This window comes from Lonchura striata, chromosome 3 (assembly GCF_046129695.1).
Source record: "Lonchura striata isolate bLonStr1 chromosome 3, bLonStr1.mat, whole genome shotgun sequence".
NCBI lineage: Eukaryota > Metazoa > Chordata > Aves > Passeriformes > Estrildidae > Lonchura > Lonchura striata.
Window position 1 is genome coordinate 95385379 of NC_134605.1, and position 102122 is coordinate 95487500.

General features: G+C 36.8%; 1 protein-coding gene across 1 annotated transcript; it reads right to left on the reverse strand.

The window, feature by feature from the left end:
• Nucleotides 1-2413: 2413 nt before the first annotated feature.
• Nucleotides 2414-89571, reverse strand: PXDN (peroxidasin). The gene is made up of 23 exons (XM_021551105.3): nucleotides 89269-89571; nucleotides 60218-60289; nucleotides 58510-58581; nucleotides 52039-52110; nucleotides 44671-44742; nucleotides 44022-44093; nucleotides 43342-43511; nucleotides 41958-42075; nucleotides 39726-39895; nucleotides 38550-38822; nucleotides 37140-37256; nucleotides 35800-35958; nucleotides 32577-32689; nucleotides 31452-31608; nucleotides 27903-28011; nucleotides 27303-27460; nucleotides 21438-22941; nucleotides 20468-20602; nucleotides 17770-17978; nucleotides 9547-9667; nucleotides 6959-7091; nucleotides 5960-6073; nucleotides 2414-5314 (listed from the first exon to the last, which is right to left on the reverse strand). The coding sequence occupies exons 1-23, from the start codon at nucleotides 89487-89489 to the stop codon at nucleotides 5192-5194; spliced, it is 4464 nt and encodes a 1487-aa protein (XP_021406780.1). The 5' UTR covers nucleotides 89490-89571; the 3' UTR covers nucleotides 2414-5191.
• Between the last annotated feature and the right edge of the window lie 12551 nt (nucleotides 89572-102122).

A 102122-nucleotide genomic window follows, 5' to 3' on the forward strand; every position in this document is an offset into this window, starting at 1 on the left:
CTAAACAGATATTCAATTCCTAGCTCTTCAGCCAAACACAGCTAGCCAGATCTTCTTGTAACTTAGGCACATCTGATCTGTACTCTGCTCCATCTGTTAGCAGGCTGTAATGCTTAAGCCCTGTGAAAGGACCATTCATAACACTGCCAGCTGGACAGCAAATACATGGGGCCCAAAAGAAAAGGAGAAGTTATGCTGGAGGTGCAGACGTTTCCTTCCCCAGTCATAGAAGGCTAAATGGGAAAAAATGGGAAGTAACAGAACTATGTCATGAACAACAGGACACGAGGAAATGGCACGAAGCTGCATCAGGGGAGGTTTACGTTGGGTATCAGGAAAAGGTTCTTCACCTAGAGGGTATCTGGGCACTGAAAAAGGATCCCCAGGGAAATGGTCACAGCAACAGCCTGACAGAGCTCAAGAAGCATTTGGACAGTGTTCTCAGGCACGTGGTGTGACTCTTGGAAATGCAGGGCCAGCAACTGGACTCAGTGATCCTTGTGGGTCCCATCCAGCTCAGCTGATTCTATGGTTCTGTGAACTAAGCAGCCAGGACAACTGCAAAACAAGTGTCTGGTATTCTTAGTATGTCTGTTTTAAAATATGCTGTTAAACAACAATGCTGCCTTTTAATGACTCAGAACAATCTCCTGACATCATAATCCAAAGCTGGTCAGGACTGTATTAGTATTGAACAATTTATTAAGCATTCAGCAATTTATTTGTTCACATTAGTTTTAGGGATAATGCTTAATTCCACCGGGAGTCTGACAAACTTCAGAATGAAATATGTGCATATGCTTATATTAGTATTTTTTGTTGACACAGTGTATTCATATACCGGATCACCTTTTTTCTTATACAAAACAAAAATTAGTCTAGTGAATTCTGAAATATATTTCAGTGAACTCCATGTTGTAGATGGGAGGCCATTAGAGGACATTACACAGTCTTTTCTTCTACTGATAATTTTATAATTTTATTACTGTGTGTGCATAACTTAAACTATTTTAACAATACAACAGCAGATATTTAAAGAAAATTAGTCAAATACACCAGCTTTTGATACCTTAATCTAGTTTTCAAATGAAAACTATGGAACAGTCCAACATGTCTAATAGCCTCTCTGAAAAGATTACTGATTTGGTACATACTATAGGCAAAAAACATGAAGCTAGCTGAGGATTTGAAAGAAAATATGAGGATAAATACTTTAGATAATGTAATTATATATGCTGTGGCAGCAAAATATTCTTTTATGAAACAAAATTAATGACTATGGGAGGTCACTCCCTATAAAGACAACTTTAATCATATTACAGCCAAATGATTCTTAGCTGTAATCAACTAAAAGAAATAACAAAGTAAAAATTTTACTTGATTTATTTCAAATGTAACCAAGACTTCCTCAAAATATAGCAGTATCAGTGCAAGGGTTTTATTCTAAATGCCTACACTTTGTGGTTTGCTAGCAAACTTCTAGGCAATTAACACCAAGTGTGGGTGAGCAGCAGTATATTTCACCAGTCTGCCGGAAAACACACAAATGACCTATTGCAGTTTTGCTTTTCTAGATTTGCCTTATGAAAAATGATAAACTATATAAACTATAGTGAAGTGCAATTAACTGCAACCTGAACACGATTCTTAACTTTGTCTCTTGGAGTCCTTCTTTAACTTCTCCCATATCAACATAAGGTAACTTAGAATTATATTAATTTCAGTGATATTGTATCACAAAATTCTTCAAATGAATTTCAAGCAAATCTGACAAAGGAACTGACCTAATGTCCTGGAGATCCTAACACCTCACCAAAGGATGAGAGTAACTCATCGTGTCCAGCAGTAATTCATATCCCAGGATAAAAAGAATAAATGAGGTAAAGAAGATCTCTTGCACGGAAGACTCATTATGAACTGAGATTACATAAACCTGAATATCCATTGGTGAAATGATGTGAAAAAAGAATGAATGTAGAATCAAGTGCTTGGCAAGGCAAGTTATGACTGGATCTATTTGGATACATGAGAACTGTAAGAACAGGCTTAAATTTCTATGTATTTGTATTTAACTGTTATGACATTCCCATTAAAAAAAAATAGTTCAGCACTAAGGTCTAAAAAATGCATTTTGCTAAAAAATAAGTGTATTTTAAAATATTCCTCCTAAGTCTATGGTATCTTTTTCCAATCATCTAAAAGAAAACAGTGAAGAGACTTTTAAATTCTATGTGTTGTAATATTATATAAACTATAGAATCTACATTACTCATTAGCCCATTGCTTACTTCTCAGAAACAGTCCTGATTATGACAATACTGCTTAAGATAAGTAATATAATCTTATCAAAGCCTACACATTGGAATTTCAGCAAATAATCTAAAGAATACATGTGCAAGAAGAAATCTTGACATTTACTTGGAAATGTGGCCCATTTTATTTTAACTGTAAAGCATTCATTATACAGTGCAAACAGTTCTTTGGTAAATTTACTGATTAAAGTAACAATAACAACAACTTTGCTTTAAGGAACATTAAAAAAAGAAAATAAATATGTAAAATTTGCATCATATTACAGCAATATTCTCACAGTGGATACTGAGCAAATGGTCAGCTAGCCCTTGGCCACTGTTTCAGAAATGTTAAAATCAATGCTGATTCTAAGACACTGCAAAAACTGAACTAGTACAATGCATGACTGATTACATTTTACACTGTGGATAAAGACTTGTTTTTCCTGGTTTATAAACGGATGGATGGTGGAAAATAACTCAGTATTATACTTGTTACATTTGTTTAAGCATATCCAGACTCCTAAGTCCATTTATATACCATATGAATAAACAGTGAACAGCGAAGAAAACCTCCCACTTAGGAGGTTGGAGAAAAGAAACAATCAGATATAAGGTACTATTTTATAATGTATGAAATGGAAACTCCTCCTATAAGCAGAAATCTTGAGAAAGTTTATTTAATATAAAATTGAAAAGAAAGAATGCAAGTAAGTAACCAGCTGGATGTATTACTGCCATATTTAACTGTTTGGACAGTTAAATAATATTTGGTTTAGCTCTGCAACCCTTCCTCTTTGAGGAATTTCTGCTATAGGTCAATGGGAGCTCCATCTGAGTTGGAATTACAGGACAAGACATGTGGTTTGGACTCTCAAGAAAAGTCAACAAAACACAGATTATCAAAGAAATACAGGATTGACATCTTTAGGAACCATGTGATACTCAAACATGTTCACCACACAATTTCTAGAAGTATTAACAAAGAATATTACATAAATCAAAACATTGTATATAAAATCAATTAAAATATTCTTAAAAATATAAATTGCAATTCCATGTGTACCACACACCTTTAACACAGCACTCACATGTACATTGCTTCTACCATAGTATGAAACAAAATTTCTGTAGTAAGCTTTAAAGTTACACCAAAGTTCGAATGTGTGTCATGGTAATAGTTTATCAAATTAGAAATTATTAATGTTAGTAATCAGAGAAATTATGTGCCAAAATATGATAGTGGATTTCATATTGCTGTGCTAGGTTAGTTATTAGACAGGTATTTGTTCTACCATGCAATAATTAAGTACTCAGTCTGTTTGCATAATCTGAAATGCTTAACATATGATGGTTTAATTTTGTGCAGATTTCTTTGATATCCCAATCACTGCCCCTTGAATTTCAACACTTAAAACTCAGAAGTCAGTGAACCATGTAACCAGTTCTGGTTGTAGTGAGTTCTGGCTTAGAACTAAAGGACAGGGCAATAACCTCTAACAAATTAAGTATTCAGGGAAAGAATCAATTCTGAATAAACAGAATAAAAACTGTAAAATGAGGTATGATAGTTGTCCTTCACTCAATCTAATTCCTGGTCAAAAACACACAGTTTGCATCCTATAAAGTACACAACTTTGAAATGCTAGTGTAGACATATACTCTATAATGTTAAACATTTAAATGGGAGATGAAGTCCATTGACAGACCATTTTTAACACGAATGATAAAAAAAATTGAGGTAAATATATATATATTCATTAGATGAAACTGGGAAAAAAAATCAAACACCCTGTCAGAAAAAGTAGTCAATCCAGAATTAATCATGTTGCTTGATTTTGATTTTTCCTTTTTTCAACAGTGCCACAATATAATTAGGAACATATGTCTATTGACAACATGCACAATGAATCAGTAGGAATCTTTGTATACAAAATGGCATGTGATATCTTTTCACATTTTCAAAACAGGGCCACACAATTACATGAGCTGATCTGAGATAAAGAGAAGCACGCTTTCAAACTGACCTGGATGGTTATGTCACAAAATTTAAAATAAATGAAACAAACAAAAAAATGTCATCAAGCAATTATAAATGTTTTGACAAAAAGGATTCTGCTAATTTTTAAGATCAAATGCTACTCTGCCATGCATGTTTCCCTAGAATGAGGAACACTGTCAGTTACATCTATAATACACATTCAATTACTTTTGCTTTCTTCCAATGACAGTTATTTATATTTTCTTACTAATTCTAGCTTTTATTGCTTTGAAAACTTGGTTAATTTTGCTCCTTAAATTAAGGAAAGGATGTTGAAAGGTATCAAGTAGCTTTCTTTATTGTCTTGCTGGTCCAGGCCCAGCAATGATAGTGTGATTTAACAGAATTTCCATGCATTGATGTTTGCAGAAACTGGCCTGGATATGGCATTGCTCAGGCACAGTGACCTCGTGTTTTTCTTTTTTTGGCATTTTACTAAATAACAGCAAAAAGCTAAATATCAAGACAGACTGGCACTAGAAAGGGACAGTAAACTTTTAATGTTGCTAAGTACAGATAGGAAACAAAGTGTTCATATTAGAGTAAATCCTAAACCCAGTCATTTTGGGTACCTAAAACTACCTGACAGTGTTCTTTTAAAGTAGCACCAGTTCGAGTTTGTCTAACCTGAGAAGTATAACACACAATTAACTTTTACCTGTTAGCTATTTTCCCTTTTGTTAATTTTTGCATTGTGATTTATCTTCATGGGCAGAAAATGTTATACTGTTACAGCACCATTAGAATATTGTAAATCTTGATTTCTTGCTGCTGTTACAACTGCAGTTACCTGTTTTTGCCATCAGCAGGCACTGATATGATTTGAGGAGTATGCACCCTAAATTCTTAAAAAGCAGATTTATGGCGTCTTTTTATTAGTATTTTGTTGTAAGCAGACTGGACAGCAATCTCCTTTACCCTTCACAGGTGCTTCGCAGTCAGCTGGCGGGCACGATTCTACAAAACAGGTAATCTGACCAACCTGTACCAGGAGAAAAATGCCAGAACAAAAACATACTTAGATACATGTTCCAAACAAGAAATACATTTTTCATGTTATTGCAGAAAATATTCTCATTCATTCTCTGTAAGAATCTGACATACATATCCACATATAATATGGTAACTCCATAGAGTCTGTTTTAGTATAAACTGACAATTAGAAGGTTAAGGCACTCTCTGGATTACCATATTTTTTGATAAAGCAGAATATATGCTTTTGTACATGTTCAGGTGCAACCAGGGCACCAGGCACTAACTTATTTTTTTACTACCTTTTTAAAAATTTCTCTGACAGAAGAAAATGACAATCCAGCAATATGTCCAATGAGCTTTTATTGATTTTTATGCATTTGGTTGGATTTTTTCAAAAATCTCTCACTTTGCAGTTAAAATTACCCATATAACTCTACATACAAGAAAACAGAAGTATAATAGATAACATCTGGATTGAAAAATAATGTCCAGGGCAGGGATATCTGAATAATATAATTTTCTGCAAAAAAATCTGAGAACCATAAAAAAAATTTGCAGGTACTACCCAGAAATTAGCAGGCACGAAACTGGAATTGCTGTTTTAGAAGCAAAATGATAATTTCAAACACAAAATTAATTTCCACATACTTACTTTGCATTCACACACAGTACAAGGGTCCCTTTTCCAGGTTTCATTGCTGGAATATGATTTACCCTCTTCATCAGTGCAATCAGAATTACTGAGGCGCGATTCAAGTTTTTTTATCTAAAAACATTAAAAAAATTAGCAACTGAATCAAAAAAGGCTTTTGTTTGTGTAAATTATTATTGTTTTCCTCTTATAATACAGGCTATATAAACCTTGTTATACTTGTCTAGGTTCTTCTTCTAACTACTTAGTTTTTATAATGCTGAAAGACTAGAAACAGGTCATACATATGGAGAAAGTCTTTCAAAAGAAAGCTAACAGAAAATATATCTTTCCTACCATTAAAATACTCGGCTAGAGCATACAAAGAGAAAAAACCTTCATGTTTCGTATAGAGAAAGACAAATTTAAATTGTCAAAAATATTTTGGAAAGGAAGTGAATTTTAATTTTTTTTATAAAAACACCTTAATTAAAAAGGTTTACTTGAATTTTTAAGTAACTACTGTATGGTGTACAGTTTAAAAATGGGATTCCACTATGGCTGACTAGAGTTTACCTGCAAACATTGTAAAGTCTTCTCTAAGTGATCTAGATTTTAAATCTGTTTACAGCTGTCTGACTCATTACTTCTTATGAAGTCTGCATTTTAATCATTGCCTTACACAAATTGTATATGTTTCAAATGGTAAAAAAGATTTTATTAACACTACAAACAAATTTTTACAAGATTAAGTCTGTGTTTAGCATACAATTGTTACACAAGGCTTCAGGTTCAAGAAGGTCCAGCTGTAGAATATTTCAATATGATTTCAAGAGAACACAGAAATAAAGACTAACACACCATCTTCTGTGTTGGTTTTCATTTGAGATACTATGTGGTGGGTATTATCTGCAGAGGATGTCTAAATATCAAAAAACGTAACACAGATGTAAGGAAAATATTATTAATTAAACCTACAATTAGACATGATAGTACAATAAGTTCATTATAGCATCTTACCTGATTTCTGAGACTTGAGATAGTTTTTTGCATTTCCAAAACAAACTCTTTGAAGTCATTTACTGCAGGTACATTTCTCTTTTCATTAGATGTGGATGTTGTGTTACGAAAATATTTACTCTGTTTCACAGAACTGCAACAAATGAGTGCCAAGTCAGGATATTAATCTAAGTAATTTTTATTTGGCTAGATATTTAAGACAATTAGCAAAAAATGTAAAAGAGCAACCAACAAATGTAGGAATATGAACCACAACAGCACACAAGCCCAGCTGGTGCTGAAGACAGACTCAGGACAGGTGAGCTCCAGATTACTGCCAATATCACTAGCAACAGGGAATTTCTTATACTTAGAAAAACATGTATTTTGTGCAGGGATAGACACAAAGTTGTCACCAGTGACAGTATACAGCATCGCCTTAAATACATCCCTGAGCCTCCAATACGAAAGCAGACTGAAGTGAAAGAGTCTTAAGAAGTGTTCCCTCTAATGTGAAATTCACATTTCACATTCTGATTCATAGATTCTTCCTCTACAGGCTTGTTGGAAAAACATGCATTTTAAGAAATATGACTTTAAAAAAGAGAAAGCTGTGTTTCCTAAGTAAATGAGAAGTACTTTCAGATATGAACATATTTTTAACTAACATTTTACATTAATAGTGCTTATAGTACACAAAATCTAAAGTCTTTTGTCTGTAGTACTTTCCAGCTGATATCTTGTAGCAGATATATAACACAAAATTTTGTTAATCAATTGAATCTGTTGATGAGAAAGTGTAACAAAAGGAACCGTCTGTAACTAACAATATATTATCTAGTACCACTTGAAAAAACAGGCATTCAAAACCATGGATAACACTAATTTTTAAGTTACTTATTATATTAAGATCCTTGAATCCATTTACTTTTTTGAAAATTCTTGAACCATTAATAATTACAGGCATAACATGTTATCTCCAGTGCTAAGGAATATCCAAAGAATGAACTGGCAAAGAAATTCTCATATATTAGGGCTCAGGATTTATAATGTTTCTGCATAAATTAAAACAGCACTTCCTGGCAGGCGTTCAAGCTACTCAGTTTCCCATAGTTTTTAATCTAAATTAGAAAAAAGGAATTCTAAACAACATAACATGCCAAAGTTCAAGTAAACCAGCTGCTATTGCATAACAAAATATTTAATCTTCCCCACCTGTTCAAGTTATTGAAAATGAGAAACTAAAAAAAAAAAAGGAGGATAAAACCCTTCTCACCACAAATGCAATTTAGATACAACACTGAGCATGAGAACTCATGGGAATGTTCAATGACTGAGGTTGCTTTAGCTGTATTTATGCTACAAATGAAGCACTGTGAATCTATTATTTTGTACTCCTAATTAGTAATTGGACTGAAACACAGACAAACAAGCTGATACTTAGATGTAAGCATTTATTTTTTTCTTGCTTTCATTTTGATTTCATTTAACCCCTATTACAATATTAGAATTATGGGAATAGGCATCCTTAAAAAGAGAGCTGCTGTTTTGTAATTTTTTTTAGCAGTTCACTTGCAAAGATGGACAAAAATCCTTCTTCAAGGATTACTTCAAAGGAACCTATCTTTTCATATTATCTGTAAGCCAGCTTATCCATAGCTGCTGTCTTCTCTTGTCTAAAATCCTAAACACTTAAATGATCTTTTATTTTGGGACAGATTCCTCTCAATTAAATGGAATATAATCATAGTGTTCCTTTAAGTAATAAAACACATCCAGAGTATTTGAAATTGCTGGAATTCATTTACCTCTTTATGCATCTGTCTAGATGCTTTTCTTGCCACAGTGGGTAGACTTTGCTTGATCATTGTCATCACTCAAGCAGAAAGTTTTATTTGTTAAAACAATGCATGCTGAATAGAAAGAACTACAATTCAGGTGTCTTACATTTGTTCATCATGATGGATCTTCACAAGAAATGGTCTGAGCAGAACTCGTTCATGTCACTGATTCATAATTAAGTTTTCATTCCCATGAAAGGGCAGGGACACTGTGCAGCTGATAACTTGTGACTGAAACTGTGATTTACTTCCTTGCTATATTTTGAGGATTAGGGAGTTATAAACAATATTATTAGCACTGCTGTTCTGCATTCCTGCTTGAAGTATTTTGGTACCAGAAGCAAACCTTACCATTATCACAAATTTTTATGAAACTGAAATCAGCACTTGGTATCCTCCTATTTCTACAGGAGGATCTAGAAGCTGCAAATAGGAAGTAAAATAATTTAATTTTGTTACTGCAGTCACTGTAGGAATGTGGCATTTCAAATCCTCAAAACATATTTCATTAGTGGTTTTTTTCATGAAAACTGAAGGAAGAACAAAAGTACTATACTTATACTAGTCACAAAGAGTTTTACACAAATTTGAGCTTGAAAAAAAAGTGGTTTATTGTTAGTAGATAAGCAGAAGTGTCAGAATAAAATAATCATAAACTTAAGAAAGCAGGAACTAGAAAAAAAGTGGCATGTGCTCCCAAAGAAATAATTCAGTTTCATTTCATTTTGAAAACAAATGTTTTTTTATAATTCTTTAAGAAAGTCTCACCTTACTGATTTGGACATTTTCATTTTCTTCAGGGGCTTGTCCTCCTGAAAGCTGTAGTCAAGAGAACGTCTTCCCCGAAAGTGATATGAAAATGCATTAAACTGCCCTCTGGTTCTACAGTCTGAAAACAGATAAGAAATTACACATAAACTACAGCATATTTCACCAGCTACAATATTAATATGGTTTTGCAGTATTTTCTGATTTGGTAAAGGCAAGTCATACGTTCATTCTGATCCGCCTAGAATTGGTTGATGGCAGATGGATATATCTCAGTGATAGAACGTTTAAGCTAGTTAAGATGCAGAGCATGTGTTTACCCACAGACCAGCTTTTTAGTGTGAATAAAAAAAAGAAATAAATACAATTTTAACAAACCCATATAGTGCTACTTTAACTATTTTTTCACTTCTGAAATTTTCACTCACTTAGTTTTTAACTATTTTCTGTGCAAACAGGACAGCTACATATGAAGAAAAACCAATGACAGAAAAACCACTCTGTGGGTACCTCATCTATCCCAGCCATTATTATTTATTATTTTTGCCATCTGAAAGAGAATTTTCAATTTAATTCCAAATTTGCAGACATGCTTTATAGGTTGATGAGTTCTATTTCCAAATCTAGGTATCTAAATGTATCACCAGACCCTAAGATTCCTACAACCACAGAGCAAAAATCTCAAGCCTGGAAATGAGCTATGACAGAAATCTTCTCCTATGATCCAAAGAGGATGTCTTGGCAAGATGAAGTATGTCTTTCTTCCAGTTCACTTTATTTAGCCTTTCAAACACAGTGAGCATTTGGAAAGAGTCCCATTTAAGAAAGGAAAGGAAAACAAAACTGCAACAGCACTTGATAGTGGAGACAATGAGAAAATAGAAGTTTTCTCATTTCTGTTCACAGAAGCTTTAAAGCTAAAACTTATAATAAGCCAAGCTGAAGCAGGAACAAACTACATGATCAACTGCTAGCAGCAGTCTGCTAAAACCGAAGGGAAAGCCTAAATACAGAATGCCACAGACATTTCTCAGCTAAGTCTGGTATTAGCAGAATGAGCCATGAAAGCAACTGAACATGGGAAAGAGTCATGTTCCATAATGTTTCTCTTAATTTGCACCAAAACAAATCAAATCAGAAACTCAGTAACATTTATAAAGTATTTTTCTGGAATTTAGATTGAATACCTATAGTATAAACACAAATTACTGCAAAAAATTCAAGTCTATAAACAGTGCTGAAATAAGGAACTAGAGAAACAAATGGAAGGTTGCTGTGATTACACAAAATTAGGTATCTTGGACTACTTTTAATTGTGTTGAACTTTTATGTATATTAAAATATTATAATTTCTCTGTTAGTAAAAATTTAAGTTTGTCTTAATGGCTTCATATCATTTAAGACACAAAAAGAGAAGAAGAAAAAAAAATTCAGATCAAAACCAGTATCTACAGATCATTCTTGAACACAAGTTATCCACAAATCCCCTTCCCTGTGCTTTCCTTGCAGTTTGTCCGATTCTTTAATAAACACATTACATTCCTCCTATAATAACAGCACCCACCAAGAACTACATGCTATTTGCTGCCAACATATTGTTCATTCTTCTTGTGTGTTCTGCTGTTTCCCACATAATCTCCTTGCTGTCCACTCAGAAAGTAAACTGGTTCAGATGGGAACAGACCAACGTGTCTGTAAGAAGCTCGGCATGAAGGCATTTTTGAACACCCTTAGACACTTCTATATTTAGTATGATGAGAAAAAGGATCATACTGAAGGGTTCCTGAAGAAAGAACTAATTTTGGTCAGAGGAATTTTCTCAAAGCAACGTACTGCCTAAAGTTTTCCTGAGTATCACAAAATCTCTGGTTTCTCTTGGAAGCAATATTTGAAAGGTTTCTGCTATCCTACTTTGTTTAGTAACTGCTATAGTCATCTTGCGTGATACAGATTTTTGGGGGTTTTTTTGTACAATAATACAATGACCTATTGTTTTTTTCATTCCTAGGTTGTTTCTTAGAAACAAAGGTCTGAAATCTTGGGATGGTTTTATCACCTTAGACTGGTAAATATAAGAACCACATGTTCAGTGACAGCTTTAAGTACACAAATCTGACTTTCCAAGTTTTTTTAAAACTCAAATATGTCAACTTGCTAAATTACCAGCTCTTATTGGCTTCTCTTTCAGGTACAACAGGGAGGAATGTCACTGCTGAGAGGTGCAGGACAAAATGCATCAGCTTTCAGACAGCCTAAATCAATAAATTTCCTCTCATTCCTTTTTTTATTTTTTTTAAACTTTTATTCTTAATGATGAATACCTTAGCAGTAATAGTAAATAGTAAAAATAAGACTGAAACTCTGGGCTTTTTTTTTCCCTAATAACTAATATGTCCCCAGATTAGCTATACCCATTCATTTAACTGTCTGCAGGAAAAGTGAATATTTAAAAGCAACCTAACCATTCTTTTTCTCTATGGACAGTTTTTTCTTCCAGAAGTTAGCTAGTTACACTGAAAGTGTCAAGCTGATCCATTTACAGAATCACAAATAATCACAGAATAATTTATGTTGGAAAAGACCCTGGTATCTTCAGATCCAATCTTTGAACAAACATCACCTTGTCAACTAGACCATGGCACTAAATACCCTATCCAGTCATTTCTTGAACATTTCCAGCAATGATGATCCTTCCATGTCCCTGGGCAGCCTGTTCCAATGTATAACAACCCTTTCCATAAAGATACCAGCATTTCTATTTTTATATGGAAGCCATGTCCACATCTTTAGAAAATCCTGTTTCCCACAAGGTTTTAAAAATGCATTTATTACATAAATTGGATAATAAAAAACCTGATAGAGAATCATAGTGCAGACTTAATTCTCTATGAATCACTCCTCAAAATCTAGGCCATGGAGAATTAATCTAATGGTAGATTAAAACAAAACAACTTAAAAGACTGAGGAAATGTGAAGCAAAGCACATATATCTATTTGATACTAGTTTGATTCTCCAGGATTTATTGTAGTGAATTAGTTTGCTTTTACTGTAAGCATTTGTATTAAGAACTTGTAGACATGCCAGTGGAACAAGTAAAAGGGTGGAGAAACACTGAAAATATCTGATGTAAAATGATTTTTTTGAGTAGATGTTTTCACAAAGCAGCTATGTAAAAATTGCACAATATAGGAAAGTGACTTTACACATAAAATAAAGCCCTAACTCAAAATAGGTGGTTTTGTTATTGCCTAAATGGGCCACAATCCTTCACATTGCACAGCATATCTTCATTTCTTCTGTTGAATGAGACTTTCTAACAAAAGATAAATTAAACACCACCAAAAATATAACGTGGTGGTCTGAAATCCAACACTAATCTGCTCAGATCAGAACAGATGTATTTTATGAAAAGGTTAGTTAAACATCCGAAAAGGAAAATGTATAGAAGGTAAAATATGAAGTAACAAATCAGATTGTCATCTGCCAGCTGATATACTGGGGAATTTTAAGAATAAAGATGTTTCCTGTAGTTTATCTCAAAACTCACACACTGAGCTTCGAGATCAGTCTATTTCCACAACTAAAAGGTTCAGATGTTGTTGGGAAAGCAAATGTCCAGTTTGTTAATATATAGCTAATGACAGACTAAAGACATTTAAAAACATGTCATGCTTTCATGATCCAAATAGGTTTTGAATGGTCTTCAGGTAGATAAAGGAGAAACATTAGGTTCTTGACCCCAAAACAAAGCAAATCCAACCTCTCCTCTCCAGTGAAAAAGTTAAATAGGCCTAGTTAGGGAATTTTGAAGATTAAAAATATGCAGCTTTTGGAATACAAATCAGTAAGAAAAAGTAATTTCAGACAGACTGAAAATCCATGGAATTTTTTAAAATAAAGACCCTAAGAACTGTCCTGCCCACTAGACTGTGAAGTCAACAGTGTCTTAGAAAGGCAGTCCACAGGAAAGAAGGAAATCCTCCAGCTGCCTAGATTTGTAGAAATCACTGAGACACTTCACTGAGATGCTTTCCTACCCATGTTGATTTTAGAGTCAATGAACACTGACAATAAGTTGAGATTGCAGCCTGACTGTCCTCCACAGACATCTCTTTATTACCAGCAGTGGACTTTTGACAGATCTGAAGTTTGAATTTAAACATAATGATTGAAGCCTATTGCTTCCCTGTTGCTCTTCAGAAGGGATGACAACCACTGGCATGAAACTCCTGGTAGCAAAGACAAAGCAATGTCATAACCTAAGTCTCCTTATTTTGTGTTTATGAATGCAGAATTGTATTTAATGGATTGTAGATACCTGAGAAAGATAAAATATTTTTGTTTGGATGAAATGCAAATAAAAATACTGATTCTCTCAGTAAAATTATTAATCATACAAAAACACTGGGCTGTATAAGATACTTCCACTCAAGGATAAAAAAGATGACATCCTTATAATTTTAGTAGCTTGGCATAGACTGAATTGTTACTAAGCTGACATCATATCTTTAAATGTAAATTTGAATGAAAAAAGAAAATTTGAATGTAGAAAGCAAAAATATATGACCTGACCAAAGCATAAAAGTTCTGGGTAAAGACAAGACCTTTTCAGGCATAAATCACATCATTTTTGTATTTTGAGAGTTATTGGTGAACAATATCCTTAGTCAAAAAAGAACTTCCAGTCTCACACTGAGATTTCTGTTAACATTTTAAAGTATTATTTACACTATATTTCACAGTATTTAGTGCTTTGCCCAGTGCTGTTTAGTGTTCTCATTGAAGATTAAAGGACATAATGAGAAGTGCATAGTAAGAGATTAATGTTGTCAGTAGAGAAGCAATAGACAGCATAACTGTTCCTCTGGTCTTAAAATACAAGAGCTCATAAATATAGGTCTAATCTACTGAAAGCATTCAGATTAAGAATGTGTCTTAACCCTTCAAATTCAGTGGGATTTGAACGTTTGATCATAACTTGTAGAAGGCTGTGTTTCTGAATTAAACAAAGAAAAAGAACAGAGAAGACAGAGACAGAGAAGATATAGATAGAAGAAGCCTATCTTCTGACAGAGAAGATAGGCTGTTCACTGAGAAATAGTTAAGAAAAATCTTTCCAAATCAGTTTACACTTATAAGGATGACTTGCATCTTATCTGAATCACTTCCTCCAGGGTCATTGTCCATTGTCCTCCTGGGTCCATGTGAAACCTCATGGGTTTTGACATAAAACAAAAGGTTAAAGAAATTTTTTACTTCAACTTACAAAAAATGCCCCCACAAAACAAAACAAAACCAAACCAAGAAGTGTGAAACTTTTAAGGATTCACATTTTAGTAATCATGAAAGCATACGCTGATTACTTAAAAAAAAACAGATTTAAAATACACTTCTTGCACTAGAGAGCCTGAAATAAAGCACCAAAAGTTTCTTGTTTGGAAAACCTGAAGCTCAAGTGCTCTTTGCACAAATAAAGAGCAGCAGCAAATCCAGCAATTACTCATCATCTCTGACAAGACAAAGGTAGAAAGTGAAGGAAAACAGAAGAAAATTTGTGCACTTCAGTGGAACTCCTACTTTTTGCCATAATAAACTAGTAACTCTGTTGTATGTTTTGCCAACTGAAATCTAAAGGTAATCTGTTTTTTAGTTATTATAAAGAGTAATTCTTTGTTTTGTAAGAAGTAAATACTAGCTTTGCTCAAAAAATGTACAAGGCAGATTTTTATAACTAAGAAATTTTTCTATTCTTCATATGGAAAAGTATTTTGACTTTTAACAAAACAGGAAAGACAACAAAACCAGATGTGTTTTTAACCAGGCTGAAACAGCTGAACATATGGATCACTTATGAAACATACATAAAAGTGCAATGAGCAATATTCTGTACTTGAAATTAGGATAATTTTAATTTTAAAATCATTAGAAGCATTTTAAATGTGGAGAAGGGTTTAATAATTTTTCCTTTAAATAATGAACAATAATAAATTTAAATAAACAAACCCCTTTAAGGTATTAAACTCAAAGTAAATGCTGTTCCTGAGTGTATACTCCACCTCGGAGGAGCGGTGGCTACAGAAGGAAAGAAATTTTTAACATCAGTTACTTAAACTGGATTCCCACAGAAAATGTCACAGTCATTCATCCATGCAAGAAAGCAGTTCCAGCCATGGATACTTCACTTTCTCTTCATTAACCCCTGCAAGGCTTCAGAAATTCAGAAAAAGGGGATAAAAATAGGAAATTTTTTACAAAACAGTACTTATTTACCCTTTCTTTTGTTTGACAGTTGTCTAACTGTGCTGCATCCAGTGGTACTCTCTGGTAGCAACTTCTTGGAAGAAAATGCAAACTGGGTTCTTGGACAGAAAAATACTTTAAAGACTTTCCAAAGATAACATCTCTTCTAAAGGGCTCAGTGATAACATAAACGTTTAGAGAATCAACACATAATTTCTCAGAACAGCATTAGCTTTTTCACAAATCAATATAAAAAATGTATTTGTGAAACTGTCTGTTCACTTCATGAACCATGGCAAAGTGAATTTCTCCTGAATTGGATGAATGTGCTTTATTTATGGTAAAGCATTGAAAGGTGATAATTGATTTTCTCCCAATGTTTCTGGCATATGTCAGGGAATTTTTGAAGAGGTTCCGGAAGACTTTGTATTAAAATTACAATGTGTCTATCATGTCTAGCTTTTTAGAAACTATTATCATTAATTCGGGGATTGCAAACCTGGTAAACATTGTTTAAAAAAACACAAGTAACCTACCAATAAAAAACAGCTGTAAAAATTAGAGTAAGGCCTGAAGGATATGGTATATGGGTAATACTGTACAAGATCTTATTGAAAAGTATTTATTTCTGTTAGTCTCACACTGATAACTGACATTTTGAACAGTCTTCAAGGAAGAATTTTCTTAGAGAGTGATTATTTTTAAAGATTTGTTTACTGGATAAGACAATACAGTAATCAGTTTAAAAGCTAAGTTATGAAGTAACTTTGAATAGTAAATCTCTATCTACCTTTTTAATTGTTAATGATATCTGAGTTTATTCTCATGGTACAGTCACATGGCTATAAATCCTCCCTCAGGATTTACTGCATCTGTAGCAGACTGAAGAGACATCCTCCATCAGTTTAACTTTTACCTTCTGCATTAAATTCTGAGCTGTATCACAAAATAACTTTGTCATTGTGGACAATTCTATCTTACCAAAAGAGTTAAATAAACAAAACACTAGTAGGTGACTTCTTTCAAAAATGAAATCCACCAGTTCTTTATATGTGAATTTCTTTCAGCAGAATATTAAATAACCTACTCAGCAGTAGTAAACTCAAGACAATCAGCAGTAGAAAAGATGAAGAACACAGATCTGGATACCTTTCATCAGTAAATCTACAAGGATATTAGTATTGAAATATATGAGGAAAATGATCAGATTCTAATAATATCAACCAACCCTTATCTTCTGAAATAAAAGCAAGGCTTTTCATACTAGGAACATACTATGTTTGACAGCAATTTCTCAATAGTCAGAGATCAAGAGCAAAGTTCCTAAAATTCCCGAATACACTTTTACAGCCTGGGCATGTCATTTGAATTTTGTCCAAAGAAAATGATAACAACATTGTCAAGGAGATCTCAAGAAAGAGAGGTCATTGTCCTCTGAAGCATTTTGTTGTTGATGCTACTGAAAATCATTCTGCATCATCCAGAAGATTCTCTTGGGAATGGACTCTAACTATGTAACAGTTGCAGAGAATTCTGATGTGACGATGGCTGAAGAGAGGCCACGCAGAAAATCTGTGAGACAGAAGCCAACATACAGGCCACCAAGCAGTGTCCTGTGCTCCATGCAGCTAAACAAATCCTATTTTGGGAGAAAAAAAGCTTATTTTTCAGGAAAAAGAAATTACCCCATACTCCCAGCTTTTGAAGGAGATGGAAACGAACAAGACTATTTATCCGCAAAAGAAAGAAAACAAGTAAACAATAATCTACACCTTGCAAATAACAAATCATGCTATTTTTATGAGATGTTTATTTAATATAGAATATGGAATGATTTCCCACTTAACAGGGGCTATGCTTCAGATTAGAATTTGTAATATCTTAACAAAATCCCAGAAATAGTAAAATATCTTCTTAAAATAGAGGAGACACTTAACAAACTGCACACACCTCACTGCCCCCAAATCCACCTCTATACAGACCTTCACAGCAGTCCTGCCACATCCTGAGGTCCAGTTTAGGAATATCTTCACAGCTACTATATCCATGTGGGAATTCAGCCACCTTAAAGACATCATGTTGTACTCTGGTTATGTTGTCACCATTGTCACACAAAACTCTGGCAAGAGATGTCTGCTTGATCTGAGTGAGCTGGGCAGGTGTGAACACACCTGGGTTTTCATACCATAACCTGTAATCTCACAGAAAAGACAAGTCTGCTAGTGAAAAGAAACAAGTGGCAGTTTTTCAAAGATATTTCAATACTGTGTTCAGAATGAAATTAATTATCTCATAAATCCTGCTCTCAACATTCTATCAAGGGACTGATCCAAATGCAAAAATGTTAGTTCCTAGTGTCACTTGAGCACTAGCTGGTGTCATGCTGACACTCTGAAAGGCATGAAGTCTTCAAGAAATTATTTGATTTCTCTTTTAGTCTCATTTTGATGTCCTGAGTGTCTCTGGACATCTAAAACACCACCAGACTACCAAGTTAAAGATTCTTTTAAGTAGGAAACTTAAATAACTATGATTTCTTTCTTTAGGCAACTTTCTTATTGTCATGAAAACCTTCTGATGGAATTGATGAGATTAGAAGAATGGTTAATCTATTTCCAGTTTACTATCAAGATAAGTAAGATGATTTAATTTACTAATGATTTTTCTTATTTTAAACTATTTTCATGACTATATTGATTCATACATGTTCAGTTAATTCATTATATTCAAGAAGAAAACACTATGGTTTCAAATAGTTTGTTTTTCATACTTAAAGGGCTAAAAGCCTGTTATCAATAGCAAATATAAATAATACATTACTATAAAAAGAAAGCTTTACATGGAAAAGAAAATTTCCTAAGTTCCTGCCCAGAATCTGAAAACATTTTACACCATTCTAACACATAGGAGCTGCTCACTGGGACATTCTTTTGGTCTTCCAAAGCTGTATCAATATTGATACCTTTACACCCACCTATGTTAAACCAAAACAAAACAAACAAAAAAAACCCAAACCAAAACAAAACAAACAAAAAAAAAACCCCCAGACCTTTAAACTTTATGAGTAATCAAAACCAGTAGAAAACTTAGAAGAATGGTCGAATGGTCAAGACAGTTTTTCATTTTACCTATTTAGTGTATAATTTTCATAAAGTATTGACAGTGGCCAATGTATTTCCAAGTACTACAATCAGATTCTCAAATTTCCATCTTCACATAAAGTTAGGCTCCCTTCATATATCATTCCTTTTTCATGCACAGACACATCTGCTTTGCATGGTGTTATCAGCTTTGATCCTCTGCCCATTGAAAAGGCTTTTCAAGGAAATAAGAGTTGCTTTCATTATGTCTAATAATATTTTACTATTTGCTGACATGTTACTTCCAAATATTTGTATTCCTTGGACATCAGAATCCGCTTTCCTAAATATTCAATGTTTAGCTAGTGTTTCAAAACGTTGTATCAGAAAACAAAACAGGAAAAGGTGCTTTTGCAGAAAAAATGCAAACACATATAAACAAAAAGAAGTATAGATAACCTGTTGTGACTCAAATAGGTACTTGTCATCAGTAACTTGGAGCATATACTGCATATATTTCTTCCCTTTTTACTCTCTCTACCTCCAGGCATGAGAGTTATATGCTTCACAGCTTTATTTTTAAACATATTTTACGCAAAAAAGTTTAGGGAATCTTAAAACAGCACAGAAAAAGGTTTGGGTTATTGATTACAAAAATAAAAAAACCTTTATAGTATTCTAAGTACCAATTTAATAACTTAATGCAAGAAAATAGCATTAAATAAAGAGAATCAAATCTAATTTCCTAATTCTTCCTCTGTTTTCCTTTCACTAGGATTGAATTAACCAGCCTAAGTCTATATACTCTCATGCCATGATAAGAACAGGATTCTAGGTAATAAATTATGTTAAAATGAGGGAAATGTTGATTTTCAGATGCTGAACAAGTGTGTTGAAAGTGTGCAAAAGACATCTGGTTGCTGTGACAAGAGAAATGACTACTCTCTTATTTCAGGTATTCTAAAAACTGAAAATGAGAATTTCTTCAAAATTAAATATATTTTATTTATAATTATTTCATTTATATTTGCATATATTTAGAGTATTTTTACTTTGAATCATTTTAATTATATATATATATATATATATACACACAATTATATAATTAGAATTTAAAGTAATTTAAAAACAATTATCAAATTATGGTCTTTGAATTACCCTGTCTGTTTTTAGCACTTTTTTTGGTGCATAGACTGTTATACTGTAGTATGCATAGGGTTATATATACAGAGTGATACTGTTCCAACCTATGCTTAAGTAACAACCACAATTTCTTTGCCAATAAAATAACTCAATAACAATGAGAGAAGCATCATTGTTTCAAAAAGGTAAATTACTTGAATATTTGGCAAAAAGAAACTCAGCATGTGTTGGCTGTTGTGTTTTTGGGAGTCAGTATGATATTCACCACAAAAAGTAACAGAATTAATAATCATGGCTTCTAACAATGTTTCAAGCATGTATTCTTCATCTTTTCAGTAATATTTTAAAATCATAAATGAACATAAAATGGAGTTTGTTTTGGAAACAAGACCTTACAACTGTTATTAAGCATCCTTAAGTTAAAATTCATTTTGGTTTCCATAGTATTTTAATGTACCTGTCTCCATCCCGAATACGCCTGAACTGCGTGCTTAACAGACACATCAAAGTTGGCCCCAGTCGACTCCCTGGAACTAAGTCTTCCACCATTAGAGCAGGAAATAGGTCTATGTTCAGTGGGGAGCCATACAACCTATAAATTGAAAAATACAAATATGGAATAACAAATATTTTTTTATTTACAAACTAAACAGTAAATGGTGAAGCTAAAATAACTAACAAAAAACTCACAGGAAAAAATGTAGTGATAACACTACATCTTTTGTGAACAAGTTGTGAGTGTATACAGAAGAAATCCTGCAATGCAGTTTCTATACACCATGTGGGTCTGCACGTCTAACCTGCAATTTTTTTTCTCCTAGCAGCCTTCTTCTGATTTCTTAGAATTGTTTCTTTTTTATAGCTTCTATTTCCTGTGCCTCTGTAAACCAATTTTATATTTCTATAGCTGAGACTAATTCTCTGTCTTTAATTTTGAGCAAATAAGCTAGGGGGCTGGTAGATGTAGATTTAATTTCAAACACTGAATCTCTAAAGAAGAACTCATTACTGGTAGTGAAGGATGTCCACATGACAGTACAGTGGACGCTACTGACATTTGTTTCACTGTACAGAATTAATGGAATTGAACATCTAAAACTTGCATGAAGTTGTCATTTAATATGGCCTTAGCATTCATATGTAACAGCATTTACAAAACTAGGCATTTCCAATTAATAATTTCATGAACACATGCAGTATATATTACTGTATATATACTGCATATACTCTTACTGTTCATAGAGATGTAGAAGCAGAGAAATTATCTGAATGTGGAAATTGTTAACATATATTTTCTGGTACTGATGGAAGTTTCTTAAAAATCTGTTAAGACTTTCTTAGCAAGTATCTTTTTCTAGATAAGACATTCAGATACGGTTTTTGCATGCACATTGAGATAATTGACTTTTTCTTCACCTCAGGCTCACCTGCTAAGTTTCTCCCTGATTTCAGGATTCTTAATTTCATTTTTCAGATCTTCAAAAGTCTGAGCTGAAGAAAGATTACAGTAAACTCTAAAATCATGGTAGGGAGGAATTCCATGATCTCTGCCTCTCTGAATATTCATAGCTGCCAGATCTAAAGCCACAGTACGTGCCATGGAGAAGAGTCTTTCTGTTAATTCTGTATTGAGTAATTGTGAGGGGACACGCATCTTACCAGCAACACCAAAAAATCCCCTTAGAAGTGGATCAATGCCTCCTTCATTTACAATCCGAAATGGAGAGAAGAATGCCTTGTGAAGAGGTAGGTGGCCTTGTGGAATAGGTTCAAAGTTTTCATCCAGTCGATACAGAAAAGGATTAATGAGTGTGTGACCAAACCTAAAAGCGGCAGTTGCAAACTCATTAGTTATGCCAGAATTAACACTGGGATCATAACCCTTATATTCGCCAAGCATCTTCATGCCTACCTCTCCAAAGATCTTAGGAAGCCAGTGGCTAAATGTTATGTGTTGCATTTCTGCCCCAACAATTTTGCGTGTTTCGTGATATATTGTGTCACCGTCCCAGTGAGGATTGAGTTTCAGTAGCTCTGTGGCAATTCTGTTGTGTTCTCTAAACCACAATGTGTGGATGCTGGTAAGACCCAACTGTTCATTAGAGCGCTGATCACCAGCCAAAAAGCAGGGTATTGGGCTTTCATTTTCATCTCTCATACATTCTGTTGGTGGGCCAGTGGCAAATGGAAGAAGGGGCTTGCCAGATCTCTGTACAATGCCCTGCCTCAGAAGACCCCTTTGACTTGCCAAGTCTCTGATTTCTAGTGCTTCGTGGTCCGAACTGCCGTACACATTGGACGCATCAATGTATGAAGTCAGCTGGTTGATCTGTTCTCGTGGGTACACAGAATTCATCAGGAGAGATGTCATGCCACTTCCACAAACCGGGCTGGAGCGTACGAAAAACATGCAGCGTGCACCATTTCTAACTCTGGGATCATTTGGTGGTATCATGATTGAAAAGCATGGAGGATCATTTGTACAAACAGAACTGCAATGCTGACCATCTGAAAACCTGGCCTCGCTTAGCGCAGCCACGGTGAGGTCAAGGTCATGGTCAAGAAACTGACCCCACTGCATGAGCATGTGAGTGTACTGGTCGTCAGGAGTTACGGTTTCCGTCCCGATGAGAGTAGTTGAAACCAAGCGAGGCATTGGGAGTGGGTAGCCATTAGAGAGTCTTCTGGGTTCAATTCCCCGAGGCAAATTAAATCCATTTTCATAGACTGACTTTAACAGACGTTCAAAAGCTGTCAGAGAAGCGCCCCACATGGGATGCTGAAGGTTGTTGCAGGTTCCATCGTGTGTCCTGTACTTCTGGTGGAAGCACATATCGGAGCAGTTGTTCACTCGTCGATGAGCTGTACAGCCTGAGAGATTGGCTATCAGATTCAAGTACTGTGGGGATACAAGGTCATTATAGTGATAACCTGAAAGAGAAAACAGAAATAAAACTATCAGAGAATTCATAGACTCACGGTCCCCCCACAGATCACAAACGTATTTGAAATGCTACTTTTCTTTTTTTATTTTACATTTCCCATCAAGATTAAACATTCATATTTTTCGATAAGGACAGCAATAATCATATATGTATATTTGAGCATTAGGTCATTTGAACAACTTCAGCACCACTAGGTCAGGAGGAAACTAAAATGCCAATTCAAGTGCAACTTTTACAAAATGATCACAAAAGGAGTCCATTTTGTCATTTAAAAAAGCAGAGATATTTTCAGAAATAAAAGCTTCATATTGAGACAAATAGAACATTTTCCTCATGTTAGTAAAAGCATTTTTAAAAAGTAACACTTAAATGGACATCAAGACTTTCGGGTTTGAGACTGGCTCATTCACTGGACAATAGTATTTTGTTTTGCTTCATTACAATGAACGTTTCAAATTTCAAGAAAAAGAAATCAATGAAAAAATAAAATAACCACCAGCAATAGAGCCAAACGTGGAATGATCTCTAGGACAAATGTTGTGGAGTAACTCATATTCACATTACCCTGGACGAGTTTCCATACAATAGTAGTGTTTGTGGAACATTTGGCACAGATTTCTTCTGCAATCCACACCATTCACCTCTGAGACTAAAACATACTTATCATTTTCTTGTATTTTTTTCTCAGTTCATAGAAAAATAATACCTACAAAATATACACTGTAATTCATTAGAATTGTGTTTTGAGAACCTCAAACAAAGGTTACATACAGTATGATCTCTGTTGTGGTATGATGGCATGTGGAAGGACTGAAGACCATAAGGCCTCCCAGTACAGTGTTGGCTGACTGCAAATAGTAGAAGAGTCAGCCTGAGCCTTGTCCTTGCTGCCTATTAGGAATCATTGTAAAAGTGATTTTTACTTAGTAACATTTGGATTTTATTTCAGGGGGAAAAATTCTGGCTACATCTACATTATCAACTTTTGTAGATCAACAGAAATGTCTCAGTAAAGTGAAATTTTTGCTGCTGAGTAAGACACATCTACTGTATCCAAGAGTAGGCTTCCTTCAGAAAATCTTTACTTTGTACTCCTGGACTGAATGTAGGCCTGGACCCCATTTTTCATTTAAGTTGAAAAGAATTCACATTATTCAAGACCTATAACAAATCATACCAAAGCACAGTAAGTGGGGACAAATTCAAAAAGGAGCCAGTGGTCCAAAGCAAAAGGCACACTATGAGTGACTAATGGATAAAGAGCGTGGATGAACAAGGTTCCAGGATCCAGGAGAAAGTCTAGGAGGTGGAGTATTTGGCAGTGTTGATGTACGTTTAGCTAATTAGAAACCATCATACACCACCATGGATCTTGATCTGGAAAGCTTGCAGTCAGCAATAAAATCAAACAAGCAGTATAAAGGCAAAAAGAAACAAGTAAATGAGTGAGTGTAGAGGGGTACTGCACTCCCACAGACTTCAGGGGTTCCCAACATGATGGCAAACACTCAAAAATATGAACTGAATGCAGTTTTGCAAGAGGTCGGTATTGGTTGATTGCACACAGCTGGGAAATGTTACTTTTAATCCTGAGCTCAGTCCCAGTGTGCCTGCAAAGACAATGGTCTTCATCTAAATTCAACACATAAACATGTGCTAGGCACAGCTGGCTCTCTGCCAACCTCCACAATACAGGGCAATTGCAAACAAACTACCTAAGCCCAGCCTTGTCTTTGCCTTGAAAGGGACTGTGCGGCTCAAAGTTGTCCAGCTGGGACAGGAGCTGTGCTCAGCCAGGGAAGCTGTTTTCTCAGCCTTAGACTATGAGTACTCCACATGGTTTACAAGTCAAAGCAAAGATATCAGATATTTAGTGCTTGCATTAGGCAAAGCTAACACGCTCATGCAGACATACAGAAATTATTTTATGGAATATTCCATACTAGGAAAAGAAAATCAAATCACAGAGCAAAACCTGTAAGTGCCACTGGGTAATGCAGCAAAATACACACTTAGAGGATATAATTGGTAGCATATTAAAATATCCTGGCTACCAGGGCTGCCTAGCTACCAGTTTAATTCTAGAATTATGTCCAGAAAACTTATCTTCTTTATAATAACCCTCCTGTTTAAATGACCATCATTCATTATGAAGTTATTTGCTTATGATAATTATTTCTGAAATCAAGTTGTGAGCAAAACTTGACTGTGGACCTTTTGGGTGGAATGACCTTCAGTACTAATTTATAATAAAAGGCTCAGGTTCTCTCTTTAGAAGCTCAAGTGGGATGTAATATCTCATGATGGATTAGATTTTAGCTTTCTGATGCCAGTTGCTAATCCTTGATTGCCTCTTCCATTGTAGGCACTAACTTTGCCTCTGCTCTCTAAATGGCTGGGCACTGGGCATTTCCAGTGCTTAGAAGCTGGCTAGCTCAATTCACATATTACCTTCTTTTTGAAGCAAGGAAGATGTTTCATAGAGTCATAGAAATATAGATTATAAGGGACCTCTTATCCAGACCAAGCTCCTGCTAGAAGTAGAGCTGTTTCCAGCACTAGATACCTGTATAGCTGGTCCAGCAGGCTTGAAAATCTGCTAAGTCTGAGACTCCTCCACCTTTCTGGATTAGTTGTTTCAATGCTGCACTGGTCTTCTGGTGAGAAACTGTTTCCTAATGTCTAATGTGAACCTCCATTAATGGTCATTCCCCTTGTTATACAGTCTGCCACTGCGGAGGAGAATTTGGCTCCATAATCTCTCCTTGGGATATTCAAAGATTTTGCAACAAAAAAAAAAATCTCTGACTGGGAATCTGTCACGTTTCTCAACTGTTCTCAGTGCTAAAGTGCTAAATAACACCTTTCATTTGGCTCTGTATTTCAAAATAAAATGAAACAAGTACAAAATTTACTATTAAAAATTGGAGTATTGGGCAACTTAAATGAAAACAGATTTATTTTACTATTCAAGTTTCCCTAAAAGACAGGTTTCTTTGGATTCTGTAGGTCTAAAAAGCAAGATCTGGTTGCAAACAGAATTTCCAGTATCACAAAAAGTTGCCAATTTTTGTTTTTATTAACTAGTATCCATAGGTTTTAGTGCCAGTTTTTGGTAAACTTTAGGTGTTTCACTATTATGAATCCTAGTCAACCAGTTCTCACATATCACATTTATATATTGCTAGTACTATATATTTATAGCGTATATATTCAATATTCTTGCATATGCATCTAATCAGAGAACCAAACCAAATAGGGTGGCTCTTATAATACATCAGCTTTCAAAGAATTTTGAGTAAGATTTTGTGATAAACAATTAATCAAGAATTATCTACTGGGCTCTAATAATGAGTAACAAGCTGCTTTTACTAGCAAATGTGACAGTACACCACAAAGCTTGTTATCTTTGGTCTTATAAATACTTGATAGTTCATGGTCAGTGTTAAAATTTTCAGAAGTTACAATAAATACTCAATTATAAATATCAAAATTAATGCAATGAGTAAAAGTATTTCCTCTAGATTGTCAGGATAGTTTTTGGCTATGTCTCAAGTCTCAAAAGCTCTCCTAAAACTCTATTATTATTTCCAAATGCTTTAATCCTATGTTTCAAGCCTATCCACCCATTTATCTACACACATTAGTTGTAAGTACTCCAGCTGGACTTCATGAGTTTGACTGGAATCCAATACCTAAAAGGCAGAAATTAAACCTCACACCTTTTTTTGCTAGTTATAAAAAGCAACAAGAACTGTATTTCTCATTACATCATGTCAGTGTTAAACAAAGCAATTAGCTTAGTTTGACACTCATAAAGTAGAAAATAATTCTTTGAATACTATTGTGATACATGCAGAATCCTTGGTTTGTAAGATATACAAATCCTTCTTGTTATGTCATATTTTCTCCTTGCCAAGGCACACTGATATTAAATGGTTTTTCTTAAAGAAACAGGAACACTGCTTATTTTTACCACACAAGAGAAAAATCTGTTCTGAGACAGTGATCCTAATAAATAAACACACAGAGAATTAACAAAGAGGATACATTATGGCCTTCCATTATACTAAGTTCGACCAGCAGAAGAATCAGAATCTGAACTTTTTCCTAATATGTCAGTGTGAGAAAAAGCACTACACTTGGAGAGCTCAGAGTTATATAGTGAATAATGTACAAACCAAGGATGGAATTTGTTAAAGTTTTACAAAGTCAAATACTTCACCATTTTTAATGTAATGATTTTGCAGCTGGGACCAAACCTCAGAGAATTAATGTCTCCTGAAGTATAATGACTTAAAAAGGCAAATACACGTCAAAACAGAAGAAAAAGGAAAGAATACTGACTTGTTCCATTCAGGTCAACCATTAGACCATCTTGTACATGATCTTGAATAAGCTGTAAGGTCCTTTCAAATATTTCCCCAGCTCTTGCTTGCTCAACAGTGTATGGGTCCCTTGGGTATCGAAATAAGGCTAGCAAATCATTTGGAGAACGAGGACGACTGATAGATAATTTGGAAAAAAACAGTAAGTGTACACAGGGGTTACAAAACAACAACACTACGTAAATCATATAAATGTTCAGCAACATGATTAGTACATACCTTGGTTACTCATCTCAAAATGGAAGGCAAACCAAGAAGAAAAAAATTCAATAAAATAATAAAAATTTAAATATTTAGTAGTAATTAAATATTTAGTAGCATTTTAATACACATTATTTCAGCAGAAGAGCTGCTGCAATGAACAGAGATCTCAACAAGAGTGTACGAACAATAACAATCCTTACATGTCAAACTGTTATTATTCTCAGAAACAACCAGACACTATCAATATCTTTTAAGTAACAAAATGGTTTATTGTTTAATAAATCTCACATTATTTCTGGTATATACAAAATTAATTCTGACTTCTCAATTAAAAAGAAAAAAAAAAAGGAGATACCTGTCAAACAGATGTGTACGTGTTGAATTTATTGCTCTGTCAACAGTTGCAATTGCTTCCACAATTGATGTTTGCACAAAAGGATCTCCATTTCGGCTGACATTAGGAACTAGAGAAAAAGGAATTCACGTGTTATTGCAAAAATGGCCACACACAAAAAGATATTTCCATAAAACAGAGTCTAGACACGACATCATTTCAGTTCTACAAAGTAAACCCTTGTTCTATAAATGTTAGTTCATCCAAATATAAAATTCTTAACCATTTTGGAATTCTATCAAGGCATATTAAAGTAGAATAAAAATTAATTTAAAACAGAAGTTAACCTAAGTTTAAAAGTCATCTAGCTTGTAACTCAAAACCAAGATAAAGATAAATGCATAGAGTGTTTATCTGTCCTACAATTTCAAATGCAGATGACCAAATAAAAATTAATTATTATTATTAAGGGTTTTTTCTGGTGTATTATCAGGTTTCAGGTGTTGATATCAAGAGCCTGAACTATAACCACTGAAATCAATGCATATTTCCCCTTTGATTTCAGCTAGTTCTGAATTAGTATTGAATTCAATATAAGAGCTTAAAGGCCTTACAGGAATGTGCTGCAAGTGGTACATAATGAACATAATTTACGTAACTGAATGAACACAAATTAGCATTGTTCTTCTGCTGGTCTTAGTATAATAAGTAACACAAATTAATTTTAAAGGGCAGTAAATATTTTTTTTTATTTAGATCACTACTTTGTTTCCTACTTTACAATTATCTTTTAAATACTAGATTAAAACTCACATACTTAATGCTATTTAATAACCATATACAACACTGGAAACTCAAAAATGCATAGGCCTTTTGTGCTTTGCTGCAGTGGGATGTTTGTACAAACTATGTAGGACTAATAACCTTCCTTTCAGTCTAAACTAGGAATTACCAGATCCAGGGGCAATAGCTAACAATTTGCAGAGTGTGTTTAGATTGGAAAAGTCACACAGGAAGAAGGGTAAAGTAGGGAAAAAGTCAAAAGCAAATATACTGGTATAAAATCAGCAGATGTACAAAATCATCTGACATAAAAACTGTTGTTTATAAGCTTTTCATTACTTCTTTTTTTTATTTTTTCCCTAGGCAACTTTTCATTATTCCTTCCTAAGTGTCAGCTTAAATTGTCCCTAGATGAGTTTCAAAGTCTGGGGCCCACTTAGTCAAACTTAACCATCTATACCATCAAATAAATACAGAGCTCTCTGGAACTCTATAGCTGCAGATGAAGCCCCTTTCTGTGCCCGGAGACCAGTCTCAGGCTTTTGGCAATATATTCCCAGCATCCAAAATCAGCTGCCCTTTCCACACTGCCTGAGGGCAGTAGACCCTGATCTGTCCTAATTACCAACTGTACTTGCTTGACAGCATCATTTTCAACAGCAACCACACAGAAACACTATCAGATAAGCTACTTATTTTAGGAAGAAATGCCATTTACAGGTTTAAATTTTAGTTGTTTCAGCATGTTTGCGTGCCTTGAATGATGTGAACAGTGCAAAATTGCAGTCTTTAGAAATCCAGTGGCTGGTTACCCTCCTTAATGCTGTCTACATTAGATGTAAACTTGGTGTTTACTTGCAGGGCAATCTGATTAATGGTATACATTATATGTGGGCTGAGGTATAAACCTTTCTCAGACGTTAACTATTCTGTACTTTATTTTTGTTTAGATTATTTATTGCTAGCAGTTCTTTGTTTAGACTGATAAATGTTAGAAGTTAAAGCTTCTTGTAAGAGTTTCCCACATTACTTTTTTTTAAATTGGTCAGGGAGAGGGAATGACTCTTAAAAACAACAAAAATAAATGGCTAAAGGAAAGCATCTTTAAAATATTATCCAACACAGCCAGCAAAACCTGTTCCCAGCTTCTATACATATGTCTTTATTTTGTCTCAGTCTTAGGAAAGTGTTTTGGTTTAGAAACATTCATAAAACATTACCCTTTTTAAAAGAAATTATGCCATGCAAGATTTTAGGAATTTCTGGCTATGTCATTACAAATAATATCCACACAGCAATTAACCAATACTTATAATCTCTCCACTTGTCCTCCTTGATCCCCTGACACCACCAGTTTTTAAAGTAGCCATAGCAAAACAGCATCTCATATCCCACTAGTATGAAGGAGAAATTTAATTTAAAGTTTCACATGGAATGCAGATTAATGAAGTGTAGTTTCACTAATTTTAGGTATATTTATGCTACAGTTTAGAAGAAATTACCCATATTCAATTATTAACTGCAAATCAGCAAATAAGTAGTTTTTTAGTTTGCTGATTTCAGCAGACTAGAATGATGAATCTACACCTGTATAAGTGAATGAAACTGGGGTTTTATTTCAACTCATGATTTCATTTTTCAGCACTCTTAATGACTTAGGTAATCTTTCCTAAACAAAAATGGTTTTTTGCTCTGCATCTCCAGAGTAGCCAGATTAACTGATTTTCATGGACTTTCTTTCCTTTCCTACTTCATAAAAGTAGATATAGGAATCTTATTACTGAATGATTCCTAGCCTTATAATCTTTCTCTCCTGAGTAATCTTTACAGATTAAAGAAATAATTTTCATAGAACAAAGTACAGATTAAAAATCTACTAAAAGCAACCTAAGACAGGTAACATCATACTTTTGTTGATGCTATGGCACACAGTACATTGGAAAAATCACTGGTACATCTTTATCAATTTAGTAAACAAAATACGGAATATCCCAAATAGCACTGGGAAAAATACCAAGTATATTGAAGATATCTTCACACTAATCTTCAAAACACCAAAAAAAAAATCACTGTTCTATACTAATTTTTTGAAGATACAAAGATATTGTCATATATTCCCTATTGAGAGACAGAAATTAGACAGTTTTCTTTTATTTTCCATCAAAATTAAACTGAAAAATCAGCTATTTCAGTAAATAAGTCAGAAAAGCTCTATGGCCAATCTTTGTAGAAAATTTATTTCCTTAGCCTCTTTTGCTGCTTTATTGACATTTATTACATAGTAATAATTTATAACTATTATTTGCCATTATTAATTTCAAATAATTAAAACAAGATAAAATATTCTCCTTTTCTTTTTGTTTTTTCTTTTAGCTTCTTGAGGTCCATATAATATTCCTGAACTATTTTGCAATAGTTGCAGCCTAATTTCCAGTGAAGTGCTGCAAGTGTCCCTTTGAAGATGCCAGAAGACATTTGTCAAGTTATTTCTAAAAATTAGACTGGGCATTTGACTAGCAAATTCTAAAAGCTCTAAATAATATCTAAAGAAGAAAGTTGAAAGATTCACTTGAGCCCAAAGCATTGTTGGTTTTGGGGTTTAACACCTAGAGATACTCTTATTGCGACATCTTACCAAAGTATGGGGGGGGGGCAAAAGTTATGGGAGGAAAATAGCCACATGAATAAAATAACTAATTTAGTATCTTTACAACTTTGTTTCATCTTATGGGTTAGACAATTAGAACAAAACTAACAATCCAAGTCCTACTGAGTCATGTATCTTACCATTTACACTAAGCACCATACTAACAGAGGAGTATCCTATGGTGTTGCGGGCAACACACTCATAGCGACCTTCATCGGCTGTGCCAACGTCGCGGATGGTGAGAAACCCCTCCGGACTAACGTGAAATTTTCCACTCTCAGTTACCTGTACTCCATCCTGCAGGAAAGCCCAAAGTTGACTTATTCAAAATACACTCATTTTCATACATGATGTTTTTGTCATCTTTTTCTCTTCTGCTTTTATTTTTTATATTTCTATTTTGTATGCCAAGTTTACAGTCAGACAGATTTAGATAAACTTATACAGAAAAATCACAAGTACTTATAAATTGTACAGTGTGTTTCTTTACTTCTAAAATTACTCTTTATTACAAATAAAAGTATTTTAATAGGCTTTCACCACATAAGATCTAGGACTGAAAAATACCACTTGAGAACATATGTATTTTATTTTTCTGAAAATTAACCAACTGAAATAGGTCTCAAGAGTTTTACGTATATCAGTTCTTCATGTACATTTAGAATGCAGTACATTTAGAAGCTATTTAAGGTTCATTAGAGTAAATTTCTAATATTCACTACTACTTGAAAAAAAGAATATAATCAGAACAATTGAGTATCAATATTAGCAATTCCTTAATTCCCTGGTAACTCTGCTAATACTCTATAGTTTGATAAAGCACTTATTACATCAATGAAAATCAAAGCCACAAAGAGGTTACCAGAAAATTATCAAAGCCTGTCCTGGTTGGTCTCAACCTAGCCGTAGCAAATGGCTCCAGTACAGCATTTCTTATTGCTTATATCTATAATATCATTGAAAATGTGAATATTAGTAGGCTATTCACACCAAACTGTTACTAAATACAGACCTTTTAAGGCATACATTATGAAGTGTAGCTGGGCTGCATAATAATTTGCATAAATACATATGTATATTTATCTATATAAAATTCAGGTTTCGTATCTATATACATGCTCTGTATTAAATACTTACCGATTGTACTTCAGATAATGTTTTTAGACACCATAGGAAGCAATAATTTGGCAATGTGCACTTTCAATAATTAATTATGAAGAGACGGTAAGGCCACTGCCTTTCTGCAATAACTGAGTATGTAATACCTTATTCCATGTAATGACTGGCTCCGGCTCTCCTTGAGCATTGCATGGGATCTGCACGTTTGTGCCAACCTCCACTGTCATGTCACTGGGAACACTGGCAAATACAGGAGTCACTAAAAAAGCCAAATGATACACCGTATGAAGTATGAAACACAACTTGTGCAAAAGATGATCAAAAAATAGGTCAGCACTCTGGTTTTATCAGTTGCTGAACATTTCTTGATCTGTTACATGATTCTATCTTCAGGCTTTTACTTGCTTATAACATAATTTTAGGGATTAAATTCTCCTCGAAGAAACTAGCTTCCCATGGTATGGATGTATATTCTGTGGATAAAAAGCTGGCTGCATTATCAGGCCCAGAGAGAGCAGTGAATGGAGTTACATCAAATTGGTGGCCAGTAACAAGTGGTGTTCCCCAGGGCTCAGTATTAGGGCCAGCCTTGGTTATATTTTCATTGACAACCTGACTGAGGGGATCAAGTGCACCCTAAGCAAGGTCATAGACAACACCAAGTTGGGAGTGTTGATCTGCTGGAGAGTAGAAAGACACTGGAGCTGGACAGGCTGAATCAATGGGCTGAGGCCAATTATATGAGGTACAACAAGGCCAAGAGCCAGGTGCTGCCCTTGGATCACAACCCCCTGCAGTGCTGCAGGCTGAGGGCAGAGTGGCTGGAAAGCTGCCCCGTGGAAAAGAACCTGAGGGTGATGGCTGACAGCAGCTGAACATGAGCCCGCTGTGCCCAAGTGGCCAAGAAGGCCAGTGGCATCCTGGCCCAAATCAGCAATAGTGTGGCAGCAGAAGCAGGGCAGGAAATGTCCCCCTGTACTCAGCACTGGTGATGCCCCACCTCGAGTCCTGTGTCCAGCTGTGGCCTCTCACTACATAAATGACATTGTGGTGCTGGAGCATGTCCAGAGAAGGGCTGGTAACAAGTGACAGGATGAGATGAAATGCTCCTAAGTTGCACCAGAGGAGGTTTAGATTAGATATAGGGAAAAAAAAATTGCACAGAAAATGCTGTCAAGCACTGGAACAGACTGTCCAGGGAAATTGTACAGCCACTATCCGTGGAAGTGTTCAAAAATGTGTGGATATAGCACTTAAGGACATGGTTCAATGGTGAACATGGTGGTAGTGCTACATTGACAGTTGGACTTGATGAAAGGTCTTTTCCAACCTTAATGGTTCTATGACCTTGTTTCTGATGTCTGCTCCAGGATGATTTTAAAGTATTCTTAACTTCTAACATAATAGGCTAGTAGTTGTCAAAACCACTTAAGTTCCATGTATTAAGGGCTCTGAAAAATATTTCTGTTAATAGCTAAACCTGTACAAAGTCATCAGAATGAATATTGCATTAATTGGTGATCTTTTTTTTTTGTTTAGTTTTAATTTTTTGAAGTTGCGATGACTGCAATTTCTCAGATGACAAAGCAAAACCTTTCACAACTCATTCTAATAAGTTTCTCAGCTTGACTTGCTGAGGTGCTGAGTCTTGACAGAGCTCCTACCTCTATGACACCTATAATCCTCAGCCCTCAAAATATAAAAAAATCACCTTAAATTCTAAGGCCAGAGTACACTGTTACCTAAATCCACTGTGAATAAAATTAATGTGTTTTTAAACTTATTTGTCTTCAAATCCAAACTGATGCCTGGCACTCAGATATCATCATAAGAAGCACATATAAAATTATGAAGACATGAAGAATTCTATTTTTGCTGTAACATATACTGCTATACTGATGACATGATACTGATATTTAGGGGGGGGGTGGGAGAGGGTGGAGGGCTGTGCTTTTACAGAGAAGTATTTGGCTCCACTGCAGTCATTTATATTACCAACCAAATCTGGCCTTACTGTTAAACTGTACACAAATGCCTGTAAAGGACCAGAAATCAGTTCAAATAAGGCATCCAGAGGCAGGTGTCCAGGACTGGGAGGTAAGAGAGTCTGGCTCTGTGGATGTGAGCTAAGTCATGCCAGCAAACAGACCTGGACCATTAATCTGTGTTTATTAAAACTGACTGAACCACAGTGACCAATGACTAAACATTCCTCAGGTGAACTGTCCTTTGTTAGAAGCCCAAAAGAAAATTTCTCTTCTTGCACAATTGAAAACAGCATTGCAAATAATCTGTGCGGAGCTCCAATTTCATGTCACATATTCAGCCTTCAATCTTGTATTTACTATCTTTTGGTGACTAAATTTAGCAACCTGAGTTGCATAAAAATTGTTTTATTAAACTTTACTCAAGTCCAGTGGAATTTAACTCAGCAGGAAAGCTATAAAACTTTTTTAAACTGATACTTGTTTTATATAATTTTAATCAACATTTTATATAGGTTGAAAAAATAATCTCAATTTTGACAATCTTAAACTAAGAAAAATCAATAGATTTTTTTTCTGACAAACGTCTAAGCTCATTTGAGCCCCTTTTACTAATATACATTAATTTTAAATTAGGTCAGTAAAAGAAATGCTTTGAATTACATGTTTTATCTACTTGAATTCAGTTAAACATAAAAGTACTTAAATAAATTATGAATGGTAATATTATTATAATTTATCCTGGAAGTAACTTACTTAGAATTTAATTGAAAAAAAAAAACATAAAAATGGATTTTGGGGTTGGTGTTTTAGGACTTTCTTTTGTGTCAGTTTATTTTCAGTACAAGCAATGACTTTTCTTTGTGAAGTTTGTTCTGCTTCTGTAAAATAAAGTGTTCTATTTCTGGACAGGAAAAATTATAAATGTGTTAATAATACCACTTAACTAACATCATAGAGCCTTATTAGAAACTAGGCTTTCACAAAATAAAGGCTCTTATTAGAGCCTTATTAGAAACTAGACTTTTCACAAAATAGCATATTCTCCAATGCATAGGAATACTGTAATCCTCAAAGCAAACCTCCACTTCTTACAAAAAAAAAAACCAAAAAACAAAACAAAACAAAAAAAAAACAAACCAAAACAAAAAAAAACCCACAGTAAATCAGATAAACCTCTTTCCCAGAAGACAGACTGTTCTAATGGAGTGATACCCTGCACAAATACTGGCAAAGTTGCAGACTTGTTTGTTGGAAATCACCTGGGATCTAAAAGGAGATCTATTCAGAAACAATCACACACAGTACTGTGTATTTTAGTGTAAGCTTAAATTGTTCTCTTTTTTCTTTTTTTTCCTTCCCAGCAGCTGTCCATGGGCTGTACCTCTAGGCTGCACAGTCAGGTACACAACGATCCGCTGGGATCCAATGATGTTGACAGCTTGGCATTCATACTGTCCCTGGTCATGCAGAGCAACCCTGGAAATCCTCAGCGTTCCAGAGGACAGAACTAAGTGTCTTCTGTCAACAGACAGCTGGCCTCCTGAAACACACAACAACAACATTTGCTCTTTATAGCAACAAAGCCCCTTGGTGTCAGAAAAAGGGAAGCCCAGGTTTTAAATTTTATAGAACACTGGAAATTATTAAAGTTGCTTAAAAAAAAAATAAAACCAAAAAACCACCAAAAAACAAACAAACAAAAAACAAAACCACCAAAAAAAAAAAAAACAAGAAAAAAAGTTTCAAACCTTTACTTCTAAGAAGATAAACATGAAAAGCAAACACATTATACATATGCACACAATCATAATCCTTATCGCTTCTCTGTTTGTGGTAGAAATAAATATTTTCATTTAAGGAGCATGCTAAAGCATCTAAATGAGAAGGTATAGAAACACCAGCATGTGTTACTGCTCATGTCATATTATTGCCATTAGACATGGCCCTGAAAAAAATGTAATGTAAGAAAAATTCATTTATATCAGTGTCTGTACCCTATCCTCTCTTTCTGGATATTTTATTTGATTGGAGCAATCTAAGTAGAGGGAGAAACAGGGACATTATCAGCATCAAAATGATGAACAATTTGTTAAGAATCTGTTTTATGTACCATAATTTAGAATTTCCTAGGAGTTATTTAGCCTGCTAGAGTTTTTTCACTCAAATCAAACAGAATTTTCGCTTACTGATAAAACATCCACTACAATATTTCTTCCTCTGTATTTGGCTTAACACCTTTAGAGCTATAACTTGATAGAACAGTCAGCAGAGTGCACCCCATTGTTTCTGTCAATGTGCATTAAGTGACAGAGATGCTGGTACAGTTACAGGCTGCACTGTTCTGGTTTCTGAAGAGAGCACATCCCACCTAATTTCAGACCTCCAGCTAAGGACAGCCATCTCCATTCCTTCTGCAGTACAACAGCAGTGATACATACTGCCACATATAATTCACTTCATATTTCTTGAACATTTATTAATAGGAATCTATTATGGATACATATTTCGGTGACTCTTTTTTACTTAATAATGAGAAATGCTTGAGCAGCTATCTGCTGTAGGACACCTTGCCCTTCCCACCTAAAGGAGAAAGAAATGAACTCTGTTTCCTTCAGAGACGTAGCTAAATAAATACATGCAGCTCCTTTCAGTAAAGAAGTGATTCTAATATGACTGCTAAACTATCCTGGTAGTTTAAAAGTAAGAATGGAACACACTTACCTCCTTTAGTCCAGGCAATAACAGGCTGGGGATAACCTTGTGCTTCACAAGGGAAGTCAACAGTTTGCCCCTCAATCACTGTTTTGTCTTGTGGAGTGACAGTAAACTGAGGTAGAGCTACAGAAGAGGAAAAAAAGCCATTAAAAAAAAAAAAACTTAAAAATGCAAGACTAAATTATATATTTCATGTGTAAGCTAAAATAGCTCGTATTGGTGGGAAAAGAGATGCTAATGGAATTCTTTTATATTGTGACCCCTAAAGAGAAGAGAGTTAGGACAACCACTTGTGTAAAAGGAACATCTCTCACAACCTGGCCCTGATGTCCATGAAGGCATGTGGGATCTACTGTGACAGATCCAAAATAAGAGGTACAGTAAGACTTGTAGAATCAAACATAGAGTCTTCCCTGGATTAAAAATATTATCTTCTCTTTCTCTCAAAACTTCCCGGTTAAATTGTGAAGAGGAAGTAATGTAATCAAAACCTTCTTGAGCTGCCTGTTTTCTTCCATGAAAGCAATAAGTGGAGCGTGGGCAGATTCTGCAGTAGCACTATGCACTAACTACTCACTATATGAGAAGTATTTGTTCAGCTCTCAAAACAAAATTATCCACTGGTAATAAATGAACACCACACAGAAAAGTTGTTTTGTATAGCTTTAGAACTCATTAAAAGGCATTTGTAATCTTAACTGCTTGCCAGCTAAAGAGTTCCATATTAAAGACTATAATATGGGAATAGAAGCAAACAAATTTAAAGGTTACAAAGTATTTTGGAAATAAAAGTTCCAGCATGAAAACGTTTGCAAAGAATATTATCTATATATACAGGAGACTTCTGATAGTTGATCTTGAATATTTTATAATCACACTATTGACATACAATATCAAAATTTTTTCAATCACATGTTATAGTACTTTGACTTTTGCTTTGCAGAGAAGATGTCTAATGCCTCAGCTGGCAGTATGATAGTTTCTATAAAACTCAGCAGAAAATGTTTCCACATTCACTGAAGTGTCTACAAAAGAAAAGCAGCACAGACCTGTATTCAAAACTTCATTTCAAGTTCTCCAGGTACAAATTCTAATCTCTACCACTGCTGTCTGTTACAGAAAATATTTAATCACTCAAAAAATTGACACTGCTTGTTTGTTCCTCCATGCAAACAAAACGTAAGAAGTTAAGATTTTAAAACATTAAACTTCTGATAATAATCAATGAAATGTAATTTTCAGGGAAATAGTATATAATACCTTACTCTGTGTAAAGTATAGCAACTTCCCTATGGACTACAATAGTGAAATTAGAAGTAAAAACTCTTATGTTTTTAGTTTGGCTCTGTCAACTCAGAAGAAAAGACAAATCCACACAATTTCAAGTAATGTCTCTCCCAGTTTAACATTTTTTACCTTGGACTATGATGTATGCAGTCGCATGGATGTTATCTATGGTGTTAGTTGCAAAACAGGTGTACTCGCCACTGTCCTCCTGCTTCACATTTTGTATGTAAAGTCCTCCTGATGGAGTTATTGTGACACGAGGGTCATTTGGTAGAGGGGTTCTGTCGCCTTTGGTCCAGGTAATTCGTGGCTGAGGGTGCCCGGTTGCACTGCACTCCAAGGTAACACTCTCTCCAACCAGCACTTCGGTATTTTGTGGGTGAATCACAAAACTTGGTCTGGCTGTGAGAAAACAGCAATGCCTAAATGCAGCTTTTAGCTTGCACAGTTCTGATTTAGACAAATATAGTCTAAAACTGGGGACACCTCTAATCTCAGTGCAAACTCTGCCTTGCTGTAAGTCTAATCTAACTGCAGACATCAATAGATAAAAACAAAAACTCTTAATTGCTCTGAAGTTTCTTTTGTCAACTCCCATTAAAACAATTTCCAAATATTTTGCTCTCCTGTGCTGATCTTTAGAAAGGTCTCTTCAGAGGCATGGACATTGAGACCCAAAACACAAACAGACTAAGAATTGCCCTAAGTGCACAAAAGCCAAAACTGATTAAGCCACATTTTAAGTAACTTTTCTCAAGTACATGAGTAATATGCAGTGACATTTTAAGTTTACCTGATGCTGTCTGTCAAAATAAAATGTTCTCACAGCAAAGACTGTGTTTTAAAAACATTACAGTCCTGGACAGGAATTTAGTCCTTACAAACATGAGGCCTTGGCTAGACAGAGCTAAAAGATGCTTGAGCAAGGATGGCTGCACAGGGTGTGCCGAAACTTCCATAAGTGGCCTCTTCAGAAGCTTGTGGTTTTCAGTATCCAGAGAGATATTGCACTGAGAAATGTTGCAATGCAAAGCCTCTTTTCCTAACCCTTCTACAGCCTATGAGACTATTACAAAAATTGCATAGTACAATAAAAATATTAATTAACTGTCTGAGTTATATTTTTGTTCTAGGGATATTATATTATTTTGTTCTAGGGATATTATAGCTTCATAATCCAGGTCTTAAGATGTCCAAGCCCAACAAAATCTACATATCAAGCACCAAAGCATTTTATTTTTTAACAATCTTATTATTAAAATAACTCTCTATCTGAATGCAAAATTCAGACTTAATGTTCTTTACCTGGTGACTCAAAGTATCTAAGAGTAACTTCCTGAGTTTTCACTTCTCCAGCCACATTTTTTGCCATGCATTGGTAAATGCCTTGGTCTGTTTCTTGAGTATTCTGGATCATCAGTGTGCCATCATCTAGCAAGTTTAGACGGGAATCTTCTTTCATACTGAGCTCATTACTGAGAAGAAAAGGTAGAGTTAAATCTTTAAATCACAAGTGCAGAAAACTGCCAAATAATAAAACCCAGGAGATAAATTACCCAAAATAACTTGTGGGATAAAAGAAGTTTTACTTTGTTAAAAATAATGGAACTTTACATTTTCTCCTAAAGAGAAGAAGAGGAAAAACAAATCATGAAATTGTTTTGTTAATGCAAGTAGTGCATCTTCAAAATGAAAAGTTAAAATAATTTTATGAGGAAAAGCTTACAGGGAAAAAATACAGTGAACAAATACACATACCTGGTCTTTAAAAGGCTGATCTAGCTGGCAAAGCAATTAAAACTGTTTCCACTGGAAGTATGCCATACAAGTTCAATATTCAAGATACCTTCTACTAGGACAGAGGTTAGCTGTTTTAAAACCATCTTTGTGCCAACCTCTGCCTGGACAGTTCAAGAAGCACTAATGAAGCTGATTGTATTTTGTACTGGTTTAAAATGTAAATTAAGGTCAGGTCTTAAGGTAAGGTCATTAATGAGTTTCTGTGATGTAACCTAAGTCTTAAGGGGTTTTATTAAAGGAACTGTTTCTCAGTCCACCCTTTACTACACGATGAAGAAAGCACAGAGGACGGATGACATCACACATCTTATGTACAAAACGCAGCCTACTAATCTATTCAACATACTGCTCAACAGGTTGATGGCTTTTGAGTGAAATCCTGCCATATTCCACTGCCTTGCAAACAGTTTTGCTCTCATTCATGCAGCCAGGAAATGAGCCAGAGTCAATAATCCCTCACCCCAAACTCGAGTTTTTTTCTTAAAACTCATATGTGTATTCTTAATATGTTTTCTTTGTGTATTATAAATACTTGAGCCAGAGAAAATTTTGAAAAAATAATTATCCCATTTGAGTTCAAGGCTCTGTTCTTGACATACTCCATAAATGCTGTACCTTTGCTGCACAGGGGGTTCTCACTGACATCAGCAGAAAGATATAGAACCAGGACTCTAAATCATACCATTTCATCAGCAACTGACAAACTAAATTGCTTTATAGAAACTGTAAGGGAATTTATGTTCCAGGTCAGGATTGTGTAAGAGCATTATTGAGCCAAAGTCTGATTTGCTGATGGCAAATTCACAATTCATGTGTCCATTGTAGGTTCACATCAGTTTAAGAGGGTGATGCACTGGCACAAGGCTGCTTCAGCTGTGCTGTGCCGTGCCCAGTGCAGCTGGAGGGAGCCAAATTCTGGGCACAGCCTGAGCAGCCACTCTGCAGCAGGCTGGCCCTTGGGCTGTTTAAAGATAGTCATCCTTTCTTCTAAGTGGTAAGGGAAAGAGATGCAGTAGGTTGGCCAGATAACTTGTGCTATCTCCACCCCTAGAGGCTTTTAAGACCCATCTGAATAAAGCCACCTGGTATAATACCTTTGAGCAGAAGGCTGCAATGGAGACCTACTCCAACCTTGGAGACCTCCTCCAACCTGAATTACACTACAATCTTGTGATATAAAGACTTGCCTGCCCTGCATGTACTGGTCTGAGGAGGCTGGAAACAGATGTTTCTCTCCTCTCCTGGGACAGAGCTCAACCTTGGAGGGAAGAAACCTCTGACAAGCTAGGGTTCCAGAAAGAGTTCTCTGAAACTTTAATTGTATCCAGCTGGAGTCCTTAAAAAAAAGTATGTTTTGCTCCATCCCAAGACATATGCAAATGCTAAGTAATTCACAGACTGTACATACAACATGTCCACAGTGGATTGCCTGGTACTTATATATAAATGATTTAGTATTACAGGTGCGAGCAGCTTTGCAGATATACTACAGCTGAACATCTTACAAATAGTACTAGAGTAACAATACTTTCTAGTTACAAGCTCTTATATATTTAAAATCATTAATAAATAAGCTATAGGCCATCATTACTTCATATACTTATTTTAATTACAGCATGTTTTTTTTGTAACTATTTCATATAGTACCATATACAGCACATGGACATGCACCCAGAAATGTACACACACAGACAAATGTAATTGCATCAAGTTTCTCTCTTCCTCTTTCAAACTTACTTGTTTCGAAGCCAGATAATTTCTGGTTTAGGATTGCCTTCAGCCCTGCAAGTGAAGTACACTGTATTCCCTGAGGTAACATCCACATCCTGAGGCTCTGATGTAATTCTTGGCCTCTCTATATCAACAATAAAACATACAAGGAACTCTTACTTATTTTAAAACTACTAAAAGCTGGTAAATAAAAATATTTCCACACATCTTGTAAAAATATTTTTCACAAATATTTTGACTTAAAATATGTATATGCTTAGTCAGGATTAAATGCACTTTTCCCTGTGCAAAAGTGACTGTGGGATTTCTTGGGATTTCTGACCTTCATTGCTCCTTAGGATCTTTCAGCAGACTGGAAATAGATTGTGCAAATTTGTATCAGGTTCTAAAGCAGCTGTTTTATTTATTTGAACAGAGATTCAAATTGCCTATGAAGGAAAAACTTTAAAGCAGCAAGCACAAGTGCCATTTAAAACAACTTCCTCTAGATAAGTATCAGTGCCTAATCTACCTCACAGAATAATTTATACAGCCTGCTTCCTGCAGTTTCCTTATCCAGGCTCCTTAGATGTGTAAAGAGCTGGTAGGATGCCATGTGCATTATACTTGCACCAAATTCCCTTTGTACTATCTTTTTCAAGAACCTTGTAGATGCTTATGGTCATAATTCTCTTGATCAGAATTATCCACCACATATCCAAAAGGACAATTTACTTATTTTATACCTTGGATTCACTATGTGAGTGGGCAGGCAAATGCCCATAGCTTGATGAGAAATCTGCATTTTGATTTCAGTGCACAAGAGGGGCTGGGCCAAGTCACACAGTGCTCATGGGGCCAAGCTATGGTCCATTAATCCTCAGTGGCAAAGGGTTCCAGTGCCTGTGTGGGGCACTCCTATTAATTAAAGCTGAGTAAAAAAAATTCAGTGGCCCAAACCCAATTCCTACATCTCCAAAAATTTTAAAGGCCAGAACTGTGTCATCACGGACAATTCAGTAAAGCCTCTTTCCTTCCTTTCCCTCATACAGAAGGGAATAAAGGACAATAATGTTAATGCAACACCATAGACCCTGTTATAGTCAGAACTGAAATACAAAAGGGAAAAATAAACTCCTGCAGGATAATCACCTTTCGTTCTTCAAGGGGAAATTTAAAACATGATTATATTTGTTTCATTAAAGATAGGCTGAAGGGTAAAAGCAATCAATCCTGTCAGAAGGACACAAAACCAGAAGTGGAAGACAAAGAGATTTCTAGAAATAACCAATATTAACCAGAGGTGGTCAGTGTTAACAAACAGAACAATAAATTCTAACTCCCCCAAAAAAACACAGTTTCGATACATGCAACCCATTAAAAATAAGCCATCAGGAAGTGCCAAACCCACCACAGTTCAATTCTTCTGGTGTTATCGTGGCCACCGATCTTCCCTGGATCCTCCGCGGGTACTCACAGGTGGCCGCCGCCTGAGCGTTACCCGACTCCGCGTACGTCTTCAGCAGCTCCGCCAGCCACAGGATCTCGCAGTCGCAGTGGAGAGCGTTCGAGTCCAAACGCCTGCACAGAGCAAGGAGCAGCCAGAGCTCTGTTAGCAAGCCCCAGCCATTTTGCTAGGGTCAACATGGCTCTGTAAATGGAGCAATGCCTTTATCTGTGAATCCAGACAACAGCCAACATGCAATACAGGTGGTGGTTACATGCTTATAGGCATTCTGGTAGTTTTTATTGGAATATATATTATTTTTACTGCCCAAAGAACAATCTAGATATATTATTTAATCTATAAAACAATGATTACAAATAATCCCAATACAGGAAATAAACTTAAGACTTTCAGTAACTAAAACAAATAGATATAGAACAATAGTCTCAATCTATGCACATAAACAACTGAAGCACAGTTAATAAAAAATAAAATTTAATTAATATTTAATATTTAATATTTTAAATAAAAATTAATATTTAAATACTGTAAAAGGCATTTGCAAGGAAAATAAATACTGTAAGAGAAGATACAGTCTAATTGGTTTATTTTTCATTAGTTCAATAATAATTCAATTTACTTACAGTCTCTTCATAGATTCTAAGTGACTAAATGTTCCAGGAATCAAATGAGCTATTCTGTTGTTATGCAAAAACCTGTTAAAAACACAGAAATATTCATGTAATAATTCACATTTTGTGATGCATTCATTTAATTTACATACTTCTGGAAGGTTTTCAAGAGAAGGTAATCTAAAAAAATTTAAGAAAAATAATCGAACCTGTTCAGCAACTCATTGTCTGCTATTTTTTAAAGAGCCTCCAAGGTGTACTTGGGTATGTCCATGTGGGGAAAAAGAAGCCATAAGTAACTACAAGGAAGGAAGCTCATAAGCAAATTCAAATTAGAAATTTTTAAAAAAGGTCTTAAATAAATAGTCTAGTTCCTCATTCACAACATTTATTTTAGGCCAAACATTGATCACAGATCTTTGGGAAGTAATTTTGCAAAAGAAAAATAAACCACAGGCCATGCTCACTTCTGCTTGCCTCGAAGGTCAGTCTTACCAAAGTGTTCTTGGAAAGACTATGTAGTAGTTACAGTAAAAAAATTGGCTTAAAAACAATCTATGGCAATGATAAAAATATTATTTTTTAGTTTCAAATGCTTGATTTAATTCAAACAAGGAAGCAAGCTGTCTTCTGAATCTTACCCCAAGAAAAACAAACTTACAGCCTTTCAAGTTTTGGAAGATGAGTAAAGGATTCAGGTTCCAATGTTTCTATTTGATTAAAGTGCAGATACCTGAAAATATGTGAAACAAAAAGAAAAATACTGAAACAATTTTCTTAATTGGTGAAGTATTTTAAATAATTTATTGTTTCCATACTGTTTACAGATCTAAATGGCCATAGTGATATAGCAGCTTTTTTCTGTTACCATATGAATCTTATAGTTGAATCTGAGAAATAAAAGGCATGACAAAGAAAGATGTGTTTGCAGATCACTATATGGAGTGTGTGTGTGCATATACATAAGCAAAAAACCCCAAACATTGCTTTGGAGATTTTGGAGATAATGCTTTGAACACTATTTTGCCAAGTCTGATGCTCACTGTATGCATGCTTGAAACAATTTAGCAAAAAAAATTATTTTTATAGAAAAACGTTAGAGGCTATTTAGAAAACATTTACAGCTTCCAGCACAATAACATTTTTCGTGGCCAAATGCTTTCATTTCCATGAGTGAAAATTTCAAAAGATGCTGAGAAATCATCTTCTCTAGTCCATGAACACTGGCAATTAAAGCTTTGAGCGTTGAGCATTCTCAAAACCAAATTTGTAATATAAACCCAAGTTTGACTAATTTGACTTTAAACAAAGGGCTTCCTAGCAATTGGTGCTGTTTGATGCTCTCTTGATGTTTATGCAAACTAATAACATTACACAACAATAAATCTACAGCTGTTAATGCTGTAAAATTGAGAAAGTTAACATAACAGGACAATTAGCCAGACTATTAACCTGTAACTGTTGTGAAACTGGACTGCAAAAGCAGGATCACTCCAGCATCTATTTTGTGGAGATACCCCTGAACCTTACAGATGAGAACACACAATGTAATAGCTAAGACTGGCACAAGAAACTGTGAAAATTATTTAAAGACTTTGGATCTTGATTATATCCAAATGTGTTCAAAACTCTTTTAAGCTTCCTATTTGACCTCTGACAAACACAGGAACCTCTGGAGAATTTGTATATCCATAAATCATTTTAGTCTGAAAACAGACAAGCCTGTCATTTAAAAACAGTGAGAACAACTCCAAGCTCATTATCTCCTGAAACATCAATCCCTTGGCAGAAGAAGGAGAAGGACACGGGGATTGACCCGCGCTGAGGCAGACGGTGGCTGCGCGGAGAGAAAGGCGGGAGAAGCGAGGATGCCGGCCAAGGCCGTGCAGGGAGCCCGGGAGGGGCGTGCAGGGGGAAGCCGGGCACGTGCCTGGCAGCCTCCCAGGACAAGCGCGAGCCAGTGAGCGATGCCAGGGAGCCGTGAATGGGGACCACAGAAAAAGCCAATAAATCAGCACGGGCGTGATCGAGCACATCAGAGTGTCAAGCCTGCCTACTGCCAGTGCTACGCGTGGCCACAGAGGATCTTGAGCACAGAGTATGGTCGTGTTAGCGTGAAGAACCGAGGACTGCATCACCTTGCTGGGACTGCCAGTTTTCAGCTCCCCTTTAAAAAGACAGGGCGATTTCTTCTAAATTAAAAAGACAGATCTCAAAGGCAGATATTTCCTGCAAGGTTCATTCAATTTGCCAGCAGACAGAAGAGAGACTTCAGTGAGGAAGGACTAGCAGGACAAGGACTGGGCAAGGTCCAGCCATGAGGTGGGTAGGCACTGCTTGCCAGGAGCCAGGACTCTGCTCATCCACCTTCAAGGATCAGCAGTATATGGGCAAGGCAAGGTGGGGATCAGTGAAGAAGGACAAAGGGAAAAAACAGGCACAACTGGAGGGTTTTCTATCTCTGAAGCAGCATTCATTTTGGAAAAAAATTACAAACACTACTTCTTTTGCAGGCAGCAGTGATTTTTTCCTTTTTAACTTTCTTAATTCTTCTTGCATTTTTATGCCTCATGAGCACCTTGCAAACACATCTCTTTATATCCCAAATCAATTAATCTCTTGTACTTTGGCATTGACAAGGCAAGATTTGTAGGCACTTCTTATTGGAACAAAAAATAACATTGGTAAAAGCAGACACATTTAGGCACACAACCCATTCTTCAGCACCACAAATCGGGGTGAAATTAGAATGAGAGAAAAAGAAAGAATATATCTCTCAGATAGTTTAAGTAGTATATACATTTCAAAACTCAAAGCAGCAGCCCATAAAGGTTGTTTAGTACTCAGGACTATTAGAATTACAGATGTAATCAATATGTGCCTGAAAAGTCACAAAGTCACCTTGGTTTTCCAAACAAATTAAAAAAAAATATTTCTGTTATAAACCTTGCCTTGTTTACAAGCTCATACCATTGCAGATAAATAATTCAGGTGCTGAAGAACATTTTAACAGCTAACTTTACCTCATCATATATCACACTGTCTAAAGCAGCTCAAAAAAATAAAATAATGAAGTCCAGCTGGAAAATACTCTTAACTGCTTCATAGTAGTTGGGCTGCACAAGTTATTTTGGTTTAAATTATGTCCTGAGCAACTTATCATGCAATTTATTAATAGAACAAGGTGTTCAATATCTGGCTAAAATAATCTGTAATTCAAAATAAATAGATGCAGAAATCAGATTACATTTTAAGTCTACAATAAAGAGAATAAAAAAATCCTTGGAATTATGGCCTACATTAATCCTGTTTTATAACTTAGGTTTATCACTTCTATTATTTTCTTCTATGTACCACATTAAAGTTTTGTAAAGGTGTATTTTAATATTTTAATTAATATGGTAATTTCCTGGATTTAAACTTCATTTTAAAGGTAACCATATTCAGGAAATAATCTCACACTGGCATATCTTTATAGGCATCTTTTATATTCAGAGTACAAAGCACTAAAAATAGTAGTATCATGTAATAAATTAGATATTAAAGACTTTCAGAATGAAAATTGAAATAAAAGGCATGCAAGAGTGATTTTTAAATACCTACATGTCTTTCTTTTTTTAATTCTAAACTCGCTATCAAGAATTAAATAGAAGGAAAGGAAATACTTATAGGGAAAAAATAGTCCAAAGGAAACACCGCAAAAGGAAGATTAAGATTTTATCAACTAAGCATGGTATAGATTGTCTTTCTTACTATTAATCTTATAGGACAAAAATGTACAGTAAAATTCAGTCCCAGTGGCATTTTTCACAGTACTAAATTTAGGATTACATCTTATGTAGCCTAGTAGTTTTTGTAGGTGAGGACTTTTATTATATAAGCCAATTGTTCTTTTTCTAATAGTATCATCACATCTTTGAGGAAACTCACCCATTAGCTGAGTGTAATCTGTGTTCAGAATATTTGAATAGTCTGTTTGCCCTTTTGATTATTTGAATACGAATGAATGAACATATATGTTCCAGATCTATCAAAGAGCTTTCCCTGCTCAGGGACAACATGTAGCAACCTTAAACTACAAGGAAAAATATTTCAATGTATGTTGTGACAATGATATGAAATATCGGAACAGGATATTTAAGGAGATTATGGAATCCTCACTGAAGACTTTTAAAATAAGGCAAGTATCTGTTTCCATTTTGTTGTCCCTAGCTGACCTTATTGTATAATAATAAGGATAAATTTCTCAAGGCCCGTGTCATGCCTTTTGGGTTCCCTTGTTTGTTTATTAATTAATTATCTGACATAGAGTCATGCAAAAATCAGGAACTTGTATATAAAACAAGAAAATAAATAGCAACACTTCAAAAATACTGAAAACTGATTTGAGGTAAATAAACTTAATATAACAAACTGTATCACTCTATCTTAGTTAAGGTTTTTGTCTATTAATTCTCCCTAAATATGTATATGTATACATAAACTACATCATAACTAATAACATCCTATAAAGAACAAAATAAGTATGTTAATACGAAAGTTAAAAGAAAATGCATAACTAAGATTAGGTGAACAGATTTTTAAAATCCATTAATATTTGGGGATACCACTAGTTAAATAGTGGAGAGCACACTCTTTGTCCCTGAGACATACAACTCATAAGCTGAGATCTCAAAAAGTACGACAGATATTATTTGGAAGGAAAGCAATACATACACATCTGGAAATGGACTCCATTTAGAGCTAGAGCTTGGGATCCAAATTCAGGGCCTCCCAAGCAGGGTATTTGTGACATTTCAGGTGGGATTGAGGTGTCAGGCACACAGAGGCACAGAGCAGCTGGCTGGGCCCAGGCACACACAGCCCTCCTTGCCTTTCGGGTGTCCTGGCTGCCTTCCGCCTGCCGCTCTGAAAAAATGCAAGTTTCCTGCAGCTTTCTGCTGTCTGTGCCAGACCAAAACATATGTCTTGCAGATTTAACAGCATCTAAACTGGTACTAAGCAGCTACTTTTCATCAGCTGACTTTCTCCCTTCATGCCCAGCCACAGGTGAAAAGTTAGGTGATGAAATATGTGTGGCTCAGTGTGCTCAGGTACTTAAAACTACCAATTTTTCTTCAGAATTCACCCTAGCAAACAGGCTTCAAGATCTGATTCAAAGATCTTATTCCCCTGGCAGAAATTTCCAAAGGAAAAGCTATTTTGACTACATCAGCAGCTAAGAATTCTGCTTCAGAGGTTTAAGGAGGAACCTGCCAGCTGCAGTAAATACTTGGGGGGATTTTGTCCCTTATACCTGCAACAGTACATTTAGGGTTTAGTTAGTGTAATTTAGTTACATTTAACTACATTTAACAACAATCACCAAAAATGTGTTTCCTTTGCTGTATTTTTTAAAAAGCAACTATCAGTTGAATTCTGCTTCACTGGAGTAGAAGAAATTGCTGTGAAACAAGTCATTCCCTGAAATATGGCCCACAGTGTCTACTTCTGAGAACTCTGCTGAGCACTGAGAACAGCACTTGGCTGAGTTAACACAACCAGTAGCAAAATGTGTTCAATAACTTGTGGCCAGAGAGACCTCAAATGCAGAAGCATTGGCTTAGTACTGTCTATACAGTTCAAAACTGAAATTAGGACACTTAGGAATTTGTTTGTCAAGAGCAACTCTTGTCTTATCAGCAGTTTTTCTCCAAAGCTAATGATAAAACAGACCCTGTAGAGTCAGCATGTATTTTATGCTAAAGATGCATAAATGCCAAATCTCTCCTAAACTAAAAATCTCAAAGTGTACTCTCCATTAAAATTATTTCTGTGCTTGCCACTGCCTTCATGTGTTCCCATTTTCCCTCCTGGCAAGCTCTCTGTTTAGGAGAGAAGCAGAAGAGCTCTATAAAGCAGCGAGCTCTGATGCAGGCAGTGGGGAAGCACCTGCCCCCCATCCCCCAGCTGACATGACACATGGGCAGAAAATGAACAGTGACTCTGCCAAGCTCCATTTCCCAGCTAGAGATGAGACTCAAGCCTTGAGTCTGAATCTCAGTTCCATACTGAATAATGTGGATGTCTCAAAAGTTTGAGTTTAAGCTGATGTCACTGTAGGCAGAGAGGCTTAACTGCCACATAGTGGAAAAGTGCATTCAGAAGGTGTTAATAGTTCAAACTGATTTATGTCTTTCAGTAATAACATAAGTCAACAGGAAAAAAGAACATAAGAAAAAAGGATAAATATTGCCACTTACAGCATATGAGGCTTGTGGCATGGAGAAGAACATTATTTTGGAAACACTAGTAATTCAATAAATGAGCTTCAGTATCCCAAATTCTACACAGAAAATATGCATTGCTATTAGCATGCAAGTAAGCCCTACCAGTTGCTGTCAATATGGTGCAGTAATAATTTCTAGAGTCAAAGGAGAAGGAAGATAAAGAAATTAAGAAAAAAAATTACATACTTATATAATTTTTATAATTAACACTTCTGTTTTACACAGAAGCCCCTCCTTCAAAAGGCATCTATTGCACTCTAAAAGGAGCATGTATGATTTTGTACCCATATGAAGTGTCATTTTATTTCATATATATTCTGTGTCTACTAATATCCTTTAGAACAACGAAACCAGTACATATAGAACACTTGTAATACACTGATACCTTTCAGGAGTTTAAAAATTTATATTCAGCCCCCAATATAAATTTATAACTATGAAACTGATTGGTTTACTACAATTATTTGGTAGTCAAACTGTGAAACAACTGCACATTAACAGCTTTTTCCTTTTTCTAAACATAATCACAATGAATGTAGAGCAATGCTTTCTAATCACAGAGTCACAGAATTGTTAAGGCTAGAAAAGACATTTAGGATTTTCAAGTCTAACCATCAACCTAGCACCACTACGATGTTCATCACTAAACCATGACCTTTAAGTGCCATATCCGGTCATTTCTTGAACACTTCCAGAGTGACTCCACTGCTTCCCTGGGCAGCCTGTTTCAATGTGCTACCACCTGTCACATGGAAACATTTCTCCTAACACCAATCTAAACCTCTCCTGGTGCAACTTGAGGCCCTTTCCTCTTGTCCTGTCACTTGTTACCTGGGAGAAGAGATCACTCCCCACAACTCACTACAACCTCATTTCAAGTAGCCGTAGAGAGAAATGAGGTCTCCACTGAGCCTCCTTTTCCCCAGACTAAACAACCCCAGCTCCCTCAGCTGCTCCTCACAGGACTTGTGCTCCAGCCCCTTCACTCACTTCACTGCCCTTCTCTGGACTCGTGCCAGCAATTCAATGTCTCTCCTATAGTGATTATAAAACAAAACATAGTTGAACTTAATGGAATCAACACAACTGGGTTTTGTCATGCTTAGGACTGTATTCTTCATTCTTTTTTAGTAGAAATTATTCTTAATTTTACAGGAAAGTAAGTATGATTTTAATCAATCTATCTTTCTGGAGGACATTACTGAAACATCTACATTGCAAATTATGAACTTTCTTACTTTTTAAACATCTATATCTGTATGTGGCAATGATTAACACATATAAATAATAGCAAGGTTTTGATTTTAAAAACTATTCTTGTTTCAAGGTATAACAAAACAGGATTGAATTTGCAGAGGCTAATTTTGCTTTAGTTATGCTGCATAAAACACAGTAACTGCTGCAGTGAAACGAATTGAGGTATTATAAAAACCTGCAGAAACGAAAGCAGAATCTATCTCTAAGCAATACACATCAGTTTTCAACATTTTCCACAATAATTCTCCTTTGTCAAAGCTATGTAACAATGTATAGGGACATCAGGAATGCAAATAACAAATAAAAGACAAACACAGAAATGAGGAATTTGACACAGAGATCCATTGTGGTTTTTTCACATGCAAATGATTATGGGGCTCTCTGCCCACCCCAGGGAGTGCAGACGTGCAGAGCATGCAGGTAGGATGTATGGATCAAGGCGTGCACTTTTCCGCTGCAGGGGAACCATGGAGATGACAGCACAGAAGAGAAAAGGCACTTACAGTTGTTCTAGAGAGGCAAGTCCTTTAAATGCTTGCCTGTCAATTGACTGGATTTCATTCTTGTACAAATAGCTGAAACAAGAAACAATCAGTAATATTAGTACACAAACAAGAGCTACATGAAGGTGGAAAAGAAGAATTGACACGTGAAGACAGTTTTTCAACTACATATTAGAAAAAAATACAAATAAAAAACTAAAAACATAAAAACATTCTGTCCATGAGATTTCACCCCAAATGACTACTAGGAAGGACAAAAGTCCAGGGCCTTGAAGGCTCAGAGGCAAACACCCGGATGTACTTGGGCTTCCCAGTGCTCATGGCACTACTTACTGGATTTTTGTCCCTTGTTCTCTCGATTGGTTTGCCAAAGTTCAAAATAACTTAAACTTAATGGGACAGAATTGCATTAGAAGTGCCTCTACCAGAACACACCAGGGATGTCACTGGTCTCTTGTTTTCTTTAAAATCTAAATACTGGTGTAAATATTCAAATTCAGACAGAGTGAGTCTTTTACTGGACTTGGAGAACAAACAGTGAGAAATTTCTGTAACTCCACCTGTGTCACCTTTGGAATATTCACAAAAAAATACAAGTTAGAATATTGGTATCACATCCATAAAGCAGCACTGTGTATTTGTTTTATCACTGCGTAGAAGATGGACATTAGGTCCCCATTGATACTCTATAATATAAACAGAATACATATGCAGAGTATCAGTATGATCACACGTGTTGTCTACACCTTTTTTATGGAATTAAAATAAATCATGAAGCATCAGTGTATGTGCTCATGTTCATCGTGCTCTTAGCAGTAAGGATGGTTTAGTGAGGGGGTATTGGAGAAAAATCATACAGTTTAGCTGATGATACAGCTTCTGCATGGTGGCAGCAAATGAAAATACTTTGGGGGTTCAGTGTCAGTCACTCTTTTTGTGTTAGGATAGGCACAGGTTTGTGGTTAAGAACTCTTTCACAATTATTTGACAAATTATTTGAAACTCAGTTAATCAGACATGGGTTTCTATGGAAAAGGGATGACTTTATTAGCAGGCATCTTATTAGTAGTGGTTTTGGATTTTCTATTACAGTTTGCAGTAACTTATGGGAAATATTGCAAACTCCTTTCAGTGCAACAGAAAAAATACTGGCTCCGCTGGAGGTGGTGGCAGTTTTTACACAGATGTGAAATTAGGCAACATTTCGCAATAAGTCCTAAGAAGGAAAGAAGTTGTAGGTGTTTGATATTCAACTAATGACAACTTTGGGGAACAATAAGGAGTAGTATCCTTCCTTTAAATCTAAATTAACTTTTCCAATGCACTGCTTTCTGAGAATCCAACACATTAATATACAGAGATTCCTGTGTGCTTTAACATGGGTATGCACCTAAATAAAAAAGCAGAGTTCTTCCAAGAACAGGCAACATTGAAGTAAAAATTTCTGAGTTTTTTAAAATATTCAAAACAAGAAAAAATTAATGTAATGTGAAATTACTGTAAAAACTTTAATAATAATTTGAAAACTGTGATTCTATATGTGGAACTGGTTTTTATTCTATTTAAAAAAAAAACATGAGTATTAAAATATTTGTTTTGGCTCAGATTTATCAATTCATTTGAGGATCACAGTCATTACAATCTTCTCTCCTTAATTTTCCTCTCTGTTTGATATTTAATTCCTATCTTATTTTCCTGTGAAAATTTTAAACACACCTTTTTACTCCTTAGAAAATGTCGAGGACTGAATAGCTGAAATGTTATTTATTTTTCTTAATACACTTAACTCCACTTGGCAGTGTGGAAATCCCTCTTATTTTTGAGTACTAAACTTCTGGCCAGACCAGAGAACAATAGTAGGCTTAAACAGTTTTGAAAACTGCCCTCAGTTAATTATCTCTTTCTGCATTTCAACAATTTTATTCAAAAAATCTGAATTAATCAGATTTTTTTAAAAGTTTTACCATAGCCATTTATATTACTTTTATCTATTCTCTGCAGACAGAAGAAGGCAGAGAGTGAAAATCAGAGTTGAGTTAGACTGGGATAATGACTGTAGTACTGCAGACTTTTACCACCATACTGCAGGGAAGGGAGCAGCCTTTAGGGGTTCTTACCAAGCCACTGCAGTGAGCCTTTATTTGGGATTCAGCTTTAAAGCAGAGCTTTTTCCATTCTGACCAGCAAACCCTCAGCTGCAGGGAACTCAACCAACCTCAGTCAACCATATCCTCCCTTCACAGAGAAACCCCAGCAACCTCAGGGCTACACGTCCTATGACAAATGTGTTAACTAGACTTACATTTAATTGTGTAGCTATTTCACTGAGGACATTAACAGAAAGGAAAACATATAATTATTTGCCTAATGGACAGAGACATGACAGAATATAAAGTGCAAATAGGTATCATTCACAAAAAAAAAAATTGTCCTTCTAAAATGGTACCATGCACATACAGTGTTATAGAAGTAAAACTCTGTAAACACTGCTAAATTTTAACAAACATTCTCGAAACTTATCTCAGTTACATTATCAGAAAACAAATGTAGTACAATTAGGGTAAAAATGATTTATCATTTGATTTACCTAAAAGCTCTCTTACAGAACTGAATATTAGAATTTTACAGGAGATAAATAAACAGTGGATTAATATGAAAAAGGGATATATTCTATTAAGACATTAAATTATTTTTTGACAATTACTAATATCCATTTTTAGAAATGTTAAAAAAAAAAGCTTTTTTTTTTTTTCCCAGAAATGCAAGCAAGGCTGCTAGAGATCAGAGGTATTGGTCATATACTTCGGAAATGAACAAATAGGTAATCAGGTATCAGAAAACTTGGGAGAAAAAGTAACTTCAGTTAACAAGTGTGCTAGATTGTCTATGAGGACATTATTGAGGGATTCTTTTTTTTTCTTTTTTTTATGGGCCATATTAAGAATCATATGATTCAAGGAAAATAAGATTCAGATATACTTGCTTGGAACTGGAGAGAAAAAAAGGCAAAAAGTAACAGGCATTGCAGTGTTAAATCTCACAAGTAAATAAGCACCCAAAGACAAGTTTACACAGGAACATGAAGGACAGTGGAACCAGCAACATGAAGTGCAAAGAAAAGAGAACTGGAAGCACTGGAGATGCTCTGAGGACCAAGTAACACCACCAAGACAGCAAGAGTGGCAGAAGGCACGGAAGGAAATGAGACCCAATCTCAAACACATAAATCTACCACTATTAATTCATTCAGCAGCCACAAAACAAAGCTTGCATGCTCCCTGTTGGCATTTCTGGAACTGATACACTTCATACAGTCTCAATGACCATTTACCATACACTTCTGGTAATAATTTCATGTCTGTTTCCTCCTCTATGCATTTCATACCAGGCGAACGTACATTGTTGACAAAGTTAATTTCATTCCCCAGTCTTATTTCTTTCACTTCATTCATGTTATCTTCTAGCTCACTGCTCTGTAAATGTCTAATACATGTTTCTCTTTATCTGGAAAGGTTTTTAATAGATAACCTATATTATATATTTTTCCGTATCTCCCCCCGACAACTGTTTTTTTTAACTTACCTTCATTTTTTCCACTTCTGATTCCAAATCTTCTAGTATTCTATACATTGAAATGGTAATAATGTGTGTACCTTAAATTCCCAACTATCTTCTCTCTTGGAGAATAAACTGTTGATTTTTAGGCTTAGGAAGAATTATCCTATCAATTTTCTACAAATTTACCTGCATCTATATCATAAGGTTGAGAAGCTTACTAAAGATCTTTATTGCCAACACTGAGGCATATGGAGTAAAGACAGATGGACAGAAAAGCAGAGAAGCAGAAGAAAAAAAAAAGTACCCTCTTAGTTTCACAACAAAACAACAATTACATTTCTTTCATTCCAACCTTTAGTATATTAATACAAAACCAAATTATTACCACAAACAGAGCAGTAAAATCCGCTTTTATAATTGCCAGAATTTCAGTTATATATAAAAAAAAATATAATAAAAAAATCCTAAAAAAAAGGTTAAAATTATGTGCAGTTTTCTTTTTGTGATGTAAACACCAACTTTTACAGTGACGAATACTTTCAATGCAGAGAAAATTGAGAAAATATTACTCTTCGTCAAAAAGTGTTCTTCAGACAGTTCTCATATACTCCTCATAAAACTCTAAGCTCAGCTTCAGAAAGGAATACTACAAAGAAGCATTTGAAAATTCTGATTCAGATCCTGCTGAAAAAATTTTTGTTTGAAAGCAAAACACTGATCTTCAGCAGTCACACAGGAATGGATCTTAACAGCTATCTCTCAGAGATTGGCTTCTAAAAATATAAATATGCTGTGCTATATTTATATAGAAATATAGAATTGTGAATATTTTTACTTAGTTTTATATATACATGTTTATAAATTGTTACAGATCTTGTATTTATATATACTCACATTTTGCTAAATCAGAGCCACTGAGAAATGACAGGGTTTTTTTTAAATTAGTGAGGAAATTACATTTTCAGAACCACATGCAATCCAGTACAAGCTGCCATAAGAACAGAAGTAACATCATGGATCAATGATCTAGTTTTATGAAACATGACAGTACAAGTTAGGTTTGCAAATACGCACAGAACCAGATGATACTAAACCTCCATTTTTCCAGGTGATCTGACTTTATAATAGTATATTCTGAGCAGCATTTCTAACTTTTGCACAATCTCTCCCCCTGATTTCTACTTCAGTAAATCCTAGTGGAAAGAAATGTTTTTTGATTTGTTTCCTTCATTTCACAGAATACAGTTAGAATTCAGTTACTCAGCTGAAACTTTCACTGCTGATTGTATTGTATTGATTTGTTACATTTAAGTGTTCTGTATTGATAATCTGACCAGTACCAGAAATTTTCTAACTTTAAGGCTGTTCAATTTAAACATTTGTTACAGCCATTGAAACAGGCAAAAAAAACCCTTAGTTTATTTTTTCAAAACAAAGGATAGCTTTAAAGAGCTCTCTGCAGTAGAAAAAATTACTACATTGAACTTTAAATTTTCCAGGGAACACCAGGAAAATAGAAAGATCTCCCTCTTAACAATATAGATAGTGACAGCTATTACTATATGTATATGAGAACAAATCAGAGTTCAGTTATCTTTTTTCACTTTTTCATTGAACTGAACACACTGCATTGTTAATATTTACTTCAGGTTTGCTACAGCTAGAAAAAGGCAAGCATGTGAAAACAAAAAAGTAATAAGAAACAAGAAAAATCTTTGTAGAATTGCTGACTTCGTAGTCAGTCTGCTAAAGAAGTTTAGCAGCTTTCACATAGTAAAACCTTATGTACTACACTACCAGAACCATCATACAGACATTTCTTGTAATACAATCATCCTGGAGTTTAATCACGTATTGGCAACAGTCTGTTCAATATTCTATTGTGTATAGGTTAAACAATTTCATTACTGAAAGACAATACACATAAAAATGAGAACAGGAAACGCAATCAAGCACAACATGGCAAAACAGGCAAATGTGTCTGCACAAATCTATGTGATTTTTCTCCCTGCTCCCACCTCCTTGGAGGTCTTCTGGCTATATTCTTGGAAACTGCATGGAAATTTCAGCTTCTTAATTGTTTCCAAAGCAATGAAATCTCAATATGACCTTTTCTTTCTGTATGTCATACAACTAACCATCAATCAATACTCCAAGACAATGGAGTGAAACTTTTCTAAATAACACTCCATAAGGTCAACTCCAGAAACTAGAGCTGAGAATCCATGACAACCAACTCTGTACCTTTAGTCTATTATACAGACAAAAAAAAAAAAACATTTTTGATGCCTTTTGTTTATTCATGTAATTAATAACCTTGGTATGTTTGTTAAAAAAAGAGAGAAGTGAGGCTTAAAATAACAGGCTGACTGAAGACCTAGTTAGTGACTCACTTCATGCATTCTCATAAGGCTAATTAGCATAAGCCTCATTTATTTCATCCTCTCCTCTTTTATAGCATAGTTCACTACAGGTGGACTTGATTGGTCATTTAATCAATACATTTCACATGATTGGTTAATTATCAAGACACCCGTTTGTAAACAACCTTATGGGTAAAACAGTTTATTGCAAAACACCAGGTGCAGATTGTTTAGAATTCTTTCTCTCCCACTCCTGAAAGCTTCTCAGGCTGACCCATGGGAAAGCTTGTCTAGCTTTCTCTCTCTCTGACCAGGGAGCTGCCACCACAACTAGTCAGTCCTTTAAAACGTATTGCCAACAGATAGCAGCCTTTTATTATCAACTACTAAGAGAAACACAGTTGCCCCCACCCCATCAATTAATTTCACAGATTTTCAATGCAGTTTATCTCCAGATAGAGTGAGTCAGATAGAAATCACCATCTCAGATTAGAACACTTTCTCACTGAAGAAGCTGTTACACAGTGAAGTGACATTTCATTTAACTTACAGATATTTCAGATTTTCAAGATCTTCAAATGCCCCACTAGGAATTCGTTTGATTTGATTGTTGTTTAGAAGCCTACAAAAAGAAATAAACAACCATTTATTTTAACATTAAGAGACACTAGGGAAAAAAGTGTAAAAGCAAGGGCAATATAGTATTAAAGAGAAAATGCTTTTTCCCCTAAGAGTAACTGTTAGAAAAAAAAGCTTATGTGCTTACAACTGCTCAACCACTATCTTGCAGGCAAAAACCTGAAAAAATTAGACAGAATTGTAAAAAAATAAATTAAAAAATACCCAAACCCATAAAAATAGCAACAAAGATAAACAAAACCCCAAACCCAAACAAAAACAAAAAGACCCACCCAGAAATGGAGTAATGTAGTTTCTTGCAGTTATCTATGATGTAGATGAAGGGGAGGAAAAACTTTCTGCATCAAGTATACACATCAGTTTGAAACTGACAAAAACAAAGATTTGTCAGTAGCAGGTGCATTAAAGTGACTTTTCCCAGATGTTTCTTAGCAATATCTTGTGTACTGGGCCCTTTACATTGTACAGGAACACAACTGTTTGTATGCACAGATTTGCACTCATCCCTCATGCACTGGTTTTACAAAGAGAAGGGAATTCAAACTTAATGTATCCTGTCTTTATCTGGGACTTGTGAATATCAGATCAGTGATCTGGGCAGTTAAAATTTGAGCTGGATATCCGGCAGAAATTTTAATTCAAAACTGGGGATCAGCTGCAAAGAGAGGTACGATCAAAGGAGACTGGAAATAGGACAGTAAGAACATCCTGGCAACACAGATTTGGACAATATACATTTCAGGGAAAGTCTTATCTTTTCTTCTGGGGTGAATATAGAGTAAAAGATGTGTCAGTATATTTGTCATGACTGCCTGAAGATAAATAGTGATCCAAAGCTCACTGACATCACTACTGCATTTCAACTCATACACTACTTTTCTTCTGGAAACAGTCACATTTGCCATCATAAGTTATGTACATTTAAAAGTAAAAATAATTGTCTGCCTTAATTCCTCCTCATGCCTGCTAATATATTAAAGAAGAGAAACATGCATGCATTTGTTTTAAAAGTGATGCCTGAAGGAATGATAGAAGAGATACAAAGCTAAAATAATAAGACTCATACTAATTGTATTTGGTTGCAAGACAGACTTTTAAAGAGACTTTTCTTTACTATCAGATATGATAACAAAGACCTCCATAAAAGGCAGCTCAGTAGGGACAAAACCATCTGACTCCTGCCAGTCCTGGTAAGCACATTAGGAAAGTTCAGAATATTAGAATTTGTCAAATATTTTGTAGCTGTAACACATTTGCACATCTCAGCCTTTGAACAGCTTTCTTGTAACCCCATGAATTATTATGTGATATTCCAGCAAAACAATTTAGCACCACATCAAAAAAATCTTACAATAATGGTCTGAATTTTTTCATGAACTTCAATTAAAGTATATTAGTAAAATACTAATATGCAAATAATTTTCTTTTTATTTTGATAGAGATATGCATGTTTCTGCCTTCAAATATTTTGGTTCTAACCCCCAGTTCCACCTGTGTAAATGCTACAGCTCAAATTTATGAGACTACTTACCTGTGAAAAGTGAGCAAATATGACATATTGTCAAATTGATCATATTAAGTCAAAAGGGAAAGGGTCTTAGGGTTTAAAAAGGACTTACAGTGTGTTCAGGTTTTTAAGCCGTCTAAACTCTCCAGGCTGGATTTCTTTAATCCTATTAAATCTTAGATCTCTGTAGAATTAAAAAAAAAATAAGTTATTAAAAAGCTATGTATTTTTTCATATGAAAAAATGAAGTAAGCACAAGTCCTTTGTGATGACTGACCAGCCTCTGTCCATAAAACACAGCTTTTGACCAAAGCAAAACAAACCCAAGTGCTGTTTGACAAGTTTAGGCAGAGGACTCACCAAATCCAGCCTCAGCGGTCAGCTGAAGGCTCTATCTAAGTTAAACATGTGGTCATAAAGTATGCTCTCTTCCACAGTGAAGCAACTTGAAATGGATTGTTTAGTATTTCACTAAATTGAATTGTCTCTGTACTTTAAAAGCTGTTTGTAAATAATACCATCGGACAAAAATCCATATTTATAAATAAACAGATATAGAAACATTTGCATTGGAAAAAAAATCAGGAAAAAGAAGAGACAGGTTAAGACTTTTAAGCTACTCAATTCTTTAGTTCTGGGTAAGGAGGCTTAAGTGCCCTGTGTTGTCTTGCTTTTAAAACATGTAAACCCAGCTGCCTGAAGCTAGACATTTTCTTATTTAATTTTACTTTCTCTTGTTTTTTTATATGTTTCTACCACCTTCAGTTAGCTCTACAGCTTAATGAGAACTTCTCCAAGAAGAAAGAAATCTATTTCCCAAGCAGTGCTCTGCAGAGAAAGCGGGGACAGGGAGCAAGGTGGAAGTGGAGCAGGGATGTGGGGAAACACCTTGGCTGTGCCTGTCTCACCCCTCTCTCCTGCTGAGAGCAGGCAGCAGGGCTTCACACCTCTGCCACCTCCTGCTCTCCCCTGACTCCATGTCTGGCTACTGTACTCCAGCAGCTCAAAATTGATTTAACCAACTGGTCAGAAACAGCAATAAACCCATGCAAAGGAACCCAAAACAAGCAGGAAATAATTTTCTGCCTGGTAAGCAAAATGGACAGGCTTCTTGGAAGAGCACACAGGTGAAAGGAGGACTACAGGACCAGGGGAAAGAAAGCAGGGCAATAAGTCTGTCCTCTTCCCTAGCAACAGACCGAGGACACCAGGACCTTATAGTGTCTGGTAAGCAAACAGAAGGGAAGCAAATAGAAAGTAAGTAAAATCTAAAAGACTGTGATCATATATCTTAGAACACATGCTTTCAAAAAGTAGGACATAAACATGTCACAACTGTAATCTTTGCACCGCACCTGGTCTCAGTTAAAACAAATATGCTTTTCATTTTAACAAGTAATATGTTAACAAAAGTCTCTCTGCAATTTTGTCAAAGGAAATAGAGAAGAGCAGACAAAATGTCAGGTGCATGCTAATCCCATACAACCCCACTGGCTGAGGCTGTATTAATTGCAGGCTTAGTTGCTGGAAGTCTTTTATAAAGACCATACTTGAGCATCATTTCTCATGAATCCACCCATCAGGACTTATTCAGCTCTGGAATAATGGCCTCAGAAGGACTGCAAGGAAAGGGTTAGACATGTGATTCTGTTTGCATTACATGCCACCAAAATACTTGGTCAGTGACTGGAACAAATGAGGGATGCAAACTTCTATCTCTTATTTAGATATGTAGCTAGACTGCCTATACAGGTGCTGGACAGCCCCTTTACACAACACTCAGTGAACTGAGGATTTCCATATTTAGAAACACAAATTTTCACAGCCCTAACTTGTTCTTCACAAGAGCACTTCTTTAGTTCTGCTTTAACAGCATTATGTTTTGCTCATCACTCAGATATTTTATGTGTCATACATATATGTTCCTGATGAGAAGGAGACACTGCCTCTGAACCTCAGGTGCCAAGATAATCTAAACAACCATGGAATGTCATATCCTGCACTGAGAGAAGATACAGCATGTAAGAATACTTCTGTAAGAATCATCAAACATGACATACTACTTTAGTTTTCTTGCTTTTTCTAGATTATCTGAAAATTTATTGTGTTCTAAAGGAGCATTTTAGTTTTGATTAAAATAGTCAAAAGTGAAAAAAAAATTCAATATTAATGAATGGAATATTGGAAACTGAGTATTTTTCAAAAGCCTCAAACTACTATTACAACTAGCAATATTTAGCTCCTAAAAACCTCTTTTTTAGATATAAAATAATATACATTCATCCATATGACAAGCAGGCCTATTCCCTACATAGGTGCAAAGACAATAAATAAAAATTTAACTTTTATGAAGGCAAGCAAGAAGGCAGTCCACTGGATCAGCAGCAAAATGAACCCCCTTTTGATGTATCCAATCTACTCTGTAGTAACTCATGAGGATAACTGGGGATTAGGAACACCAAGCAAAGGAAGTAACATTTATCAGTGTTTACTCAAAGTATTTTCATTAATTTTCAGCACAAAATCCCCCGAAATAAAGAGTTAAACAGCTCACAAATTAGGAGGATAAAACTTATATCATAAACATTGAAGATCTCTAAAGAAGAAATCTGTCAGACTGTGATAATTTCCCTATACAACAAGAATAATAAACAAGTGGATAAAAGAAATAGAATTTACATTGCATGCATTAGTTTAGGGAGTGTGGTATATGCCATTCACATAAACAATAGAGGAAATCTCTGTAACCCAAGTGTTCAACTGATAGAGAAAAATATATGCAAGACCAGTTAATGAAGTGAAAGGTTGCACCAAACAGAATTGCCAGAAATCAGATTCAGAAGAAAAAAAAAGTCATAGGAAAAAACCCAACAAACCCATTCCATAAACAGAATGCACCATTTCTCAGGCTAGAAATGTCATGCTCCCATAGCACAGACACCATACCCAGCTTGTGATAACAGAATGATTTCAGGGAACAGAAGAGCTCAGAGCAAAAGCCCAACAGCAATCGGAAACATCCCCTTGGAGAGTGAATGGCAGGAATGAGGATTGTGTTAAAACTGAAAAATGAGTATGGGTAGCACAAATAGGCCATTATAGAGCAGAACTTCAAATGCATTTTCTGTTGCTGAAATAATTGTGGTCAATCAGCATGATGAGGTTTCTTGACCCTTTTTCTCTGACTAGTTCCGGCCCAACCATGCCACATGACTTTCACTCACAAAAGCCTGTTCCCTGCCTATTCATTCTCTTTCACCTTTTTTGCTGCTCCCCATTTCTTTCTTACAAACTGACATATCCTGGCTGGATGCTGTGCTTTGGACCAGAGCAAGCCTGACTCCCACTGACCAGCCAGAGTGCACCAGGAGGTTAAAACAGCAGACTGATGGAAGCCACTCAGTTGTTGACTGTCATTTTTCCCCCTCCTAATCTCTAAACAGTAAGTGAAACGACCAATTAAAGAAATGCAAACACCTGTGATGCTGGCATTGAATTTTAGGGCATTTAGCAACTTTTACATAATGACTCAAAGCTAAATGTCATGCATTTGGTTTTTAAAATAAAAATCGATTACATATAATTCTGATTGTCTCTTTTATTATGTGTTTCAAAGTGAAAACATTTACTTCTTGAAACTGTAGCTGGACAACATAATTCAAGTTGAAAAATCCACTTCAGCCGCACAGGCTTCCACAGAAGCTAAGCCCATCATTTTGAAGCGTGCATTGCCTGAATAACACAAACAAAACATGTCCATGATAGCCAGTAAACTGACTGCTCTCAAGGGTTATTTTCCTGGCTGCACTCAGGAGTCTGTTCTGCGCTAATCCATGGAGCATGACCAGGAAATGTTCGGCAGAGCGCGAGGCTGCGCGGGCCAAGAACGTGCCAGGGAGCAGGCGGTCAATTTAGCAATTGGATGCCCTCGAGATTCACATTCCAGCGCCTCGGAATGGCCGTGGTCCCACAGCCATGGCCAGGACATGAGCCAGGCAGGGAGCACACACACGCTGGCTTTGCACGCTTCCTGCGTTCCACTACCTGAACAGGGCTCTGGGAAGATCTGTAAGGCCCTGATATATGGCATGTAAGTAAATATAATATTTGTATATGTTTCCTTTTCTGTCACAAAGCAAACGAGAAATGTGCTGCAGACACTTTTTGTCTGGATGAAAATGAATCCTGTTTTTAATAAATTCTTTATTTCAACTAACAGCATCCATTTGTCTCCCATCTTTACACTGCCCATTTTTAACTATTTCCAATTTAACATGGAAAATTAACTTTTAACAGTATTTTTATTTCATTAAACACAGTGAAAATTTCTAGGTCTATAAAAATTAAAGAACATTACTGACCCATAAGTTCCAATGCTTCTGTAGCATATCCTGCACTGCAGGACATTCTTTAAAGTTTGCACTAGCAGTGTGCAGTAATGAAAGATGGCTTTCTCTCTTAAAACATCCAATAGGGTATGGCAACATCGGGCCATATGAATTCATTGCAAGTTTACAAAATAACACTTTATAAACACTAAAGACCTTAATAAATATTTGGATATATGACAGTCACACAAGGTATACAGCAAACAGTACAAAATTGACCTTAAACATCAAGCAGCTTACAAGAAGAACTAATTAAAGAAGTTTCTGTTTGAAATCTCTGAGAGAAGGATTGTTTTTACTTAGATCAAACTATGAGCTGAATGTAAAACTGCAACTTTTTATATAAAATGCCTAAAGTGCAGTTTTCCTTTACTCTTTTTTTTCTAGTTATGGCTAAGCAACATACAGGGTGGAAAGGTAAAGATTATCATTCCATTATTTTTATAAAAGTACAGTACTTTTATAAAGACTTCAGGTACTTCAATATTATTTCAGATGCATTTTTGCACATGCTTGAATTTTAAAGATTCTGTTGCTTCATCAAAATCAGAAAAATCATTAACTGTTCTAAGTCAAATGGATTTAAAGTAGGGTTGTGAAGAACATAGCATGTGCTCTTATCATGCACCTCAAAAAACAGCCACCTTTGCATCAGATTGTGGATACTCAACACCAAAACTGGGCACTCCCAGTCATCACTCCACCAGTGATAACCTACTGGTAATAAGCACTCATTAGTCAGCAGTTATGACAAAAAGTGTCATCCTAAGCAGGACAAATGTGAAAATTCCTTATAAAGAACTGATGGAGCAACAATGGGAAAGACACCATGGCTTCTACTCTGCTTGATCCATCCCAGCTATGTACTTTTCATCTCTCCCTGAGGACTGGGCATCCTGTGACTTATTAGGGCTTGGAGGATGTCCCAGAGATCCCCCCATTGCTAGAGAGTATATTAAAAATGGCTTTCATTTTTTCAATTTTAATCTGTGTCAGAAAAAAAATTGTCGTGACCCAATACTAAGATCTTTAATAAAAAAATTAAACCCAAAATTTAACGTGCTATGCTACTGCTTCTTCTACAGACATCTTTCTCTATATATACACATATAATTAGCCAACTGTAACATGGATATAGAAACACTGTATTAAGTGATGATGTAATTAAAATATTTATCTTGGGAGATACTGTATGTATGCAAAGCATAACATCAGGGCATTCACAAAAAGAACTCACTCTGCGTGTCACAGAAATAAGACAATTCAAGAGATTTCAAAATTAGTATCATAACTACAAGTATTCTTGGTTACTCCTAGCTACAGGATAGAAATGGAAGCAAAAATAGAAATTATTTATTTAAGGCTCATTTCCTTGGGTATAACAATAAGATTTACAAAATGTAGTATAAGGAAAGAGTTTCTAACTGTAGCTGCTAGAATTACCAACACAACCCCAAAAATCTTAGTCCAAAGTAAGGGAGATAATTTAGTTTGCTTTGGACACTTCTATTCCTTGAGAAAAATATTTGAGAAGAGAATTCTCTATGCAAAAGGAAGATTTAAAGCACAACATGTAATTTCACCTTCTGTTTATACCTCTCCCGATACTGAAAAAGATAAATGCAAAAATAGACTTTTGATCCTATTTCTTTCTCACATTAAAGAATAAATTTGTTATTGTTTTAACTGTTAGGGCTGAGAAGGACACTGGTCAAACCAAGCACTCATTAGTTGCGCTGACGCCAACCAATTGTGCAACACGAAGCTATGTCTTGGTTAGACCTACTATTTCATATCACCTGGACTTCCCAACTTGAGAAGATCCCTTTAATAACTTGTTAATCTTTGAGGATCTGTTGTAAGCTTTTCTAGCCCAAAAATGAAAGTATCCTCTTAAATTGCTTAATGAGACTAAATGCAAACAACAGAACATCTTAAACACCAAATTCACTTACACTTGTTATATTTGTTCTAGGGACTTATTGACCAGCATATTGCGCCCAGAGTAAAGATCATATTTACACATTCATGCTAAGGAACACTACATGAAAAGGAGAGTAAGTAAAACAAAGTAATTTTTAAAAAGCACCAACTCCTAGCAGTGTCTCCAAATAAAGCAAATTTACCACTGGCAAACTAGTATAAGGTATTTAAATTGAAGTTTTAAAGAGCTGCATTTTTTTTTGGCCTGTCATATTGAAAGCATCTGATTCCATACTTTAAATTGAAAATAGTTGTGTGTCTGTTAGCTTTGGACAAGACAAAGGCAATTTGGATTAAACCAACTTAGTCATACAATACGCTGCTTCAAATGCCATGCTGACCCATTAAGGACTTTTATTACCAGTCCTCATTTAAAAGCAAAATACTAAAGCATTTACCAATGAAACCAAATCCTGATTTTTATTAGCAATGAAGGTAAGTATCTCATTACCTTGTTTCAAGGGTTAACCAGTACTTCAGCATCGGTTTAAGATATGAATTAACTTTAAATTTTAAGTTATTTCCTCAGCTAAGCAAAATCACCACAGCAGCAAAATGGAAAAATAAAAAAGAACACTATTGTCTTAAGTATTTTAAAAATGGACAGGTTCTCAAATGTCCAAGCTCTGCTGCAAAGGTAGATGCTTTTAAAAGGTCAAGTGAAAACTATTTAAAGCTAAACCTCTTCCTCTATAAGTGATTGTAAAGTGTATGGTAATATAATCATCTTTACTTTAATCTGACAAACTAAAAGGAGGTAGTGGCAGAAATAAGGCAAGCCTTAAAATTATTCATTTATCATTGTCACAACATTCTGATATTGAGGGATATAAACAGTCTCAGAAAGATGATTATGTGAAACAGAGTGCACTCATTCATCTGTAAGGCTAGTTATGAAATACTGATTAGCAACAAGAAATTGCAACAAGACAAAATAGAAAATAAATTCCTTCAGCTGGAAAAAAGGTGCAACCTAGTTTTTTTCCTTTAAAATGTAAAGTTTTCATTTTTTCATTTGCATTTTCCTTTAAAAAATAAAAAGAAGGGAGTAATTTAATAGACAATCATTAGATTTGTAGCTCTGTTAGATTCAAAAGGTAAATCAATAATATAAGTTTACGTAATTGCCATCATGCATTTAGCACTTATTCTGACATTTTCGTAAGGTAAGAATTGTCATAACCAGATGATTTTACCATTGCTAAATCCAAAAGAACAAAATAAGTCACATTTTTTCCTAACCATTGCAGATTAATTACTACCCAGCAGAAATAACCTATACCTTGAACACCAAACTGCTATGTTTCTCAATACAGAACAAAAGATCTGCAAATGCCAGCAAGACTACACTGCTTATGTCTACTTTATTCTTATTCTTTTTTTATTCAAGGTCATCCCAGCAGGAAATGAAAAACAGCCATCAGCATAGTAAAAACATTCAAACAGAGCAGAGCATGAAAATTGCACAAAAGAGGTTATATAATCAAGTCAGTGGAGTAACTGGATGATGTCAATGGCACTTTAATGCTGCTTTAACTACTGCCCTGTAAAAAAATGTGTCACTTTGTTGAACAAACAAAGACACAGCCACCACTTAAAAAAAATAAAACCAAACCCTACTTGGAGCTATAGCACTACTTACAGTAATCATCTCTGTTAGCAGTGTAACATTTGCTAGAATACAGGAATTAAATTTTTGTGGGATTTTTGCCTCCTTTTCAAATTTAGCCCTAGAGCTTCTTTTACAAACAAAATTCTATAATTCTTCTTTTTCTTGGCCATTCATTTTCTGGATTAATCTTCCCTAGTCTAATTATTACATACACTATGTAATTTTCTCTAATTTATATTGAGATATTTTTATTATTTGTACATTAGCATGCAGCACATAAAAAAGCTACCACATTTTGAGATGGAAAATTAAAAGGTTATTCTTACATGGTGAGGGGGTACCATAGTCAACAGTACTTAGTACACTGTAATTTCAGTACCAAAAGTAAATAGTAGGACCACAAAAATACTGAAATCTGTTGAACAGGATGCAGAGCATTTGGAAGTACTCGCCTTGATCATAAACCCATGCTTCATAAAGTATAAAGTCTATATGATATATCAATTATCTAATTTAAATAATATCTGATTTGTACAAATAAGTAAGATTTGTTAACAGGAATTTTGAGTTCACATGTCTTAAAAACTATTTTATCAGCTATAGCTTTGGTGAATGCAGAGCTTATGATATATCCTTCTCCAAGAGCTAAGGATTTGTTTTAACTAACAATTATTTTGCCATTACAGTTGAAAGGAAAACATTTAAATGTTAATTCAATGACATGCACTACAGTATTGTCATACTAAGTCTTTAGATCCCTTTGCTGCCCTTGTCGCCAACATTTCTAACCAGCCATTAAAAGTGCCATTAAAGGACTCAAGTGGGATTTGCTGGTCCAAAGTTTTAGGCCTGTAGGCTTGCCAAAAATTATACATGGAAATTCTACCCTGGTGTGATTGTGGCTCTTTGTGTCATCCACTTTCAGAGTCCTTCAATATTCATCCACTACAGAAATTTTTCTGATAATTCTGATATTAGAAATTTTATTTTATAATTTTCTAATTGTCATACTATCTTAAAAAAAAAAAACAAACCCAAAACAAAACCAAACACACACAACCAAATCCCCCTCCTTTTACCAGCATGGACAGAATTCAGAGATGCAAATGCTGTTTCTGCAAAATTGCAGATTTTGCCTTTTCTGCCACGAAAAGGCAAGATCTGTCTTTATTTCTCTCAGGGGGATCTATTGCTAAAACCAAACAATGAAAAGGCTGTTGACAGCACAGCCCTATGTTTCATTACTGATTATTTTTAACAGAAATAACCTTGGGAAAGGGCTGATGTTTTGTCCTGTGTTTGTGCTATGCCAAATAAAACAGAGCACAACAGTTGTGTCTGTGTGCTGTACTAACACAAATCTGAGACAGCAAAGGTGTTGGATCAAACTAATGGTTGGCACAGTCTGTGTAAAGAGTTATGACACATTGAAATATTTTAGAGGACTAGTGGCAGTTGGAGATGCAACCTTTTTTTGGTTTCCTTTTAAATATTTAAGAATATGCAGTTTCAACTGGACTTTTGAATAAAAACTTAAGTTTCTATTCTGTAGTAGGCTAAAGAAGACACCAAATAGGAATGACTAGTTTATGGCTCAGCATGAATCACGGAAACAAATGCACTAGTTTTGTTTGCATTTAAAGTTAGCAGATCTGTGAATTACTACTGTGAAAAGCCCACAGAAATTCTGCTGTTACACTACAGTCATAAATTAGTCTAATTTTCCTCCCATGTACCATTCTGTAAAATAAATATTGTTTCTGCACTTCTCTGTCTCACAGGAATTCTTAATTCTAAACTCTATATCCATGAAATACTGATATTCTCAGAGGAAAAAACTGAAAGCCAAAAAGAAACATTATCATCCCTGAACCTCTCTCACAAAATAAGTCACACAACAATAGAGAAATTCCTGTCTTAAGGCAATTATTGCTGTCAGAGCTCAGCCATCCATTTAAGAAATATATAAAAGTGTAATTCAAGACCATTCATCAAGCAAAATCACGACTTGTTAATCATTCTAGTAGTAAACTCTCACTGTTAAAAATGGGATATTCACTGTTAAAAATGGGATAGTCTCATCCTGCTTCCAAACTTCAGCTTGAGCATGTTTGTTTTCAGTTTCTGCTCAGCAGAAACAAACACCTTTAAGTGAGGAATAGCACTGACCATTTTCCTTTAAAAAATCCAGACACTGAAGTTCATGCATTATTTTTTTGCAGCAGCAGCTCTTGAATGATTTAAAAATAAATAAACCATAAAACTTCAAATAGGGATGGGTAGGAAAAAATACAACTCTGATTTTATTCTGTAGCAGATTTGTTCTCTCAGGAAAATAGATGCAAATAGTGTGCATAATCATAATTGAAAACCAACACAGAATAATCCCCTGCGTTTTACCACAGTGCCTTAAACTTCCTTAACTCTGCCACATCAGCACCTCTCCCACAGGAGCACCCAGCTGGGTATGCCCTATTCTGGGTGAGGATCAGTGCAGGGTTGAGCTCTCAGCAACACAGATCCTACATCTGAAAACAGGTGTGAGAGTGAGGGCTCTGAATGAACAAACAAGCTGGACAAGGGAACTAATAAACCAGAATAAAAGTGTGGTTTCCTCATCCCTGCAGTTTTAGGGACTTCTTTCCTCAGGGCAGGCAGTCTCATTGATGCAGTGCATGTGAGCTTGTATTATATTTAATATGCCAATAAATAACATCCGGCATCTAAGATGCCAATGACCTTACTAAAAAATGCCCTTTTTGTTTTCATCAATTAAAAAAGAAGTTCTGCAATTCAGGACCAACATCAAGCCAAAGGATGTGGAAAATTGAAGGAATTACTGCATCTAAAAATAACATCTAAATTTGACTCAAAAGCTTTTATTCATTGTAAATCTATATGTCACTCTTCCCACTACACTAGGCAGATTTCGTTGGAATATATTTCCAACTGTTTTGTACTTCCCACTTATTTCCAATAGTGATAATCATATTAGATTCCAATAGAGGTGTTAGAATTTATATGGATAGCTGTTCTTGTAGAATGCTAAGGGACATTTTACTACCAAAATGGAAACACTGTTGGCTTGCACAAAAAGTAACACCAAAAATTCAGGTACTCTGTCACTTGGCTGCAGACTGGAATTCCTGGTTTCAGACAAAGCAACAGCTCTTCCTTCCACTCCATGGAAAATCCCAGGTCAACTCAATGAAAAAGCTGCAACTCTTGGAATGGAACTTTCTGCTTCCTGAGGTTAACAACAGGCTGCAAGAGCAGATAAGTTAGCTACTTTCTGACTCTGCCTCCAGCTCCTCCTGCTTCTGGCAAAGAAAACTCAGAGGAACAGGGGTCTTAGGACTCCTCTGACACTCATCTCCCCAATCCTCAGGAGTGCAGACAGCCTCAAGGCAGGCAACTGGTCCCTTCTCTTGGGAGAAGTCATTTTCTCCCCACGAAGAGCAATGCAAGTGGCTACTAGAAGACCCAGCCTAATGACATGCAGAGAAGGGAATGTCTGGGAACAGATTATTGTTTCACTTTTCTTCTTAAGTCCATCCTCACACAGATATCAAAATTATAAACAAAAAGCAGTTTTGGAGCTACTATTCATCAGGGAACAAGTTACCCTACAGAATGCACAAGTTACCTTACAGAATGCATCAAGAGAATAAGAAAAGATCAATGATAAACATTATGATTTATACATTTTATTATATTCCATAGCATAACTCAATCAATACCCATCATCTCTTACCTCACATTGCAAAAGCAGAACTAAGTAATACTAGCCTACCACTTCTTCCCCTGCACATTTATTTTCTTCTTTCTCTACATAAATTAAATTGATTTGCTATCTTAAAAAACAGTTTGGAAAACTGAAAGTTATGGATGTATCTGAAATTTCAAAGTATATCTTACTAGTCTTGTTAGTATTTTTAATTCCAGTGGCCTCAGGAGATCGCACCTACTTTGCATTGTCATGCACCCTCTTCCTAGCAGTTCTAATACTGGCAGCATTAAGCCAACAATCAATTAGAAAGCACTCTTCTATGAATCTCTCTGTAATTACTCCACTCTATTGGCAAAATATTCTGTCTGCAGATGTTTCATTCTTTTTTCTGGTATCTTCAGTAATGTTTTTACACACTTCATGTTGTTCATAATACAAAAAAGGTAATTTCTGAATAAAATCCAAGTTTATCCTTCTTCAGTCATCACACTGTAATGCCATTTTTAAAGTTATAACTCAATCTGATTTTTCTATTTTGAACAGGTTTCAACTTACATTCTTGCTTTTATTACCCCATACAAACTAGCTATACCCAGGCCATATAAACACCATTTGGGCCACATGGAGAGCAGCCATGCTGCCCAGTAACACATAATTGCAAACTGATTCTCAAGGGGTCTTTCCTCAGCTCAAACATAAAGAACAAGACTTTTGACCTAGTGTGTATGTAAAAAAAAGTTCAAATATTTGATTACTCTTGCCAAAGTAGCATGAAAATACCAGAATTATCTCTAAAATATTCAATTAAGTACAAACCTGCCTTTAAGGAATATCAGATGGTTTAAAATATCCAAATAATAAATATCTAGCATAACAACTCAGTAGAGGGGACATTAATTAAAAATTAATTTGTGGAAGTTAGAATTGCAGACAATTCTGAGGTAGCATGTTTGCTCTGGCAGGTGGGTGCAGTAGCCCAGGGAAGCACAGAGCAGGGGCTGCTGGCACTTGCATCCCTGGCAAGGAAGCAAAGTGCAAGGGGGCTTTTTCTCAGAAGGGGTATTAAGAGTTCCCTGTTTGCCCAAACCTGCCCCTTCAAGCTGCACCACAGATTCAGCTTATTTTATGCTTTTCTCTGAGGGCAGGTCCTGTTTGATGAGGCCCCAGGGGCAGGTCAACTGGTTTGTGCAGGAGGCAGCTCCTCCCCTCTCTCAAACATCACCACCAAACCAGGGAAATTATTCAGACTGAAACCAAATGTTCTTCCCTTGCTTATTTATCAGCTAACTCTGAGAACTGATGAAGACCACGCACAGGAGTGAACAACTACTGCTGGCTAAAAGAAAGCCAAGATGCCTTCACAGGATGTTTCTGAGTTATTTTTGGTTTGCTTTGTTTTGTTTTACTGCGAAGAGGTACAATCTCTGTTTTGTAAATTAAAAAAGAAAGTTGGAAGAAAGCAAGTAGGTGTATACTAGCATTAATATACTAAATAGACCAGCTACTTAAATACATTTGACTTACTATTTTCTTTTAATATGCAATCTAAATAGTAAAAAAAGTCTACTATCTGCAGCCAATTTTTTTAAAAATCTTAGTTTCAATATTTGCAATTCAAGCACATATATCTACCAAAATCTTAGTTTCAATAGTTTCAATTCACATATATCTACCAATTAATTTCCAGCTTTGAATAAAAGATTCTTCCAATGTTTCTTCTACTGAAAAACACATCTACATGATTTGAAAATGTATAAATTAGTAGTATTCCACTTGACTAAGACCACTGCTATGTCATATATTTGGCTTTAAAGCCTGTGAAAAAATTATTTCCCAGAAATATTAATCACCAAATTTTAAGTTCAACTGCACAAGAATCCTCTGGCTCCACAGTTTAACGATCAGTGCTCTAAGAGTGGTCAGAAGCACAAATATACCCTCTGATCCAAAGGCATGCAAACACCAATTTATGGCTGGGATTTCCACAAATACTTAAGACACTTCAAGGACTGAAGAGGCTGAAGGCTGCAAGCCACAAACCCAGCACTCAGCATTTAAATGAAAAACTTTCTACTGGTAAAAGTTTCCTCAGGTGTCAGATGCTGTGCCACTACAGCAGTCCTGTGGCTGGAATCTTTCCCAAGACCATACAGAGCTCTGGTCTCTGGAGGGGCACGTCCTGCCCATGTCCAAACCATACAGCTACAGATAAGCCTGAACTGAATGAACATTTTATTTCCTGGCCACTGAAGCTTCATCACTATGCAGTTAAAACCAACAGATTTACATAATGAAAGAGACACCAATCAAGAAAAAAACAAAACAAATCCCAAATTTTAAATCCCCAAAGATTACCAGATTTACAAATCCTGATGTTATGAGAAATTTCTTATATATAGATCTGGATGTTAAACCAATTTATTTTACAGGTCTACTATCATGTCAAACTATCTCCAAATTTTAAAGTTAAAAAAATAAAATAAATTAATTCCACTTGAATCATGACCTCCTTCTAAAAGAATTTTTTTCTTTACACTGTCTAGAAGATTTATTCCTGAAAAATGAAATATTCTTTCAGAGAAATATGGATATTTTTAGAGTGAAGTCAGCCTGCAAAAGCCAGTAAGCATATAAAAGTTATTTAATTAACCAACCAACCAACCAGGATACAAATTCTGTCACAGACGATGTCTGACATGTGAGACAGGTACTTGCTCTATTCTAGCACTATTACAAAATAATTCCTTGTGGATATTCAGAGGGGAAAAAAAAGTACATGAAAGGTAAAGAAAAACTCTCATCTAAGGAATCTGGGTTGCACAGATATTGCTGTGTTCCATGTACAGTGGGAATTCAAAATTTTACCAATATTAAAAAGATTAGTTTGAATTCAACTTGCTATTGTTAAATGGTGAGTGCAAAACCACAACTAGTTCTTATTTCTTTCTCTGATGAATAAGGGATTATAAACATATGCCATGGAGTCATAAAACTGGCTACCTGAGTGTGGGGGCTGTACACAAGTCACTTGCCTACCTGTCATCTGTTTTAAGTGTTCTTTACATTGTAAATTCATCAAAAGCAGAAAATTTCCCCTGAAGATATCTGAGATGTTTGGCAATCCCACAAATTTGTTCAAAAGACAAGTCTATCTTACACCTATTGATGGATATATATATTTTATACAGATATGACCAATATAAAGATAGACACTGAAGGCTGGTTTGTTTTGTTGTTTTTTTTTTTTAATAAACCTTGCTTTCAGCCAATTAATTACTGTTCCATTGGAAATCTCTAATGAATATTGGGTCTCAGACTCTTTTTACGTATTTTTCTCTTTCCAAATCTTGTATTGAATTATTCCCATGCAAGATATATCAAATTTTTTAAGTAAAATAGAGGATATGAAAAAGAAAACATCTACTCCAGAAAATACACAAAGATGACATAGTATAAAGCATCCAAGAAAATACTCATATCACAATAGAGGATTAGAAGATTTTCTGGCTAAGTTTTCGAAACTGTTGTTTACTGAATCAAGAAAAATGTTTCAACATGTATCAATATTTGAGAAATTTCAAGTGATTTAGATTATTGATTGACAACTCAGGAAAAAAAAATATCCTTAGTTTTAAAAATTGGTTTAAATAAATGATAAATGTTACCACACTAAGAAAGGTACTTACAGACCTTTAATAATTGTCTGGTAGCCATTATTTACATACCTAACAACTAAGTCTCCAATGTACAAGTTAACATGCTTTAGATATACATAAAAGTCTTACTAGGAAACATTTACATTTATTTTACCCCCTACATAGCTGCTTTTGCATTTTCTTAAGCTTTTCCCAGGGCAATAAAATTAAATCAGGAAGTTAATGTAGAGCAAGCCACTAACTCACAAAATCAAATTGCTCTCACTGTTCTTAACAGCTCTGTCATAGGTCTGCAGTTGTCTTTGCCTGATATAAGCCTCTCCTTCTACTGGCACTTTAACTCAATTACCTAGACCCTTTTTATTGGAGACTGAGAACCTTACCAAAGGCAAAGATCTGGATTTTCCCATTCAATTTATGCCTGTAAGAAATAAATACTATAATCTCTCCAATTTCTTGGAGAGTTTATCAAAATACCATCAAACCAAAACTTCTTTATTGAACCCAAATTAGCTATTGTCCCAAAGAGTGACAAAATATCCCCTAAAAGGTATCCTGCCATGTACTTTTTAATATACATATGTCATACCATCATACTGCTAATCTAGCTTTTTAGTTTATCTTAGCAGACAATGTAATGTGACATTTATTTGTATTTGAGTGTTGAATGGCCCACTAGAGTTATCTGTGTACCAGAACACACATTCCCCATCATATTTTTCAAAATATTTTGGAAAAATAGGGAAGAAAAGTTCTCTCTTCTCACCATAAAAACATGACAAGACATTAATTTAAAGATGTGAAAATTGGTAACTGATTAATCAGATTATCATTATAATCTATCATTAAATAGAAGCCACCATGAGACACCAAATAGTAAAATTTTATATCAAAGTGGACAACTAAGATCTTGTAAAAGTGAAATATTTGCTTCTGTAGAGCATGATGGACCTTGGACAGGGGCTATAGGACTCTGAATTTAACTGTTTTGAGAAGTCCGCACTGAATTTCATGCTGTCCCAGTCACAATGCTCACACTGCCTAGAGATCAGTCAAGCATGAAAGGACTCATTTATTCTTTATTTTTTCTGCAACACAGGAAACCAGCAGCAAAATGGCTAATAAAATGCTGTTAAATCCAGTCTGGCTAACACAGTGCAAAGAACTTGACATTTAGCAGTCATCATCCTGCTTACCAAAAACAGTCATTAGTTAAGGTAACACAGTCTACCCAGTAATATTTTTCCTTTTTCAGACCAGCCAGGCAATAAGCAGTCTGTTGTAATAAGTGATTTAAGGGGAAAGAATGCTGAAAGAAAATGTTTCCGAAAGATACAGGGAGTGGCAATTGGAAAGAGAATAAAAAATCTGAAAGTTACAACAACAGGTCACAACAAAAAAAGAGACAAATGTCACAGGCAGTAAAACTAATTTGGAGTTAAAAACATTTGCTCATCTTTTTCATTAGTCAAATTTAAAAAACAACTCAGAAAAAAAACCTAAAAGAGAACACTACATTGCATAAAACTTCACACTTTTATTCTACAAACTTTCACATAGTTTTAAGAAACTCTGCCAGCCACTACACAAACTCTTCAATGTCCTAATCTTTGCTTATTTTGTAAACAGAGATTAAACAAAAAGACATGAAGATGAGACCACAGTAATCTCTCCTCTGTGCGTCTTTCTCAAGATTTTGAGACTCTGTTATTTGTAATAAACATTCAATGTTCTGTTTAAAAGAATCACTTGACTCTCATTAGCAGCAGTAATAATGCCACACCAAAAAGAAATCAAATTTGGCAGTCTGATAAGCAAAGGAGGGAAAAGGAAACATTTGAGTCATTCCGTTCCAGCTCAGTCAGCTCTCGTTGCAACCATCTCTATGGATTGTCTTGAAACCCTGCCCACATTTGCAATAAGAAAGCCTTTAAAGTTATTTTTGTTTTGGTTTGGGTTTTTGTTTTTTTATTGAATCCAAATGGAAAAAATGGTTGACAATTTAGCTCAGTTGTTTCCCTATATCTATCTGTATATACACATTACATACAGCATATGTATATATAAATATACAGAAACACACATACATGTAAGTATTTAAAATACTAACTTCTTTTTATAGATAAACTTCACCAGAAAGACAAGCAACTTTAAATGTTTTGATTGTGTGATACAGATTTTAAATGTTACCTTTTTAAATGGATCTTTTCTGTAAGGGAAGTCTTTTCCTATAAGGATGTAAACACTTTGGCTTGCTGGAAAGAAACTCAGCAAATGTCCCTGTCCAGGAAAAATCAGAAGCCTGAGGATTACTCATGTATACAAAGCTATGCGTGAGTTCTGCAAGATTAGATCTAGAGTGTACAAAATATTTGATTACAAAATACTGTAAACAAACTACAGTAAGATTTGAAAGTCTCAGAAATTGGAATACAAAAATAAATAATTGAAAAAATACCATATTAAAACATGAATCAAGATAGATTAAAATTTAGCTGTTTTTTCAGTTGTTCAAAATAGAACTGGAGTCTCAAAATATTAATATTAACCTACCATTTTCATTTTACCTATTACACACAGTAAAATGTTCATATAAAGACTATTTTGTAATTAAAAAAAAAAATAATATGCAATTTTAAATACACTACTTCTCTTCTTCTTTTGTTATTTCCTGAATAGTTGTCTGGTTTTTTTTCATGTCATAATAGCAATATTGATTTCTCCTGTTATATTATGTTGGTTTCTTTCTGCAGTTTCCTTCTATCTTCATGCCAAGCTCTGTTCTTTACTGGCTGTATTTCCTAATTTTTTTTTCTGCTAGACTTACAACCTTTCAATTTAAACTTCACTTACTTGTAGGGCAATCCATAAGCACATGCAACAAGCCTAACATTTATTTAACACCTAAATAACAAAGTTTTCTGCAGGCTAATGATATCCCCATGTCATCTCTTAATGAGCACTGGCCTCACCTGGGAGAAAAATCAGTAGGGGCTACTCAGAAAATGGAAGAGGTTAGACTATTTATTAATCATGTTTTTCTCTTAGTCATGTGTTTACCACCATTTTAGGTGAGACACTCCTATGATGTAAGGGTAGGCATCTCCCTGTTATTTTTCCACCAGCTGCCTTTGGGAATTAAGAAAGAAAGAATACATTTACTCAAGTCCAAGCATCCATTTCCTACTCTTTCCAATACGTAATCCTATGTTTGTCTCTGCAACACAAAAATTTCTTATTCACTGTCCCTCATGCCCCTAAATTCCCCAAAGCAATGCTGAAAACTCATTTAACTCATCATTTTTAATTATGTTGTTTGGGAAAATTGTGTAACAGCAGACACACTGAAGGACTCTGTTAAACAGAATCAGAAAGACAGAAAAATGTTTAAAACAGATTTTGAATTGGGGATGTAGACAACAACACAAAGCAATCCACTGATCTGTATAATCCTTATAGCTTTCTAAAACATTTCAGTAGAACAAACAAAAAACCTTGTGCTGACAACAGTCCAAACTCCCAAAGCTTTGGGAATTAGAAGACAATATTTTGAAACAGCTATGAAGCAAATACTCCACAGTCCAGACGAGCATATGAAGAGATGTTTGCACTAAATGGAGAATTTTTGTAGTTGGGAAAGGTCACCAGTAGAGTTTCACAGAGAGCTGTGCTGAGTTGTGCATTATTCAGTTTATTCCTAAATGGAAGAGTGATGACCACAGAAAGAACAAAGTTTTATTTATGATATTCATCTATTTTAACAAAGTCTACCCAGGAAGAACAGCAAAAAGACCTGTCAACAGTCCATGAATGGCTATTAAAATGCAGACCTAATGCAAGTATTTGTATAAAATAATGTATATGGAGAAAATCAAACTTCACAAATAAAATGGCAGGCCTAGAAGTGACCATTACTACTTACAGACAAGATCTTAAGCTACCCTTGATTAATTCATGAAACCTCATACCAGATTTGTCCATAGAAATACTGGGCAAAGTTACAATTCCCTCACCTCCAAACACAGCAGAGTGGGGAAACAACAGTCCAGATGATGAGAGATTAATACCAACCTTTCACGGAGAAAACTCCAACTTTAAAAAGAAAGGAATGGAGAAACTTAGTATCAAAGATCACAGCTGGCATTGGAATGATAGAGAGGGATCAAGGACTCACTGTCTCTTCCAATAGAAGAAATGGGAGATACTAAGTGAAGCTAACAACTTTTAGGCTTCAAACAGAAGACAGCAATTTACACCATGTAGTTTGTGTAATACTCCTTGTCACTGAAAGTTGTAATGTAACTTAACAGTGAAATTAGTTGGAAAAAAAAAAAGAGGTTAAACAATTTGTGGAGCAGAGATCCATCAAGATTTACATAAAATACGGAAGTATCTTTAGTCCCAAAAATCCACATCTGCAAATTATTATAGGTATAAACAACTATATGCTGCTATGTACTTGTTCATAAGCTGTGCTTTCCATCACCCTCAAAAAACAGATATGAGGTCAAACAGGTCTTTGGGTTTATTTATTAAAGGTATCTTTTCGGTAAATAAACACATATTTATCATTTTAATATTCAAATGTTAAGTATTTACCACTCAAAAATATATCTTAGTAAATAAGATGAAAACAAGAAATCATATTTATTCACTGTAATATATGACAATGTATTGTTGTGGCGCGGCATGCGCTCCGAGCCGCGGCACTCCGAGCCGTGCTGGGCGGTGAGGGAAGAGAACGGGCGGCCGCTTTCCCCCGCAAGCTCTGCAGTTTCAGTTTGTGGCGCGCGGGGACAGACGAAGGCGACACGGGACTTGGGGGGGGAACGAGATGGTTTTATTCCATGAGCCCCAAGACCCCGGCGGGCGGGGGGGCAAAGGTTTTATACAGAACTCAGGAGGACGGGTGTAGGAACAGCAACCAATGAGGGAATAGCAGGGGAGGAGTTTAGGGCAGAACTAACATCTGGAAGCTGAGGAGGGGGCTAGAATGAATGACAGGGAAGGTTCTAGGGAAAGGGGCAGGGAAAGGGGGGTTGGGGGGGGGAAACAGATATTAAACAAATATCAAATGAAAGAAAAACACACCACCGCATCTCCCTCTTTTTCTTTACAAAAAGAAGGAGAATTTTGTGGTTTAAGCAAATTAATAAAACATGCAAATAATATAAAATCATATGATAACATTGTAAATTACTTAAAGGACATGAAAGACACATTATTGCATTTATAGGGCAGGAAGAGTAGTAATATTCTAAATTAGACATAAGACTGTATAAAACTTGCTGTTTTGCTGCTTTGGGTAACAATTTAAAATAATGTAAATAATTGAAATAATTGAAATAGAATTGAAATAATTGACAGAAATTAAATTTTAAAATTTAATTAGAATGATTAAAATTACAATTATCTAATTTAAATAAAATAATTAAATGGAATTATTGGAATTAAATATAATAAAAAATCAACTAAATATAACTAATAAATTTTTAAATTTCGCAGCAATGCAGCAAGCCTGAAGCGATATAGTAGCTGAGTGATTCCTGTAGCAATAATGGTTAAACACAGCCTTTAAGTCAAAAAATATCAGAAAAGACTGAATTAATTATAATTATAACAAAACAACTTAATATAAAATCAAATTGTAACATTACATATTATTAAAAAAACATAAATTGAAAGACATTAAAAAATGATAAACTAATTGTGATTACAACATATGAAACATATAAAAACTTCATCTGGAATATATAAAATTGTCCTAAATCAAAGTCCAAATTAAGGGTACAAAGCACAGCAGGATTTGTGACTTTATTTGATTTAGAATTTGCTTCGTCGCGGCGCTTGTGATGTTCAGCTTCTTAAATTTTTAAAGCAGAGTCAGCGGATAACGGCGCTTGTTTTAAAGCAGAGTCAGCGGATAGCGATGTGGTTTGTTCAATTTGAATGTCCGTTTGAGAGGTGGGCATAATATCTTGAGTATTAATTAACTGGGATGATTTTTTTTTTCTATAAAATATAACTCAACAAACAGATTATTCAAAAATAATCAAAAGCAAAAAGAGGAATTCGTAGTTAAATAAAAAGGAGTATTGGGTAGGGTACATTAAGGAATAGGATAGGGGAATCAGACAATCACTTAATTAGTGATTGCCATGATTAACAGGGGGTATCGGTAAGGGGTGGACCGGGGCGCCGCCATTTCAGGGGGAAGACAAAATGACGGATCCCCAGTCCCGGGTTTCGGCTCCATTTCCTCGGGAGAAGATCCCTCCCGACCCTCCCCCCAGAGGACGAGCCCGAAGAAGGATGGGGAATATCCAACCCCGCCTCCCCACAATAGGGACTAGCCTCGTGCAGGGACGGTGCAGGGCTATTGGGAGAGAAATGGGACTGGCGGGAAACTAGGGGCGGAAAAGAAGGGTCAAGGCGGAAAATGGGTCCCGAGCGGCGTGGCCAGTGCCATCTTGGGAGGGGTGCCAGATACACTGCACTTGGCCTGAGCAGTGTCCGGCAGGGCACTTGGGGCGGCTCGGCCACAGCAATCCCCAAGGGAGGATAGGAAAGGGTTTTAGGAAAGTCCGAGGGGATGGGGATATAGGGAGCTTCACAGAAGCAAAAAGGGGAAATTTATAGGAGGGGGGGGGGGCCGCCCGACGCAGCTGGATGTCGGCGCAATGCGTGGGTGTAAAGGGCCCCTTTTAACAACGCTCCTATAGCTAACGTGTCGCCCTCTTAGCTGATCCTTACTGGTGTCTTTTCTACCCCCTCCGTCCAGCCCAGAATGGGGAGGGGAGGATAGAGAAGACAACTTTTTCGAGGAGAAGAAAAAGCGATCTAATCTAGGTCCCCACAGAAGACTAGGCGAAGGATAGCACTCAGTGCTAGCTTCCCCCAGAAAAAGAAAACCCACCCGCTTGCCAGGGACATGCACGGCTACAGCCCCAGTCTGGGCGCAGACGGGGGTTAAAACGCGAGAAAAAAAAAGGTGGCAGACCCAGCCGCCCGTCGGGGCGATCCCCACCCCGTGTAGCCTACCTTACCTTGCAGGCTCGGACGGAGATGGCTTGAATCTTCTCCTCGACTCGATGGAAAAGTCGCGCTGAAAACTGGGGATGTTCCTTCCCGGTTTTGGCCCTTCCGGAAGCCTGGGTGTTCCCGTTAAACCAAGACTCGTCCCCGAAGCCTTGGTTTCGGCCACTATCAGCCTCCGGTGGTCTCGCTGCAGATGCTGACCGAGGAATGAACCTCTTCTCGATCAGCCTTTCTTCAGGCTCCCCCGAGCCGCTGCCAAAACCGCCCTCTGTGTTCTCGGGTAAGTCTGCCCGCCAAAAAGCTCTGCAGCCCGGCTGCCCGTGCAGCGCGGCTGCTCCCGGGCGGGAAGATGGCGAGAACAAAGAGGTCCCGGAGCCTCAATCTTTTTCGCTCGGCGCTCAGCTCCTCATAGCATCCGGCAGAGCTTTTACGGCCGTAGATGTTCCTCTTCCCTCCTTCTTCTTCTGTGAGGCGGGCGCCCCCACAAATTTGCCCGTTTTTTTTACAAGACGAAGGAGGGAACCATCCTCTCGCTACCATATGTTGTGGCGCGGCATGCGCTCCGAGCCGCGGCACTCCGAGCCGTGCCAGGCTGGGCGGTGAGGGAAGAGAACGGGCGGCCGCTTTCCCCCGCAAGCTCTGCAGTTTCAGTTCGTGGCGCGCGGGGACAGACGAAGGCGACACGGGACTTGGGGGGGGAACGAGATGGTTTTATTCCATGAGCCCCAAGACCCCGGCGGGCGGGGGGGCAAAGGTTTTATACAGAACTCAGGAGGACGGGTGTAGGAACAGCAACCAATGAGGGAATAGCAGGGGAGGAGTTTAGGGCAGAACTAACATCTGGAAGCTGAGGAGGGGGCTAGAATGAATGACAGGGAAGGTTCTAGGGAAAGGGGCAGGGAAAGGGGGGTTGGGGGGGGGAAACAGATATTAAACAAATATCAAATGAAAGAAAAACACACCACCGCAATGTATTCCTCTGATGACAGTGTGTTAAGGGTACAGCAAGCTACTTGCAGTAAATGATGGGTATTATTTTGTTCCATACATTTTCCCATTTTTCAGCAAAGAATTTTATGAGGGCTAACATACTGCTGATACAAAAATATCTTCCCACCAGCGAATCCAGTGACTCGAAGCGAAGATTCGTTTGGGCCTTCTGTTGCAGCCCTCAGCAGCTTTGCCTCTCATCTCCCAGTAAATGTCAAATACTATCAATGCTGTGCCCTTCTGGCCCCTGCTAATGACCAAACACATTCTGCAAGCTCTGCAAATGTCTCCTTAACACACTCATGCCTTGGTCCTGGCTCATTCCATCAGCACTACAAGCAGGCTGCCTGGGAATGGCAGCAGGCTTTCCATCCTACACACCCTCCACAGCTGCTTTGCTGGGGAGAATTGGTATCATTTGCAGTATCCACTTGATTTGTTGGGATTCAGGATGGAGCTTAATAGAGAGAAAACAAAATTTTTAGCAACAATTTAAGCACTCTGAAAGCTATTTTTTAAAATTCACTTATGACTCCTTTGCCTACTTTTTAAAGTAATTTCTTTCTGTTGAAAATTCTATGAAAACATTCTCATGTGAAAAATACTTTAAACTTTGGTTTAGACTAATAAATACGAACATCTCCATACAGACATTTCATCTTTTATTGTCAACAGAAGACTAGTCACCACACTTGGGCTGGAGAAGGCACAAACAAATTAATAAACTGCCCAAAGAGTAGCTAATTAATTCAGTTGTCTGACCAGTGGTGCCCGTTGTTGATTTAGATGTCCTAGGCTGAGAGCAAGCAGCTATGACACAGACCCAAGAGGGACCTAGTCTGAGGTTAGAAATTAATATTTCCAATAAAGGTGTCCTCTTTTGAGTGAGCTGAGTTCTGCTCCAGGCACTATGAACTTACTGGCTAAGTTGCTACTTATTAGAAGGGAAATGCACAAACCAAATACAGATGTAAACTCCTGTGTATAGACACCTAAATGTAGGTGTTTTAATCTCAAATTGAATTCTTTATTTGTTCATAAAACTTAAATGCAGGAAGATGTAAGATATTTTTTATTGAAATAATCTTGTGCTTTAACCTCCCCGTTCTGTGTCATTCAAGCAAATCATCACTGGCACCTACTGCATTTTGCTGCCCAGCTAGGGGTGCCAATAGCTGTGTCAGTATTAAGTTATTTTCAAACCTTTCAAGTAAGTCCTCAGGATCTGTACTTCTTTTTTTAACATTAAGTATGTACAAATTCCTGTATCTTGAATAAAATCTACTGGTGTGTTATCTTGTGACTAGCTCCTACATGCAAGTTGATGTTTACCCATCAAGTGATCAAGTTTACTTACAGTCCACATTTGAGATTGCAATTCTTCACCCTTCACAGTGATGAGGTGTGTTTATGTTATTTTGTCTTAATTTTAATCTACTGGAATTTTTCCAGAAGGATTTCAAAGATCTAATGGAACACAAGGACATTGTATTTTCAGATGAAAATGGGATGGTTGTTTGTGGGCTGAAAATGCATCATGTCAAATAGATCTGCAAACAGTAGGATTTCTGCTACAATAGCCCAGAGACTCCTGCACTGACAGTCTCCATACACATCACCCATTTCATTTTCCTAAACACATCTGCTAAGAGGTATAGTGTTAGCACAAATCTACAATGAAATGCAAAATGTCATTACATTTCCATTACCCTCACCTCTTTAGCGATTCACATCTTCTCCAGATAGATGAGATTTGTGTAATTCAGTGTTGTGGGGTTGTTCATTGCATTAAGACAGATACTCTTGGGAAGCCTCAGTAATGGTTTTCACCAGCATTATGAATGTACATTAGATTCCAACAAAAGTTCTTATGGAGGGATGAAAAAGTGTAATTACTTCTTACTCAGCTGTCTAGAAAGTCACCATAGAATTAAACTACTAACACTTCCCCCTTTCCCTTTGACATCTACAGAACAAACGAGAAACTAAAATATATTGATAAATGAGTAAATAAAAAAGTACAAACCCTAAACTATCCAATGTTGAGAATATGTTAGAATCATGTAACAAAAGCAGTAACAAGCAACACAGACTGTTGCCTTCAATTTCATTTCATTCAGCTGGAATGTCTGCAACTTAAAAAGTCCTATTAAGGTTTGATCACTTAAAATTATACTTGCATCTTGAAAAGGCATTTTATTCGTAGCAGACAACCCAAAGGCGCAGGTGACCTAAAGTAATAATCACACAGCAAATACAGAATGACTTATTTCAAAATTAAATCTTCTCAATAATTTGCATGTCATTCTCAGTGCAAATCAAGTCCACTTTCTTTCGTGACAACTATTTTTGTCAAATTTTACTTTTTCTGCTATTAACAGAACATTAGTTTCTTTTCTTGTTCAATCTGTTAGACTCAAGTGCAGTAAATACAATTTTGTTCGTACAGCTAGCAAGAAACAAGAGAGCAATGAAGTGCTGCCAAGAAAAACTGTGAACAAATTTCAGTATTGGTCTGAGTATGTGTAGCTAGTCTTTAGACAGGTTTGGATTTGGATTGTGTTTAGATACAAATAGTAACATATTGCATCAATTTTCAAAGGTCTCCTGTCAGAATCATCAACACCACATACAAGAAATTGCTCTAGAACACAGAAATTCCCTAAAAAAGTGTAAGGATACAATTATGGGAGGAGGAGAGAGCAAGAGGGGATACCAAGAATTTTACATTCCTCAACTGTTTAAATTGTTTAATTTAAGTATGTTTCAGCAATTTCTGTGAAAATAAGCACTCTATATTTAGTCAGAGATAAAATAAAATTTCCATGATTGTATTTATGGTATTAAGTAGTTTTTCAAACCATTTTATACGTGCGTCTCCATTTTTAAGGGAAATTGGCACAGGACTGGGATGTTTGCCCTAGTCCAAAAAAGAGCCCAGGTAACAATATCACCTTGGGTGAAACCACATGCTTAGAAAGCTGTCAGAATCCACCCTGCAGAAGCAATCTAAACCATGATTCCCAGCGTGCAGTAGGAAAGGGGAAGTCTCAGAAAGTGGGAGAAGCAGGGGAGAGTGAGAAAATGTACAGCCAGAAGTAGCACTGGCAAGGTCAGCAACCAGTAATGTTATAAACAGTTTTCAAAAGAGAACCTGAGATTAGGAATAGACATTTTTGATATGTGGGAGAAAACACTTGGCTGCACCATTGGTCTGGGCCCCATGCTGTTTTAATCTATGTAACAAATTATATGTGAAATAGAGCAAAGTCAACTCAGCTTCCAAAATGGGGAATTTTTCAGAACTAGTACTCAGCAAAATACTTATAAACCAGGAAAATCTTAGGGCAATATTTTTTTACAAAATTACCTTGCATAATCAATCTATGTTGTAAGTAAGAAATATAACAGATGAGAATGTAGAATTTATCAATGCCAGTAAAAATGGACTTAATCCATCAGCAATACACTTTGCAGGATTTCCTAAATTTTTGTTTTGAAAGGGAAGGTGATTGATTTAAATTATTATTTTTAATTATGTAACTATGAACACTACTACTAAAGAAAATACATTTAATATACAGGCACCAGTTGAAAGACAAACATTGAGAGTAAAACTAGAGATTAAATAACTGCTAACTTTCATGCTTAAAAAAGAAACTGTTCTTGAGTGTAGAAAGCCCTCTGTAGGTGATGGACTACCTCTGTGAAGTGTAACACTGCAGTGTAGAACTACAGTTCAACATCACAGGTAAGTAAAAAGAGTGGTAGGTAACTCAGGCATGCAATAGTTGTTCTGACAGTATATCCTACAGCTAAATCTAGGCAATTAATATAAAACAGGTAAGCTATTTATGTATGATTGGTACCTTCAAACTACTGATTATTAAATAAATTATACCATTGTTCTTTGTCCCAAAGACTCATATTGCCCAACTATCTTCTGACCCAGCTCCTTTTCATTCACAGCCTTTCAGCAGAACTGTAGCAGAAGGAGAAACTGAGTATTTACAGATGTAATACTGCTTATTTTATTTATAATAGTTCCCCAGTCAGTTGTCCAGAAAGGATAATGCCCATTACTAGATGACAAGTAAGGTCACCACTAGGTTTTGAAGAATGCAGGTCATCTGCAGGCATATTTTGAAAATAACCATTCTTTGTCAAGCTGAAAACATATTTCTAACTTCTTTTACATTACTTCTGCAGCATGGTAGCTTGTATTATACCAGAATGATAATTCAGATTTGGCATACTAGACAAGTTGATATATTAGTGGGGTTAAACGTGTATAATGCTTGCATTGTTCACACATTCTCCTCTGACTCACTGCAAGATTATAAATACCCACCGTAAGGGGAGCTCCACCCTGGCGAGGTTTAACCTAATATTTTCTGCTGTTGCAGACCCTTCTACCTTTAAGACAAAACCAATACATCAAGACTTGACTCCACATTCTAAGACTTTTTTTTTCCCTTCTTTTTACATTTATGATGATTCACAAAACCAGCTTTACACGGTTTCCTGTAATCTCAAGGCAAAAGGTGTTCTGTAAATGTACTTTGTTTCAAATGTAAGAAACATTAACCACCCACTTCCTGTACTGTTCCCTAAAAGGTTTACAAGTACTGCAGGACTAATCCAATTCTGCCAAAAGCCTGCACTTCTTGCCAAAGAGGGACTCAGTTAATGCTAAATGACTGTACTCTTCACATTAAATAATACTTGGAAGCTGAAACACAGCAAGGCTTTATAGACCCCTTTTGAAAATATCTGACAGTCACAAGTTAATTTATGACAGGAGGCCCCGCAGAAAATTCCCAGGGCCAAGCTCTGCTCAGCTTCCACGGCTGCCTGTGTGTAAGGAAAGGGCAGGGCTGGTGCCAAGAGCTTTCTGAGCCCAAGTAACATATAAGCAGGTCAGTGGAACAAATCTGTTCCTCTTAGTAAGCCACGAAACAAAATAGCGTGTGATGTTCATTTGGAACTTTGCCTTTATAGTAGGGAAATATGCCTGGAAAGGTAACTGTTTCAGTCAAATCAATGTTAATTAAATATCAATCATTGGCAATACTGAAATTTATACCAATGCAATCCCACCCAAAACAGTCACCAGAGGAACGGCCCGGCCGGGCACTTCAACTGACACATTTGTGTCTGAACTAGAAAACTGGTTATTAACTAATGTTCGCAAATCCCTGTAGGAATCTAAGCCGGGTTAGTTTTCGGCAACCCAGGATCTGAGTCCCGGTTTGCTCGTACATCCCCAACATGTCTAAGAATTGAGCAGAAAGGGTCACCTATGTCCCTGTCGATCCTCCGGCCGCCTGAATATGCTTTCAAACGGAAAGAAGAAAGTACTGAAATCCTTCTAGGGACGACTAAACTGGGACACAAGCCCCGTACACTAAGCAGAACATCACCTCTAAGAGCCCCGCAGAACCGGGGGCACCGCTCCGACCCGCTCGACGCCGCCGGAGCCGGGCAGAGCGCGGGCGCGGCCGGACCGCGGCGCCCAGCGGGCAGCGGCACCGGCGAGCGCAGCCCCGGAGCGGCGCAGGGACGCCCGGGCCCCTCGGGCAGAGACACCGCCTCGGGTCCGGCCCCCTCCCCCGACCGCAGACAAAGAGCTGAGGCTCCGCCGCCACCCACCCCAGTGCCTCTCACCCCAGGTATCCATCCCCTCCTCCGCCTTCTCCTCCCTTCCTGCCTCCCTCCGCCCCCCACCGCCCCGGGCCGCCGCGGCAGCCCCCGCCGGGTACTCACAGGATGGTGGTCTGGGGCGACACGGCGGGGACGCTCTCCAGCATCAGATGCATGCAGCGCACCGTGGTGCGGAAGCAGAGGCAGCGGCTGGGGCACCACACGCTCCCGCGCTGCGGCGGCGGCGGCTGCGCGGCGGCGGGGGGGAAGAGCCCCCCGCTGCGGAGCAGCAGCAGCAGCAGCAGGCAGAGGCCGGGGCCGGCCGCCGCTTCGCACCGGGCCATGCTGCCGGCGGAGGGCGAGGAGCAGGAGGAAGAGGAGAGGGGCTCCTGCAGATCCGCGCCGCGCCCGCTCCGCTCCCGGCTGGGTCGGCGGCGGGGCGATCCCGTCCCCGCGAGGGCGGGAGGAGGGGACGGCGCTGGGCCCGCCCCGGCCGGCGGAGGGGTGGGCGGCCGCCGCCGGGGGCTCCGCGCCGCCCCGCGGGGCAGAGCGCCGCGGCGGGGCAGGGCGCCGCCCGGCGGGGCAGGGCGCCGCCCGGCGGGGCAGGGCGCCGCCCGGCGGGGCAGGGCGCCGCCCGGCGGGGCAGGGCGCCGCCCGGCGGGGCAGGGCGCCGCCCGGCGGGCAGAGCGCCGCGGCGGGGCAGGGCGCCGCCCGGCGGGGCAGGGCGCCGCCCGGCGGGCAGAGCGCCGCGGCGGGGCAGGGCGCCGCCCGGCGGGGCAGAGCGCCGCCCGGCGGGGCAGGGCGCCGCCCCGCGGGCCGAGCGCCGCGGCGGGGCAGAGCGCCGCCCCGCGGGGCAGGGCGCCGCGGCGGGGCAGGGCGCCGCCCGGCGGGGCAGGGCGCCGCCCGGCGGGGCAGGGCGCCGCCCGGCGGGGCAGGGCGCCGCCCGGCGGGGCAGGGCGCCGCCCGGCGGGCAGAGCGCCGCGGCGGGGCAGGGCGCCGCCCGGCGGGGCAGAGCGCCGCGGCGGGGCAGAGCGCCGCCCGGCGGGGCAGAGCGCCGCCCCGCGGGGCAGGGCGCCGCCCGGCGGGGCAGGGCGCCGCCCGGCGGGGCAGGGCGCCGCCCGCAGGGCGCCGCGGCTGCGGCCCCTCCGTGCTCGCAGGGGAGAGCGTTGAAGGCACCCCCTGAGCGGGACGGCAGCTTGCACCTCGGGAGACGAGTGAAGGAAGGCAGAATGAGGGGAGTGGAGAAGGGGAAAGAAAGGGTAAGGAGAGGAAAGGAGAACAGAAGCAAAGAGACGAGGACAGATAAGGGAAAGACAAACCCTTATGGGAAGAAGCAAGTCCAAAAGCCAATTTCCATTTCTGCCCTGCTTTGAATACCTACATACACAGCCCGTAGACAGTTCCCTGTGAGTGCTGCAACTTTGACTGCTGAGCCAGGCCAATCTGGATTTGTCCTGAATTACTTCCTGTTGGTGGTTTTGGGTAGGTGGGTGCACAGGCAAGGAGGTATTAGAGGACCCACTAGAAAGTCATGAAGAAGAATACTGGTTGCAGCCACAGCTCATGTGATCTTAGCACTTTCTTAAAACAAGTCTTGCCTGAAAACAAACAAAAACAAAAAGAAAACAACCCCCTAGATTGCCTTTGAGATTTCTAACATTGCCCTGTCATTTTTATGTGATGTCAGTCAGTCCTAAGCAGATCAATACCTTATCACCAACCCTTTGCTTATCCCAGGTGAGCACTAGCACATCATTTCTATGATGACAGTAAGAGTGATCCCAACTAAGCTATTATGTCTAACGACACATCTTCTTCTAAATTATGAATGTCAGCACCCCCAGTTCCACCACAGTAATAAGCCATGACACTTCTGCAACATTGCATGAATCTCTTTTTCTTCAAGAAACAATGTAGAGGCCATTCTTGCCTAAAACTTTAGTAATCCATGGAACACATTGCTCAGAGAGGTTGTAGAATCTCCCTCACTGGAGATAACTGTCTGGATGCAAACCTATTCCATGTGCTCTAGAATGACCCTGCCTGAGCTGGGAGGTTGGACTAGATTACACATCGTGGTACCTTCCAACCTCATCCACTCTGTGATTCTGTTGTTCTGAATCTCACTGTGAAAACCTGTGTTTAGCCCATGGGTCTGGGAATTACTTTTGGACATTTTTTTTCTTTTTTAACATCAAGTCAAATACCTCATGAAGAAAATCAGAGCCTGGAAGTCTGCTGTGATGCTGGAAATCACTAATGGGCCCATAATTAAAATACACTGAGATGATTCATTATCTTTGACTATGTTTTCCATGAGTCACTATGTCTCCTTCTCTAAAGTAACACAACTGCTTCCTTCACCACCCCAGTGGTTAACTGAGAGCCTGTGGGCTCAATCTGTGTCCAGAGGTAAGGGAGGCTTACTGGCATGCCATCAATATGATTACTGAGTTTCTAGGGGGGTCAGAGACTCCTAGCAGACTCTTACCAGTTAGGTACACTTCTAAATTGGGTGCATTTCTAAATACTCTTGCAGGGCTGGGCTTAATCTTCTATTTCAACATATGAAGTTGCTCAGAAACTCATATACATCCACATCAGCTGTTTTACAGCAGAAGATAACAGTCTGAAGTAGAAGAGAATTTACAGAATAAACAGGTTAAAAAGTTAATCACCTCAATGTCAATTCAGCAAGCAGCTGCTGTATGTATCACCTCCTCTGCGTTTGTAATCAGTGTTGGGATATAAGCATGTCTTAATCTGAAAATTAAAATTGTTTCCCAGTCCAGGAAAACCTCTGACACTTTTGACCCACAAAGTGCAAATGTTGGCACAAGTAAGTTTGTGTTGCAGAAATGCCACTCACATTAGAGCATCTTGGCAGCTGTAAATCTGTCATCCTGCAGGGCCTGTACTGGAAAGAGCAGAACATCTGAGGTTAGATAATTAAACACAGTAATATAGAGAGAGCACCAAATTGGGAAATTCGTAGCATTTAGGAAAATATGATGACAGTTTACTTTGTGTAATTTTGGTGCATTATGATGATTTATTTTTCAGGAAAAAAGTACATAGTTAAAATTATGTTTTCTATAGGAAATTAAAATTGTTCTGAAAAGTTTTTAGCATTTGAGATCTTGATAGAGTGTTGTGCTATGCCTCAGAAGTATCTGTGCTATTACACATGTAATTCTGAGAGTGAGAATAAAAGTGCATGGATACTCTCACGGTCTTTAGGCAATTTAGATGTAACATGTGCTGTAGAATTCTTGCCATTTACTTTGTTTCATGCAGCTTCCAGGCTCTTGGTTAATATATTATTGATGCCTCGTAAGTAATTTAAGTTAGAATTTTTTCAAGTCCTATGGAATCCAGAACAATGAGGTGTTATGTTTATAGTTGAACTCAGTGATCTTAAAGGTGATCTTTTCCTAAACAATTCTATAATTGTATGATTTTAATATTCATTGCATGCTATTCTAAATTGGTGGCAGGGAAGGTTTTTGATAAATAAAACTTCCAAATGGTTTTAATATATGTTTCTATTCTTAGCTGTTTTTTATTGAAGAATTTTTATAAAATGTGCAGGGTCATTTTTGTTGACCCTGCATATAAATATCCATGGGAAATTTGTCTTCTGTTTCCAATTTCTCTAGTTGAAAAGTAGACCTAACAAAAAAAAAAAAAAAAAAAAAGAAAAAAAATGCTGGAAATGGGATATGTTTCTTTCTGAATGATTGCAGAAGTAATTCTCTGATGGTTAGATATAGTGTAAATCTCCATTTGCTTTTAAGTTTCCTATCCATCTCACAAATTTTGTCAAATACTGCCACTTGCTGGTTTTATTCCATACCAGTAATTTAGTTTCATAGATTTTGCTTTGGTGAGGTACTAAAAAAAAAAAACTTTCTAAAAGATCAAATAGTTAATACTTTTATCTTTTGTTTTTCTAAAAATTCAGGTGTAAGAAATCCTCTTCAATTTTGTTTATATCTTCATGTTAACATTCTGTCTTTGGATATAAAATCAGGCATTCTAGACATTTCAACATATCTTCAGATACCTGATAGTGAAAATGCTTTGCATTGTCTTTAGCAGACACTGACTCATGACGTAGATCATTAATTAGAACCTTTTGATCAATAATAACAGTAAGAATTAAGAGGACTAGACTGACAAAATCTCAAAGAAAGCACCAGAGAAACTTATATTTCAAGTGTTTTCAAGATAATTTACCAGCACAGGGATCTAAAGATTAAACATATGACCATACATATGGTCATATGATTTTTTTTTTAAAGGCAGAAACAAAGCTCAAACTGGTTTTAAAAGCACATAATCTTCCTTTTATTTCTATTATTATATATGCAAAGGGAATGTCATGGAGTAGCTGGATGGCATGTCAGCAATTGTGCTAAATGCAATGATTAAAATTAATAAATGCTTGTTCATAAGCATTTCTCAGCTATGCAGGAAAGCTTAGGCTATGCTCAGATCATTCTTGAAACACCTCGTGCATCTTCACAGCCAGATCTGTCAGACGCAATGTGACTTCTCCAACCACAGGCATTTGAGGTTTTATGATATCTGCTGGCACAGCAAAGAACATTGAGGATATTGTCTCCACGTACTCACAAATCCTTCTTCCTCTCAGTTGGGATAGTTATGTTCATATCTTTAAAAGGTGTCATTCTCCTTTCCTGAATATAATATGAATTTCTGGAGGAAATTATTCCTTCACTGGCTCCATTATAAAATATGTTCTTCCATCAAAGTTCAAACAAGAGTGTGCCAAGAATGTGATGGGTAACTTTATTTGCCTGGTGACTTGCAGACAGCTGAACAAATGTTGCTAATTTCTTTATAATAATAAATTCCGTGACTGACCAAATAAAAAAAAAAGGAAAAGCTCGTCTTCCAAGTTATCTTTGAATCTTCACTTCAACCAGACTACCTGGTGCTAGTGAATGTGTTCAAGGAAAGATGCTTACTTTTTGTCTTAAATCAAACAGTATAACTTAACATTTGTCACATATTTCTGTTCTTTCAGCCAATGCATTTTAAAGCATCCTGCCTTTCAAAAGGACAGTTTGTTACATGCAGGAAATGTACCTTGCCTACCCTTTATCTGATATTTAGGAAAATAAACCATAAGCTTGCTTTTTAACCAACTGTGCAATGAGGATCTATTAGACCTAATTCCTTTGGTTTGATTCCGCACAACTCTCACAGGTAAGACAGTGGTAAAACACTTATCAACCTGCACTGGCTAGTGAAGCCAGGCTTGAAAAGTAGATAGCAGAAAGTAGATTTTTATCCTGGTTTTGTCCTTCTGGCTTTTAAAATTATATGCTAAGAAAAAATACTGAATTAAAAAAGCCATAATAAAAAAGCCCTGCTTTGGCAAGCCACTTAAAATGCAAAGGAACATGGCCAGCAAACATACAATGGAAGAATTTGCCTGTGATGATAAAGGAAAATAAAAAATCTCCCCTGAAGAGACTTTCCCAAAGGAAAATATACTTGAACCAATGAGCTTCTGGTTTCCCACAGAGTAATTTTCTTTAATATCAGCATAGCGGGAAATTGGGTGTTATTAGTTTAATCCCTTGACTACACTGAGGAAATACCTCACCCAGAAGAGATTCTAGCCTATGATTTGTTCTGCAGCTGTGCCTGGAGGCCTCAGAGAATCAGAGCCACCAGCCACATGTTTACAGTCATGAATAAAGCCAAATGCCCTCTCTGAAGGCAGCTGAGTGCTGTGGGATTGTGCCCACTTCCAGCTGGGTACTGGGCTGACCCTGGGCGCCTTTAGCTCAGGGGCCTGGCTCTTGGGGTGCTGGGATAATCTGGGAAGAGCAGAGCTTGTCCCTGGGCAGAGGGAGCTGCTGTGGGGATGGCCAGAGCCCCTGTGAGGGCAAGCAGACCTGCTTTTAAACAAAATGCCATTTGCAGCCTGGCTTCAGCCCATCCCCATGCCCACAGCCCTGCCCACACGTCCCAGGGCTGTGCCAGACACCGGTTCCCCCATGGGCTGATCCCAACCCCAGCCCAGGGGGGTTGGCAGGAGGGATAGGCCCCAGCCACGGGCATACAAAATCCTAGAAGGATCCTGGATGCAGTGGTGAACAAATGCTGTTCAAGTCTCCAGAGCACTGTAGATGTTTTCTTTTCTTAATTTTAAACAAATTATCATAATCAGGAGAAACAGAGGCAGCAGATCAAGAGAAGACGCTTTCCTCACAGCTGGCGCACATGAGGTCCCACCTGGAAGGACACATCCAGTTCTGCCTTACCAGATCAAAGGGGATGACAAAAAGCTAGGAGAAGGAACACCAAGATGCCCAATGGCCTTGAGTACCTGACCTGTGAGCATAGACTGAGGGTTCTGGTGAAGTTTGGTTAAGGTTGTCATCCAACCTGTGACACTTGGAAGAGAAAGTAAAACACTGATAAAACAAAGCCATTTTTTGCAGTGGCAGATGATATAATATCAGTGATATAAGTGTACTGGTTGTAAATTGTGGTTTGGGAAATTTAGGTTAGATATTGTGTAAAAATATTTTTTACTAGGATGGCAGTGTGGCACTGGCACACGTTAAATGGAAATGCTGGGAATCCTCTTTCTGAGTGGTTCTCAAGATTTGATTAGACAAAACTGTGACTCCTATGAGAGATTGCTGGCAATAGCCCTTACCTCAGCAGAAGGCTGGCCAAGAGATCTTCAGACATCACCTACAGGCATAATCTGTTTTTTTCATCACCTGACTTGCCCTTTGGCAATGACACCTCACTGTGAACAATAGCAGAGCCTGGGTGACCAGCTTGGGCAAGATGCCTCACAAACTTAAAGGGTGAGTCATGAGCAACTTCACCAACATGACACAATCTTGGTCAGGAATGGTCTGCTCTATTCATCATGACCTTAGCTTTCAGTGAAATGCAAGTTTGTTTGGAGCAAAATCAATTTACCATAGTTTGATTGCAGCAATAGTTTAACAAAAGTCTTTGGAAAATCAGAAGTAATGCAATACTTAACAGGACAGTCAGAAATATATATATATTTCCACATGGATGTTTGTGTTTAAAAATAGTATACCAGAAAGATGTAGTTTCTCAGACTTTTGGTTCAAGTACCAATGTACACCAAGAGGCAAGAGGGTGTGTTCAGCTAGGTTGTCTGAGGTTGAGGCTACCAACAGACCTCCCTTAATTCATCCATGATTTCCAGGCTGATCAAAGCCAATATGACTGTTCCACTAGGATAGGCCAGCTCAGTCCTGTTCTTTCCCTAAGGGCACTTTCAGTGTCCTCTAATTGCTTCCCGGATTGACTAATTGCTGTTTGATCTTCCTCCTCTCGTCACCTTTGATGTTCTGTTGTTTGTTACAGTCTCTGGTTAGAATTAAGTAATTTTAGAGAGTAAGACAGTCCTGTGAATGGGAATGCAGACAAATAAGTACTAAAAAGAGAACAAAACAAAACAATGTTCTTTGCCCCAGGGCATTGTTACAATGGCAGTGAAATCGGCGGTCTTGATTTGTACTTCAGGTACCATGACCAAAATGTCACGTTTGCAGCCATGCTCTTTTCCTGTTGGCCCTTGAATTTATAATGACCTGCCAAGGCAAAACAGCCATTCCAGATGCAAGATTTTAGATAAGAGTAAGGAAAACAGAGTGTCCTAAAGAAGCAAATGGAGAAAAAAAATCCACTACTAAAACTTGAAACAGTATGGGCACCTTTTGCATGCAAATCAATGTAATGTACAATTCTCTTCAGTCGCACAGACAATAATATTATTTTCCACAGTCCTTGCTGTACATGTTCCACTGGCCTCCACTCCTCTGTTTGTCCCATCTCATCCACAAAACAGACATTTGACAGGTTTGATTTCTTTCTTTCTTTTTGCATAGCTTGGGGAAAGCATAATTTATTCCCACCCAGTTCTGACTGAAAGTAGCAATATCTTCAAAATATGAGTTGAGGTTCTATTATTTATCCTTACCATTCAAAAGTTAAGTGGAAGAATTAGCCAATTTTATATTTTTTTCTGCTAATTTTTCAGATTTTGATTTTCTTTCATTGACAATTCTCATTCTATTCTCACTCTCATTTTTCTAGCAGAACAACAGCCAAACAGCTCTTAGGTAGTAATGAGTTTGAAAGAGACAGTTGTTGTTTGATTTTTAATTGCTTTTTTTTGTTGTTGTTTTGTTTTATCAAAAAAGCAAAATATTTGAAAGACCCAGTGCAATTAAGATGTCCTATTCTGTGGAGAAACAGACCACAAGAGACCTTGTCCTTGTTTACAAGTATCTATTAAGAAGCTGGCAGCTGGCAGGCACTTTAGTACAAAATTCTAGCCTTTAAATGGAAAAAAAATCACTGTATCATTTGTAAGACTGATATGAACAACATACGTCTAATATTCATTGTAACTTTTTTCAGAGGCAGCAGAATTAAAAGGACACAGTCATTATTTTTCCATTTCAAACTTTATTTTTTCATCCTTCTTCATGCTTTCTCTGCCCCTTCTCTTCAATGCACAAGGTTTTAGGTCTTAGATTAAAAAACCAAAACATTAGAAGGTGCTTTAGTGATTTGTAATTCTATTTCTACTTTTGAGTCATGGTGTTCATTTTATTTGATTCTTATAAATTTGTGTTATTGAAAAATACCAAGGAAGGTGAAGCCTATGGAACAGAAGCACAGGGATTGCTCCTTTGTGTGAATGCAGGGGCCCAGAGCAGTCAGTGTTTGAGACTTGGAGCAGACAGCTGGAGTTACTTCTCAGAGAGGGTTTGAGGAGCCTCCTAGGACCAGGGGGCATAAGCCAGGACTTAGCCAATGAGTCAGAAAGCAGAAAGTTTTTAGTTAGCCTGGAAGCAAGGACATGCTTGCAAGGAGCTCTTGAGAACACCTGAAAAATATTTTTATTCATCTTCTAGTTGTTTAAAAAGAAAACCTCCTACTTTTGTTAAAAACCTGTCTTTTTCTGTGTTTAAAATAGTTTTAGTCTTCTTTTGGGAAAGAATTTCTAGGCAGTCTTTTCAAAGCCAACTCAGGACCTTGCCACATTCACATTTTGTAGTCCTGCTCATTACAGTCATACTTCCTCTTGACTACAGTAAGATTTGGAGAAAGATCACTTGGAACATTTCAAACAGATAATTTAATAGATGAGCATTGTTATGCGTATATACGCTGCTATATGTTAGTATATAGTATTATGGGTGACATATAAACTTTATCTTTTTGTTTTACCTTTTTTTTTACCTTCTATCTATGTTTTATCTAAATTTACCATTTTTATTTTACCTTTTATCTATGGGTTTGTTTGTCTTTAATTGTTAACTGTGTATCAGATTCCTTAGGAAATTGTGGGTGAATTCAAATGGCAGTTCAAAAAATCAAGGTTTATCCAGGATTTTCAAAGGGAAGCATGTGAGAACAATGACTTCCCAAGGTAAATGATGTTGATCATCTCTGTTCAGACAGCTGTTGATCATGCATGGACAAGATGCACCATGGAATAGTTTTCATGATCCCTATCTACAAATGAGATCACCTCCTGTGCAGTGCTAGCAGCCGCCTGAGTCAGCACACCCAAGGTGCAACCTTTGCCATGAATATTGCTATTGCTTTTTGCTTATTTACCCATCTACCCTGAAAGATTCCCTTTTCATGCCAGTCAGTTAAAAATGGCTTATAATTATACAGTCTCAAAAGTTACAACTACAGAAACTTAGCAGTTCTGCTGATACTGAAATATCTGTTTTTTGACATGCCACATTTTGCTCTTGAAGTGTTTTGTATCAGCTGTTCTACAGTAAACGAAATTTCTTAAAAAAGATCATTCCTTTCTCTCTCCTGGAATGAATTATTCTTCCAGACAATATGCTCCAGACCTTCCTCCTGGGATAAACTTAAGTAATTGTCTAGTAATTGTTAAGTAATTTCAGAAATTGTCCTCACATGAATTCTGATAGTCATAGATGGTGCAAATGAGAAAGAGTGAAATGATTACAAGGAAATTTCAGAAGATAATTTTTTTGTAAAGGACAATAAAACTAAGCAGGCTAGAATCAGAGAAATTGGCATCTAATAGAAAGAAGTTTCTCCTGAATAGGCTTGAATTGGTTACATTTGCTGCTATTAGAGTTGCCATGCCATTTTCCTAGGAGGAGCAGCAAAACTAGATTTTACTGTGAACTTTTCTTTTTTTGTAGTTTACCAAAAGTGTTAGTGAAATAAAGATAAAATTCTTTCTTGGTCCAAGAGGTATAGCATAGAAAGGCTCTGCATTTTTTCTTAGGAAACATAAAGTTTTGGGGTATCATCATTTTTAATCAGCGATTAACTCTACATATGTATCTGGGAGCAAGAGTGGTAAATAGGTATCGTATCATGTGTAGTCAGAAGAGCTTAAATATCTATTTTAGCAATAAAGGTTAGATATTACTGATATCTGAGCAAGACCTTACATTTGTCTAGGTCTGAACATGTTGGTGGAGGTGTTAACAATGATCTGCTTAAATACGAATGTGGCTCACACATGTTCGGTATCCATCTGGATAGAGTATCAGGGCTCCAAGGCATGACTGTGGATTTTGTGAAGTGGCACACTTCACAATTTAGGATTATATGGACATGTGCACACACTAGTCTTTCATGTTAATATTACAAGAAAAAAAATAAAATCTTCAGTTTCATAAATGTAGAGAATAATCTCCTTAAAATGTCTCAAGCAAGGACAAGGTGGTCCATACAGAAAATGATCTCTGCCTGAAAATCTGTTTTGATTTTGTTAACATCTCCTTAATGTGTAAATCCAGTAATGACTTCCATTCTCTCATTATAAAGGCCATGGTCAGGGAAGAACTGAATAAAAGCAATTCCATATGTTATAAGAGTCAGTGAATAGCTCATTCTTTATAAGCCATATTATTTCCTAGCTGCATACTGCTAGACATCATTGAATGTAACACATTTACTTGTATTAATTGAAGTAACAAACCAATTTAAAAATAACCACAGCCATCTCACAATCACCACAAAAAAATGGAAAACACCTACTGCCTCTTGAATTGTTCCTATTATAAGTAGTGGCTGGATATGAATTTATGCCTCACTTTCATAACAAATAACCACAGAAAAGGATATAAACTAGAAGTGTTCTCTAAAGCATAATTTGAAGCAGTTAGTGCTGCTGTCACCCCAGTGAAATCTTTGCTGCAGCTTCTGCTCTCCCCAGAGCTGCTGCAGGTATTGCTGCCACTGGGACCCCTTGGAGCTGACAGCCCCAGAGCTACGGGTGAGGGAATAGCAGGACAAGCATCACCAGAGGAGCCAGAAGCAAGGGAAATCCTCAAGTGAGGCTACAAGATCTGACAAAGAAGATAATCTGGCCTGAGATTCTGTCCTCAGGGATATTCACTTTCTTTAAGTGTCAAATGGAAAGTGGGTGCTTGAGCAAAGTAAGAGGTACCCACAAATTCAAGTCATCCAACATACAGAGTGTTTCAGGGCTGAAGAAAGAAACTTCATTAGTCACCCCCACAGCACAGTTGGTTGTTCCTCAGATATATGTTCAATGTCAATGTGTGCAGCCCTAACATTTGGTGTGCAGTAGGAAACAGAATATCAGATTTTTTTCAGTGAAGCAGTTTGACTTTTCAGCCTTAAGAGTTTCTTGTGTTTGGATCACAAAAGCAAGACTCATCTAAAGCTAATTTAAGGTTAAAGCTTCTCTCATTGGCAGGCTGAATCACATAGAAAAAGTAGCAAAACCTTTGGACAGAGCAAAGTCCAGGGCATAATGCAAAAACAAGGGTTAAGTACATGTGTCAATAGGTGAATATCAGAAAAACTTAATTACTTCTGAAAAACATCCACATGGCATGCCTGTGGCATCCTCCAGCTCTACTGCACTCTGCATTCTCTTCCATCTTGAAAGGGCTGTGCGTTATCCCATTATGAGTGTTCCTATCTTTTTTTTTTGCTACTTGCTCCATTTTATATGTCTGCATTTTTGGTGGTCTGATAGTCCTGTTTCTTTTACTTCTTACTGACCATGTTTAATTGTTCTGCAGCTTTTCTCTTTTTCTTCTGTTTTGATCCTTTCCCAGACTGTTGGGCTAATCATACTTTTTTGAGGCATTTGCAAGAGGAGTGATTTTCAATGTACAGTCAGTGAATCTGGAGAATCCTCAAATTATTCCTTATCATTCATGAGAGGTAGTGAACAAAATCAAGTCTACTGTCAGCTGGGTTAAATGTTCTGCTTACAGATCAATTTCAATCTGTTGAAAAAAGTGTCTGTAATGAAAACTCTTGCTCTAGACTTAGATCTGGTTTTCTCCACAAAAACTGCTGAATGAGTAATTGATTGCACATGCTCCATTCCACATCTTCCCCACTGCTTTATGAGGAAATAAAACTCTATATTTAGTAGTGACAAGACAGACCTCGAAGTTATTTGTGCATACAGTTTCTGATATAATTTTTTGTCTTTTTGGTACTACTGAGGCCCATAATCCCATTACTGATTTTAAATAACAAAACCAGAAATGACTGAAGATGAGAAGATTGATTAGCAGAGAATTGTGCATAAAGAACTTGATGATACGATGGACTACATAGAAAGGCAAGGTTAGAGGTTGCTTAGAGATAATAGACATTTTTTTTTTTGATCTATTACAAAACTTGATAAAAATGTAGCACTTGGTCACAGGTGTAAGAGTTGTCAGTGAATGGTCAAGAAAAGCAAAATGTAGTACAAGGATATAGTGACAGGCAAAACATTTTGGGGAACAGAGAGATTATAACATTAATATTTTAGAACAGAGAGATCTAGTGTTATTTATGAGGACCTTGTTTGGGATATTGGGCACAGGAGCTTCAAGAAGGATTAAGTCAAAAAAGTTCAAGAAGGATTAAGTCCACAAGCACAGGGAATAGCCTGTTGA

Coding starts and splice junctions, on each gene's coding strand:
- PXDN (XM_021551105.3), bottom strand. CDS start 89,489: ATGGCCCGGTGCGAAGCGGCGGCCGGCCCCGGCCTCTGCCTGCTGCTG. Junction 43,512..44,021: donor TTAGAATCTATGAAGAGACT/GTAAGTAAATTG, acceptor TGCTCTGTGCAG/GCGTTTGGACTCGAACGCTC. Junction 20,603..21,437: donor ATCAGGGAGAAACTTAGCAG/GTGAGCCTGAGG, acceptor TTCAATTTATAG/GTTGTATGGCTCCCCACTGA.